The 142,958-nt window shown below is 32.7% G+C and overlaps 15 protein-coding genes and 1 non-coding gene across 25 annotated transcripts; 4 read left to right on the top strand and 12 right to left on the bottom strand.

Annotated features, from left to right (window-relative positions):
• Positions 1-12,245: 12,245 nt before the first annotated feature.
• LOC140817138 (serine carboxypeptidase-like 45) lies at positions 12,246-15,111 on the bottom strand. The gene is made up of 9 exons (XM_073176745.1): positions 14,546-15,111; positions 14,356-14,457; positions 14,169-14,264; positions 13,735-13,827; positions 13,561-13,640; positions 13,190-13,471; positions 12,974-13,098; positions 12,801-12,893; positions 12,246-12,651 (listed from the first exon to the last, which is right to left on the bottom strand). Exons 1-9 carry the CDS (start codon positions 14,823-14,825, stop codon positions 12,384-12,386), a joined length of 1,419 nt encoding a protein of 472 aa, XP_073032846.1. The 5' UTR covers positions 14,826-15,111; the 3' UTR covers positions 12,246-12,383.
• Positions 15,112-26,126: 11,015 nt separating this feature from the next.
• LOC140816517 (coiled-coil domain-containing protein SCD2) lies at positions 26,127-33,636 on the bottom strand. Of its 2 annotated transcripts, none has more exons than XM_073175847.1 (18): positions 33,465-33,636; positions 33,006-33,387; positions 32,240-32,409; positions 31,890-31,965; positions 31,724-31,765; positions 31,555-31,617; positions 31,058-31,107; positions 30,943-30,970; positions 30,744-30,818; positions 30,552-30,662; positions 30,408-30,468; positions 29,565-29,681; positions 29,324-29,442; positions 28,995-29,064; positions 28,683-28,727; positions 28,028-28,068; positions 27,239-27,365; positions 26,127-26,623 (listed from the first exon to the last, which is right to left on the bottom strand). In XM_073175847.1, exons 2-18 carry the CDS (start codon positions 33,366-33,368, stop codon positions 26,487-26,489), a joined length of 1,695 nt encoding a protein of 564 aa, XP_073031948.1. In that variant the 5' UTR covers positions 33,369-33,387; positions 33,465-33,636; the 3' UTR covers positions 26,127-26,486. The 2 variants fall into 2 exon arrangements, with proteins under 2 accessions (XP_073031948.1, XP_073031949.1); XM_073175848.1 differs by having other exon boundaries at positions 28,683-28,724.
• Positions 33,637-35,160: 1,524 nt separating this feature from the next.
• On the bottom strand, positions 35,161-36,381 carry LOC140817343 (uncharacterized). The gene is made up of 2 exons (XM_073176992.1): positions 36,242-36,381; positions 35,161-35,810 (listed from the first exon to the last, which is right to left on the bottom strand). Exons 1-2 carry the CDS (start codon positions 36,357-36,359, stop codon positions 35,161-35,163), a joined length of 768 nt encoding a protein of 255 aa, XP_073033093.1. The 5' UTR covers positions 36,360-36,381.
• A 12,450-nt stretch (positions 36,382-48,831) lies between these two features.
• On the bottom strand, positions 48,832-54,937 carry LOC140816536 (uncharacterized). The gene is made up of 4 exons (XM_073175866.1): positions 53,710-54,937; positions 53,515-53,565; positions 53,318-53,390; positions 48,832-49,317 (listed from the first exon to the last, which is right to left on the bottom strand). The coding sequence occupies exons 1-4, from the start codon at positions 54,501-54,503 to the stop codon at positions 49,150-49,152; spliced, it is 1,086 nt and encodes a 361-aa protein (XP_073031967.1). The 5' UTR covers positions 54,504-54,937; the 3' UTR covers positions 48,832-49,149.
• A 10,079-nt stretch (positions 54,938-65,016) lies between these two features.
• LOC140816648 (protein TIFY 9-like) lies at positions 65,017-68,237 on the bottom strand. Its single transcript, XM_073176039.1, has 6 exons — positions 67,996-68,237; positions 67,758-67,911; positions 67,565-67,658; positions 67,371-67,476; positions 67,242-67,299; positions 65,017-65,351 (listed from the first exon to the last, which is right to left on the bottom strand). Exons 1-6 carry the CDS (start codon positions 68,081-68,083, stop codon positions 65,261-65,263), a joined length of 591 nt encoding a protein of 196 aa, XP_073032140.1. The 5' UTR covers positions 68,084-68,237; the 3' UTR covers positions 65,017-65,260.
• A 1,340-nt stretch (positions 68,238-69,577) lies between these two features.
• Positions 69,578-72,031, bottom strand: LOC140816226 (protein TIFY 9-like). Of its 2 annotated transcripts, XM_073175335.1 has the most exons (7): positions 71,833-72,031; positions 71,568-71,736; positions 71,359-71,452; positions 71,175-71,280; positions 71,021-71,078; positions 70,786-70,827; positions 69,578-70,028 (listed from the first exon to the last, which is right to left on the bottom strand). In XM_073175335.1, the coding sequence occupies exons 1-6, from the start codon at positions 71,918-71,920 to the stop codon at positions 70,812-70,814; spliced, it is 531 nt and encodes a 176-aa protein (XP_073031436.1). In that variant the 5' UTR covers positions 71,921-72,031; the 3' UTR covers positions 69,578-70,028; positions 70,786-70,811. The 2 variants fall into 2 exon arrangements, with proteins under 2 accessions (XP_073031436.1, XP_073031435.1); XM_073175334.1 differs by lacking the exon at positions 70,786-70,827.
• Positions 72,032-75,113: 3,082 nt separating this feature from the next.
• Positions 75,114-76,513, bottom strand: LOC140816227 (uncharacterized). 2 transcript variants are annotated; one of them, XM_073175337.1, is made up of 3 exons: positions 76,344-76,501; positions 76,039-76,249; positions 75,114-75,288 (listed from the first exon to the last, which is right to left on the bottom strand). In XM_073175337.1, the coding sequence occupies exons 1-3, from the start codon at positions 76,384-76,386 to the stop codon at positions 75,234-75,236; spliced, it is 309 nt and encodes a 102-aa protein (XP_073031438.1). In that variant the 5' UTR covers positions 76,387-76,501; the 3' UTR covers positions 75,114-75,233. The 2 variants fall into 2 exon arrangements, with proteins under 2 accessions (XP_073031438.1, XP_073031439.1); XM_073175338.1 differs by having other exon boundaries at positions 75,196-75,681; positions 76,344-76,513.
• A 235-nt stretch (positions 76,514-76,748) lies between these two features.
• LOC140816225 (GEM-like protein 5) lies at positions 76,749-78,285 on the top strand. Its single transcript, XM_073175333.1, has 2 exons — positions 76,749-77,437; positions 77,570-78,285. Exons 1-2 carry the CDS (start codon positions 76,951-76,953, stop codon positions 78,067-78,069), a joined length of 987 nt encoding a protein of 328 aa, XP_073031434.1. The 5' UTR covers positions 76,749-76,950; the 3' UTR covers positions 78,070-78,285.
• A 6,714-nt stretch (positions 78,286-84,999) lies between these two features.
• Positions 85,000-86,316, bottom strand: LOC140816392 (protein CURLY FLAG LEAF 1-like). The gene is made up of 2 exons (XM_073175625.1): positions 85,919-86,316; positions 85,000-85,528 (listed from the first exon to the last, which is right to left on the bottom strand). Exons 1-2 carry the CDS (start codon positions 86,156-86,158, stop codon positions 85,145-85,147), a joined length of 624 nt encoding a protein of 207 aa, XP_073031726.1. The 5' UTR covers positions 86,159-86,316; the 3' UTR covers positions 85,000-85,144.
• Positions 86,317-90,210: 3,894 nt separating this feature from the next.
• Positions 90,211-92,075, top strand: LOC140817190 (GSH-induced LITAF domain protein). Its single transcript, XM_073176827.1, has 3 exons — positions 90,211-90,496; positions 91,228-91,354; positions 91,451-92,075. The coding sequence occupies exons 1-3, from the start codon at positions 90,258-90,260 to the stop codon at positions 91,532-91,534; spliced, it is 450 nt and encodes a 149-aa protein (XP_073032928.1). The 5' UTR covers positions 90,211-90,257; the 3' UTR covers positions 91,535-92,075.
• A 1,842-nt stretch (positions 92,076-93,917) lies between these two features.
• Positions 93,918-101,025, bottom strand: LOC140815907 (uncharacterized protein At2g33490-like). 3 transcript variants are annotated; one of them, XM_073174936.1, is made up of 11 exons: positions 100,710-101,024; positions 99,774-99,846; positions 98,965-99,030; positions 98,334-98,395; positions 98,182-98,250; positions 97,690-97,718; positions 97,391-97,598; positions 96,986-97,270; positions 96,158-96,211; positions 94,275-95,252; positions 93,918-94,125 (listed from the first exon to the last, which is right to left on the bottom strand). In XM_073174936.1, the coding sequence occupies exons 1-10, from the start codon at positions 100,818-100,820 to the stop codon at positions 94,302-94,304; spliced, it is 1,908 nt and encodes a 635-aa protein (XP_073031037.1). In that variant the 5' UTR covers positions 100,821-101,024; the 3' UTR covers positions 93,918-94,125; positions 94,275-94,301. The 3 variants fall into 3 exon arrangements, with proteins under 3 accessions (XP_073031037.1, XP_073031036.1, XP_073031038.1); XM_073174935.1 differs by having other exon boundaries at positions 98,965-99,039; positions 100,710-101,023; XM_073174937.1 differs by lacking the exon at positions 96,158-96,211 and having other exon boundaries at positions 98,965-99,039; positions 100,710-101,025.
• A 7,697-nt stretch (positions 101,026-108,722) lies between these two features.
• LOC140815951 (uncharacterized) lies at positions 108,723-114,669 on the top strand. 5 transcript variants are annotated; one of them, XR_012114483.1, is made up of 4 exons: positions 108,725-108,947; positions 110,393-110,506; positions 113,801-114,377; positions 114,410-114,669. XR_012114483.1 is itself a non-coding variant. In XM_073175001.1 (3 exons), the coding sequence occupies exons 1-2, from the start codon at positions 108,801-108,803 to the stop codon at positions 110,495-110,497; spliced, it is 252 nt and encodes an 83-aa protein (XP_073031102.1). In that variant the 5' UTR covers positions 108,723-108,800; the 3' UTR covers positions 110,498-110,506; positions 113,798-114,669. The 5 variants fall into 5 exon arrangements, 4 of the variants coding, with proteins under 4 accessions (XP_073031102.1, XP_073031101.1, XP_073031100.1 ...); XM_073175001.1 differs by having other exon boundaries at positions 108,723-108,947; positions 113,798-114,669; XM_073175000.1 differs by having other exon boundaries at positions 113,801-114,669.
• A 229-nt stretch (positions 114,670-114,898) lies between these two features.
• On the bottom strand, positions 114,899-116,348 carry LOC140815950 (NAC domain-containing protein 83). The gene is made up of 3 exons (XM_073174997.1): positions 115,925-116,348; positions 115,458-115,738; positions 114,899-115,367 (listed from the first exon to the last, which is right to left on the bottom strand). Exons 1-3 carry the CDS (start codon positions 116,106-116,108, stop codon positions 115,092-115,094), a joined length of 741 nt encoding a protein of 246 aa, XP_073031098.1. The 5' UTR covers positions 116,109-116,348; the 3' UTR covers positions 114,899-115,091.
• An 8,274-nt stretch (positions 116,349-124,622) lies between these two features.
• Positions 124,623-126,403, bottom strand: LOC140817204 (bidirectional sugar transporter SWEET15). Its single transcript, XM_073176844.1, has 6 exons — positions 126,265-126,403; positions 125,982-126,018; positions 125,667-125,877; positions 125,428-125,589; positions 125,215-125,334; positions 124,623-125,130 (listed from the first exon to the last, which is right to left on the bottom strand). Exons 1-6 carry the CDS (start codon positions 126,314-126,316, stop codon positions 124,822-124,824), a joined length of 891 nt encoding a protein of 296 aa, XP_073032945.1. The 5' UTR covers positions 126,317-126,403; the 3' UTR covers positions 124,623-124,821.
• A 6,899-nt stretch (positions 126,404-133,302) lies between these two features.
• On the top strand, positions 133,303-133,374 carry TRNAQ-UUG (transfer RNA glutamine (anticodon UUG)). The gene has a single exon. It is a non-coding gene; the product is annotated as a tRNA-Gln (tRNA).
• A 402-nt stretch (positions 133,375-133,776) lies between these two features.
• LOC140815911 (serine/threonine-protein kinase PBS1) lies at positions 133,777-137,770 on the bottom strand. The gene is made up of 5 exons (XM_073174943.1): positions 137,344-137,770; positions 136,594-136,796; positions 135,248-135,437; positions 134,521-134,912; positions 133,777-134,410 (listed from the first exon to the last, which is right to left on the bottom strand). Exons 1-5 carry the CDS (start codon positions 137,462-137,464, stop codon positions 133,931-133,933), a joined length of 1,386 nt encoding a protein of 461 aa, XP_073031044.1. The 5' UTR covers positions 137,465-137,770; the 3' UTR covers positions 133,777-133,930.
• Between the last annotated feature and the right edge of the window lie 5,188 nt (positions 137,771-142,958).

Below are 142,958 nucleotides of genomic sequence, written 5' to 3'. Positions count from 1 at the left end.
TTGTTATATAAATGAAATCCGTATTTGTTATCTTACGATGTGCATTAAGTAAATCTCGGGTCGCTATCTTACGATGTGCATTAAGTAAATCTCGGGATATCACAATAGTATGTAAAGACAAAATATAGTACAAGATTGTACGAAAAAATATTGATAAAAAAATAAAACATTTTACTATCAATCAAATGTTCACCTATTTCTTCTACTTGAACACCCTGTCCACCAAGATTCATTTAAGCATACTCTACGAATGGATCAGCTGCACCACCTAACTGACATCTCCTATCAAGATCCTACGCATGACATAATTTTCTTTCCTTTTTAAAAAGAAATAAATATAAGATTCATTTCTCTCGAGTATATATAATAATTTATCCATGTTATATCAAAGTAATATCCCCTCAGTTAACATTGATAAAATATACATATTTTCTTTATAAGAATGTGATTTATTTATTAGATATCACGAATTTAAAATACACATATATTATTAGACACATATGAAAAAAAAAATACGAATAGATCTCTTATGAGACGGTCTAATGAATCTTTATCTGTGAGACGGGTCAACTCTACCGATATTCACAATAAAAAATAATACTCTTAGCATGAAAAGTAATATTTTTCTATGAATGACTCAAATAAGAGATCTGTCTCATAAAATACGACCCGTAAGATCGTCTCACACAAGTTTTTGCAAAAAAATATAGTGCGATATGTTTCTTTCCACCTAAAAAAAGAAGAAAATTATTCGGAAAATTCAAATCACTTTGATTTTCCCAATTAGTCTATGTAAAAGTGTTCGATAGAAATAATGTCTACATGATATTAGTAAATAACTAAATAAAGCTAAGAAAAAATGTAATTGAACTTACCTAATAAAATAAGAACTCATTTATTCCCTGTAATATTTTAGCCAATTATTAAAATAAAATACAACAAGACTTCTAATATTTCTGAATAAAAATCATTATATGGAGAATCCGTATTTTCCAGTAAAATAAATTTTGAAATATATAATTTATTTTTATTTGAAGACAAAAACTTATGTGAGACGGTCTCACATGCCGCCTTTTGTGAGACAGATATCTTATTTAGGTCATCCATGAAAAAATATTATTTTTTATGCTAAGAGTATTATTTTTTATTGTAAATAATAGTAAGGTTGATCCGTCTCACAGATAAAGATTCATGAGATCGTTTCACAGAAAAAACCTACTCTTATTTTGATTGGAGATGCAGGAAATTCGTGAAGTATGTATATGTTTAGAAGATATTGGGTTAGAGTTTAATTTGAAGGCGGCGCTATAAATTTAATTGGATGGAGCACCCCATCTGCTCTTCTTCTCAGGATAAGATAATCGTTGTCCACCTCTTTCTTTTATTTTAATATTATTATCATTTAAGGTACGATTAAGTAATTCATTGATAATTGATTTATGGGTAATTTGTAGAAAAATACATCTATCCAAGATTAATTTAACATTCAGTACCCAACAGTTTTTTTTTTAAATTTAGTACCTGACAAAACACCAACTTAGCTTTTACTACATATTTCATTCATTTTTACATTTTTACCCTTTCAATTAATAAAAAAAATATATAAATACTTATTTTGGTTGCACATCTTCTCTTTCCACTCATCAATCCCGATTCATTTGGATGACTTGTATATTTAATTTAAATATTTTTTATTAAAAAAAAACAAATTCACAACTAATTGAATTTTTTGAAATACTTAGTTTTACTTATGAAATACTTAATTTCAATTTTAAAATACTTGATTTAGTAAATGAAATACTCAGAATGTTTATTAAAAACTGGATATTCGAATATGCATTTAAAAAAAAAAAACCGCAACTAATTGAATTTTTTGAAATACTTAGTTTTACTTGTCAAATACTTAATTTCAATTTTAAAATACTTGATTTAGTAAATGAAAACTCAGAATGTGTATTAAAAACCTGGATATTCGAGTATGCATTTTAAAAAAAAACTTTACGCAACTAATTGAATTTTTTGAAATACTTAGTTTTACTTATGAAATACTTAATTTAAATTTTAAAATACTTGATTTAGTAAATGAAATACTCAGAATGTGTATTAAAAACCTGGATATTTGAATATGCATTTAAAAAAAAAATCGTAACTAACTGAATTTTTTGAAATACTTAGTTTTACTTGTGAAATACTTACTTTTAATTTTAAAACTACTTGATTTAGAAAATGAAATACTCAGAATGTGTATTAAAAACTGGATATTCGAATATGCATTTAAAAAAAAAACAAATTCGCAACTAATTGAATTTTTGAAATACTTAGTTTTACTTATGAAATACTTAATTTTAATTTTAAAATACTTGATTTATTAAATGAAATACTCAGAATGTGTATTAAAAAGCTGGATATTCGAATATACATTTAAAAAACAAAAACAAATTCGCAACTAATTGAATTTTTTGAAATACTTAGTTTTATTTGTGAAATACTTAATTTAAATTTTAAAATACTTGATTTAGTAAATAAAATACTCAGAATGTGTATTAAAAAGCTGGATATTCGAATATGCATTTAAAAAAAAAAATCGTAACTAACTGAATTTTTTGAAATACTTAGTTTTACTTGTGAAATACTTACTTTTAATTTTAAAACTACTTGATTTAGAAAATGAAATACTCAGAATGTGTATTAAAAACTGGATATTCAAATACGCATTTAAAAAAAAACAAATTCGCAAATAATTGAATTTTTGAAATACTTAGTTTTACTTATGAAATACTTAATTTTAATTTTAAAATACTTGATTTATTAAATGAAATACTCAGAATGTGTATTAAAAAGCTGGATATTCGAATATGCATTTAAAAAACAAAAATAAATTCGTAACTAATTGAATTTTTTGAAATTCTTAGTTTTATTTGTGAAATACTTAATTGTAATTTTAAAATACTTGATTTAGTAAATGAAATACTCAGAATGTGTATTAAAAAACTGGATATTCGAATATACATTTAAAAAAAAATCGCAACTAATTGAATTTTTTAAAATACTTAGTTTTACTTGTGAAATACTTAATTTTAATTTTAAAATACTTGATTTAGTAAATGAAATACTCATAATGTGTATTAAAAAGCTGGATATTCGAATATGCATTTAAAAAAAAACAAATTCGCAACTAATTGAATTTTTTGAAATACTTAGTTTTACTTGTGAAATACTTAATTTTAATTTTAAAATACTTGATTTAGTAAATGAAATACTCAGAATGTGTATTAAAAAGCTAGATATTCGAATATGCATTTAAAAAAAAAAAAAACAAATTCGCAACTAATTGAATTTTTTGAAATACTTAGTTTTACTTGTGAAATAATTAATTTCAATTTTAAAATACTTGATTTTGTAAATGAAATACTCAGAATGTGTATTAAAAAACTGGATATTCGAATATACAACGCAAGTTCACCAAATGCTCGCATTTCCATCCAAGATCCATTTGGATGAAATGTTTATTTCATTTAATTATTTTTTTTTTGTTAAAAATCAAATTCGCAACTAAGCATTGAACTTTTTCAAGTACCTAGTTTTACTTGCGAAATACCTAATTTAAATTTTAAAATACTTGATTTGGTAAATGAGATACTCAGAATGAGTATTAAAATACTGGAAATTCGAATATGCAACGTAAGTTCACCAAATGCTCGCATTCTATCCAATATGCATTTGGATGACATGTTCATTTTATTTATATATTTTCTTTATTTTTTTAAAAAAAAATTCGCAACTAAGTATTGAACTTTTTCAAGTACTTAGTTTTATCTGCGAAATAATTAATTTCAGTTTTAAAATACTTGATTTGGTAGATGAGATACTCATAATGAGTATTAAAATACTGGATATTCGAATATGTAGCGTAAATTCACCAAGTGCTCACGTTTCCATCCAAGATGCATTTGGATGACATGTTCAAGGACTTTTCAGCAGCCACAAAGCTTTGAAAAAGAAAAAAGGCTTAGAGCGAAGATTTGAAGATTTCCGGACAATGTTCTTTAAGAGAATATCCCGTGATAGGAACAAGTAACTTAATCCGTGTATTTAAAATTTACAGATAAATATGAAGTCGGATATACGTCGATAGTCATAGTTCAGTAGGTCGAAAGCTAGTGGATTTAATAAAACGACATGCAATTCACCCTTGATAAATAATTAAAGAGATTTAATTATTTCACTGAGTTGAATTAGTTTGGCATAGCTTGAGAGGGCGTGTTCAATTGGATATGAAATCTCGTCGAAAGCATAGATCATTGTCGAACCAATTAAGTAGTTTAGCGAGGGGTAAATGAAATACTTAGAATGTTGTATTAAAATACTGGCCAATCATGACTGAATTTACGTTGCATATTCGAATATCCAGTATTCTATCACATATTATGAGTATTTCAATTACCAAATCAATTATTTTAAAATTAAAATTAGGTATTTCGCAAATAAAAGTAAGTACTTCAAAATAATCCATGTTTAGTGATCGAGCAAAACTTTCATTGTAAAATTCTTAGTGATCGAGCAAAACTTCAAAATGTTCAATGCTTAGTTGCGAATTTTTTTTTAAAAAAAAATAAAGAAAATATCTAAATAAAATGAACATGTCATCCAAATGCATCTTGGATAGAATGTGAGCATTTGATGAACTTACGTTGCATATTCGAATTTTCAGTATTTTAATACTCATTCTGAGTATCTCATTTACCAAATCAAGTATTTTAAAATTGAAATTAGGTATTTCGCAAGTAAAACTAAGTACTTGACAAAGTTCAATGCTTAGTTGCGAAATTATTTTTTTAACAATAAAAAAAATAATTAAATGAAATGAACATGTCATCCAAATAGATCTTGGATGGAAATGCGAGCATTTGGTGAACTTGCGTTGTATATTCGAATATCCGGTTTTTTATACACATTCTGAGTATTTCATTTACTAAATCAAGTATTTTAAAAATTAAAATTAAGTATTTCACAACTAAAAGTAATTATTTCAAAAAATTCAATTAGTTGCGACTTTTTTTTAAATGCATATTCGAATATCCAGTTTTTTAATATACATTCTGAGTATTTCATTTACAAAATCAAATATTTTAAAATTGCAATTAATTATTTCACAAGTAAAACTAAGTATTTCAAAAAATTCAATTATTTGCGAATTTGTTTCTTTTAAATGCATATTTGAATATCCAGTTTTTAATACACATTATGAGTATTTCATCTACTAAATCAAGTATTTTAAAATTAAAATTAAGTATTTCACAAGTAAAACTAAGTATTTAAAAAATTCAATTAGTTACGAATTTTTTTTTAATGCATATTCGAATATCCAATTTTTTAATACACATTCTGAGTATTTCATTTACTAAATCAAGTATTTTAAAATGAAATGAACATGTCATCCAAATGTATCTTGAAAGGAAATGCGAGCATTTGGTGAACTTACGTTACATATTCGAATATCCAGTATTTTAATACAACATTCTAAGTATTTCATTTACCCCTCGCTAAACTACTTAATTGGTTCGACAATGATCTATGCTTTCGACGAGATTTCATATCCAATTGAACACGCCCTCTCAAGCTATGCCAAACTAATTCAACTCAGTGAAGTAATTAAATCTCTTTAATTATTTATCAAGGGTGAATTGCATGTCGTTTTATTAAATCCACTAGCTTTCGACCTACTGAACTATGACTATCGACGTATATCCGACTTCATATTTATCTGTAAATTTTAAATACACGGATTAAGTTACTTGTTCCTATCACGGGATATTCTCTTAAAGAACATTGTCCGGAAATCTTTAAATCTTCGCTCTAAACCTTTTTTCTTTTTCAAAGCTTTGTGGCTGCTGAAAAGTCCTTGAACATGTCATCCAAATGCATCTTGGATGGAAACGTGAGCACTTGGTGAATTTACGCTACATATTCGAATATCCAGTATTTTAATACTCATTATGAGTATCTCATCTACCAAATCAAGTATTTTAAAACTGAAATTAATTATTTCGCAGATAAAACTAAGTACTTGAAAAAGTTCAATACTTAGTTGCGAATTTTTTTTTAAAAAAATAAAGAAAATATATAAATAAAATGAACATGTCATCCAAATGCATATTGGATAGAATGCGAGCATTTGGTGAACTTACGTTGCATATTCGAATTTCCAGTATTTTAATACTCATTCTGAGTATCTCATTTACCAAATCAAGTATTTTAAAATTGAAATTAGATATTTCGCAAGTAAAACTATGTACTTGAAAAAGTTCAATGCTTAGTTGCGAATTTGATTTTTAACAAAAAAAAAAAAAAAAATTAAATGAAATAAACATTTCATCCAAATGAATCTTGGATGGAAATGCGAGCATTTGGTGAACTTGCGTTGTATATTCGAATATCCAGTTTTTTAATACACATTCTGAGTATTTCATTTACAAAATCAAGTATTTTAAAATTGAAATTAATTATTTCACAAGTAAAACTAAGTATTTCAAAAAATTCAATTAGTTGCGAATTTGTTTTTGTTTTTTTTAAATGCATATTCGAATATCTAGTTTTTTAATACACATTCTGAGTATTTCATTTACTAAATCAAGTATTTTAAAATTAAAATTAAGTATTTCACAAGTAAAACTAAGTATTTCAAAAAATTCAATTAGTTGCGATTTTTTTTTTAAATATTTATTCGAATATCCAGTTTTTTAATACACATTCTGAGTATTTCATTTACTAAATCAAGTATTTTAAAATTACAATTAAGTATTTCACAAATAAAACTAAGTATTTCAAAAAATTCAATTAGTTACGAATTTATTTTTGTTTTTTAAATGCATATTCGAATATCCAGCTTTTTAATACACATTTTGAGTATTTCATTTAATAAATCAAATATTTTAAAATTAAAATTAAGTATTTCATAAGTAAAACTAAGTATTTCAAAAATTCAATTATTTGCGAATTTGTTTTTTTTTAAATGCATATTTGAATATCCAATTTTTAATACACATTCTGAGTATTTCATTTTCTAAATCAAGTAGTTTTAAAATTAAAAGTAAGTATTTCACAAGTAAAACTAAGTATTTCAAAAAATTCAGTTAGTTACGATTTTTTTTTAAAATGCATATTCGAATATCCAGCTTTTTAATACACATTCTGAGTATTTCATTTACTAAATCAAGTATTTTAAAATTTAAATTAAGTATTTCACAAATAAAACTAAGTATTTCAAAAAATTCAATTAGTTGCGAATTTGTTTTTGTTTTTTAAATGCATATTCGAATATCCAGCTTTTTAATACACATTCTGAGTATTTCATTTAATAAATCAAGTATTTTAAAATTAAAATTAAGTATTTCATAAGTAAAACTAAGTATTTCAAAAATTCAATTAGTTGCGAATTTGTTTTTTTTTTTTAAATGCATATTCGAATATCCAGTTTTTAATACACATTCTGAGTATTTCATTTTCTAAATCAAGTAGTTTTAAAATTAAAAGTAAGTATTTCCCAAGTAAAACTAAGTATTTCAAAAAATTCAGTTTGTTACGATTTTTTTTTAAATGCATATTCGAATATCCAGCTTTTTAATACACATTCTGAGTATTTCATTTATTAAATCAAGTATTTTAAAATTTAAATTAAGTATTTCATAAGTAAAACTAAGTATTTCAAAAAATTCAATTAGTTGTGTAAAGTTTTTTTTTTAAAATGCATACTCGAATATCCAGGTTTTTAATACACATTCTGAGTATTTCATTTACTAAATCAAGTATTTTAAAATTGAAATTAAGTATTTTACAAGTAAAACTAAGTATTTCAAAAAATTCAATTAGTTGCGATTTTTATCTAAATGCATATTCGAATATTCAGTTTTTAATAAACATTCTGAGTATTTCATTTACTAAATCAAGTATTTTAAAATTGAAATTAAGTATTTCATAAGTAAAACTAAGTATTTCAAAAAATTCAATTAGTTGTGAATTTGTTTTTTTTTTAATAAAAAATATTTAAATTAAATATACAAGTCATCCAAATGAATCGGGATTGATGAGTGGAAAGAGAAGATGTGCAACCAAAATAAGTATTTATATACTTTTTTTATTAATTGAAAGGGTAAAAATGTAAAAATGCATGAAATATGTAGTAAAAGCTAAGTTGGTGTTTTGTCAGGTACTAAATTTAAAAAAAAAACTGTTGGGTACTGAATCTTAAATTAATCTTGCACAGATGTATTTTTCTACAAATTACCCTTGATTTATTATATTTTAGATTTATTTTATTTTATTATTTATTTATCTATTAATTATTTATCTTACATAAATCAAATAATTGAATTTAAATTATAAAAATATCTTTAATAAGTAATATTTTATTAATTATAAAAAGAGCAAAATAATAATTTATCATATTATATTAAATTTAATTAATCAAATCAAACAAACTATTTTCCTGGCCCTCAGCTTCACCATATTCTAAGTCAAATTTAGTCTATGTTATCAAAAGATTAGGTTCATTATCACATTTTCATGAGGGGAATGCTAATGTAAGTGTCTTGAGCTACTCCGACTAATGATAGTACGTGGACGACTACATTTTTTGTAGATGATAACATAGATAAATATATTACAAATCTTTGTAAAATGAATATGGTTGTGGATTCAAATCTAGAGATTTAAAGAGCATGAATATCAATTGACTAGGACGGTCGATATTGGGTTTGAGATCGAATGATGTAGCTTTAGTATTTCTAATAAACGTTTCAAATTTCTTGAGAGGTTTGGCTTCTCATATATTTTGTTAATGAGCAGGTCTCTTGTGAGACGGACTCACGAATCTTTATCTGTCAGATGAGTCAACCATACCGATATTCACAATAAAAAAATAATACTCTTAACATAAATAACCTTATTTCTTTTCTTCCTTTAGAAACTCTTAAGAACTTATTAAAGATAAAAAAATCAATTTTATTTTAAAACAAGAGTACTTATATGTTAAAACAAATCTAGTGAACATACACATAACACATGCACAAAGAGATGTTAATAAATTAAAAATCGACTGGACATATACGTAACACATAACACATGAACTCTCGGCAAATAACTTCGAAATTGTTATAAATTAAAAAAAAAAAAAAACTAATGATAATCCGAGTGTAGGTAGCTCTTCCAACCATGAAGACAAGTAGTGCTATATATAATCTGAAATAAGTGCTGAATATTGCCTTCCTCGCAAATTCTCAACCTAGCCAGGGCCGTCTTCAGACATTTGGAGGCCCTAGGCTATTTTTTTAGGTGAATGTTTTATATATTTTTTTTAAAATTAAATATACAAATATCACATAAAAACTGATAATTAAAAGCCCAAAACTAAAGCCCTAATTATATTAGAGACCCTAACAAAAAGAGAGGCCCTAAGCGGCTGCCTAGGGCGCCTACCCTTAGAGCCGACCCCTGAACCTAGCTATATATGCAAAACATAATCAATGTCAAGTGTCCCATTGAAGTTCTCTAACGGTTGAATTTGGAGGATTGGGTGAGACACGTGAAACCTCTCATTTTCTGTCATATCCAACACAAAAATATATAAATGTTTTTTCTCCCCAAAATCACATGTCAAACCCATATCTTACAAACTTTTTGGCGACTCCAGTCTCCATGCATGCTCTAAATCTAGGAGATAAATTAAAAGGTTTTGTTGCCGGAACTGTAAGTGAAATTTACAAATAACAGAATGATTGAATCAAGCTTGTAAATATAAAATTGTATAAGAGTAAGTATTCCGTTTATAATATGAACATCGTGTAAAGAAAAACAAAACTAAACCGTGCTAAAGTCGGATGACTAAATATGTGGCTCGCCAATGCTTGGCGCATTGAGATTTGGACACCTACATATTATAAGTTAATTTTATTAAGAATTTATTTATCACTAATTTATAATAAAAATCAGCAGATAATAGGAATCAATAAAACAAATTATTGTACGTTACTTTTATGTACTACAAATTTTATAAGGTACTACTAAAATATTTATACAACACCTTTCAAAAAAAAATATTTGTACAACGTAGGGTCTGTTTTGAAAAATATTTTAAATATATTATTAGTTTTTTATAAATGAAAAAAACTTAAAATATGTGTTTAGATAAGTTGTTGTAAGATGTTTTCGAAAAATATTGTACAAATATAATTTTTTTAAAAAAACAACTGAGAGACGTTTTTTTAAAGTTTTAAAAAATAATGACTATAATATAAATAAAAAACATATTATTTTGTAATTATTAAAATATTTTATGTAATAATTACCCAAACACATTTGTTCTCAAAACAACTTTTAAATTTTTTATAAAAAAACTGTAAAAAAACTCTTTTTCTAAAAATATTTTATAATTACTTGATTGTATAGCAAATTATTGAATAATTTAAAACAAAATAAATTATTTAATGTGTTCTGTTAAATAGTAATATATAACTTCTATATTATAATCACTATTTTTTAAAAAATATATGAAAATGAATTAACGTGTGATGCATACAGTTTGACATAATTCTAGTTCTAGAAGAAATCTATACTTTATATAAATTGCGTCTAATAGAGACAAAAATTGGTGTCAATTTTTTTTCCCAATTTTATCCTTAAGTGATATCAACATTACACATTTGTTTTTTGTTTTTTAAAATTTCAACAAATAATTTTATTTTTTTGTTTTTTTATTTTATTTTCAAAATTTCAAATATCATTTTAATCTCTCGTTAATTATAAAAAAGGCTACTGCATGTGCACAGTAACTAGAAGTAGACTGGGAATGGCTTCGCATTTGGATCAACTTCGTTGTACTCATCTGCTGTATAAGAAAATGGGCTTTATATAGAAGAAACAATTGGGCCGATTGTTGGTTTGGGCTTTAATTAATTGAGCACACAGTTGGGCTCTCTACTGGAGTCTGGAAGCATAATAAATTGCACGAAATTGTCTTTAACTTGAAATTGAAGAGAAGTTCCAGTTAACATATCAGACCCACTCGAGTGAGATGTTACTGTGTAAATATTAAACTTGGTGTAAAGATTGTTCTGTCATATTAGTGTTGTTGAACTGCGAGGCCAAGCAGCGGCATTGAAACTTTAAGTTGTATTTGGATTGATAGATTTCAAATTCATAAATTTCAAATGTATTTTTGTTGATAAAGTTCAAATCCACGGTTTAAATGTCAATGTCATCTGAATTACGTTCTACTTTGTCTAAATACTGTGTAAATATGTAATGTGTGAATTTAAGATTTGATCCATTATTTCATTGTAAACAATAAAGTTATAATCGGATTTTAAATTCATATCCACAAACACAACATTATCTTATATCTTTTCCACTTTATATTTTTGTAATTTTTTTTCCTTATTTTTTTACTGATATTTTAGTTCAAATATATTTTTATTCTTCTGCTTAAATGGTGTCTCCTACGCTACCGTTTTCCGATCAAAGTCTATTGTCTACAAGGGCATCCGAACAATTATTATTATTAATAATTTATTTATTTATTTACTAAATCCTATTATGACTACTACTATTATTCTTTGTACCAAATATTAGGTAAATTATATTTTAAAGTGGTTTATTTAGCTTGATAACAAATTAAATACACTTTAAGATGCGAATAGAGATTAACTAATTTTTTTCATATATCCATATTATATATAAAGGTCGAAGCCTAAGTGGTCCTATTTTATTTTTATGATACCAATTTGTTTTTACAAAAATACCCATTTAATTTATATAAATAAAGTTTTTCATATAATTTACTCATAAATACAATATTTAATCCACTTTAAAAATTCAAAATATTATATATTATCTTCACAAATCACATATCTAATATAATTACATTATCATTGTCTAAATTATAATTAAAAACTACAACAAAATTTTATGAATCGACTCGATATATTAATGATCATAATTCATATACATACATGATATTCTTTATTTTACACATTCTTTATGAACGACGCAAATGCGATCGCTAATATACATAAAAAAAATCAAGTGGTAATATTGCTTATGTATATATTATTATCTACTAATATTACTTTACTCTTATAATAGTTTAAAACTTTAGATTGATTTTACAAAAAATTATTAAATAAAATTTACAACTGCATGGTGAGGGCATTTGTGAAGCAGCAAAGATTTATGAATTCTTACGAGCTAGGTAATATTAGTGATGATGTTGGTATTAATCTAAGCTGATGATGAAAACATAAGTCATTCAGCTCGAATCTCTTTCATATATCAGAACATTATAAATTTTGTACAAAAATTTGTTGTAATAGCACGTGCAAAATCTGTGATCAGAATTCTTCTGGTAGAGGCCTTCCTTCCAAAAATGCCTTGAATAAAACAAGCGACCTCTCAGGCTGAGAGAATGGAGCTTCATGTGATGCCCCTCTGATGGTGGCAAATGAAAGAATATCGCCGTAGACCTGCGTCCATCCACCGACCTGCATCCCGGCGAACCACACCCTATAAGGGGTGCTTGTTTTCAATCCCAATTTTCTTGCCAGTGCATGAACCAGTTTTCGACTTCCTGTTAAAGGTATCACCGAATCTTGATCTCCACTGTCGTGCAATAACGGGTAGGTGTGAGTGTTAATAATCAAAGTTCAGGGTGGTATGTAAAATCCACAATACACAATTGTTTATGTAACAATCAAAACTTGGGATCAGAGTGGGGTGGGTGGTCTGAGTCTTGAGTTCCATAACTCTACCTGTACACCAACACTGGGACTCCTGCTTTTATAATCTGACCAACAATGGTGATCGTAGGTATCTCTAGATCGAGCAGTTCATAATCCAATATGCTGAAACATGATCAACCAGAAACTTATTCAGAATAAAATGTATGCCAACTCGAAATTAACTCAAAAGGGGATTCATTTACTTGCTGCAGACAAGCCATCGACGAACCCCAACGAGACGAGCATGCAGAGCCTTCTGAACATCTCTTCTGTTTAAGTAATTTACAGTTTCATCTTCCACACACACATCTATTGTCTCGGGGACTTGCTGCAACTCACAATGAAACATTGAGACAAGGAGCAACATCTTAAATATATTTGACGGACAGAATGGTCGAAAGTGGTTTGGATAGTGATACCTGAGGACTAAGACGTTTGGATTGCGAGAGCACGGACGAGATACAAACATCAAGCGTAACATCATATTTGTCCACAAATTTACTGGTTTCTGTCGTAACAAGGCTCATCACTCTGGAACAGATTGGAGATACAGAGCCTCTGTAGTATTCACTTACATATCTTGAATAATTACAGGCAGAAGTGAACAATCTGTAAGTTGTATCTGATATCAATCCATGAGACCAAAAGAACTCAGCCCTTGAGTTGAAGTCTGTTGCATATTCTAGTACTGGATTTCCTAGCTGCATTGGTTACACAAATTTCATTTCACAAGAATCCAATTTGAGATTCATATAAATCAAACTCTTTTCATAAATGAAGATCAACTTACAGCAATTCCTTTCAGGTTAAATAAATTTTCTTTCCCATTGAATTGAAGCATTAGCTTTGCCAACTGCGGAATATAGTGTCCTGTGAATATAATGATATCAGCAATATGTCTGAACAGATTTATTTATCTCGTGATAAAGATTGAGTTCTAATTAAAAAGAGACACGAATCTTACCAGCATAGCTTTCTCCTGTGATATACAAGCTTCTGTCTTTATATTGCGGAAACTTGAAGAACCAGTTTCGCAGGAACATCAAGTTGTCCAAGGCTATATTACAGAGCAAAATTAAGATGTAGCAGCAAAAGTCCAAAAAGAAACCAAATACAGTAAAAAGACAGGAAAAATATCCAAAGTGAACGCGTATATTTTACAACCGGTCCACTAGTATCTTTTTTCACTTTTGAAAATGGCATCAAAAGGTATTATTATGAACGATTTACGAAGACTTTTGAAAAAGGCTCGCAATTCAATTAATTCTCTAATTCCGAAAAGGATTTCACCTATTCTACTATTTCATCCGATGAAAGAGAACCAGGAAAAGGAAGACAACGCAATTCCCTAAAGACAAGGAAATCGAACATTTTAGACAACGAGAATAGGAAACATGCCTGTGGTCTTGTCATTCACACCTTCATAGGACGAAGAATTTATCGCATAAGAAAACCCAACTCCAATCGGTGATTCCAAGTACAAAATATTCGCCTCTGACAAACAAATCACAGAAACACAAGATTGAGTTGTACAAAAAAACATAACATCTCTTTGCTCCGGAAACCCAAATCTTGTGTATAATACCTCTGTTCCAGCTATGTTCATTCCTAACCAGCGCATTCCCACTAGGTCTGAAAGGCCCATTTTCAGAGAATGCCCCAACCCCCAAAGATGAACAACCAGGCCCTGAACATTGCAACCAAGAAACCATCAAAACTTTTTCTCCACGAACCAAAAAAAAAGATGTTGTATAAGAATATAGTGAGAAATCGACCTCCATTCAACCAGAGAACAAGAGGCTTAGAAGCTGGATCAATTTCAGCTTCAACAAAATAGTAGAAGAGAGCTCTTTCTTTCTCCTGATCAACGGTCACGTAACCAGAGAAATGTTGGAACCCAACTTGGGGTTGCCCGGGTAACTTCCAAATCTTGTCAGCAGCCGAAAGAGTACTGAAAGACTCATCCCACCTCATCGAAAAGCATACTTGGGCCGTTAAAGCTAAATATACTACCTTTACCATAGTTTTCCATTGTAAAGAGGCCATATCTTTCATCTCAGTGTGGAAGTGATGAATCAGCTGTAACGTTGTCTTGCCAAGAAAAGGGGGCGAGTATTTATAGATAAAGGGGAAACCTTGTTGTTCTGTATTCCTGGTTGTTATTGTTTGCTGTTATTATAATATTTATATACTATTCAAATAGCCTGTGTGATTTTAGAGATTTGGTGTATGAAAGATCTGACGGGGAAGTGAAGCCAAGCCATGTGGTATGTGTGTGTGCCTGTGACTGTGTCCGAATCAGGAATTATGACAGAGATAACACATTTTAGTGCAAATGTGGTTTGCTCTATCGTAAACTGTTGTTTTGTGCCCGAAAAATCGTATTTTTAAAAATATTTTTTTAATCTTGAAAACCGAAAGAAGAAACCAAGAAATGGTGGAACGACAACTGAGGTAATAATTTCACCCAATAAAGTTTTTTATATATATGTAAATAAATAAAGGAATAAATGATGACTTCCAAGAAAGAAAGTCTTTACTTGTTGCTTTCATATGGAAACTTTTCTGACTTCCATTTGTTTGACGTGAGAAAGGGCATCGGTAACTTAAATCTACTTTCGGATTCTGGTAAGTAGAAATGGTTGAGAAAGTGCTATCCTTCCTCAGCTTAGAATGATGACAAAAATTTATGTGAGACGGTCTCATGAATCGTATTTTGTGAGTATCTCTTGTTTGGATCATCCATGAAAAAATATTACTTTTTATGCTAAGAATATTATTTTTTATTATGAATATCGGTAAGGTAGATCCGTCTCACAGATAAAAATTTATGAAACCGTCTAACAAGAGACATACTTTAAAATAATAGTATGTTTTAGATAGTTTATCCAACAGCCCCTCCTCGTCTATGCTTGTTTTATGTCTTTCTTTCCAAAATCACTATTGGGGATAACTAGAATTTAGTTATCTATGTTTGTGTCTTTGTATTTTTCGGTAGTCTATGTTGTCGTATCACAATTTTAGTCATGTATCTTTATTTTTGGCAATATATATTAGTGCTATATCGGTATCACATTATTGTCATGTTGAAAAAATGATTAAAATAAAAAAACAAATAAAACGAACAAAAACTGAAATTCGACAACACAAAATTCTCATATCATTTTTCTAATTCTAAAAGTCAAATTGAGATATATTATTTTTGTAGTATCCCGATGCCTAATTGGAGTTAATTATTGGATTAATTATATTTCAGTGAGATCGGAAGGACCGAACAGGGTTCGGATCGTCCGATCAGGGTTCGGATCGTCCGAGACAGGTGGCTGGACACGTGGAAGACATGCAGGATCCGGATCGTCCGATCAGGGTTCGGATCGTCCGAGAGAGGTGGCTGGACACGTGGAAGACATGCAGGATTCGGACCGTCCGATCAGGGTTCGGATCGTCCGAAATGTGCCGGATCGGATCTTCCGAAGTGGATCGGATCTACCGATCGTTGTCTATAAATAGAGGCGCGAGGCTTCACTTTTTACTCGTCAATTCCGAGTGTTCCAGAGCGTTTTAGTCGTTTCTGATGGGTTTCTAGTCTTTTCCCGAGGTTCAGGCACTAGCAGAGAGCTACTGGTTTTGTAGCGGAGCTGTGCTCTAGTTGGGAGCTAGCGGCATCAGTGGGCTGACTACGGACGCAGGCTTGATTCTAGGGCTGATTGCTAGGATCTACTGGTTTGAGGTACGAAAGTACTATCCGAGATAGCAGGATTGAGTATGCTTTACTATGTGTTGCATGTTTATATGTTGCATTATTATCTGTCATATGATGCATGGTTTATTATGCGGCATTTGCATAATCATGTTGAGCCTGATTATCTTTGAGATAGACTGTTGAGAGGGTGCTCAGCCCTCGTTTGTTGTGGATGGTTGGACCCCGTTGGCCGACGGTGGTCAGGTCACCGGTATATCCACAGGTTTATTTTGGTATGGGAGCCACCTCCTGGTGCGACGGCGCAGAGTGCTACATACCTTGACGTCATTTACCTGAGCAGTATTTCGTTATACCCAGATCCTGGTATCCAGTACATTTTGCATACATGCATGTCATAGTCTTGTATACTCATGCTTTCGGTGCTGAGCGTTTTATGCTCACGTCCTCGGTTTAACTCTGTTTTGGACACCCTATTCGATGGGGCAGGTCTCAGGTTGGACGGTCCAGGAGGGAGCGGACAGGGAGCTGACAGAGGTTGACCAATAGTTGTTGGTATTTGTTCTTGGAATTTAGTTCGATCTGGTTGTTTAAGTATTTTGTACTTACAGATTCGATTGGGTTGTATTACTGTTTTTCCGCTGTTTACCTGATTCAGTTTTAAATGTTAATTTTGCATGCTTAAGTTCTGATTAGTAGGTGATTTTGGAACGGGTCACTACATTTATGGTATCAGAGCATGCATTAAGATTTTGGGATTTGGAACTGTTCTTTTGGGTTTAATCTCTGGTAACTTTTGTAGCTAGAGATGTCTGGTTTTGACGACGATGCTAGTAGTCATGGCAGCATTGGACGCTAGGAAGACCGCGACGATCGGGAGCGTCGCCGAGAGCATCGAGAACGTCGTCAACACCGTCGTGATGAGCCTCGGAGTTTTAGTATGCATCGGTTCTTGCAGATGGGGCCGAAACCTCTTTCGGGCGGTGAGACTCCGGATGTTGCGGAGAACTGGCTTGAGAGGATGGAGAGCTGCTTCAAGACTTTTCAGTGCTCGGCGGAGCAACAGATTGATACCCTTGATTTCTTGCTGGAGGGTGGTGCGCGTAAGTGGTGGAGGTCTACCTCTGCACCGATAGTTCAGCGACAGGGTCGAGTTCTTTGGGCCGATTTCCGAGCCGCTTTCATGCTGCTTTACTTTCCGCCAGCTCTTCTGCAGACCAAGGCGATTGAGTTGATCAATCTGAAGCAGGGAAGTTTGTCTGTTGATGAGTATCAGCAGAAGTTCTTTGAGTTGTTTCCGTATGTTCCACATGTCAGTGACAATGCTAGGGCCAAGTATAACCATTTTCTTCAGGGCCTCAATCAGGAGATTTATGATCGGGTTGTTGTCTGTGATGATCCGACATCGTATGAGGGCCTTGTGAACCGTTGTCGCCAGGCTGAGGGCAGTTTGCTGAGAGGTCGAGCCATGCAGTCTGCTCGTCCTACTAGTTCTTTGGGTCCCCGCGCCCAAGCATTTAAGAAGGCTGGATCTACTTCTTCTTCCTCTGGATCTGGAGGAGTTCACCATTTTGGGAAGAAGAAGGGCCCGTGTCAGCATTGCGGGAAGGATCATCCGACGGAGCGTTGTCGCAAGGTTGCGGGTGCTTGTTACAAGTGCGGTGAGATGGGCCACATGAAGAGAGATTGTCCACAGATGGGCGGAGGATCAGGATCTGGTTCTCAGGCTTCAGTTCACCAGAGGTCACAGCAGGGACAGTCTACTCAGAGTTCTAACCTCCGACCGCGTACTCAAGGGCAGGTCTTTGCTCTTAACCAGGATCAGGCTGCTGAGGAGAACGAGAGAGTTATCGCAGGTGTTTTTTTATTATGTGGATTACCTGCTTACGTTCTCATTGATACTGGTGCATCACATTCATTCATATCTGCGAGATTTGCTAAGCGTCATGCGTTACCTTTCACTTCTTTGGACGTTGTGGTATCTGTTTCCACACCGATGGGTCATTCGGTGCTAGCTAAACGTCTAGTTTTAGGTTGTCCTCTAGAGTTTGAGGGTAATGTTTTAACTGCTAATTTGATGATTCTTGCGATGGAGGATTTTGATTGCATTCTGGGAATAGATGTGCTGACTGTGTTTAGAGCTACTGTGGACTGTTATCAGAAGTTTGTGCAGTTTCGTCCAGTTGAGGGCGACAGTTGGTTTTTCTATGGAGAGGGAGCGCGACCCCCGATGCCTGTGGTTTCTGCTCTGAAAGCCTGTCGTGCTTTAGAGTCGGGCGGGGAAGGCTACCTTATCTATGCTATTGATTCGTCCGCAGATAGTGTCGGTATCAGTGACATTCCAGTGGTTTGCGATTTTCCGGATGTTTTTCCCGAGGAGATTCCTGGTTTTCCTCCCGTTCGGGAAGTGGATTTCGGCATTGATTTAGTGCCAGACACGGCACCAATCTCTAGAGCTCCTTATCGTTTAGCTCCATCGGAGATGCAAGAATTGAAACAGCAGTTGCAGGATCTTCTTGACAAGGGGTATATTCGACCCAGTGTGTCCCTGTGGGGAGCACCAGTTCTTTTTGTCAAAAAGAAGGATGGTTCTATGCGGCTCTGCATAGATTATCGGCAGTTGAATCGTGCTACGATAAAGAATAAGTATCCGTTGCCACGGATTGATGATTTATTTGATCAACTGCAAGGTACCTCTGTGTATTCCAAAATTGATTTAAGGTCTGGTTATCATCAGCTTCGAGTTCATCAGGGAGATATATCGAAGACTGCATTCAGGACCCGGTATGGGCATTATGAGTTTCTGGTTATGTCTTTTGGGGTGACGAATGCACCAGCAGTTTTTATGGATCTGATGAATCGGGTATTTCGGGATTTCTTGGATAAGTTTGTTGTGGTGTTTATAGATGATATCTTAATCTATTCGCATGATCAGCAAGAACACGTACAACACTTAAGGATTATTTTACAGACACTTCGCGAGAATCAGCTTTATGCGAAGTTGAGTAAATGTGAGTTTTGGATTGACAGGGTTGTATTCCTTGGTCATGTCATTTCTAGCAAGGGAATTTCAGTTGACCCGAGCAAGGTGGAAGCGGTATTGAACTGGTCGCGTCCGACGACAGTAGCCGAGATCCGCAGTTTTCTGGGATTGGCTGGGTATTATCGCCGTTTCATTGTCAACTTCTCTCAGATTGCTAAGCCACTCACTCAGCTCACTCGGAAAGATGTTTCATTTGAGTGGACATCAGAGTGCGAAGAGAGTTTCTTGGAACTTCGCAGACGTTTGACATCTGCGCCTGTTTTGGCTTTACCGTCTGGATCTGGTGGTTTCAGTGTTTACACCGATGCCTCTTTACAGGGACTAGGTGTGTTCTGATGCAGAATGAGCATGTGATTGCTTACGCGTCGAGACAGTTGAAGCCTCATGAGGAAAACTATCCTGTTCATGATCTGGAATTAGCAGCGATCGTTTTTGCTTTGAAAATCTGGCGCCATTATCTGTATGGTGAGCGATTTGAGATTTTCACTGATCATAAGAGTTTGAAGTATCTGTTCACTCAGGCTGAGTTGAACATGCGTCAGCGTCGTTGGATGGATCTACTCAAGGATTATGATTGTGAGATCAAGTATCATCCAGGATCTGCGAATCTCACGGCCGATGCTCTTAGTCGCAAGGTGAGATTGTCAGCTCTTCAGACTTGTGCTGTATCTGGGATTATTCAGGATTTCTGTTCGATGGGATTCAATTGTAAGCATCGGAAGGGAACAGAGAGTATCCGTGTAGCTACTATTTTGTCTGAGCCGGTTTTGTATTCTCGGATTAGAGATGCTTAGATGTCTGATTCTAAGGTTCAGAAATTAGCTCGGTTGGCTGATGGAGATAACACTTCTGGATTCCACTATCAGTCCGAGGGTCTTTTGTGCTTATCTGGTCGTGTTGTTGTACCGGAAGATGACACTTTGAGGGAGGAGATTTTGTCCCAGGCTCATCGTAGCAAGTTGAGTGTTCATCCAGGGAGCAACAAGATGTATAAGGATTTGAGGACTCGATTTTGGTGGAAAGGTATGAAACGTAATGTTTATCAGTATGTCTCCAAGTGCCTAGTCTGTCAGCAGGTGAAGGCTGAGTATCGACGACCTGGAGGTTTGTTGCAGAATCTTCCTATTCCGGAGTGGAAGTGAGAGCATATCACGATGGACTTCGTGACTCACTTACCTATGTCTGTGGGGAATAGAGATGCTATCTGGGTGGTAGTGGATCGGCTTACTAAGTCTGCCCATTTTCTTCCGTATAACAGAGATTTCACTTTCGATCGGATGGCACGGTTGTACATTCGAGAGATTGTACGGTTTCATGGTGTGCCCGTGAGTATCGTTAGTGACAGAGATCCTCGATTTACATCTAGATTTTGGGGCAGCTTTCAGCAAGCTTTGGGCACTACCTTGAGTTTGAGTACTGCATATCACCCAGAGACTGACGGTCAGTCAGAGAGGACTATTCGTACTCTTGAGGATATGTTGAGATCTTGTGTGTTGGATTTCGGGCCAGCTTGGCAGGATCATCTGCCACTGATAGAGTTTGCATACAACAACAGTTTTCATAGGAGTATTGGTATGTCTCCATTTGAAGCATTGTATGGTAGACGTTGTCGTACTCCTCTGTTCTGGGAGGAAGTCGGAGAACGACAGGTCGAGGGTCCAGAATTGATTCAGCAGGCCATGCACAAAGTTCTTGTGATCAAACAACGGATTAAGACTGCTCAGGATCGACAAGCAAGTTATGCGAACACCAAGCGCAGACCTCTTCATTTTGATGCAGGCGAGAAAGTGTTTCTCAAGGTATCACCTTTTCGGAGGATTCTGAGATTTGGACTCAAGGGTAAGCTATCTCCGAGATTCATTGGTCTTTTTGAGATCTTAGAATGTGTGGGAGATTTGGCCTACAGATTAGCTTTGCCACCGTATCTGTCTAGTGTTCACAATGTGTTTCATGTGTCCTTGTTGAGACGGTACGTAGCGGATGAGTCTCATGTTTTGCATCCGACAGAAGTTCAGCTGAATCCGGATTTGTCTTTTGTGGAAAGACCGGTTTCGATCTTAGACCGGAAGGATAAGGTACTGCGGAATAAGACTATTCCTCTTGTCTTAGTGCAGTGGCAGCGCCGAGGTGCTGAAGAAGCTACTTGGGAACTAGAGAGTCGCATGCGGTCAGAGCATCCAGAGTTGTTCTAGTTGTAGTATTTTCAGTTATGATTGTAATTTCAGTTGTACTTTCAGTTGTAATTCATTCTTAAGTTGAATGTATTGTTGTTCAGAATTATCATTCTTCAGACACGATTTCGCGGACGAAATCCTTTTTAGAGGGGGAGAATGTAGTATCCCGATGCCTAATTGGAGTTAATTATTGGATTAATTATATTTCAGTGAGATCGGAAGGACCGAACAGGGTTCGGATCGTCCGATCAGGGTTCGGATCGTCCGAGACAGGTGGCTGGACACGTGGAAGACATGCAGGATTCGGATCGTCCGATCAGGGTTCGGATCGTCCGAGACAGGTGGCTGGACACGTGGAAGACATGCAGGATTCGGACCGTCCGATCAGGGTTCGGATCGTCCGAAGTGTGCCGGATCGGATCTTCCGAAGTGGATCGGATCTACCGATCGTTGTCTATAAATAGAGGCGCGAGGCTTCACTTTTTACTCGCCAATTCCGAGTGTTCCAGAGCGTTTTAGTCGTTTCTGATGGGTTTCTAGTCTTTTCCCGAGGTTCAGGCACTAGCAGAGAGCTACTGGTTTTGTAGCGGAGCTGTGCTCTAGTTGGGAGCTAGCGGCATCAGTGGGCTGACTACGGACGCAGGCTTGATTCTAGGGCTGATTGCTAGGATCTACTGGTTTGAGGTACGAAAGTACTATCCGAGATAGCAGGATTGAGTATGCTTTACTATGTGTTGTATGTTTATATGTTGCATTATTATCTGTCATATGATGCATGGTTTATTATGCGGCATTTGCATAATCATGTTGAGCCTGATTATCTTTGAGATAGCCTGTTGAGAGGGTGCTCAGCCCTCGTTTGTTGTGGATGGTTGGACCCCGTTGGCCGACGGTGGTCAGGTCACCGGTATATCCACAGGTTTATTTTGGTATGGGAGCCACCTCCTGGTGCGACGGCGCAGAGTGCTACATACCTTGACGTCATTTACCTGAGCAGTATTTCGTTATACCCAGATCCTGGTATCCAGTACATTTTGCATACATGCATGTCATAGTCTTGTATACTCATGCTTTCGGTGCTGAGCGTTTTATGCTCACGTCCTCGGTTTAACTCTGTTTTGGACACCCTATTCGATGGGGCAGGTCTCAGGTTGGACGGTCCAGGAGGGAGCGGACAGGGAGCTGACAGAGGTTGACCTGTAGTTGTTGGTATTTGTTCTTGGAATTTAGTTCGATCTGGTTGTTTAAGTATTTTGTACTTACAGATTCGATTGGGTTGTATTACTGTTTTTCCGCTGTTTACCTGATTCAGTTTTAAATGTTAATTTTGCATGCTTAAGTTCTGATTAGTAGGTGATTCTGGAACGGGTCACTACAATTTTTGCTCTGATTTATGATATTCAAATATCCGTGAGAAAAGTTGACTTGATTAATATCTGCATCGAAAATTAATATTTTCAATATAAAAATTATAATTTTTAATAAATAATTAAAAATTCTTCTAACAAAATTGACATGTAAGATTTTCTCATGAGAAGTTTATGAATAATGATAACTATGGAATGTCAATCAATAAATAAATATATATAATTTACATAAAAACTAGCATAAAATAGAATAGAATTATATTTTCACTTTTTACTAATTTATTTTGCATTATTTTTTACAAGGTCAAATCTTTGATCAAATCAAAATCAAAACCAAAACCGTATTTAAGCAGCCCGATTCCAGTTTTATCTTTCGTTGGTACTACAATTGTCAAAGCATGGAGTCCACACATAATCAAGTGATTCAATATATGTTCGAGTAAAATGCTATTGTAAAAGTGGAAGATAGTCTTTCTAAGAATCAAGGACCTGCAATATTGCTTTATGCATGCATTGTTTTTAGCTATCGATCAGTTATCATTGCTACTCACCACTCCAATTTTCCTTCCTCCTTTAGTTGACACAAAAATCAATGTTGGAATTTGGTTACCATCTTCAATTGTGCAAGTAACTCACAAATTACAGGCATTTTAGAATTTGGTTATTTTAAGAAAAAATTGAGTCACATACAAGAAATATTCAATGAAATAATAATTTAGACAAAAACTTTGGAAAAGGAAGATGGTTTTAATTTAATTTTGTTATAAAAAATAAAAATGGTAAAGGAGTGGAAGAGGGTTGGATAAGGATTAAGGAGCCTGCCTGCAAATAGACAAAAGGATCCATAATGGTGTCAAGATAGAAATGATGTGCACTTGAGGTTTTTGCTGAAAATACAATTGTATTTTACCGGCACGCCTGTGATTAACTATTGGCCAGCTTACCTGTCCATACCCACGTGGACCAACCATTTTTTTGGAATTCAATTTTTTTTAGAAAAAAAGAAAAAAAAAACCATTTTTGGGGACAGAATGGAAAATTTCAAAAAAGTAAGGAAAAAAGCTTCTGTTATTCTTCGTTTGATTGAGAAGTGACCGCTGTCATGTCTAATGGTTTAAACAATTTATTCATCAAATGGTTTTTTTTTTTTAATATATATTATATATATGTGTGTGTATATTATATGAATAAATACATAATATACATGAATCATTCCTTAAATAATTACACATAAATCATAATTACACACGGTAAGAAAAACGTGACACATATTAAAAGAAGTAGCGTGTACAAATTGAAATTGACGACGACTAAGAAAATTTAGATGCATACACGATTCTTTTTACTCTCTGCTCCCGACTTTTCTCGTTGATGGTATGAAAAACGCCTATAAATAGAAGCGATTGAGGTCCCTAAGAATACAATCTCATACAGAATAATACACTATCTATAGAGAGATTGGAGTGTTTACAAGGCTTCAATCGAAAGAAAATCAGAATACTTAAAGATGATTCAATGGCCGGAGGTAACGCTCGATTTAGCTTCCGTATTTTTGTTTATCATGTTTATATACGTGCAAAAACATAATTTTTTAAAAAAAATTCTAACATTTGATATCAGAGTCGTGATACCTCTGCCTTGAAAATATTTTGTTTTCTGAAGATCGGATATCTTGAACTTTAAGAAATTGAAGTTGGATATCATAATAATTACACGTAAATCATAATTACACAGACACACACACCCATATATATATATATATGTGTGTGTGTGTGTGTGTGTTATATGCATAAATAAACAAATCTTAATTGCAAATCATAATTACGTTCAATTTTAATGAATGATGTGTGTGTGTGTGTGTGTTATATGCATAAATAAACAAATCTTACTTTCAAATCATAAATAAACAAATATTACTTGCAAATCATAATTACGTTCAATTTTAATGAATGTGGTACTAGCTGCATATTGTTGTCTTGGTCCAAGTAAAAGAGACCAGCTAGAAGATAGATAGTAAATGTAATCGATTTGCAGTTCTAAAAAAGGCGCCAACATAATCATGAGATTTGCATATGTTTCACCATAGATAGATGTAGAACAAGAAAATTATGTAAGAGGAGCAAAAACGAAAAGAATCATTAAGTTAAGGCCATACTTGGATGTGAAAGAAAGTGGGTTTTTGGCTAATGTCAGTTGTGAGAAAATCAAGGAAAAGTAATGTGTATTTTATTCAAGGATGGCTCCGACTTGGAGTAATACATACGTATGATAATAAATAGTGTGCTCAAGTCCATATCAAACAACAGAAAGTGGTTAGCTGTTAACAAGGAGGTCGGGCCAACATTGCCTTCTAAATTATTCATTAAAGAAACCCCCCTTCGTTTTCTATTCTAACCTTTTTCATATAAAACTAATCCACTTTTCTCCTCCTTTTGCTGCGTGCCAACTATGGTAGTTATAATATATTATCACATGCTTCATTTGTCTCCATTTGTATTTTTTGGCAATTTCAATGAGCCCCCTTCCCATCCCCACCCATAGGCATGAATTATGTAATGGCTCACCCTAACTCCAAAACCAGCTGCAACGCACAGCTAGGATTTCTTTAAAATGATGTCTGCAGATACTTTATTCCAACGGCCACATTGAAACTTTCCAAATGGAAAATGACAAATTCCTCCTCTCTCTTATTTATTCATTTAAAGTGTATGGCCCTGTAGTCTGCGATTGTCTCTCAAGCGTATAGTTGGTTCCCATTAGGGAATTTAGATGGGGACGATACTCGAACAAACAGACTGGGTTTAATCGATCAACGTTTGATGTGTTATGTCTTTTGTCCAATCAGAACTTTATCTTCTACATCACTTCAAAAGGGAGGCACAAATCAATTGAATCTCACACGCGAATTTAGTGATATTTCACCTTTCCATAATAAGTTGAAAGAAACTTCACTACTGTACCTCACGGTTCATACTGCTTCCAGATTCATTCAGGGTTCAGCACAGAGTCAAACAATTCTTCAACGGAACAAGCAATTAAATTGTGGTCTTCTTGGTACATAAAAACTCAGGCTAAAAAAAGGGCATAAATTAATTTGTTCACACTTCACACATCTTGTTACAGAATATCAGCAAGTGATTCCAGAATCACAGCAACCATGCTCCTATAAAACCTTAGAAGTCGTCTCCCTTATATGATATCATTTACTTCAGTCAGTATTTCTCTCATTTGAATCAGTACAGTCTTAGGCTACGGATAACTACGAGATTTCTTTTCTTTTCATTTTTTATAATTATAAAAAGAATAAGTATCTACGTTTTATCTATCAATAGCTAAATCAAGATGCTTTAGTAAGTAGGCTACATATCTTATGGTTAATAATGAACGTGTAATCGAGTAAAAAGCAGATTGTCCTGAATCTTGGGAGAAGAATTATCGAGTAGAATTCTTAGACTGTGCAACAGAGCTGTGTCCACCAAGGGATGCTCCCTGGTCAGTTTCTTTTCGCGATGCCTCCCAGAGCCTTTGCTCGATTCCCAGTTTTCGAAGTTCTATCAAACCTTGCTCAACTGAAACAATAAATGACATTCTCATTTAATTTGAAGCACTAAGAAGTAGAATAAACGAGCATTGAATTGATATTAATTGTATCGGAATTCAATCAACCATCAGGAATTACAAGTTCATAAGAACTACGATTGGCCACTGTGCTTAAAAGGTATAAGCATCTACAAAATAATTCACGCTTCAGAGCAGAGATCATCAAGTTGCAGTCAATCAGATTCCAACCAAAAACCATTTATTAGAATGAACTCTTAACAAAATCTATTTACCTCGTAAGTGTGTCTAGCTAGCAAATATGGAGGCTTTTATTGATTCTAGAGTATTGCACGTCAAAACATCACATCCATATTGACTATAACTGAAGTTTTAAAAACTGCTGAAGTCAAAACAGACATCCTGCAAGGGTGTAAATCCTCGCACGACTTTCATTTGTCGGTCATTTGTCTGCAACTTAATCATGGTATCCTAATGATGAGAATGAAAATTCTGATTTAAAAGAATATATGAAGGCATATGTGCATTAATATTTTCATACGAATTAGTAGAAGCACTATGTTAGGCATATGTGCATTGATATTTCTTACGAAGTAATATTGAGATATTCCAAAACTAGTACTCACCATCAACTGCGTCATTAGACATAGGAGATTGTCCACTTCGGCTGATCCAAAATTTAAGTCTCGACTTGGCTATCTCTTCCTCTATACCATAAATTTTAGATCTTCTCCAGAAGTATGTAAGCCAAGCCTACATTGAGTAAAGATAATGCTGTGAACACCGTTGATTGGGATTATAAATCAGCACGAGGATACATGAAAAATAAACCTAAATTTGTTGGAGAACATGTTTTAAATTTCTGGAAAAATTACTACTGCTGTAGTCCCCCAAACTTTTCATTCTCTCCTTTACTCCCTCAACTAATAAATGAACCAGATTGGGCACAGTATTACATGATTGTTGCCTTTAATCCTTTTTCCAACATCTCTGTGTTTCCTTGCCAAAAAGAGAGAGACGTGCAATAAAAGCTAAGGTGCAATGCTGTCTTTTCAATAAAATCGATTCACCTTGATCAGTAATAAGTTTTAGTTGTGTCTCAAGTAACAATTAATTCACGTTGGTTCCAGAAACATAACCTTAAGAAAAAACAGATACAAATAGGCTGAAAGTGCCTTCTGTGAATTTTTCTTATAGATACTCAGAATTGAAAAATACAAAAATAAAGTAAAATGCAAAACAAAAACCTCAGGGAAGACGCTACCGGCAAACTTCCCAAAGGTAAGCATAAATGCATAATATACTGAATGAATGGAAGGTTTGATGTTGCTTATTGACATAGATATCAACGTACTGCAGAAAATACACCATCAGATCACACTAAAACTAGAAGAACTGAATGCAAAATAATGCACCTCTTTGAAGAGGACATCCTCAGATTCCTCTGGGCTGAGTTCTGCAAACAAACAAAAACATGAACAGAAGATTTTATAATATTTCTGTAATCAGTCTAATATGACAAAGGGCATTGGCAGTTTTTCGCACTGAGTAAGAAAAAAATATAAAAATAGATGCACATTGAAAAGCTGCTGACACAGCCCGGTGTATCACATACTCACAGTTTAATAAATTCGTTAAACATTTGATCTCAAAGATGTGAAAAATTACCTACCTAAATAATGCTAATTTTGACCACTGTACGATGGAGAGGAAAAATGATTTTCTGTTAGTTCGCTTCCGGGCATTACTATAAAACACTATCAAGAAATTAAATTATAGATGAAGGGATTTGGAGGAATAGATGGAGTCGGCTATCTTTAGAAAACAAAAAATCCAAGTATCAAATATCAGATACATCATCCAAAGTAGCAGAGTCAACTTTAATTAAATCAGTGTTAGCTGATATTGGAAAAATAAACAAATGAAAAATGATGAACAGAAAACATACTCTTTCATGCCATCATAAACACCGAATGCAATAAGATCATATTAGAAATCCCTTGACTAATAACATTACAAAAAATTTATCCAACTGAATAAGAGAATGCAGATTAAAACATTTACACTTACCAAATGCTTCCACGTACTTCGGATCACTTGGTGACTTGAAATCTGCTAGCATGTAAAAGTATTACAAAATGAAAACAAACTCGTAATACTTATGTTATTTCAAAACTACACAAAGCAACTTCTGAAAATAAGCAACCAAAGAATTGGTTCATCACTATTTGAAAATTGAACCACAATCAGTTTAGGTAATAATTAGTTCATTTTTTTTTTTGGCCAAAATCCTCCCTACCCAGATATACAGGCATTGACGGTCAAAATTCTTCAGAAAAGTTAACACATTGTCAATTATTACTGCAAAATGTTAAAATAAACCTGATATTGACGTTCTAGCAGAGTTTGGGCGGCGTTGTTGAACCAAAGCAAGGGCAATGGATTCTTCAACCTTAATAAAAATAGAAACAGAAAAATGGAATGTTTAAAAAGAAAAAGGGAAAAAAGACAAATGAAATAATTCCATAATTTCCCTAAATACAAAGTGAATCTATAAAACAAGAAGTTTAGTCCAGTCCTAGAGATAAATTGATATTAGATAACATTTAAACGGAAGGCAATTGCTTTAAAAATGAATTATGATACAACTCTCCATAAAATTAGAAGAAATCAACATCTCCAGAGAAATGTCAATAACTAGCAAAGAAAACCTTCAAGGAAGCAAGTTCTTTTAAGCCCATTTCAACTGTTAGCATGCTCTCGATGTTTCCTTCTCCAGTGAGATCATTTAAGTCCTCGTCAATTTTTCCCCTTTGTGGATTATTATCACCTGCAAAACACAGAGAATCGTCGCTAGATATCAAAAGCAGTGAGATAGAGCAAAGGAAGTGTTTTAGAGTCAAGTCTTTCAGGGTAAGAGATACAACCATGAACCATCAATGGAAAACTAACCTCTTTCTGAAAATTCTTCCTTAGCCTTCTGTCCAGCAGATAGAACAACTTCCAAAGGAAGAGGTGCTAAAGATGACCAATACTCATGCTTTGAAACAGCTACATCTGCGCAAATACCTAATAGGACAGTGAAATTATAATGCGAACAAATATCTGAAACACATAGTCAGATTATCGCTCAAATATAAAGAATTATAATATATACATATAAATATATACATATAAACATATAAATAAAAAATATATATTTATATGTGTGTGTGTCTATATATATATATATGAGCAAAAAATCATAAGATTTCAGTGCATGACGATTAAGAACACCAAAGACATTTCCTTATAATGTAATTTATGATTTAAGAGAACGAAATGGAGCCCTGAATTAATCAGGCATGTTGTAATTAAGTATGACTTAAACGACCTGGGGATAAATAAGACTTTAAATTCAAACAGACCTCAGCAAAAAAGAGAGATTTACTTTCACAGTATTAATTAATCCAAGGCTAAAATCTTGCACGATGGATTTTTATTTGTGATAATTGAAAGGCCACATCTTAAACATATCTTTTCGTTGTTACACTAAAGTAATAACACGACATTATGGAGTCCACAACTTCAAGTTCAGTATGCAGTTTGTTAGCCATTAGGGACAGGTTGGTACGAGCACTTCAAGCAATTGTACCCAAAAACAAATGTTAGTATAAGCATTGACCAAAAGGAGATAGACAAGGTAATTGACTCACTTTTATATGCTAATTATTTCAATCTGCCAACATGGCTGCCAAAAGTAAAGATTAACTATGGAATAGCAAAGGAATGAATTATAGTGAAGATATTGATTACCAAGGCTAGCAGCTAAGCCCCAGTATCTCGCAAGCCAACACCTTTTAAGAACAACTTCTTCCTGCAAAAGTAAAATTTCCAGAAAAGAAACTTCAGACGATTAGCTGCAAGCCTGAAAAGCAATATTCTACAACAGCTACCTACCATTTCGTGTTGAGTCAAAACCATTCTTTGAGTCATGGAGCGGAGAGCTTTAAGTTCAGACTCAATTCCATGCAATTGATCAATGGCAACGACAGCTTCATCTTTTGCAACCTTATTCAACCAAAACATACATCCTTGTAGAAAATATGTTGGTCAAGTCAACATAAACTCGTAAAATGTGATTCTACTCACCTTAACATCAGATCGCAGAGATGCCATTTCTATATCTATTCCATCCTTTGCCAGCTTCGCCTCTTTAAGTGCAGTCTGTAAATTTTTTACTATAATTAGAAAAACTTAGGACACAAAGTTAAGCAATCTAGAGGCCCGAACAATCCAGTGGCCCAGAAAATATATATTTTTTTTCAGGGGGTGGGGGTGTCAAAAGTACCTCTCTTTGGCGTAGTGCAGCTTCTTTCCTGCAATTATTGATATGTTATCTTAGCAAACAGCTGTCAAAATTTGAACTTAGGAGTCAGAGTGGAGGCCTTCGTAAATTTCTTTACCTGCTCAAAAGCTTAGCTTCTAAAGAAACCCCTTCTCCAAGAGCCGCTACCTGTAGGATTTTTAGAATGCCTTCAAGTTGAATTCAAATTGAAGCTGGTTACTGAAATTGGTAACTTTGATTCATTTGCTGTGTCATATGGTCCATGAAATTGAACAACAAGTTTAATCCACTCAGCTTCCCTCATAATTTGGAGTTCAAGTAATATCAAATTACCATCAGAAGGTAGAAAGTAAACAGTGTCAAAGCGGTCAGTCAACAAACCAGTTGTAAAGAAGTATCTTGAAAGGATAAGGAACCTCAATTTGGAGTCTCAACATACTATTAGTAATGTGGAACCAGATATCAGTAAAGCTGCATTGGACCAAGCAATGTATAGCATATGCATACGCCGGAGGCATACAGGCTTCAAAGTTGTTTAAATTGTGATATGATTTAGTAAGAAACTTATGGAACCTTCTACATGTACAACAGGAGAATAGAACGAGAGTTGTTGACCTGTTTCTCAAGCTCCCTAACTCTGACTTCAGCTTCTTTGCAACTCTCCTCTGCAAACCTGAGCTGCAACATCAATCATAAATACCAAGACTGAGCCTTAATACATAGATCACAGAGACAACATATCCGTAATGTGCAGAAGGATGTTTCAGATAAACTTTAAACAGACCTTTTCTAAAATATTCTCATTTTCTTCCTGTAGCATATCAAGCTGTTAAATAAGTAGATATTAGCTTCAAAGGGGCAAGATAAATGCCATCTATAGAGAATCAAAAGTTTTATTTGGACTGCAGAATTCTCAAATAGTTCAAACTTTGGGCAAACAAATAACATACTTCATCATGTAGGGCAGAAGAAGCATGCTTATCTCCTGCATCTTTTAAGTTTATCTGCCCAAACTCTTGTGAGAACCTGCATTTCACGTAGGTACCTTTAAATTCATGTGCAATAGAATGTAAAAATGCAATTATATAATAGAGTCATCCTCGTGTATCCAAGCTTTGGCAACATCTATCATTATGCAAGGAATCTCATGCACAAACAGAGAGAAAATGGACTTCTAGAACTAAGATGCATGTGCACACTATCACCATATTATAAAGCTGATGAACCCAAGAATTCAAACAAGAAAGCCTCTCACTGATATTATTCGATCTTAGAAAGATTGAAAAGCCAAAGCATAGACCTTTTTTCTCTTTGCCGGTGGGTAGGAGGATCAATTGGTGGAATAGGTTCGGGAATTTTCAGTGGTGGTCTACTAGGTGGAACAGAGTGTGTGTTGCCAATTGAAATCGATGGTCGTCCTGTAGATGTTGAGCGAGCCGGAGGGACTTCATCCAGTAAGTTGAGAGTAACCTAATAAAATTACACATATAAAAGGATTAAAAAAAGGAAAGGAAAACCAAAATTAGCCTTTAGGCTATGAAGCCACGCTTAAATATGCACACCTCATTGAACATTATGAAATAAATCATAAATCACAACAAAATCTAAATGTCCATGGTTTTAAATGAAAAATTCACGGTCATATCAGACACCTTATGCCTATAACCACAACAAGAAGTTCAAACCAGAAAACAGTCCGGTGATCCTTAATTCCTCTATTTGGATGAAGATTTAGCAAAAGAAAATATATAAAAAATCTACACGGAAATTCAAATTTTTTGATAAGTGAGTTTAATAGCGTGCTCCTTGAATTTGAAGGACTCTTCAAATGCAAGTGAATATTGCAACAGCAAGAGACGAAACATTACACGCTGAAATCCTGGTAGGTCAAACATGTAATTGAGCAGCCAATTCAAATTCAACATAAAAATACTAAGATTGACTTGAGTGAGAACTTGAAGCAAAATCACCTTCTACACCACAAACATCGAAATTGCTCTTTACATGAAAAATCAGCAAAATGAAACCGCATTAGCGCAAAACAAGCAAGAAGCATGTAAAATTACCGCATCAGAAGAAGATCTACTAATCTTAGGAGGCTGGACCACATGCTTAACGTTACTACTGACGTTATCAAGGCCATTAGCTTTGATAGGCGGCCTGGAGAGAGACAAGGGAAGAGGAGGATTGAATCGGAGTCCTAAACCTCCGTCATTGTCTTCCTCGCCGTCATCATCCTCATCGTCTTCATTGTCCACCGCGGATTGCGAAGCCATGACCTGAGCCAGCCTCTGAGCGGCGGCTTTGGCGGCATAGTTCTGAGTGCGCTTGATATTCGAAATGCCGCTTCCGGAAGATGACCGCGCGTGATTCCCGTGCACCGGCGACCCGACCGCCGAATCGCTGCTCCAGTGGCGGAATTTCTCCATTTCTCACTGGAAATTATGCCTGAAATCGCAAGGATTTAAACAGGAACGTGAGTTGAACAACGTGAGAAAATGGAGAGACTATCAGAGTACATTTACCTGGATCGCCGGATCTACAAGTTAAACAGTCCCAATGTTTTCAATCGCTGGAGATAACGATGATATACAAAACATTAAATGTGTCATTATTGTGGTAAGCAACATTTAGCCAGTGTTTTATCTCTTAATATTACTATTATTACTTTATAAAAGAGAGAAACATATGATAAAGCTAAAATTATGTATTAGTGATACTCTCATTTAACAAAATCCAACTTTGGATACTTTGCATTACCATTTTGAATTAAAATTACAATTTTAGTCCCGTGTTTTGAATTTTAATCACGTAACTAATTAAAATTTTGATTTTTATATAATAATTTTCAAGTCCTTACAAGTTACAACATTACCATTAATTGAATTATTGTATATCTATTCACAATTGAGTTATACAGTCAGCTCATATTCTTGCATTCTTAATTATGTTATCTCTTTATAGTATTAGACTAAAAAATAGAAAATAACTATAAGTAATCTTTTCTTAATGATAAATTATGATTAAAATTAAGATGAAATCATTATAATGTACTTGTCATCTAAGGTGATTCCTTTGCCAAATGTAATAATATAAGGATATATAATTTTTTATAAGAACCAAAACATAACATTGTGAAATAGAGCATGTTGAACATGATCGAGTCATTTCTCTCTATTGTACAGGATGTAAATGAAACGAAATAAGCCATTTAATATTCAAATTCGTCTCAAAATAAATATATTCTAGTATGATCTGTTATATATATATATATATATATATATATATATATATATATATATATATATATATATATATATATATATATATATATATATTTATATATATCATTTTTCGCGAACTATTGAATAATATGATTTGAACTCGAGTTTAACTCCATAAAAAAAAAATTCGAACATGATCGAGTTCGACTTAAATTCGAATACAAATCAAATTTTTCCTAGCTGACTCAAAAAGTTAGGAAACCAACTCGATTCATTTAAACCTCTCTAAACTGAAACGAAATCATCTGCCACACTTAATATTCCAAATTGTAATACAATTTGCTCATACAAGCTTCGTTTCCACAAATTATAAAAAAATTAAACGCAGTAAACGCCATGGATGCAAAAATACAATTAATTATTGATAAAACATTTTATTCATCTATTTTTTAATTAAAAATATCAATATATTGTTTTAGTCATTTATCGTGCTTGAGACATCGATTTTTTTTAAAAAAAATAAATGAATCGAATGTTTTATATTAGTTATATTTTGTTCATTTACGATTTAATACATTTAACTTTTAAATAATTTGTACAAGCAACACTTTTTTAAACAAAGTGTGGTACTATTTAGAACACGAGTAGGTCTCATGTGAGGTCGTCTCACGGATCTCAATTTGTGAGACGAGTCAATCCTGCCCATATTCACAATAAAAAGTAATACTCTTAGCATAAAGAGTAATACTTTTTCATGGATTATCCAAATCAATATCCGTCTCACAAAATACGACCCGTGAAACCGTCTCACACAAGTTTTTGCCTTAGAACACCGACGGTAGTTGTGGATTTTTCGTCCTCTAATACTCCAACAATATTTCAGAAAAATATTATTATTTCCAGTTTTAAAAAGAATTAAACTTTGCCGAGAAACTTTATTCTCCTTGAGAGAAAATCTACACCCATAACACGTTAAAAAATTAACAAAGAAAGAAATTCATGGCATGCAAAAAAATCCTCTCATCAGTCCCCTCTTCTGTTTGCGCTGATCACTTTTCAGAATCTCGATCTCATTCCTTAATTCAACTATCATTTCCCTCTTCTCATCATTTCTTCTTATCAACTCAGTCTGCTGGGACAAATTTTCCTCCAACAGTTGCGAAAACTTTGTCTCATCAACGTTGTTCCCAGCTTCTTTCTCCACACAACTGCTGCTGCTGATCACGATATCATTGTCGCTGCTGCTGCATATATCTCTATCTCCTATGTTTACGATCTTCTTGCCCGAATCGTGTCCAGAACCTGTTGCTAAATGCTGTTCCGATTCGGAACGAGAACTCGGCGCCTCCTCAGATGAAGTAGTGCAGTGGGGATTGGGTTTCCCGGAACATTCTTGAAGAGGATACACCTTTTTGAGGGAACTGATGGAGGAGTTGGAAGCCGATCCCGGGTTGGGTGCCTTGACGGAGGATTCGGATTTGAGGTGATGATCGTACTTGTCGGCCAAAGAGCGGTAAGATATGTAGAGTTCTTGCACCAGTTTGATGAGTTGGGGTCTCTTCTGGTAATACATGTCGGCCCTCTCGGCGAATGTGTCTCCATTGTCTTCGGTTAGCTCTAGTATCATTTTTATCTTCTTATCCAAGTCTACAACATTTAATTATAAAAAACAACTACCATTATCAGTAGGGATATATATATATTCTTCAATCATAAATTGGACATTCAGAAATGAGAAATCAATTCGAAATTACGATTCATGCATGTTTGAATACACGGATTCGAAATTAAACCTAAAAATCCAAACTGATCGAACTCACACCAAATTTTAATTAGTTACTACCTTATTTTTAAAACAAAAACGTCAATCAGTAAGGTCAATCGTTCGCTTAAAATTAAACAAAATATTCAAACAACGCAAAAAGAAAAGACTTCTGCATTGAAATCAAAATCGAACTGCGCGTCTCGGCTACGTTTCGTCTAATATATGTACTCCTATAATTTTATGAGAAAAAGAAATCAATAATATTGTGTGTGTGTGTGTGTGTATTGGGGCCGGCCGCGAAAAGAATGAAAACCTTGTAAAGCGGAGTGAAGCCTTTGAGATTGAGGTGGGCGATTATGGCTATCCCACCACCATGAATACGGAGACGACTCCTGTAGTTCATCGCTGCTACTTCTCTCCATTCCAATCATCTTTTCAAAATATTAACCCTATATATTCCCCTTGTTTTGTGCGACAAAATATAATTTTTCATTTGAAAAAATTAACCTTGCTAGCTAGTTTTTATTTATTTATTTATTTTTTATTATCAATGTATTTCAATATACTGTCAAATTTTTTTTTTAAAAGGTTGATCCTGTCTAAATAACAAAATATCCTGAATATATCGTAAGATTTTTGGATTGTTTGGGACTCTATTGATCCCTTAGCTAATAGCTAATTTCCTTGTGGGTAATACGTTGATTCTTCATATTATTCCCACGATTGAGGAAATTTGTTGGAAACCTTCTGATAAGGGAAATATCTTACTCTTAATTTTGGGGAATTAGGATTTATCTTATCTCCCAGAATTTTTCTCCATCTCCATGAAATTTTCTAGTGAGGATGAGAAAATCCCATACAGATCAATCTACACTGTACTTAAATTGATACGTACCGCAGTTTAATGACAAATATGATTGATAATGTATACTTCTACGCATAGTTTGGTACATATGATAGGATAAGAATGTGATATATAATATAAGGATAAGTTAAGGATAAATAAGATGTATGATATTATATTTAATGTTTGGTATGATTTTAATAAGAGTGATTAAATTTATATATTAGATTATAATGACAAAATTAATCTTATAATAATAAATTTTATAATTTCAAAAGTTGTTGCTTGAGTTCATATTTTTTATTTGTTCATACGCCGATAGTGCTTGCATGATTTATTTATTTTTACCTAATTTTATATATTATATAATATGATAATTGAGCCCTTGATTTTGTGAGTCAAGTCAAATATCAATTTTTAATGTTAATCGAGTGATACTAATAATTTTATTAAGATTTATAAAAATTATTTATATAATTATTTCGAATTCATTTATATAATTATCATATTATATAATATATAAAATTAAATAAAAATATTTATTTGATTTTAATTTCTACCTACTAGCATAGATTTAAAAAAATCATTTATAAATTGAGGGTAATTAAGTCATTTATAGTGTATTTTATTCTTAAATAAAAATTATCACACCTAATAGAAATGATATTTTATCCTTCAAAAAATTATTTATCAAGGGCTCATGATATTATCATGAGCCTTTTAAAAATGTACCAAACATGGGATAAAGAGGATTATTTATCAATTCTTTCCTTATCCCATGTACCAACTATGCCCTAATGTGAAAAAATGTATCATAAAACACCATGATTTTAAAAATGACAAAAATTGTCACACTTGAATGATTATTTTAGTAAATTATATAAAAAAAATCTTATTTAAATATTAATTTCGGTATAAATTCTTCTTCAGTACATTAAAAATAGTGTACGCAAACAACTATTTACTATGTGCACAATACCTGCACATGATGATTTTTTTAAGGGATACGTGAACAAGTCACAACTGCACATGATTATTATTTTGTCGAGTACTTATTTCATATTAATTTTCCATCTGTTAAAAATTTCATGACCTGCCATAATAAACCATTGCATAATTATTTTATTTCTTTATATATATATATATAAAGAAACATAATAATATTTCAGTTTTTGCACTTAAATTGCACACATGGTTTCTTCCAATTCTATAAAGAATCTTTAATTGATTGAATTATCTTAATGAATAGAACAAATTATCCAAATAATAATAATATAACAGGCGGCACATTTTTACAGTTTGGGTAAATCAAAAAAATCGTCGTCCAACAACTCCAGGGGAAAATATGCCAAGCTATCATCTTCAACAGCAGATGGCACAATTCCATCACTCGTCGAGGCAACAGATAGGGAATTGTTGTCCAGTAGAGTAGCACCTTCAAGATCACGGTGCTCGTCCCGTGCAGAATATTGCATGTCGAGCGCTTTCCTCGAACCAATGGCCTATGAATTTAAGTACAACCAAAGAAAACATAATTCGATCACTCTTTGTCATTACATTAATGTAACATGTATGTATAATTACATTCGTGATCGACGGCGCTTATATATGATATACATCAACACTCACAAATCTTCCGACTTGACGATCGATATAAAACATTAGAAAATCCCCGTTCTGCAAGCCATGCATCGCGAAGAATTCACCTAAATATTTTACATGCAAGCGCTTAAAGTTAATTACTGGTGAAATAAATCTCCATTTAAAGATTGGTTGATATGAATTAATTAGCTAAATCACAACATATGTAGATATAGGGACGATAAAAATGCAGATTCAATGACTCACATGCATGCTCAAGCACATGTACTCTTCCACTAGTGTTTGACCAAAACCTGCACGGGAAAGACACCATAATAGTATAAAAACTGTGTTTTTTTAAGATTTTCCTCCATTAAAAAATTATGGGAAAAATATTAATATTTATATATACAGAATAAAAGAGAATAATTTTGTATCTATAGTCAGTGGAAAAAAGATATTAGATATACCCGTATCTAAATGTCCATAATTTTGGCCTAGTGACATCATCCATGGATATATAGATTCCTTCTTTATTTCCAACTTCTGGGAAATGCTTAAGGGCAAATTCCTTGTCAAAAGTAGAAAGAAAACATGTCGTATATATCAATTAATAAATGGGATTATAATATAAGTAAAAAAACCATCAAATAAAAAAAATGAAAAAAAATTAATGGGAACAAAAAAACCTTAGGGATGACTACGCGCCCTCTATCTTTCACATCGCTGTGCCTTAATCTCTTCTCAAAGAGGAATTCCAAGGCGGACATATCAACTTCCTGCGGCATAAAACTGTGGTTTAATTAGTTATGAATATCGTTTTGTTGAGGCGAAAAAGGTAAAACTTGTCTATACATCGATATATTATACCGTGCACGGATAAATTATTTTGTTGATTTATAGGAACATTGATTTATAATGTTGGATTTACATTGGTAGATTAAGCCAAAGAGTCAAAGACGCCACTTGATTTTCAATAAGAAGAAACAGTACTCATTTTCTTTTATGAAAATTGGGAATAATAAATTGAATTGATATGATCATGTATGTATACCCTAGTTGGTGGCAGAGAAGAAGGCACGGGAGGACGAAGCCACTGTCGCTTCGGTGGAGCCGCGGGCTGCACCACCATCTCCCTCTCCCTCTCCCTCTCTTTTCTTTTCTGTCTAAGTGTTTCCAACCTCATTTTTGCATTTTCCCTCCTCGACAACCCACCATCTTCATCGCTATCATCTGCAACGAAAATTCTACTTTTCGACCTTGCAGTTCTCATTGTTTCTCTTGATTTTTCACCAAGTTTATTAGGTATGCGAAGTTGCACTAGATTGGAGTTCAAATTTATAGTGGTCAGTGGAGCAACATTAATTAACATAGGTTTGGAAATGTGTAGGCAATGTCATGCTTTACCCTAACGGGATTACTGAAATCAGTTGCAAAAGCAACTCCACGTTTACCAACTGTTTTGTAATATAGTGAAGAGGAGACTAACATCACGAACTCAGAGAACACAACAGGACAAGTGGGATTTACTGACAATATGTATGAAATGCATGTTCTAGAGAAATTGAAAACGAGGACTGGTGTTCGAATTTTATGCCTTATTTTCAAAATTTTTAAATTCCATTTTCTTATTTTATATTCTTCTATTCATCTCAAATACACAGATTTGTTTGCGGTTTGCCTTTTCAAATGGATTTAAAAATCATTAAAAAAGTAAAATTTACAAAATAAATTTCTATTTTATTTTTATTTAATTCATCCGAAAAATAGTTTCAAATTTTTTAAAACTTAGTTAATAGAGTTATATTACTAAATACTAATAAATATAGAAATTAGGCTATATATTTGAGACAACTGAGAAGGAAAAAAATAATTTTGTCATTTATATATATATGTTATATTTATATTTTTATTAATATTATATATTTTTTTAATCATTCATATTATAAAAAAAATAATTTTGATTCAATATTCATAATGTAATAATAATTATATAAACATATTTTTTATGGTTTGAATATTAAATTTTAGATAATTAAAATATATCAGATTTATATAGTTTAAGGATATGGTTGTCATTTAACTAAAAATTAAATTTGGAAGCAATTATTTTCCAAACCAATCAAACTGTAACTTATACTAGTTTTAGACTTCTATTTTCGATCGCTCCGACCTTTAGTTTTTTACCAAATTCAATATAATATCCAGAATAATCACTTTAAAATAAGCAAAATCTCTTTAAAACACTTCGTAAATGTTCTATGAATGTAAAATTTAAATTTGTCCTCCTTAATTTTTACGCATTACATTAACTAATCATCTTCAAGAATTTTGCGTTTTATAAACAACACAACCTTTAGAATTTATTAGGACTCAAGTGTTACGATCATGAACTTGGCGTAACTACACCATAAAAGTTAGTTCAAAGAGGAAGAATATCTTCTAAAAACTTAATCTAGTCAATGTGAAATATCTAATATACCCCTCACACTCAGGAATGAAAAAATATAACGTGAAGTTTACAAGATTAATGCAGGTGATTCATAAGGGCAGTCAACACATAAAGCTGAGTTTGAACTTTGATATCATGTTAAGATCATGAACTTAAGCTTAACTTCACCCTAAAATGTAGTTTAAGAGAGGAGGATTGTCTAAGGCTATATATACTTAACTTTCAAAATTTTAATTCAGCCGATTTGAGATATTTAACATCAAACAATGATTGTTTTTTTTATGCTTTACCTATATTTACGTGAGAAAATATTTCAAAATCCCTAAATCACATACTTAGATTGCATTGGAATTAATTTGATGGGATTCCGAAAGGATTAATTATAATATATTTATTGAAATGATGCCATATAAATAAAATATTTGGGACTTTATTTAACTCGAGATAATTAATGGGCTTTAATGCTAAATTCTTCTCTGTATAGACATCCACGTAATATCACGATTACATGACAATGAGGCATTGTTGTAGTTTTGAAAAAATAAAAAAAAATTCAATATAATCCATTAATTTGTCAAATTTTAGTCTTAGTGCACTAAATTTTAATTTTCAAATATTCTGAGCCAACTGCTGATGTGATGAAGGAAAAATAACAATTTCAGGTGCCATATCAACATTCCTTGGTGCCAAGTCAACATTTTCATCATAACATAAGTATTTTTAGATGAAACATTAAGACTGCGCTGAAATTAGACTAAAAGCTAACAAAATCAAAGATATTGTAAAAAACTAAAAAATGAACAATTAGTAAACCAAAACCTATAATGTGAATTAAGATAGTGGATTTTTTTTTCTTTTCACCGCTTGCATGATATTATTTTTCTCGTGTATAAAGTTGAAAGTATGTTTCTTATGAGAAAATCTCATAAATATATATAAGTGAAACAGGTCGGCTCATTCTATACCTACAATGAAAATAATATTGACATTAAAATCCGTGAGACATGTCGATTCGATCTATATCTGCAGTGAAAATAATTGTTTTAACCAAACAATATATACATATTATACACACACATCTATCACTTTCTCTTACTATATTAATTAATAAGAATGTGAATATTGAAATAACTACATTTGGTAGGTTGGTATGACCATATCCTTGTTACCAGAACAACTCCATTAATTTACAATTTATCTCCCATATATCTTAACCAATTATGAATACCACTTTTAAGTACAAATTAAAATAAATTATTGTTTCGTTCCTTTTTGTTCAATGTAAATTTGTTCCGACTTCTAAATCAACCAATCGTTTGAAGTTGAAGGGTTTCGAATACTTTCTAGATTTCTAATTCAACCCTTCATTATTTAAATTTATTTACATTAATCAAATACCAAAAATATATTTTAACGTTGTAATTTAAGGCTGAATATATGGAATTAAATAGATATTTCAATTCACTAATTTTGTTTATTCACTATACCATATATACATTGTACTATCTAATGTCATCTTTAACTTAAAAATCTATTGTAGTGCAAGTTTTGTATTAACCATCTCCGACCCACTTATGTCAAATCAAACAACAAAAAGAATATTTTCGAAATATTTTTTATTTTACATACATTATTTTTATCATGTATTTAATATATATTTATAAATTTAATGATTAATTAATATGATATAAAAATATTATTCAAATTATTAATTTACTTTTTTATATTAATTAAAATTACATAAAATACAGATTAATACACACACATTATTAAAATGGTAAATACTCGAATACATAAAATTAATTAAAATTACATAAAATACAGATTAATACACACACATTATTAAAATGGTAAATACTCGAATACATAAAATTAATTAAAATTACATAAAATACAGATTAATACACACACATTATTAAAATGGTAAATACTCGAATACGTAAAATTAATTAAATAACATGATGTATTTTATATTTGTACATTTTACTTTGTATTATTATCTAATAAATTAAAGTATTTATTAATTGTTTATAATCATAATCAAATAATTCTGCGCCAAATTTGGTGCAAGGGAGGGTGGGACGCCCCCATCGGAGCAATCAACGCTGCATGTAAATGACTTTTCAGTCCGTTGTAATGCAGTATTGGAGATACTCCAACTATATTATGTCACAATAAATGAGTGGTTTATATTAACTATCTTGATACTTTATTTTGACCACAAAAAACATACCATTTTAAATATTAAAATTAACATATACACCATAAAAATTCATAAATTTAAAAATAATAAAAATTATCATATTGAAAATATTATTTAAAAAATATTAAGTTTAATTTAAAGCTCCTAATGATATATGGATTATAGAGTATATGAATTTGGATTGGGAAAAGTGTAGAGAAGTGAGTCGGAATAGAAGATATTTTAATACTTTAGAAAATAATCATTGCTTACACCGGCTAATTGCAAATTTAGCCAATTGCAACTATCTTGAATTTGGTTTTTGATTAGGTATGGATTTAGGAGTAGGTCTCTTGTGAGACGGTCTCACGATTCTTTATCTGTGAGACGGGTCAACCCTACCAATATTCACAATAAAAAGTAATACTTTTAGCATAAAAAGTAATATTTTTTCGTGGATAACCCAAATAAGATATCTGTCTCACAAAATATGACCCGTGAAACCGCCTCACGTAAGTTTTTGCCTTGATTTAGTGAAGTAGGAAGTGTTAAAATAATTCGACTGAAATGGTCATTTGTTTATATATATCATGAGTTATCAAATCACGCCAATTGATTTGGTATTAAAAAAATGTACTCTTTACCAGGGTACTAAATAAGTAATTAATAATACAAGCTGATATTGGACTGGAGAAGATCCTATTTTCGGACTGAATTAGTTCCGAATTAAGTTTTATAAAAACTAGTCCAACTCAATAAGAATACGGACTTGATTCGACACTAAACCCCGTATACCGGTTTCGGTTTGAACCGGATTATATCTGATCGGCTCCATACCGGTTCGAGATCAATCCGATCGGTTAACCATGACTAAATATGTGCACAATATTTGCACAATATGTGCACAACGTTTTTGATTTAAAATTTTTGTTTTATATATTATTTTTGTACCTCTTAATAATTGCAACTCGTGGCAATTGATTATGTTATGCGTGTAGCATTAAATTTCAATATCAAAATGTAAGTTTAAGTACAAAAAATATGTTAGAATGAAATTTCCCCATAAAATTTTATGTTCAAGTTTTATTTGTTATAATTACAGTTTTATTTTCCATAAAAATAAGGGTATTTTTGAAAAAAAAAAAGGAGTATATGCAGTTTTTGCACTTTATTGGCACAATATGTTTGTCCTAACTCTATTTTTGTAACTTTCGTGCAATTACTGAATCTTTAGTGATTCAATTAGCTTGAAAAAGTGTTTGATACATTATCCAAATTAATAATTTACAGTTTTGGCAAATCAAAAAAATCATCCTCCAACAAATCCTTGAAAAAATATTCCAAGCTATCGTCTTCGTCGAAGACGGATGACACAGCTCCAGTAACACTTGTTGAAGCAACTGGAGCCATATTATTGTCCACCGTTGCACCTTCAAGCGCACGGTGATCATCCCTCACAGCATGGGTGTCGGCCTTTCTTGAACCAATGGCCTAAGAATTTAAGTGCAAAAAATGGAAAAATATATGTTAAATATTGTGAATATAAGTATAATTATATGATTGATAACATATGCATAAAATGAATTAATGCTTACAAATCTTCCCGCTTGAGGATCAACATAAAACATCAAGAAATCTCCGTTTTGCAGGCCGTGCATTGCGAAGAATTCACCTGAATAATTTCCGTTACAGGCGCTCTTTAAAATTTGTGGTAAAATAAATTTAATATTACCATCTAGCTCAGAGAGATAATATATATGAATTATTTAGCAAAATCTCAATGCATGTATATAATATTACACGGATGACTGTATAGAGATAGGGGAGATACGTAAAATTACATATAATGTCTTACATGCATGTTCAAGCACATGAATTCTCCCACTGTTGTTTGCCCAAAACCTGCACGGGAAAGATGTCATAAAAACATAAATAAATTACGGGAATATATTTAATATTCAACATATATTTTTAGAATAAAATAAAATTAAGTATCTATTTTTTCCACTAGGAAAATAGATATACCCGTATCTGAATGTCCATAACTTAGGCGTGGTCACATCATCCATGGACATATACATCCCTTCCTTGCTATCGAGTTGTGGGAAATGCTTCACTGCAAATTCCTACTCAAAGGGAAGAAAGAAAACAAATTAGTCGGATATATCAATTAATAAATGGGATTTTAACATAACCATCAAATATATACAATAAAGAAGTATGCAAAAATTACTGAAAAAATAAACCTTGGGGATGACTACTCGCCCTCGGTCTTTCACATCACTGTGCTTTAGTCTTTTCTCGAAGAGGAACTCCAAGGCAGACATATCAACTTCCTGAGGCATGAAACCACGGATTATTTATTACTTAACAATGTATCATTTTGTCGCAAGCGAAAAAGGTCAAACTTGTCGCAACGTCGATAAATAACATTTAAATTATTTTGTCGATTTATATGAATATGATCGATTCATGTGGAATTTGATATGGTATTTAAATCTTCGCCTTATTGTTCTTTAGATTTTAGGCAATTCGTTACTCTAATTTGTCGCGATTAGGTCTAAATTACCATTTCTATGGTGGGATCTAAAGCTTACAAACAGAAATAAAATGGATCAAACATTCACCTTGAAAAAAAAAGTTCTACTTTTTACAACTTTTTTTAAGCCAAAGTTGCAAATATAAAAAAGATTTCCCAGCTTAATTAAGTGGGCTAGTTAAGTCCGTCATCAAAATTGGGAGTTATAAGAGCTCCCACACATGGGAGAATTTATTTTAAAGTACATATATATGTATATATATATATATACACACACACCCGAGGCGGAGGTAGAGAAGAAGGCATGGGAGGACGAAGCCACTGCCGCTTAGGTGCAGCAGGCTGCACCACACCATCCCTCTCCATTTCTTTCCTCTTCTGTCTTAGAGTTCGCATCCTCATTTTGGCATTTTGCCTCCTCGACTGCCCACCATCTTCATCGCTATCATCTGCAATAAAAATCCCATTTTTCGACCTTGCAGTTCTCATTGTTTCTCTTGATTTTTTTACCAAGCTAGTGTATTAGGTGTGAGAAGTTGCACCAGGTTAGGGTTCAAACTTATAGAGGTTAGTGGAGCAACATTAATTGACAAACGTTTGGAACTGAGTTGGCAATGTCATGCTTTACACTAACCTAATTACTCAAATCAGTTGCAAAAGCAACCCTGCATTTACCAGCTGTTTTGTATTATAGTGAAGAGAGGGATAAAAACACGAACTCAGAGGAACAACATGACAAGTAAGATTTACAGTCAATATACGTTTCTAGAAGGGACTTTTTGCTTTCTGATTTTAAATAAGCGATGAAATTTATATATTATTAAGAAGTGGAGAAAAAAATCATAAGTTAGTAGTGTCGAAAATAAAAGTGAGAAAATGAAAATATCAGAATCGGATAGTGTTTGATAGTGATGTAAACGAAACAAACCGTTTGTGAGCTATTTGAAGCTTGATTCGTTTGAGCTCGTTTAATGAGGCTCGTTAAGATAAACAAACCAAACTCAAGCTTTACAGTATTAGGCTCGTTAACTCGTGAATATGTTCGTTGATAAATTCATGAGAGTAATCTTTTAGATGAAAAAAATTATAGTTTTGATATTTTATTTATTGATTTTGCATATTATTTATGAAATATATAGAAAAATCTATTAAATTTATTTGTCATAATAAATTTAAAAATTTTAATAAGAATAACATATTTTTCTTTAAATATATACTTTACTTTTTAATTAATTTAATGAAATTTAAATGTATAATTCATATTTATTAAGTTTGTTTAGGCTCGATAAAAGCTTGAATAAGCTCGTGAGCCATGCATATATTCGTTAAATAAAGCTCGAGCTCGGCTCGATTATAAACAAACCAAGCTCAAACATTCAAGAGTTCGACTCGACTCGACTCGATTACATCCCTAGTGTTTGATAAATAAGTTATTGTAACACTAATTTTCTGCCAAACACACATTTGTAAAAACTGATTAACATCTCACCAATTTTTAGATTTAAATCAAACGAAGCGGTAGCTTACTAGAGTCTGGGTTTAAAAAACACACAAAAATGAACTTTTTAATCCAATAATTATTTTATTTTAGTGATTGCAAACACTTCTTAAAATAAGAAGAATTCTTTTTAAAAAAACGAGAGAAGGAATGGTGTTATATATTATTTTTAAAATTTTAAATTCCATTTTCTTATTTTATATATTAAGTCATGTACCGGTACCAATCAACTCTTTATTGAAATTTTGGATTCGTCACCGTATTTGCAATTTTTTTTCTTAATAATTTCACATGCTTAGCTTGAATCAAAGCAACCAAAGGAAAAAAGTTTGCTGATACAGATAGATGCTCGTTCAATTTGAAAACCAGTTTTTAATGATATGGAACAAGGGAGCTTTATGTTGCGTTTGGATCGATAGATTTGAAGCTAGAATAATAAATTTATTGGTTTGTTTGAGTAAATCTACTTGACAATAAATTTCAAATCTCAAATAATTATTTTTAGAGTTATTACTGTGAATTTAAAATTAGTTCAACCTGAAATCATTTAAAATTTTCCCCTCAATTACTTTCCTCAAATCCAAAGTGTTCATTCCAAACGCAACCCTAGTAGCTGTTAATGTTCAATGAAATCGAGTTAAATTTAAATTAGTCATATTTAATACATATGATCAAACATTTTCGCTACGGAATCGAAATTTATAGCAGATAATAACCATACAACATCAACATTTTAAATATGACTTGAGCTAAACAACATAGTATCGAGCATTCAAAAATAACGTAGATCTAAAAATTCTTAATTGTTGAGAATCCAACTCTATAAACTTGTTTGAACATTATTTTTTCCCACAATGCAACATACAATAAATTTCATTTTAAATTAATTATATCAAATCAAGATCCTAGAATGTCTAGGATTTTGATTACCAAAACAAATCAAATAATGCTCCCCAATTTTCACTTTCTTTATTTATATTTCTAGTTAGTTTAAAATTTAATTGTAACTTTAACACTATATCGATCCCCAGAGTCGCATCTTTCTCGAATTGGAATATTTATAAATGCCCAGCAAGCAATATTCAATTATTGGGAAAATTTTTAAAAACAGCATAACGTGTGGCTAGCTCGAAAACTGAATCATCATACATTAAATAAATTTCAATGAAAAGTATCAAATGTATTTTTTGCTCTAAAATAATGTCATTGACTACCCGTCGATCTGGTTCAACTTTTTTCAGCTTTAGAAATATATAATTCTATACATTCATTCATTTGCAATTTTTGTGTTCTATATTGATGGGTTAGTTTTTTTTTTCCTTTTTACAATTTTAATCATTTTTCTTTATGAATGCTGATGTGACACTGCTTGTCTTGATCAATATCACATTGAAAAGTGAAATAATTTTTTTAAAAAAATCATAAAATAACGGATTAAAACTTAAATTTTATAAGATATAAAACTAAAATCGCAGAAATATAAACATGTGTGCTACGGTTTCTCCTGATTAAAATTAGTGAAACCGAATACATGATATGTATGTGAATAACTCAAAATACCATTTCTCAAAATTAAACATAAATTTACAGGGCTCCAACCCCTTCAACACTTTAGGATGGAGGATTTATCGCCCCTTTTGCAAAAGTCGAGCCAACACTAAGAATGCGAATGTGTTGTACATATAGATTAATAATTTGGTTCCACACATACCAACAGTGAAAGCACTTGCTTAGATTACATATAAGCATCACACTTCAAATAAATAAATATCAGGCAAATTTTACATAAGTTACTGCCCATTTTGCATGTATGGGAACGTTTCTCAAAGCTATTCTTCACGAATAGAGAAATTAATAAACAAAAATAAAATAAAAAATATATTCAAGAACACAATAACAACTAAGCCTCTCTACATTAAATTGCACTGAGGAAAATATTAGTGGAAAAGGAAACCTTAAACCATACTTTTAATTGGTGTCATGTGTATATGTTGACCGGGTTTTCGACATGCTCGATCGACCGGATATCTGTAACTATAGCGTGACACAGTACACGACAATCGTTATCAATATGACCGGATATATAACCCTAAATGTGGTATATAACTCGGGACGGGAAACACGGTCAGACGCCGCGTGCAGCCCTAGCATAGTGAAGAACCATAATGTGATCAGTGGTGGAGGAATTGGGAACCAAGGTGATCAAATCTCTTGGATTACTCCATATGTTATCTCTCACATGTTGCACTGTCAAGAAAGTTTGAAGCTGCTGCCCTTTACATGTCAACTCTATCTGTAATCAACCATATATTAAGATAAAACTAAAGATCATGGAGACATTTTAAGTACTAAAAGATACCAATCCTAATATATATATATATATATAATTGGAATAATTGTGCATGATTTCATTTTGTCTTGGGCTCATGCAAACAAATTAAGGAATTAATTAATAATCGATGCATCGCATACCAACTTTAATTAGGATTACATTCAAACACACGAGATATTGAAATGATTCATGTACATTTAATTATAATGATTAACTTTAATTATAATGATTAACTTTAAGAATAATTATGGTATTCTTAAATTAACTCGACTTAAAAGTAGGAGAAAATTTAAATAGATTCGTTAATCAAGGTTAATTTATTTAATTAACGTCTAAACACAATGAATCTTCTAATAATAAATTAAAAATATCCAAGTTTAACATTTAATCAATTAATCCAACCAAAGAAGCCGCCCATCACACGATTGAAAACTTCTCCTCTCTTTAATCATTTTAATTTAATTGCGGGCCCCATTCAGACTTTGCACATAAGCCTAAATCAGTATACTTCAGACTTCATTTTATTATTATCCTAATATATATTATATATACATAATTTATATATATATATATATATATATATATGTATGTATATGTAGACCTATACATACATATCTCTTAGTGATGAACGTAATCGACAAAAAAATTATTAACAACCAACAATTATTTAGTGCACATTGAATTAATATATATTATTCACTCAGAAACTCAAATTAATTTTTTTTATTAAAAAAATACCCCTCCAAGTTGACATTCTATTTCTTCAACGATTCTCGATTATAATTATCATAATAATTATAATTTTATATAACTGGCCAGGCATCAAGTAATTAACTTACATAGGAATTATTAATTATGAGGAATTGACATTCCATTCCACACACAATTTCACTAATATAATAATTATCTAATTAATTATTACTTTTGTACGTGTTTGCCTCTTGTTTATCTACACGAAATGATTCTGCAATGCATTATCTACCATGCAATGTTGCTTTCTAATCCTCCAACGTAAGACATTTTCGACCCTTTTTCTAGTAACGCGCGCTTTGGATTATGCCCGCGTGTTTACCCAATATCCTTCATATATAAACCCGCAAAAGAAGAAAAGAAAAATATACGCCGAATAAAAAAATGGAGAAAAAAAAAACAAGAAGAAGAAAAATTACTAGATCAAATACCGGAAAGCTAGAACGGATAAAAAAAGGAGATTATTCAAAAAACTAATAATACCGAAATTAGTAATTTCGATCTTTATTGGTTGCTTCTTTGTAATATTGATAATCTATGCGGTCTAATTTAATCTTATAGCAATGTATCTTTTATTTTTGATAATTTCATTCATTTTTTCCCACGAAACTACTGAAATGACATTACACACATCTTAGTAACACATGGACATCGTTTTTACGCTGAGTCAAGAAAATGACCACTTTTTTTAGCATGGAAGTGCACCATTTGATCTCTCTTTTATAGCACAAAAACGTAGAAAAAGACAATTAAGGGCCTACAATTTATTGAGTTGAAACCTTCGAAAGCATGACGATATCAAACCGTAACGCATGCAGATATATATTAATTAGCTGGAAAAAAGACAATCTAATTTACTTTTTTAATGGACATCAATTACATGATTAGTGTGAACTAGAGAATATACAATTATAGAAACCAAAAGAAGATTAATATCAGAATCCCAATTTAACATGCAAATTTTGAAAAGTGACATACTATAATCATATCTCTGCCCACTCATAATCTCAATCATTGGCCAGTTTTGTTTCATGCTACCTTTTTTTTTTTTTAAAAAATCATTATTATATATATATATATATATATATATATATATATATATATATATATATATATATATATATATATATATATATTAATTAATTAAAGAAATAATTGATCAAATGGTTGAATGGCATGGAACCATAAGGGTTCTAATTAAACTAGATTGAATATTTTTATGAACAAGCTAGCTAATTTTTTTCATGTATCTTTGGGAGGTTGACGTTCACGTAACCATGTAATGAACTATTAATTTATAAAATTGTGACGGCAGACAATTTTTATTGCATTATTATTATTATTATTATTATTATTATTATTATTATTATTATTATTATGTAATTATGTCTGACTCTTAATATTATATACATACATTAATTTATGTATTTTATGGTTGATAGGGAGAATGATCAAGCATATATCCCAATCATAAAAATAAATTTACTGAAAGAGTTGACCTTATAGTATTATGACGTAACAGAAATGAATTTTGTGGGTATAGTTTATAATTCATCTGATATCAAACTCTCAAAATTGAGTCGAGAGTTCGGATTCGATACCTAATTATAACAAATCACTCCACCTAACTAAAATAAATAGATTATTACGTCCATTCATTTGGAGCATTGGATTAAGAGGAAACAAATAGAATGTTGTAGTCGTTGACCATGCCACGATTCTTGGCAGGCGATTGGAGTTGATATACATGTTCTATTTATTTCAGATTATCTTTCCAATAATTATTTAATTATGGAACATATTGTATACGACATTGAAGGGAATGATTCGAAGACTTTAAGCATTTAATTTAATTCGACAACTATATATGGAGAAAATGAGAAATTCTAGGTAGGATAAATAACCTAATATATATTTATTTTAGCATATGAAGAGTTGGAATATTAAACTATTTTGGTTGACAAAATATTCTAATACATTATCATATTAAATTCCCACATTAACGATCTAGTACATGAAAGAATAAAGAAAATGACTGATAAATTAATTCTCCTTTAAAATTTCAAGAAAATTATATATAATCAGAATTACACTATCTATAAATATCTAAGTACAGATGTATATCAAGAAAATTCATTAGACTAACGTAAGCCAGCAATAATCCATTTAATATATACATTGGACCTTTTTCTTTATTACATTTTCTTCAAAACAGACAAATCAAAACATGTTTTCCTTAATGTATTCTTTGCTCTCTGACATTTTCAAACTTCTCAATCCAAATGTACCATGCACAAATAATTAATACTTTAATTCCAAGTATATAAAGCTTGGAAGAGATTTATTTTTTAATCAGCATCTAACGTTTTAAGCGGTCATTAATATATATTATTTGTAAATAATTAGTTGTCTTAATTGCAGGACAAGTTAAACAAACCAGTAAGATTATAAAAATACTGCAAAGAATATTAGTACAATGTGATTGATGTTTTAATTTTTTGTTGGGGTATTCTTAGGTGGAAGAATTTTCGAATAGTTCATCGAATGTTTTTTTATTGGTACGTACAAGTCACAATTAAGGGAATTGAGAATGTAACATGGATTGCTTAATTTTCTCTAAAAAATTCTTATAATATAGTATCTCCTTAATTCTATATAGTTTTGATTGTAACATTCATTAAATCCCACATTTTGTAGGTTGATATTAAATATTAAGGTAGCACGTCTCGTTGCATTAACCCTAAACCTTAATCCCTTTTCTTCTACCAATAACTAACTATAAACAACATCTATAAAACGCATAATAACCAAATCATTTCCTGAATAAGACCAAAACCATGTTTTATCCATAATTAAGTACGATGGCTTAAGCTAATAAGACAAAAAGATATCCTACTTAAGATGGCTACCTAGAAATATACATCGTACCTACTTGTGTTGTTATCTCAAGTTTTCTTAAGTTATATATATTGCTCAAGGAAGTTTTTATAGTTCTGCTGTTACCATCATGTTTCTTTTACCAACCATTTCTTCAATAATGGGATTAATCAGTTGATTGTCTTCTTCCGTTTCTTTCGCGTTTCCGCTAGGTCTACTAGAGAATAATTGAGTATCACCAGCCCGAGAAATTATCGATAGTGTGTTTATAATTTGGAAGGAAAAAAAAAGAGGAAGATTAATTGTATTACAGATAACAGATGAATTTACATACCTCGGTTTCGCTTTCGAGTCTTAGCTTGATAATCAGATATTTAATAACCAGTCGAATTGTCATTCTGCCATCCCTAAATGAGACCAAACAATAATCAAACAAATGAAAAGTGCTTATCTAGACCAAGGACTGAGTATGGTGTTCAATGAAATAGGTTAAGAAAAGAAATTACGAACTAGAAGTATGCAGTCAATTACCTGATTCTCAAGTAGCTCTTGGATAGCTGCGGTAAAAATGGTTCTCTTTCTCTGCAACCCAAAAATAAAATCCGAGGCGACATTAAAAAGTTCACGGTCCGAATAAAATTAGTAAGATCAAGAAAACTAAAATGTAGAATCCTTATGTGTTTTCTATAAACTGTATTACACTTTAGGGTGTATTTGATCACTTACTGGTTTTGAGACGCTTGTAGCATGAGCCATAAACCAGAAGATGGTCTCCTGGGAGGTTGAATAACTCTGAAATCTATAACTGGCCTCCGAGTTATATCTACTCCGCCGGGTGCTCCGGTATATTGTTGAAATGGCCGGGAAACGTAGGACCCCAACGGCATTAAAGGAGGCTGTGGTAAACTAGGAGACGAAGACAAAATAGAAATTGAAGCTGCTGCTGTATTGATGGGGAAATTCCTATTTGTCCATGTGTTTGTTTCTTGGTATTGTTGAGGCAAATTTGAACTGCTAGAGTTCCCTGTGTTTTGCAAGAGATTAAACCCTGCGCCACTTCCGAAATTCATCAATGTCCTTGGGGTTCTAAATTCAGGCAGTCTGATATTTTGTGATTGTGGTGGAATACTAGTAATTGGAATATTACTATAACTGGTACTACTGTTGCTAGGCATAAGCTCGAGCTCGATCGGGCCTGGCTCTCTCCTTTGTGGCCGAGTTTGATCTTCATCTTGCTTGGTTTCATGACCATGGCTACCGATACCGAGCCGCAGCCACCCCCTGTGGTCTCTTTCTTCTTTGGCAGTATCCTTCGAGCTTGACCCTACAGTACCTTCGTCGTCAATTCTTGATTCTTCCTCCGCCATCACAGATGGATCAGATCCTACGCAAGCTTCAATATTATTGCAATGATTATGATCATAAGCCTGTAGCTGGTTCATAGCACTGAAACCGTCAGCGTAGCCGTCACCGCCATAACAGTAAGAAAACCCCCGTTTTTCAGCCGAAAACATGGTCATCTCGACAACCCCAGAAACCACCAAATCCCAAACGGAAGAGATTCAAGGTTCTTGATTTCAGAACAAGCCATTAAATGGGAGGGATCTGCTTCTCAACGTCTTCCTCGTGATTTGGAAATAGAGATCTGTTATTTCCATGAACGATTGGTGCATAGTGCTGGGGAATCAAATCGGTTGAATATACCCATTGACCAAATAGTTATTTATCAATGTCTATATATACATATTATATGAATTATTTTTGCAGTTGTGTATGGTGGGAAAAAGAATCAGTGGACTATAGATACAAGAAAGGAACAAAACTTGCCAAAACCATCTCTTTGTTTTGATGGATTACGAAGTAGTCGGAGAGGTAGATATATGGTGGTCAGTCGTTTAAATTATATTTTATATTGCTGTAATATCATAAGAATATATATATAATACACACATACACACATAGCTAGGTGAGTTTATATATATATATATATATATATATATATATATATATATATATATTTGGTTTTTTAAACCTGTTGTCTTGATTGATAAGGTAGAATACACGTACCCACTTTTCAACGAAGGTGGAGGGGAGGGCTCAAACTTTTAGGGCCATTTCCAAGAACAAAAATTTACAATTCAAGCTACTTTCTTTTTGGATATCACAAAAGGTCCTTTTTAGGGTCTTTTGGCTCATCGGATACTTGGAATTAACTACACATTATTCTTTTAGAATTTGTATACATCCCAAATTCCCCATAAATGTATGTCGCCTTAAATCAAGTTACATCGTCAGGAAAATGACAGAAGTAGAGATGCTAATTACTAAATTAAATGTGGAGTGATTTTCATTAGTCTTAAATACATTTCTAGCTGGGAACAAATCAATTTATAAGTTTTGGGAATTAGAGGAGGCCATGTATCAAATTAAAATATATTTATTTGTTTCCGTCTGTGAAGATATATAGTTTTCTTGATATTAATGTTAGGTCTATTTTGTGTTCTTTCTTTTTACAAAAAAAGTGACTAATTTTCTCAAACTTTAACGGTTTGCATATATGAAAATTGGAGCTCAAAAGATTAGAAAGTAACGTTTATCATAATGCAGAGGACACCAATTAGGAAATCTATGTTCCATTACTCTAACATTTGATCCAATGGCTGGCTACAAGGGAAACCACGTACGTCGATTTTTTCATGTGATGAAATGTATTGGACAATTGAAGAAACACGTATGACCATTTTACAATCATCGGATTAAATAAAGGGCAGTAAATACAGAAATATTTATACAAATATATTATAGATACGAAGCCTCATCAAAATTAGTACAAATATCTCATGGTGAAGGAAATCATATATATGGGACCCTAGCTAGTCAGATTTGATTATAAGGTATCACGTCTTAAAAATGGCTATTTAATTTCTATTCATGAATACCAAAATATGCTGTCTATTCAATTTTATCAAGTTCTGATGCTTTGACGAAATGCATGAAAGTCTTGATATGCCAGCTTTCGACCAATCTCACGTATCATGATGTCATGTCCTAAAATAAGTTTGACCAATGTTAAAGAATAATTAGCTCAAACTTAGGTTTGTGTTTACCCCGCCTATCCAACTAGCAAATTTTTTTTTCCCGAAAAAAAACTTTTTTGGTGTACTGGTTCTCCTTTTTCCGGTTTTGATCTATTAAGTTTTCAAATTTTGATTCGTTCTAATAATTTTAATTTTTTTTTTTCAAATCTATTTCGTGGGAATGCTGATGTGACATCGGAAGTCGATGTATTGTTTATTGTCACATCAGCGATTGAATCAATATAGTCGAAAATTAAAAGTTACTATACGAAAACAAAACATTGAAAACTTAATATATAGATCATATCCCAGTAAAATTCTGGATTCTGGGAATAATTAGTTTGCTTTCAATTCATAATATAATTAAATTCTCTATATATGAAAAGAATCATAGCTCACGATGTATGTCGTAGATGAAGCTCCTGGTATGCTTTTCGATATCCTCATGCCAATTAATATTGCGATATATAAAACGATAAATTAAATCATGTTAATCAAGAGCTAGCGTCAATGAAATTAAGGCTGGCTAGAAAACATTAATTAATCAACATATAATTAATGTCAAATACATATAATTGAGTAGATTATAATGAATAATTATAAAGAAATAAATGGAGGGTTTGGCATGCATGATTATGTTTCCCATAAACAAAATAATATTATATATCTAGCGACGTGGCCATGTATTGTATATATGGCATTCGATCTAATTTTATAGTTTAGTAATTACATGTGCTACCCACCCCCGGGTACTCCCACATTCTACACTTGATTTAACTGTCGATTGTCCCTCAGCAATAACCAAATATATAAATTATAATATTCAGATACCACAATTATATTTGTAATTATTAACGTATGTAACATATATAAATAATCACGTTTATAAATTATAACTTATCTGATACGAAGATCTCAAATTTGAGAGGATGTTTCGTGAAGATGCTTACATAAATATCGTGGAATCATTTAATGTTACATATTTCACAAAACCAAAAAGTGTGTGTCAAAAGACCGCCAATATGGCATTCGACAAGATTTTCTTATGAACATCTTGCGACGCCTAACAAGCATGTGTGTGTCAGTATGTGTGCATGGAGAATATGAATGGTAATTTGGAGGGGAGGGGGCAGCAGAGCGTGAGCTATCTACCTGAAAAGCCTATTGAACTGATTCCACCCCAATAGAAATTGTTCTGTATAATATGTATGTATTATTTTTTTATTGGTACAGACAGGTAGCCCTTAACATATGGGTGCCAATTGACTGACGGATACTTTATTGGAGGTTTCTATAATGTAACCAAGTGTTTCAGAAAAGGTTTAGTCCATTTTTTTTTAGAACTGCAAGTACTTAATATTTGCGGTACATTGATCCTACCGCATGTTGAGTAGATAATTGTTGTAATGTTATATATTCGACGACTATTTTCGTCGTATCAAGATGAGTATTTTCTAGTGTATTTATATCCTCACTTATTAAGAAACTTCTCGGGGGTCATCTATCTCAGAATTGTTTCGAGTCGAGCACGCTTAACTTTGAAATTCTTATATGATGAGTTCTCGAATAGAATATGCATATTCTTGATATGAATAGTACATATCATCTTTTATGTTTTTTTCAACTATATATTTGCATATCTGCACAGTCTTGGAATCTCGTTCATTCTTGGACGTGGTATAACAATCACCTCTCCTTTATAACGCGACATCCTCGTCGCGGCTATCTCATCAATTTACCAGTACCGAGAATCTAGATGTGGCTCACGCAGATTCAAAAAGTGACTCTAGTTCAAGTAGCACTTTGCTATAAGTTTAAGAGGTGGCTCTCACGTCACGTAGCACTGGCCCTTCATAGAACTTATTTCCCGGTATTTCTACCGACAGCCATCTCTGATGACACTCTGTAAAGACCCAGATTCAATGATTCTCTCTGTTGTACCAACACAAGTCTTTACAGCAAGTTTATGTTCACACTTACATGCACCCTGAGAAGCTTCTCAAAGAGTCATACATCCCAAAATTAACTCAAGTCAAGCACGCTGGACTTTGAAATTCTTATGTGATGATCTCTCGAAAAGGAAATGCACTTTCTTGATAAAGTAGGTTTCTTGTGAGACGCTCTCACGAATCTTTATCTGTGAGACGTGTCAATCCTACCGATATTCACAAAGTAATATTTTTTCATGAATGACACAAATAAGAGATTCGTCTCACAAAATACGACTCGTGAGACCGTCTCACACAAGTTTTTGCCTTCTTGATATTAGTAGTACGTACCTATTAAAATCTTTTAAGAATTTTTCAACTGTATAGCCTCATATATATTGGAACCCCGTTCACTCTTGGACGGGGTATCACAATTCACAAATATGTTTCATGTTGTACGTAATTTGGGATCCATCCACTTAAATACAATTTGACCGTAAATATTGGAAAAATCCTTGTAGCACGATGTCGAAGTATTGTTGATATGTTTAGAGCATCGTATCACCACTCCGCCCAACCAAGGATGAAAAGTAAACAAAAGATCAAGCATGTTCCACAAGAACAAACAAACAAATTTTTAGATATTTCAAATGGACCAGATTAAATCCTTCAGAGTTGTATATTTAGACATGGACAATTATCTCGTTTGAGCTAACTTTTAGAGTTGAGTTAGATATAAGTCTGAAAATAACATGGTATATCAGACCTCAAGTTCACCCTTTAATGTTGGATTGCACTATGTGACACTCGATAATATCTTAAAAACTCTACGCTCCATTTATTCAATTTTGTACCTAAAATAATGTATAAAATGTCTCACATCGACTAAATTAAATATTAGAAGTTATATAGATGGACTTAAACAATTTTCTCTCATAAAATAATTTTTTGAATTGAGTTACAATCAAATCATCACAATTTTTTTTTTTCAAATCTTCGGGCAAATAAGATTCCTCCGTCGTGTATACGTGGCACAGAGCACAAACATATGGCACGAATAATGATGAGAGGAGCGTAGATGCATGCATGGGATGCTTTATTATATATATAGAGTCACTTTTTCATCATCATCTGTTTGTGTTTGAATTAATGAGGGATGCATTGATTCGATCTGCAATCTACTCTCTAATATACTTTTAAAAGGAAATTCATTATCCTTTCTTTCGCAAAACGATCCTTTTCCGCCAAAACGAGATATTTATTGCATTAAATGGGCAATTTGCATGTTCGGGCGCATCGGAGAAAAAGTGGTTCTCACTTTTCAACAGTTGAAAGCAATAGGAATAAGGGAAAGGGATGGCCCCTAATTTAATCTATCGTCATGATGATATCATGAGTGCCATCATCATAGCTCCTCCATATTTATTTTTAGTGCGATCCCAGCAAATTCTTTCCTCTTGCTATTCATAAACTTTATACACAACAATAATACATAATCATCATCTTCGTGACTTTATTTTACGTATCGTTTTCATTGTGTGGGTGACGGAGGTCTCAAGTATTCATTGGATTCACTTGTGAAAAATAAAAATTTGTAATGAGAACAAATATATATACTTGTTGATTATCATTACTGAATAATTGATGGTTGCGTAAAGCAGTGCTTGGGATGTATAGATGAGTAATTATGGGCTTAATTGGGACATTATATTATCTTGGCCAGTGTTTAGTTCTTAAAATAGGAAAGATAGAAAAAGAATAAAGAATATTGCATGTGGTATGTGGTGTGCCGGCATGCAACTATCAATGTGTAATGCACAAAGTTCACACGGATCATGCATATATTTGTAAATTATAATTTTTGTCTTATATGTTTTTTATGTGCAATTTTGATTTTTGATATTAAAGAAATCGGATTTCAGTGTTGTGATTTTCATTTTTTTTATAATTTGAGTCATTTTCTGTTTGGATGTTTATGTGACATTACACACGTAAATGTCATGTCGGTGTCATGTTAGCGTCTCATCAGAGAAAAGATCGAAATGACAAAAAATGCAAATATAGCGGATTAAAACTGAAATTTAACAATCAGATGATGAAAACCTCTAAGAGACAAATATATAGGAGAATAAACATTTTTTGTTCTATAACTTGTACAATTTTCATCGGTCAATGTACATTTTTAGTCAATTAGTTTGTATTTTTTTCGATTTTAGTATTTCAACAAGAGTGTTTTAAGGAAATTAGACAAGTTAACAATGTTCAAAGTCATGTCAGCAATTTCCGGTTACACATATCATCATTTTTGGTGTCACGTCAGCATTTCGATTTAAAAATATAAGACAAAAAAATAAAAATTAATGGATTAAGACTGTAAATTGACGAAAAACACGACCAAAAAAAAACATACAAGTTATAACATCAAAAAATTCATTTTTGGTAAATATAATGTGTGGGACCAAAATTTGTTACCAATTACAATCATGGATATAATTAAACTACTGCATTCTTGATTATTCGTCTTTTTTTTTTTTACAGGAAAAGAGGGTAAATATCTTATGATACCGACTAGTCTTAAAGAGAAAGCGAGGGATATGTTTTCTATTGGTGCCATATCAGTATATTGTCGAAATATATACACAAAGGGATCGGAGAAGCCTTTGATGGCAATTCACATTTCTTATTTCGGATTAGTTTATATATATATGTATATATATATATATATATATTTTTTTTCTAATATCTGGATCTGAACAAAAAAATTAAAATATTTTCATCAACCAAACCCACTCATAGTAATATAGAATAACTTTTGTACGTTTCTTAAGTTTGTAGATCATAGTGGGAATTAAAATGATTTCAAAGCAAACACAAAGAGAGCCAACTTTCTATAAGTCTCCCCTTCTTTTCAGGGCTGCACTTTTGCATTGCATGTTTCATTCTCAACAAGAACGTTGCCCTCACGTCCACGCACAACTTATTTTTGTTCTTTCTCTATGATTTATGCCGGTGGGGTACCTATAATATCCATCAATGACATATATTTCTTTTTTAAAAAAAGTTTCTAATTTTCTTTTATATAAATTTAGCTTAATCCTCCTGTAATAGTTAAGATATCCATTTCCTGGAAATTTGGACAATGCAATTAATAAACTCATAAAACGTCCTACATTGCTCGGACCGTAATCTTTGAGTTGTTCATAGGCACTGATAAAAATCAGGTATCTTTAATGAGCTCGTGAATGCTTTTAACACGTGTGGGAGTGACAATCGAACTTCTGATTATTGGTCAAATATTCCCGTACGCTACTAACTCAGAATTGTGGTATATAGATTCTCAAATATGTGAACATTCTCCTTCAACTAGCTAGTATTCTCAATTTACTCTTGTGAAAACTAGTAGAACTAGAATGACAGGATATTAATGGTGTCCATAGAAAAACATGCATGGCAGAACTTTGTCATGAAAAAGTTATGGTCTTTTCTATTAATCCGTTTAAAAAAAACATTACACGTACCTCAAGGATAAAATAATATTTATAAATCCCCTTGATATGCGTACGTGCCAATATATAATTAGGGAGGGAACAATGGAACAAGCAGTAACGCATTATGCTGAAAGCCAGTGCCTTTTATTTGCATGTCACCAACCCCTAAATATTCCTTTCTTTTCTGTTCCCATCATTATTTTCTCAGCTATTCCATCCCTATGTCTATGTATATGTTTTCTTCTTCTTTTATATGTACTTGTAGACAGTAGCGTAGCCACATGTAAGTATACTCGAGCTTTAGTTCGGGTGGTCAAAAAAATTATATGTAAATTTTATATAATTTTGATATAATATGATATTAGTACGGATAAATCAATTTAAAATATTAAAAGATTCTAGAGTTTAAAATTTTAGTCCGAGCAGAGCCATATTTCTGACTCTGCAACTACTTTTTGATAAAAAAAAAAGGTATTATCTACACTTCTCCTTCATAATCAAGAATAACTATACCTCAACTCATTAACGAATAATGCTTAGAGCGTCTACTGATCGGAAACTGTTCGTTCTGGATCGAATGGACATGATTTCCCGATGGCGATGGTCGATCCACTTCTGGATTCAGGGTTAAGAGGATTCGGTCAATTTACTAAGGATGTATAAATGTTTAAAAACATTTCCAGTGTTACTCGAATTTAAAACATTAATGTATTTATATATTATTATACATAAATAAAATATGTAGTTGGAGATGTTTGTTACCGGGAATTTTAAAAATTATTTCTCGGAAAAAGTTGATGAAAGAGTCATGCGGGAGAATAAAAATAGCGGCGTACGGCACAACCCTATAAATTCCCGACAGTGCAGGAGAGGGGAGGGGCCATGAACTTCCACGCCTGCATGGATATGCGTGGTCTGGGCTTATTTGTGGGCCCCCATTTTCTGAACACGCGTGCCAGCCCGCTTTTCATGGGGGGCTCTCCTCTGTGGGCCCTGCTCCTAATGTCTTAATTATTCATTGTTTTCAGCACTTTAACTGTTGATTTAATTATATTATATTACATAAGATGAGAATTTTGGCAGGTTTTGGACTTAAATTACTATGCCTTTCTTTTTTCTTTTCTTTTTTTTTTCCTACGCTAATTGAAAATTAAAAATCGGAATCTTATTCATTTATTTATTTAAAATGAGAAATCGGAATGTTATTCTTCTATTTATTTAAATTTCTCATTTTTTTCGCGATGAAATCGAATTATTCAAAAAAAAAAAAAAATTGACCCTTTTAAGAAGGTGGTGATAGGTGATAGAAAGCATAAGTAAAATGGAAACGATCGGTATATTTACAAAATCATTTTCTCTAATGGAAAAAAGGGTCGGATTCAAAATTTTCAAAAAAACAATGAGAAATCTTGTATTAGTGTGCATATTATCATTATTTTTTTATGTTATGATTGAAATGTTTTCAAAAGCAATTTATTATTATTATTATTATTATTATTATTATTATTATTATTATTATTATTATTATTATTATTATTATTATTATTATTATTATTATTATTATTATTATTATTATTATTATTTAATCACATGCATGGTGGTACAATATTTTCAAGTACTCATGCTCCATATTGTGTTCGCCAAAAAATATGGCACCTCCGAATCATTTAATCGCCATTATACAGCTCATGGAAAGCAATCCAAAGTACAAGCTCATATAATCGAACTTTGAATTTAGATATTTGATTTTCACACAAGACATTGTTTGAGAGGTGTCAACACTGACATTGTCGAACAACCATACAATTTGGAAACAATAAGTTTTGTTTACAGTATAAACCAAACCAGTTCATTTCATAAATAACTTATCTTAACAACGAAATTTCCCAAAAACGAAATAAAAATGTAGGAGTACTGTTTTACAACTTGATGGAAAGCAAGAGGTGTGTGTTTGATAAAACATTCAACAATCAGGAACGATCAATGTACAATATATATTGTTACATAATTTTCGTATATCAAGAATTTCAAGACAAGACTTATCATAACAAATCACAAATAAATAACACTAATATTTCATCTTATTTTTTCATTTTTTATTTGTCAGCATCTAATTCTTAATCTTTTAAAAGGCGAGGCAACAATTTATATTCACGTATAGGCTAGGTGTCATAAAATTTCCAAGAATTCTTTTACATATCAAACTTGAATCGTAACAGTGTTCGAAATTCTTGCTTACACATAACATAGAACAAAAGAAGTATGCACGATCGGATCTTTCAAAACATATACGTAGATTTCTGTTTTTAAAAACAAACATAAGCCCAATTACATATTATTCCTAAAAAAGTGAAGAGAAAAAATGGAGATTCTCGAAATTTGTTTCTCTTAAACCTCAAAATCTTGTGCTACTTTGAGATAAATTTTGTAGGGTTTTCCCACTGCTCCTCTACCTTCTTTTTCTTAAAAAAAAAATATCAGTGAAATAAGCTGTGTAACTTTTTCGAATGGCAAGAGGTTCTATTTAGAGTCGTAAAGATTGAGGAGATTGACATGTCATTTTCATCTTTGAATTTCGAAAATCTGGATAGATTGAAATCTGGAGATTAAATTTTTTTATTTTTTTTATTTTTTTTTTTTTGCTATCATTCGCGTGTTTAAAATAAGGACTTTTAAAATTTGTGGGCTTTACAAAAATAATTGAATATTAAATCAAACCATTCGACCGGATTTCTTCGTGTCGCAGATGGTTGAATCGGTAAATTGTTTTTTGAGTAAATGCGAGATAAAAATGTAGGAATATTTGTTTTTTGCTTTGGATTGATTAAAGAGTAGGTCTCTTGTGAGATGGTATCATTAATTTGTATCATTGAGACGGGTCAACCCTATCGATATTCATAATAAAAGGTAATATTCTTAGCATAAAATGTATTAATTTTTCATGGATGACCCAAATACGAAATATGTCTTACAAAATACGACCCATAAAAACGTCTTACACAAGTTTTTGCCTTGATTGAAAGTGTTTTTAACATTTGATGATCAAATCATTTCACTCTATAATCAGTTTGTGACTTTTCTTTTACCATGCTTAAAATTTTACCACGGGTCTAAATGTGAGAGCCTTTGTTTCACAATTGGGCCGTTGGTATTGATTTACATGTTTATTTAATTGGACTTTGGAAATCTCTGTGGCCTGCAATCGATCTTTTGTATTGATCTTTTTTAAAATATTTAAACAATTAGTGAAAAAATTTTAAAAAAATATTGATCGGAATTATGATCTTTAATTTTTCTAAAAAAACTTTATTTTCTTTAGCGTATCTTATTCCATAATAATTAAACGTAACTTCATTTTTTAAAATTATTTGCAATTTTTATTTATTCTTATTTATATTTATATTTTTTAATCAAATAAAAAATTAATATTATAAAATAAAAAAAATGAACATTATCTCTACAATATCATCTCAAATTTGTATAGCCATGTACCATATATCAAATATCACGTCAGCAATTGAAACAAATAATAAAAAAAATTAAAAGTTACTGTAGGAAAATACAAACTTTGAAAAGTGTAAAAATCCAAAATTTGACAAATTGATGAACCGAAGAAATTATTTTCCCCTTTGTATACACAACTAATCCATGAAAAGGCGGATCATTCCTTGACGCAAACAAAAACCTAAGAGGAAACTGCGACGGAAGTAGAAAAGTCGCACACAAAGTAAAGCATAAAAACGTGCTTCTAAGAAATAATGGACCATTAGCAACTACTAAGCAGTTACCGCCTTTCCTGGAAATTCTCAGGCTCGCTGCTTTTGCGGGGGTTTGTACCATTCGTAGGCCACAAATATGGGGATTCCATTATCAGTCTACAAATAATTCCACAAATTAATTGATGTCAATCTTATCTATATTAACAAAAGAATAATAATTTTTCATGGATAACTCAAATAAGAGATCTGTTTCACAAATTACGAACCGTGAGATCATATAAACATGATGAGCAGGCCTTTTGATTATTTATTATTTTTATTATTTGCTTGGATCAACTTTAGTTGGAAATTTATCTATTTAAATCAAAATTAGTACTATAATCATCTATATATCGTTACTTTTAGTTCTCTATCCATTGCTAATATCAAAATTAGTTTTTTTCATCTATTTAATCAATTTTTTTATACATGGAAGCAACAACTTTTTTTTTATTACAATAGGAGAGGGGTAGGTGCAACTAGGCCAAATCACTGGTGGCATGGATACAACTTAAATGCGAGGTGCATAAGAAAACAGTAATTCTGGATTATGTTATGTTATCTTTGAAGTATTTTTCCTCCTATAATTGTTAAGTTTTAGATCTTCGAAATATATATCATCTTTCATAAAAATGTAAAAGTCTAAATTCTTCAATAAATTATTTACCATATCACGTGAAAATCATAATGAAATGTCATTTAAAATTAGCAACCAACTTCAACTGCTACTCAATCAGGCCACCAAAACAAAAGATAAAACGACATGAATTTGGATAAAAGGGGTTTAAAAAATAAGAAGCTATTTTCTTCGTTTGGATAATTTAAATGTTATAGCCAGAAAAAATAAAAAAACAAAACATTGGGAAAGAAAAAGATTTAATTTACACTTAAAGTTCCGAAGGATTAATTTTGATATTCATTCAAACGGATGTAGGGTCGTGTTAGTATTCATTCAAAGCACGAAATCAGAGGTCAAATGACGAAGTCGCACACAAGGAATTTCTATATAATTTTTTCGTCAAAAAAAAAAGGTTGATCAAAGTAAAGGCACGTGTTTTTTCATTCACATATATATAAATCCTAAAAACGTGGGTTGCTGGAAGACTACAAATATCAACTAGAAAAAAAGAATTATTTAAGTAATTATTGCAAATATTTTAAAAAAAAATTTAAAGTAACGAAACTTTGTAAAAAAAAAAATCTATGATCACTTTTTTTTAAAGCAAAAACAATACATTAATGATTGATTGTCTTCTGGCAAAGGTTTCTGAACTATTTCAGATAAAAAATAATAAGAAAGCCCGAATACATTTATCAGGAGAATAGGTTTCTTTTGATATTGTCTCACGAATTTTTATTTGCGAGACGAATCGACTCAAAAATCTTTATTTGTGAGACGAGAACCCTACCGATATTCACGATAAAAAGTAAAATTTCTAACCTAAAAAGTAATATTTTTTCATGAATGACCTAAATAAGAGAGCTGTCTCACAAAATATGACATGTGAGATCGTCTCACATAGGTTTTAAACTTGCCTTGAGTTATTTTGGTTATAAGTATTTTGTTTCAAAAGTGTTTTCTTAAGTTAAACTTTTAAAAGTATTTCTTTTTTTAGTAAAGTTGTGATATATTTGTATTTAGATGCATAGATAAAAAGAAATTTTTTTTGAAAATTATAAAATGAAGTAAGTGTTTTTTAAACATTTGTTTAGAACAGTATTATAAGTGTTAGATGGATCAAGTGTTTTTTAAGGTACTAAAAATCTCATCCAAATGAATATAAAATTATTTTTTTAAAAAAAACACTTTGCTTAGAAAGAGAACATAAGCTTCGTCTTAAAATTAAACATAGTATTTTTTGCCAGGTAGATTAAGAATGCCACTGAAAAAATGACAAATTTCTCGTTTAAAGTGACAAGTGATTATTTTAATGATAAAAAGTTAATATATTTAATAATAAAAAGATATATTTAATAAAAAAAATACTACGTGTACCAATGCAGTACCTTTCTTTCCGCTTTTCCAGAAAGCTATGGAGTGATTTCCTCCTTGCGATCGGCAAATCTAAATCAAGACGAACCAGAGTGAAAAATGGAATTAATATCCAATAATAATAATTATCCAAACAAACAAACCTCCGTTGAGAGCATGTAGGAGATATTGTGCAGTCTGTTTAGATTCGGAGCATTCAGCAGATTTTGGGAGCCCACCTTCCTCGGCAAGTTTCAGGATATCTTGTGCCTGCACACACGCTTCACTGATCAACAAGTTCAAACACACAAAAGATCTGGGACAAGAATATTGGGAGAAAGAAGAAGAAATTAAAAACCTTATGGGAAGAAACATCGAAAACGGCAACCGTTCCGTTGTAGAAAATCGTCATCGGAGCAGTTTCATCATTTTCTCCACGCCAATTACTCAGCCTATACACAACCAAAAAGCAACAAAATTGTTTCGAATATATGTCGATGCTTGAATCGAAGGAAATTAAACCCACGTTTTTATTTTGTAGTGCTGAATACCTTAGAGTAGGATCACAAACTGGAACCGAGGGAACGTTTTGTTGCGTCTCCGGAGGAATACAAAGCGATGATTTCTTCGAATCCGGCACACATCCATTGGCAATCACACTCTTCAGTACCTCTGGATTTATCTTCGATATCAGACCTTGTATATCTGAAATCCGTATTGTTTATAAACATAAGAGGTAATTAAATTATAGTACATGCAGAAGTATATGAAACTTCGAATAGATCTTACCACGAAAGCTTCTTTTTCGATCGAAAGTGGGAGAGTGGGAGGATTTGTCCATGTTCAAGAGATCTAGTTCGAGGCCTGATTTTGCCATATAGCTTATTGCTTGCTTATTAGCTTGGATTGATGAGAAGTCCCAGTGCCAGCAGTGGTGATTTTTTTAGAGACGAAACGCAGTGGTTATATGGATGGTGGTGGGTGGGGTTCTATTCTTGTGGGTTGTGTGTTGTACAGCGAGACGTGATTTACGAAACAGAGAATGAGACTCCGAACCCCATAAAAAAATTTATTTTTAGTAATAAAAATACATAGACGAAAAATTAGAAATGAGGCAACTTTATCTTGATATAGTCTCTTATATCTAAATTATAAAACAAAATTTTTTTCGTAAAAAAACGAAAGAAATTTGAAAGCCGGAAATTAAATTGAAAAATATGAACAAATATACAGAAATATGAAAGCTAAAATGCTTGCAAGTGTTCGTCCTATATGAGTTGAGCTGTCATCATCTAGTTCTTCCGCCTTGATTCTGTCCCATCCTCCCAGCAGCTGATGCTGGTTTTTGCACGATCTTGTCCGTGGCGTCATGGCTCATACACAAGCCCGTGACTTGGTCAATTCTCCCATGTTTTAAAGCTTCAGCATCCGATTACTAGTTGTCCTAAAGCACCGAAGATATTTTTCATTCACCTTTTTTTGAGTCAACAATTACAAAATAATATTAATTTTTATTTTTATTTTAAAATAAGATATTACATTTAATTTATAAAACTCAAAATTAATCGGGATAATTTAGTTCGTGGCAGATTTATTGTTTCTACTTTCTAATATTATTTGTTATTTATCAATCAATCAATAAAATCCTCCCATGCTGTCATTTTATTTTTATTATTTAACTGGAAATTTATTATTTATTTTCAAAAAATCGTGATTAAAAAAATAAATAAACCACACAGTATATTGTGAAGCGGTCATTTTATTTTGTCAAAAACCGCACCATGCTGGCCCGGCCCGTAACCGCGTGCTTTAATATTTAAAAGATATGTAAACAACACATTCATTATCTTACTTTAATTTGAAATTATGGTTTTCGATAGGTTATTTTTATTAAATTAATTTCTTATAAACATTATTGTTTTAATTTGCTTATGTTGGTATTTTTTTATTATTTTTGTGTAGCTAAATAGTAATTGAAATAATATATGTTGTAACATTTTGCATTCTAGTAATTTATTATTCACCAAGAAACCGCAAACTGATCTACACCATTTTTAAAAAATAATAATAATAGCCTACTGCATAGGAAAAATCGGTTTGATTTTTTTTTATTATTATTAAAAAAACCTCGCAAGAAATTTTGAACTCGATACATATTTTTGTTCCATAGTTTAATTAAAAATTATTTTTTGCTATTTTTGTCCAGATATTCCAATTCTCAGGAACATGCTTCCATTCAGTGTGTGTGCTGCCAGCATTAATAATTTCACATTTTTGTGGATGACTTGAGAAACAATCAGATGTTATCTTTCGATGCACAATCGTCGACTAACACAATAACATGTAAATAACACTAATCAAGTAAACTATATTGGAGAAACCATGAATAACATGCTTGTCCAAGAAAATGTTATACGAGGAATCGAATTTCTTACTGTTGATTAAATATTCACATATTCTACTAACGCAAACCGTCTATTCGAGAGAATAATTTCCAAAAAATATAACAAGCACAGATAAAATCGCACTATCAAGTCTCCAATATTACCTGTTACACATAACTAATCCATGCAAAAGAGCAGACCATAACTTGACGCAAACAAAAACATAAGAGGAAATTGCGACGAAAGTAAAGTCGTACCCAAAGTAAAGCATAAAAACGTGCTTCGTCTTAAGTCGTGACACGCTTCTATGAACCATGGATCATTACTAAATACTATTATATAACCGTCCCACCTAAAAGTACAATTTCTCGGCGCAATATTTATTCTGCTAACCTCCTTCTGCCAGACACGCACCAATACGGGGATTCTTTTACCAGCCTACAAATTATTCGACAAGAAAAAAAAAAGATATAAAATTACCATATTATGTAACAAATAATTTCACTTCAAATCAATTTTATCCACTAGCATTCATCAACTTTAAATGCCAAATAACTTGTATAAGACATAAAATCCAACATCATCTTGTACGTTTCATGCTCTATTTGATGAAATTCACCCGAGGTTAATTTCGAATTGAACTCGACAAAATATCTGGGCCACACACCCAATGTATGGTTAAATAAAGAATGATTCAAATTTCTGATATATCTCGTCTCCGTTTTTGTAAAAAAAAATGATTAAATCTCGCGTACGTGTTTCGATCGTAAACGATCTTTTAGTCGAAAAATAGGTGATAATTAAGGTTTTCACTCACAAAAATATAGGAGGAGCAAGAGCCAATTCAAGGGTTCATTTCACCCTACCTTGTGAGGCACTGTCCCCATGAGGTGATCAAAGGCCCAGATTTATACACACATACACCCCATGAAGTGATCAAAAGCCTAAATTTAATCACAATGTAAAATCAATGGCTGAGATCCTGTGAGGGCACTGCCCTCACAGGTAGCATATCGACATTACCCAATTCAAGATGTCTAGCTAGAACCCGGTTTTGTTGGTAGAATACAGATATCAATTACAAAAATAAGTATATTTAGTCATTTACTAGAGAAACAATCGTGACAAATAAGTAGATAGAGAGACAGAGAGCTATTGTATAAACCAAATCTTCCATGAAAAAAAAAAGACTTACTGCCATGGTGGTACAATGGTGCATGCCTAGTCCAAATTAAAGCTGGAATTAATTAATTAATAATAATCAGATTAAATAAAATTGTTTCTTTTCCCCATCACACTACAAGTTTTACACATAATGTTCCAATTTATTCTGCCAAAATATTTCAGGATTCGTACGTTTAGATTTTTTAAAAAAAAATCAAACTTGCTTGAATCTATATATATATACACACACACGTGTGTGTAGTTACCTCTCTTTGCGTTTCTCCAGAAAGCTCTGCAGTGATTTTCTCCTTGGAATGGGCAAATCTATGTAAACAAGCACCATTATGAAAATGCCTTTTAATATTCAAAGTTTTTAATAAAGATAAAAAAAAAGTCTGAATTATTATTACTGAAACATACCACCGTTGAGAGAGTTTAGGAGATATTGTGCAGTCGGTGTAGATTCGGAGGATTCAGCAGATTTATGGAGCCCATCTTCCGCAGCAAGTTTCATAATATCTTGTGCCTGAACGCACAGTTCATTCATTTACAAGATATTCTAAAGATTTTGGAAGGAACAAGAAGAAGAAGAAGAAGAACAAACCTTATGTGGAGACACCTCAAAAACAGCAACCTTTCCGTCGTAGAAAATCGTCATCGGGGCAGTTTCAGTTTTTTCTCCAAACCAAGTACTCAGCCTATACACACCCAAAAGCAACAGAAAAGAGGGAAACAAGGGTTTCATGTTTCGTAAACAGTATATTTTTCATTTAGGAGGTTTGTATATATTGATGCTCGAATTGTTTTGTATACCTTAGAGTAGGATCGCAAACTGGCGACGAAGGGCTGTTACGTTTTGCCTCCGACATCGGAGTAGTAGTCGGAGGAATACAAAGCGTTGATTTCTTGGCATCCAGACGTCCATTAGCAATCACACTCTTCAGTACCTCTGGATTTATCTTTGATATCAGACCTTGTATTTCTGGAAAACACATACCATATATATATCAAGACACGAACTGAACTAAATATAGAATATTTTCACACATGAAACTACGAATAGAGATCATATTCGAACCACGAAAGCTGGTTTTCCTTTCGAAAGTGCGAGTATCGGAGCGTTTGCCCGTGTTTAAGAAATCGAGTTCGAGGCCCGATTTTGCCATGTATAGCTAGCTAACTATGTTTGATTCTTTGGTTTGGTTGATCAGAAGTGAAGTCCCAGCGTGTATTTATGGCTATGAATGATACTGGTGGTGGGGTCTGTTCCAGACCTGTCGAGTGCAGTAGTATATAGAAGCACGTAATTCATGAGGGCGAGGAACCGAGTTTACACAACATTTTGCGTAATAGCAGTTGTGGGGCAATCCTAACCTACTACTTCACATAATTTGACTCTTCATTTTGGGATTATCCACTCGATTTTAAGTCCTGTTTTTTCTTTAAAAAAATAGATTTTATCCTTTGCAAAAAAAAAATATATATATATATATATATATATAAGAAGAGAGCTTTTACTGTAATGAGTTCGGTCCTACTCGATATAGTATCCGAACCGACTGTTTAATTGATTTTATTGTGAATATTAGAGATTAGAGTAAGTTTCTTATAAGACGGTCTTACGAATCTTTATTTGTGAGACGGGTCAACCCAACCGATATTCACAATAAAAAGCAGTACTGTTAACATAAAAAATAATATTTTTTCATAGAGGACCCAAATAAGATATATATCTCACAAAATACGACATGTGAGACCGTCTCACACAAGTTTTTGACTAGAGATTATATTAAGATTAGTAACTTTGTAAATATTATTTATACTAATTGATTGTAACAATTTTTAAAACATGATGCTTTTTATATTTAAAGTTATGATTTGTTGGCAACTTGGCGAAGACCAAAGAATATCAAAGTCTCTTTATTTGGTATAAAGATTTAGGTTTAAACTTTTGGCAGTTTCGTTAAATTTCAATTCAACAGAATTCTAAAGAAATTTTTTCTTTTAAGAAAATATAAATGAACATAAATACTTTTCTCGTGTCAAATATATATAAATAAAATTGTTTTTTTTTTACTCATGTTAAGTAAAAAGTATTATTTTTTTATGTTGAAATAGTATGAAACAAATCGACATAACGCACATATATTATCCATCAGATCCTTTCGAAAGAAACATACTCAAATATAAAATATGATCTAGTAAGTGTCGATGTGATTAGCCAAGTGTTTATAATGTACGAGACCTCGTTTTTTGCATGGGATGTTGCCTGAAGATTGGGCACATCGCACAACCTTTCGATTGTCGGCCACGCTACGCTTAAATAAATGAAAAACTAAAATTTCACGTGATTATTATTACTCCCGTTTCGGTGCTTTGACTGTACCCACCACCCTCTACTTTATTACACCAGAAAAAGACCTACTGCTCCGAATTCCTCCTAATGAATTTATTTATCTTGAATTTATATTATAATATTTTTTTATGTTTAAGTGATTTTTGTGTGAAAAAGATCAGAAATTATAGATGAAATAGAAATGTTAGAGAGGGGACGGATAATTATTTAAGTATAATCCTTTCTTGTTATTTTCGAAAATTGATTTTGATTCATAATATTTTTTACCACCTGTTATCTTAGCATTTCTTGACCAAGTATTATATAGCAATGATATGACAGATGCACCTAATTAATTATTTTTGGTTCTTTACAAATGTTTATAATTTGTCTGAATATTGTCAACGTGTGGATATTAACGTACTAGGCCCGTGGCTGACGCCTTCCATGGCTTCGTAATTGGGAAAATAATACATTTACTCGTTTAAATTGTTTTTATGGCAAAAATTTGTGTGATACAGTCTCACATTTCAGATTTTGTGAGACAAATTTTTTATTTAGATCATCCATAACAATGTATTATTTTTTATGCTCAAAGTATTAATTTTTAGTGTGAATATCAGTATGGTTGACTTATCTAACAGATAAAGATTCGTGAGACCTTCTCACAAGAGACCTACTCTTGTTTTATTCTGTTTTCATCATCATTAATCTTAATCATGTAAATTTTCTTTTTTTGATTTATGATATATTTCATCAGAGTACTTGTATTATATTGAACACATCAATATTTTCACTATTATATCAATATTTTATGAGAAGTATTATAAAAAATAGAACTAAAATAAATAAAAAAAAACAAAAACAAAATTGAAAGACTAAACCTTAACTCTTAACAAGTCAGAAAAAAAAAATAGAAAACAGGACAACTTACTGAAAAAATTTGTTAATTTTTTTTTTTCTATTCTTCATGTCTGACGGTATAAATGGGTAGGCTTTTGCAAGAAAAATAGTTAGAACATGCATTGTTATTAACACAACTTTTTAATGTTTGAGAAATGTAATTTGTTTTTGTTATTGCGTAAAAGAAAGGGGAAATATTATTTATATCATATATGTAGTTGCTATTTTGTGATTTTAGTTCTCTAAATTGTCAAGTTTTATTTTTAATTATATGTTTTTTCAAATTTTGACGATTTTAATCATTTTTATTAGAAGTGATAATATGACTTTGCGTAATTGATAAATAATAAATTAAACTAATTCAACAAAACATAGTCGTAGAAATTACACGAGTAAATTAAATTTCGAAAGTAACATTTTATTATCTTTACTTAATTCCTAGCCACTCTTAGATAATAATTCAAACAGCCACCATTCTACGTACGAGATATAATCCGAAAAATAATCCCCCGATGATTAACTCCACTGCTTCGCAAATCGGGAAACCGAAATCGGGAAACCGACCGATCCAAATAATATGTTTGTAAGACATTTCTTTTCGACGAAGCATTTTTTAACCTAGCTAAAAGAACAGAACAAGGATACGGGACGCAGTAGTATAGGCGACAAAGCAGATTTGAACCCACAATATCAAGATATGGTATGCAAGTATACGCGACCATTTTTGTGGATTTTGCCTATGCTTGGCTTTGTCACGAGTGTAGCGCCTGGCGTAAGACGAAGACTTGCGTCCTTATTGTCAATCGTCGAACGTTGGCCACATCTTGTTATGCTTATGAATTATGCTCGTTGCTAAACGTGATATTCATGCCTGTGGGATTATGATAGGACTGCAAGTCCATCAATAAACCCCAAAGTCAACACCAAATTGTTTTGTTTTTGTTTTTGTGTGTGAGAGAGAGAGAGAGAGAGAGAGAGAGAGAGAGAGAGAGAGCATAAATATCAGGCCTGTTCCGTTTTAACCCGAGTAAACTTTCAGCATATTTTAGTTTCTATATATCTAGCATTTGATAGTCGGACTTTGGAGATAATAACAAACAAGAAGGTATAATTCCCGCTGATTGAGCATAACAATAGATTATTTAATCAGTAAAAAGAAGTGTTTCCACAACAGACAACTCATTGATGAATCGAATCTTCAGCTTCATTTGATTTCTTATTTTATATACGAAGCCATTAGCTCAAAAGCAGTGGCAGCATTGTTCGAATAAACAACAGCAACAAAGAACGCCCAAACTGCAACACAAATTTCAAACAAGATCCTCCCATCACATCATAAACAATAAAACAAGCATAAATATATACGACAGATATAGTGACAGAAGAAGAAAGTTTTCAAAGAACCGAATGGTTCATTTCACCCTACCTTGTGAGGCACTGCCCCATAGATGATCGAAGGCCCAGATTTACACACACATACACCCCATGAAGTGATCAAATGCCTAAATTTAATCACCATGTAAAATCAATGGCTGAGATCCTGTGATGGCACTACCTGTGGTAGCATCGACATTACCGAGCCCCCACAGGTAGCATCGACGTTACCGAACCGGAGACGGTATCCATTTTGTTTAGATTGATTTGGTATCTCAAAAAAGGATCAGAGAAGGGATAACTGCAGACTTGTTCCTATTTTTTTTGGACATCAAGCTAAAAAGACAATAACAAGCACATGAATGATGATGATAGGACAGGAAATAGAATTGAAGCAACCACTGATTTGGGGCAATTTTCTCATCGATTTTACTCACCATTTACAGCTAAACACAAACAGAAGGGCAACGCTAACTCAAAAATACAAGAAGCAAATTTTCAAACACATCCTTCTCCCAATACTCAGCGTCGACCAAAAGGAAGGGAAACAACGAAAATTGAAGGAGATTTAGTGATCTAGCAAAATTTTAAGGTTGGGTATATAAACGGTGATCAAGATTTAAATTCGTAGTGCCCGTCAGATTAAAATTCCATAAACGACGGCATACATACCAGCCTTTGAGAAATGAAGAGCAGCCAGAGTCCTCATGGTGATGATGATGATGATTGTGCCGAGGTGGCAGCGGAGGAGGATAGTCATTGTTGAAGTAGCCCTGATAACCAGGAGGAGGGGGTGGCGGAGGTGGGTACCCCTCCCTGAAATACCCTGGCGGTGGTGGCTCCGCCGAGGGGTGTCCCCACGGCGGCGGCGGATGTGGCAACCCTGAATTCAATCCGTATTCCACAAAAAATTAACCGACCTTTATCCTAAATGTCACGGCTATAATTAATTAGCAAAGCCACAGATGAAAACTTGCCTGGTGGAGAATAGGGACCATGATGGACGTGCTGGTAACTCATAATTCACAGATTGTGGAGCTGTGTGAATTCACAAGAGAACGGCCCAAACTTTGACCCAATATTTGTTAAAATATATAAACACGACGAAATGAAATGACACCTAATTTTCTTCTTGGAAATTGGAAGGGGGATAAGCTTCCAGTCTATTCGAGGCAGATACGAGGCGGAGCCCAGTTAAGATATTTTTATACACGTAGCCCACTGGGTTGGCATCCAGAACCCAGCGGCACGTATGGGCATCGCGTTGTATTTAAATACGTGTCACATTTTCAGCTATATGGTTCCGTGACGAGTACGTTTCTCTAGCAGTATATAGAATTCATCATATCCGCAATTGGAGCAGGTGTACATGTTGAAGTGTCGGTCCATATATCGTTAATTATTATTTAATTGTTTGAAAAGTTAACACGGCTAAGTATCAACTTCTTCCTGCTTAAGCAAGAAACATATATAAACATAGAACTTCTTTGTCTCGATGATTATTCGTATTGTTGTATAATCACCATAGATCCTCAGAAAACCAATATTCATTGAACTCGATTCCGTCCCTGTGAGTTTAAGACCATGGCTAGCTCAAATGAAGATCACATAGCTAAAGAATCACAGCCTCGTGAAGTCACCGCCTCATCTGCCACTGAAACTACGCTGCCTGCGGGGGGAGAAGTCAGGAAGGGGGGAGATCAAAAAGCTACTGAATTCGAACATCGTGAAACCTCCGGCTCATCCACGCCACAGCCACACCATGGTCAACAGCCACAGCCACAGCCACAGTCACAGTCACAGCCACCACCACCACCGGAGGAAGATGTGAAGAAGTGGGGTACTCACGAGATGGGCGCTCCAGCGGCCCCAACTGTTCACCCGGACAATCAGCAGGCGGCTCATTGGCAGGCACAAGGCTCCGTCCAACAGTATCACGATAACCAACAGCCTTACGTAGTGCATTCCCCTGTTAATAAACCCGCCGACAGCCCTTATGAATATGTTGTTAATATGTTCAATTCTTGGAGTCACGGGGCAGAAGGCCTAGGAGGCAATATCTGGAAACATTGTGAGTTCATTTCTTTAATTCAAATTTTCCCATCAATCTTAATTGATTGAATTAATTTCTTCCGTTGTCCTTTGGCCTAGTGAACTTATTCGATATTCTGATTGATGTCATGTTAATTATGCTTGTTTGCAGTAAAAACTGGGCCATCTTTATCAGAAACTGCGTGGGGGAAGGTTAATTTGACGGCAAAGGCCATAACAGGAGGAGGATTTGAGCCACTTTTCAGGCAGATTTTTTCTGCTGATCCCAATGAGAAGCTGAAGAAGACATTCGCTTGTTACCTCTCCACAACAACAGGACCTGTCGCGGGAACCCTCTATCTCTCCACAGCTCGTGTCGCCTTCTGCAGTGATCGTCCCTTAACTTTCAGAGCTCCATCGGGGCAGGATTCCTGGACTTACTATAAGATATCAGTACCCATTGGAAACATAGAAGGTGTGAATCCTGTGGTCACGAAACAGAATCCGCCTGAGAAGTATATTCAGATTATAACTATTGACCGCCACGAGTTTTGGTTCATGGGATTTGTGAGCTTTGAGAAAGCGATCAATCACCTGTTGGACGCTGTTTCGGATTCTAGAGCGAGCACGGGAAATGTAGCGCATTCGGCCGGTCACGAGCCAAGAAGCTAAATCACTCTCCATATATCGCACATCATTTGCACCTCACGGTTTCGGTTATATGCATTCTGATACAATCCTGAGTTATTTTCTTATTTGTGTTTTGTGCTGTAATTTTGGAATAGGGAGGGACGAAGTATACGTTTGTGTGTAAATAAATTGCCTATACTGCGGCTGATATTATGTTTATTATCATTGTTTATATATTATATTTTAAGATTTGGTTTATGGAGTATTGATTTGTAAGTATTTGGCTCATTTTCTTTGTTCTGTTCAACATTTATGTCGTTATAATTTTTAGACTTTTGCATGTTATGACCTTTATAGGTCTTAAATCAATTATCGTGGATGCAAAAATCTTTGGTAAATATGATATATCTTGGATGCATTTGATGTTATTCCAATGTAAGTAACTGTTGCTTATACATTCCAGTGGAACATATATGTATAATATGTAATTGAAGATAGTTTTTTGGGGACTTACACTAATCAAGTTGTTAGTGATTTGTTCGGAGCTCGACTTGATAAAACTTGTTCGAGATTGTTCGTCAAGTTTATCGAGCCGATCTCGACAATTTTATCGAGTTGATCACGAGCTCGTTTATATAACCCAACCTTGATTAGTTTTTTGGGTTTTATAGAATAGTACAAAGGAGTGAGAATGAGGAGTTGGGGCTCATTTGTGTCTGAGATAAGGGCACCAAATCAGAAGACAAGAATCTGGTTAGGTTCTTATTCTACACCAGAGGCAGCCGCTAGAGCTTATGATGCTGCACTTTTATGCCTCAAGGGCTCCTCAGCCAATCTGAATTTCCCACTTTCAAAAGCTTACCAACAAAATATTGACCCTGAAAACGTAATCATGTCGCCCAAATCCATCCAACGATTCGCAGCAGCAGCCTTAGCAACTGATATTGTTTATTAGTTGTCACGTGTTGTGTTTTTAGTGAAAGAGATCACATTTATACATTACAAAATGATAAACTCATACTTCCAATTTTACATATTAGTTCGTATTTTGATTAAGAATGTTCAACGAGCTCGAAAATTAATCTTCTAAACGAGGTGATGTCAAGTTTTACTCGGTAAATATAATAAACGAGCTATTAACGAATCGAGTTCGAGCTTGAGTTATTTGCGAGCTTTCTAATTTTCAAATGAGTCGAATTCGAGTTTATTAAATTGAGCTCGAGTTTGAGCTTATATATATATAAAATCAAACCAAACTCAATAGCTAGAGAGTGTTGGACCTGCTCTTGTTTACATCCCTGATTTTTTTTAAATCAAATGGTAATTATGAAGAAATTAATTATTTGTGTCGTGCGTAAATAGTAAATTAAAAATCTTCGCCCTCTCTACGGAGTGGATCACCTTTTATATGGACCAATTTTCTATGAGCCAAGTATCTAAACTGGGCTGAAACAAACAAGTTATGGGCTCGAACTATGTGGATAGATGGACATGTTTTGGCTTCGGGGGGTTACGGATCTCATTCAGCCCAAATTACAGTTTCAGTTAAATTAACCCAATTCTCCTACAAATAACAAAATCAGTCCCCCACCTACCCTACGTCTGCACTCACCCACTGTAAAAGGTTATTTTTATCTAAAATTGTACATGCAACATCACTATCCTACGATTAATTGTTCGATTTAATAAATCTTTGAAAATGTAATTTTAAACTTAAATTGTCAAATATTAAATTCTAAGTGATACGTAACTATATAACAACAAAAAAATTACTCGGCATGAAAATTAATCTTGTGACAGTGCCTCTTTGGCTAGTAGCATAATCTTCAGCTCACTGTGAGCGGAATTAGAAGCAGGTTAAAAAACCCGAGACATCCAAAAAAAATTCGGATACCAGGAGTTTGATTATTCTTTCAACTAACATTTTTTTGGACGAGTCTGACGACAAGTGCGGTTTATCTAACTAATATGGTTAGTAGACTATTGCGTTAGTTCAAGATTTTATTCGGTAAACACCAACCTACAGTGAAATCAGATTCCATGGTAAAAAAATAAAGAAAAAAATATCTCAAGTTCCTTGTTTTGCCTGTGTACAGTCTCTTCCCCAGTATTATCTGTTGTCCTTGGATATTGAACAATATTTTCAGACCTTTCTGGCCAAGATTCCTTTGTCTGTTTTTGAAGCAAAAGGATGCTTTGTTCTCTTTTCTTCTTGAGGCTGGTGGTGGACCATTAATATTCTCCATTACCTGTCTGCCATTGCTGAAATGTCAATTCCTTTTGGAAGATCGGGCTTTTTGTCACTGTTTCGATTCCAATATCTAGATAATTTAATACATTTCGTTTCACATGATCATGAATTTTATAAAATGTTGAGCATTTTTCGTTGCATCGGTTGTGACATATATTTGTTTTACCAAGATTTTGACATATAACCCTCTCTAATATTGAACATCGTAATATATACTCAGGGGCGATGTATTTCGTATATCTAAGTCAATCAGCTTGGTTGGCCTGTCTGATGTCACGTCAACGTCGTTACTCTATAAAAATAGGAACATAAACCAAAACACAACCTAATTTAACATGAGAAAAAAATCAAAATTGAATACTTATATGACCACTTAGAGGACAATTTTAACTATTATCCGTGAAACTTCTGCATCGGTTAAAAATTATATTTTGTAAATCCAATTGGGTAATTTCTGAAAGTGCCTTTTGTTCTTTCTCTTGATTTTATTGCAGCAGAAGATAAGAACTTGATCATAAAATTATTTTTAGTGAAACCAATTATGTAATTTCTAAAGCACCTTTTGTTCTTTATACAGCTTTTATTACGACAGAAGGAAACAACTTGATCGAATTAATAACTAATTCTCCTTTATTTTCTCCGGCATAATCTTCTTTGATTTCAGCTGTAATCGTCCAAATTCCATATTTTATATCTCAAATATTTTATGTGTGCTCAAGTTAATTTGTTTCGACAAATTTGACCCATGTTATATCCCTGATAACAAAGAACAAATCAACGTGAAAGAAATTTAAAAATTTAAACTCAATTATGTTTTTTTTTAATAACAAATAATTAGTTTTTCGTTACGGCTTTTTTAGTAGGCAAAAACTTGTGTGAGACAGTCTCATGGGTCGTATTTTGTGAGACGGATCTCTTATTTGGGTCATCCATAAAAAAATATTACTTTTTATTCTAAGAGTATTACTTTTTATGGTAAATATCAATAGGGTTGACCTATCTCACAGATAAAGATTTGTGAGAGTGTCTCACAAGATACCTACTCTTTTACAGTATGTTTGGACAACCAGGATTTGAGAGGATTTCATGGGATTTGGATTTCAAAATCCTATTTTTACTTTTTGGCAAGATGTTAAAAAAAAAAAAAATTCGAATTTGCTTAAGATTTCATAGGATTTCCACAAGTCTATCCAAATCCCATCAAATTTGATAAGATTTGGTGGGATTTGGATTTTAAAAACATAAAATTATTTTTTTATCCAACACATCATTCTCCACCAAAAGTTTCTAAATGATTAGACTTTTTTTCCTTTTTAACTTTTTTTAGAAGTTGAAAGATTTCGTTTAAATTTTATAAGTTTCTTGTGTTATTTACTGATTAATATAATAAAAATTATACTAATTATCAAAGCTTCTTTTTACGTTTAATAATTAATTTCATGTTAAAGTTTGAAGTTGTTTGATGATTTTTTAATTATTATTTTATGTGCACTATGATTAATAAATAATACTTAATTTTTGAATTTACAAATACAAATAATAGAGAAAAAATATTAATTTCTAAACTTTTTTTAGTTACTTATGTTTATATGATTTCTAAGGGTAGTTTAGTAAAATTTTAAAATTCCAAATTCGAATCTTTTTTTCTCCAAACAAGAAATGGATTTGTAAATACCATTTTTAAATTTTAAACCAAACACCAAATGGAATTTCAAATACTTGAATTTCCAAATCCAATTTCAAATCCCACGAAATTCTCTCAAATCCTGATTGCCAAACACACTGTTAGTCTTTTTAGTATTTGAAATTGTATCGAAATATCTTCTTTTATTTTCACATACGTTAAGTTGCTCGCATAAGGAAATACTTGAACTCAACGGTATTTGAATCACATCATATAAAATAAAATTAGCTTAGCTTCCTCGGCTCCAACCTTTCACCCACTGTCAGCTTTCCAATGTTTACTTGGGATAGGGCTGAATTTTCGGCTTTGGTTGATTTGAAGGCAAAAACTTATGTGAGACGGTTTTACGGGTTTTATTTGTGAGACGGATATCTTATTCGAGTCATCCACGAAAAAGTATTACTTTTTATGCTAAGATTGTTATTTTTTATTGTGAATATGGGTAGGGTTGACCCGTCTCACGGATACAGATTAAGATCCGTGAGACGGTGTCACATGAGACCTACTCTGATTTGAGAGTTATGAAAAACTTTAATCGTGTTTTTTCTCTCTTTAAATTGGTTCATATATTAATTTTGAAACTTTACAATAACTAAATATTATTTTATAATGAGAGGAAAAATTGTAATTTTTTACATGTTTTCAATGCTAGAATTGAAATTAAAATAAATGTATTTTTTTTATTCCAAGTTTTGAGAAGAAACTTTTGAGCTAAAGTAGTTAGAGATAAAATTATTAGTTGGAGTTGAGATATGGGAAAAGAGGTTGGAAATTTTTGACAGACATTCGCGTGAAATTAATATGTTATGTTGATCGTTTTATGGTAAGTCAAATCCTAACAATTCTGTGGAAAATCACCTCAAATCGTGATCAAATTTGATCTGGGATCTTATCCAAGACAACTTTTGTAAATTGTCGAAGTAGGAGTAAGCGTTCAATCGGTTAAAAATGTTCACACCGATATTTTTTTTATTAACCGAGCCTAAATTTTTACAAGAGCATATCAAATTCGAAATAAAATCATTTAATTTGGTCTGCAACTTTACTTTCGAAAACAATTTAGAAAGAAAAACTGATACAAAAATATTAAAATCCATATAAAAATGGATATTATTTTAAAAATCGATTCAAAAAAGTCAAAAAGTAAGAAACCATGTCCATGCATCACTTTTTGAAGTTTTCTCATCTCACCAGGCTGGGGCTTTCCTAGTTCAATTTTGGGCCTTCAGTGGGCTGAACTTGATTCCTCTATTTCCGGGCTTCTTCATTATAAGCCAGATTGTTCCCGAGTCCAATGTTCTGGTGAGGTCAGCAATGACTTAGCTAGCATTGTGTATCTATCTGTAGATGATACCAAAGTTAACTTTGGTAATTTCACAATCTCTTATCTTCAATTTGAATTGACAAATCTTGCATTTGTTTTATAAAAACTAAAATTTTAGTCTTAAAAAACAATGTACAATGCAGACTGAATTTTTATGATTTATTCAATACTAGTTATGCTGTCATCAAGTGAGACTAATATAACCTAATAACAATCTTGCTAAACACCAATATTTTCTTTCTCAAATACTATTTTCCATAGCACCTCTATTCTATGACTATAGTGAAATATAAACTGAAAAACAAATTTTAATGATAAGATATTAATCCGTCGTAACTGGAGATATTGTCACGCTTCGAATCTAGAGATGTCAATGGGACGGGTATGAGGCGGGTTTGGCTAAACCCAAAACCCTCCCATGAAAAAAAAAACTTTGACCCATTATCCGCCCCACCCCGGTTAAATATATTTCGGACCCACCCCACCTCGAATACGAAACGGGGCCGGGTAGACCCATGAGACCCGAATTTTTTTAGAATAAAAAAATAATATTTCTTCTCACATGACTGAATTATGAAACAGATAAGCCTCTAAATACAACATTGTGTAATTTATGTCTTCGACCACATTTAATAATAACAAACAAAGTATTTTCACGACATAAAGAATTAAATAAAAAATGTTACTAGCTCTCCAAAAAACTTAAAATCCCCAAAAATAAGTCATAACATAATTTAAATAGATCAATACAAAATCAGCGAATATGCAATATTTAAGTCTACTAAGATGAGGATTAACTATTCTTCTACTATTGCTAAAAGCAGATTCAAATGTAACACTTGACATAGGAATAGTCAAGATCGTTATGGTTGAGGTGAGCTACTAAAAAAATGAAAATTAATAAAACTAAAACTCTAAAATATTTATATCCATATATATGGAGCGGGTATTATAGTACCCTATGATCCGCCCCATATCCATACGGGTCTGAAAAATTGGACCCGAGACCCATCCCATAACCCATTGAGTAGATCTCATGTGAGACCGTCTCACGGATCTTAATCTGTGAGACGGGTCAACCCTACTCATATTCACAATAAAAAGTAATACTCTTAGCATAAAAAATAATACTTTTTCATGGATAATCCAAATAAGAGATCCGTCTCACAAATACGACCCGTGAGACCGTCTCACACAAGTTTTTGCCTAACCCATTTAGTATGCCCAAACCTACCCCATACACGCGGGTCCTTTGCGGATCTGGGTAAAACATAGACCCATTGACATCCCTATTCGAATCAGGCTCGCGCAAACACGATTTCGTGCCTAATCGATTTTAATCTAGAAATGGAAAATGTTGTAGGAGTCAATTGTATCTTGCAACAACCTCGTTTAAACATCCAGTATACATCCCATTTTTCCTGAAAATCTAGGGTGTGAGTGAAAAATACCACCTTTTATAAAAAAAATAAAATGTAAAAAAACAACACATGTTTTCAGATTCATGGATGATATGAATTTTGTCAATCATGGAAACAAAACAAAACAAAACAAACCATTATTTCTCTCTTGTGATTCCGCCTGTCTAGCAGTTGACTATAGCTGGGATGTTTTAAGCTAATCTTCCCTTTTTTTATATATAAAAAAGGAGGTAATTATTAATCCATAAATGCACAAAAATATATCATAAAGAACAACAACATGACGGGAAAATAGTGATAGAAAAGTTGAAAGAAATGGTAAATTTTCATAGCTCGACAACGTCATCCAATATGCTTAATTAGCACTCCACCAAAGTTTCTTTCGAAGAAAAAGAAAAAAAAATTGTTTTGAGAAAAGAACAAATAACATAAACGATTCACGGGGAGCCATTTTCGGATCGATCAAAGTGCAGGAGTTGACCACAGCACTTTGGGCAGATTTCGAGTTGTTTGGGCACCATGTAGTACATTAAACAGCTCTTGCATCCGGCCACCACAAGCACATTATTCGAGTTGATATTACTACTACTATTATTTTTCTTCTCTTTTTCGAGGTTTTCTTGACAGTAGAAATCTTGTTTATCATTGTTTTTACCACTCCATTTCCCTCTCGAAGGAGATGATTCTGAGGAAGACCCGTCACTGTCATACGAGCTGCAGTCGTCTTCCGAGTAGTAACCGTCGCCGTACTCCGCCGTTGACCGGGGATCTTCCGTTGATTTCATGCCTGTCCTCCAATTTATGAAGTATATTTCGCCTGTCTGTATTGCAGAACCAAGAAGACTTGCACCATCAATCTTTTCAAGAAAATGCATGTAAAATGACCTCTGAGCAAGAAAAAACTTGTCTCCTCTCCAGGCTTTTTTTTTTTTGGGGAAAAATGTGAGCTTTTTACGAAAGAAAAAGGGTTGGTGCCGCAAAATATATGTTATATTGGGAAAAAAAAAAGTGCAGTGAATGAGGAATAAATGAACAAAGAGCATCATAAATAACTACCATTAAAGAATCGAAGCTTTTCGGCACAAGAAACAGATAACAGAGGTGAAATAAATTAAGATCTGTTAAGGTTTGTGGCATTAAATGTCGTACAAAAGCCAATAAAAGACAAAATAACATCACAATAATGGTAGGGATCTTAAATATTTTCTCACCTTTAAGTCGAGACATTGTTCCCAATGGGTAGGCAGCGAGGTTTCTGAATTGAGTTCTAACGCGGCGGTGGCCAAAGCCGAGACGGCGACCGAAGAGGGATCTCCCAGAGAATCTGAGCCGTGCGGCGGACCACCGCCGCCGCTGCCGCCGATGCTGCTGCTCTGTTGGTGATTCAAGGAACAATTTTGAAGGGATCTCTCCAAAGATGCTGTGATTGTATCCATGTTTGGTGTTGCCATTTCAATCAAGTCCCACAAAAGAAATTGATCGCAAATATTCACATCAAGAAACAAATGAAAGAGAGTAAGAAAAATGGAGAGAGAGGGGGAAAAAGGAGATTTGTGTTGCAAAATGGGGAAAGTGGATGAGGGTAAAAACACAAGGTGGGGGAAGGGAATAATATTGGGGTTTGAACACCAAATATTTTTTCCCAATGTTCTTTATTTTTTTTAAACTTATAAATCATTTCATTATATACTAATATTCAATGTTATGTTTTTTATTATAAAAATTTAGAGTAGATTAATATTTAATAGGAACGAAAACCATGTCGGTCCTTGGAAGCCGAGGACTTGTAAGGGTCATTGAAGCACACGCTCCATCCTCCACCTCGTTGTTTCGATCCTATATGTGAGTTCACTGTCTTACAAAATTTAGATGGACAAGATTCATACACATATATGATTTTAAAAAAATTAGTGGACCTCATTTATATGTGGTTAAATTTAAGCTCTTAATTCTATCATGAGATAGTACTATTACATGTAGGATGGAAGCAACCCACCTTGTTGATCGACCCTTGTACGGACTCTTTAGACTTGGTTACCTAGATTTGTATAATGAGGCCCGTGGCTTATTAATTATCTTATAATCATTGTTATTCTACAAAACTATGTATATATAGTTGCATTAAAATTGTCCAAATAATTTGGTACATAGATCTAGTATATGGTGAGTCTTGTATTTATTTCAATTTATATTTGATAAATGAATAAATTTTAGTACCAATTATATATTTGATCAGTTAGCGTTAGCTATATCTATACTTACTATTTACTATATTAACTTGAGTGCATTATGCTAACTAATTGCATGTGTTAATGTGCAATAAAAGTTTCTTTACAGTTGTATCTTTCTTGATATTTATTGAGTTGATATCTTGTTAGACATTTTCAAATATTTATATACGTGATATGCGTCAACTCGATTCACATCTATCAGGAAAATAATAATTTTGACATACAAAGTAATATTTTTTTCGTGAGTTAGGTCGAATGAGAGATTTGTATCATAAAATTGATAGAGTTGGTCTCATGTGAGCCCGTCTCACGAATCTTAATACGTGAGACGAGTCAACCCTACTCATATTCACAATAAAAAGTAATACTCTTAGCATAAAAAATAATACTTTTTCATTGATGAACCAAATAAGAGATCCGTCTCACAAATATGACCCGTGAGACCGTCTCACACAAGTTTTTGCCAAATTGATATGTGACACAGTTTCAAAAGAATTTTTGTGATATTTGTTATTATGTAACTTTGATAGTGTTGATTTATTAGTAATTTTCATATCAAACTTCTAATTATCTTATTAAATTTGTATTTAAATTATAACCACCATATCCTAACAAAATATATATTTATCTTTAATTATACTTTTGAAATTTCAAATGATCATATAATTCTTAACATATAAATTATTATATTTTTTGAAATTTTAAGATGATCACTATACTTTTTATACAAAAATATTCATGTAACGCTCCGATTCAACGGTTGTCCCCGGCCACAAACCAACACGTTCACTCGATCGATTATGTGTTTATATTTCATGTGTTGCTGTTGAACAACCCTTGATCTTGCTCCATTTAAAGCTCTACTAGAATTATCATTATCTTCGTTCTTCAAAGAAGTGACGCCCAATATTAGAAAACTTTGGTAAAATTTGTTTTATGATTATTATATAATGGTTGATTTGGCTTTCATCTAACTTCCGGGGTCTTGCATGATTTAACAATTTTGCTGTTAGTATCGAATCGAAAGATATTAAATTAAAATAACAACAATTGGAGTATTAATTTAAGAGCCTTGATTAAATAATAATTAGTCACATTGAATAGTGTAGCTGTACGTGAGATTAATCTAAAAGAAATATCATTAAAAATTAATCCTAACATTATAGACATGACTGGTGTCGGGTTTCATCATTCCTCACAAGCGAAAGGACCGTACTGCTTTTTAATTTTTACTTTTTAAAACGTTTGTGCGCTTAAACAATAAACTTGCTGGAATCTATATTCTGAACTATTGGACTGAAAATGTCTGCCACCAAATACCCATCTTTATATATATATATATATATTTATAATATTGATATGTGGTAACATTTCGGATATATCGATAAAATGACATTCATATGTTAAATTTGTTGAAATATATCTAAATTATATATTTAATTAATTATGAGTATCGCTTCATTGGTATAAAAAAAGTGGGTACAATGAACATGTATAAATGACAACTCACCGTGTCCATCTCCGTACCCGATTTACAATATTTCTCACATATACACACAATACTGTATTTTATTAAACAGTGTCGCTTCATTTGTATGAAAGAAAGTGGATACAATGAGTGGGTATTAATACCGAGAACTCACCGTGTCCATCTCCGTGTCCGATTAACAATATTTCTCACATACACACACTACTGTATTTTATTCCTTCGCTCTTTGATTTGTTGTCCTTTTTATTTTACTCCCTCTACATTTGCTTTTTCATTTCAGCAGACAATGAATAAAATACTCGCAACGAGCATGTTCAGATATAATTAATATTTGCCTTCCCCATTCATTCCTTTATCGCACATAGCACGATAACCTGCAATACCATATATATACACACACACACATACGTATATGTGTACAGAAAGAAAGTGGGCTACCAGTCGCTGCTGCTTCCCATTCTTCTGTTCCTTGCCTTAATGTTTTTTAATTTGTAGTGTCTTATTCGTTTTTGTCATAATTAAGGCTACCATTTTCCTCCGCATAACTCCAATTTACAAAAGTTTGGTGAGATAGTTTCAAGTAGGATGAATATCTTATTTAGATTATTAATACAAAAATATTACTTACCTATGTCTAACAAGAGACCTACTAACTCTGATTTTAATATTATTTATAACATATATGTCATATGTGCTATTCTATTTTGTTATTTTAAAATTGAGAAATCTTTACCATTCATTTTTTAAAAAAATCTCCAATGATACATTAAATTTTATTTCTAGAAATATCTTTCTATACTTTTAAAAGAAAATAAAAGAAAACCCGAGAAAATAAAATTCCAAACATTATTTTTGAAAAAAATATATCACGTTACATATTTTAAACAAAATTGATTATATTTAACCAGCACAAAAACTTGTATGTGACGGTTTCACGGGTCATATTTTGTGAGATAAATCTCTTATTTGGGTCATCCAATGTTAAGAGTATTACTTTTTTATTGTCAATATCAGTTGGGTTAACATGTATCACAGATAAAGATTCGTGAAACTGTCTCATAAGAGACATACTCTTTAACGAGAGAGGCTGCGACTTACCACTTATATGGCATCTTATTTTTTGTTTTAGGACAGAGTCTCGAGAATTAGATTCAGTAAACAATGATACAATAATTAATACGGAATTATTTTCAATTTAGAAGAGTCGTTCAATTTGAAAATGAAGTTTTGTTAATAATTTTTTTATATGTAAAATATGGAGTGATATCATAAAGATTTTTAGTATGGTAAGAAGAATAATTATGAAATTAAATATTTTTGTATTCTCTAATAATAGTCTCACACTTAATAATATAGTATAAATGAACTATTGAAATTTTTTATAACTAATTTTCTTTATATCAAACGAGGGTCATATTATAATTGTATAAATTAGTGATAAACTAAACTGAAATTTTGAATGAAGATCATACTATAATTATGAAAAATAGTAAGAAATTAAACTGTAATTTTAAAATAATAAATAAAAAAATAAGAAACAAAACTAGACCACACCAAATTCCTGTCACTGTTACGAGGAAAAGTAATAATCGAACTCGTTCCAATAATTCGGGCCTCTGAACAATCTCAACCGTGATAAATATAATTGGGCCGGCCCAAAAATGTGGTCAACCCCGGGCTTCTAAGGCCTAGAAACCACTTGATATTCAAACGTCAACGAGACACTAAACGCGTATTGAATAGTAACACGACTTAGCATATAAAGATGTAAACTCGCATTCCTTGGTATATGTTCCCGTACCAGAAAATCGAATCACCGGAGAGATTATCATGGATAAGCCTTCAAAGAACGATGAGCCGGCGGTCGGGATTCCCTACAACGCGGCGTACCAGGCGCCGATGCCCCAGCAGTACTACATCGGAGAAAATCCTCATCAGGCTGGTGCGATCCCTCCTAACGCCTTCGTCGGAGACCCCAAGGGCATTCCTATTCAACAGACTATTTACCGAGATACCCCTGCTCCATTTCAGTGCGTTTATTGCGGTGGCTCTGGGATCACCACTGTCAAGTAAGATTCTCGAATTTCTTCTGACAGCCACGATCTTAAGTTTTTTTTTTTTTGAGGAATTTGATCCGATTACTTGAAATTTGAACGAGAGTCAAAGTTGGGAACTTTTGTTCTCCGTAGCTCCAGTTGTGTAATTTGCTGTAATTGGATCTATATTGATTGTTGCTGATGTTGAAACTTTTCTATTTGATTTTCCCTTGAAATTGTTAAGGATTATGCGTTAAGTTGATTTACACATTACAATCACGTCGGTGGAACTTAACATACTAGAAAATTCTTATCTAAGTTGCAACAACAAGAACAGGGACCATACGAAAATTAACATGGGATTGGTGACATAAAAAGACAGTTGCCCAAGCATTGACTATACAGGGGTTGCCTAATTTTAAGTGGTGAAACTATAAAACATCATCTACCGATTTAATTTCACTCCAGCTATTGTCTTAGCGAGGACAGAAGTTATTTGCATTATCTTACAGCCTAAAACCGTACCCATGCTTCGCAATGAACTGTGTCTCATAGAACACTCGGGTTTAAGAATTTCGGCTTCAAGGGATTCATATTTTGTATGACTGATAGTTTAATGATATTTGATTCCGGATAAGACTTGACTATAGTTCAATATGATAAAAGATGATGGATTTCTTGTACTGCCTGAACTTCATTTGTTCTGATTGCGTTTTACCATCACGGTTCCTATTCCTCATCTTACCTTTTCTCTCATGCTCTAGGTCAAAACCAAGTCTAGCGGCTTTTGTTGGTTGTATGATGCCAATGATGCTTGGGGTATGTTTTCTGTGCCCTTCTATGGATTGTCTATGGCACAAATACCATTACTGTCCAAGCTGCAATGAGAAGGTAAAAATCTTATTTTTCTCTAAACATGGTTATCCTATAATCAAAAAAGAAAAAGGAAACGGAAAATGAACATGTCTTGTTTCTTTGATTTGCCAGGTTGCTGAATTTGAGAAATCAGATCCATGTCTCGTGATGGATCCACCACAATGGGCACAACAGAGCTTTGCTTTGCCTGCGTGACTCGACGTGTCCATTATTTGCCTTGTAATTCTTCTCCTTGTATGTATGATATTACTCGTGTGGTGATCTCATGTAGATTAAATCCTAATGTGTGTTCATGCATCCAAATGTGAACATATGTAATTGACTGAAGCCTTTTGAAACTATCTTACGAGCTTGTAATACTTATGGATACTGGGTACGTATTACCTTTTCCATTGAGCGGTCGATTATTTTTGTACAAGTCTACTTGTACTTTTTGCGATAAATATAGGATGCATTATTTTAACTATATGTTTGATGTACATGATGATAATCCAAACCGAGTATGAAACTTGTAGCAAAGATTTCGCAGATGGTTGGAAGATTTGAAATTATATTTTTTGTTGCTGATTCCCTTTTAAGACATAAATGGGAGCTATACTTACATTTTTTAAAATTGAAGGCCACGACATCTTCGAAGTTATCAGAGTTAATTTGTCTAGAATACTATAAATTTCTCAAACTTTTGGATTCAAAGTTGCTGATCGCCACTTTCACCCTTGCTTTCCTTCAATGTAAATTTTTTTAAAAAAATTGAGCAAATAAATGTAAAAACGAGAAGTTTCTTTTTACTACAAATTGAATTTGTCACAGGTAGATGATATGCTATATTAGTGGGAGATCTATGCTGATCAAACAAAGCCCGCATATTGGGTTAGAGCAAGATTTCGGTTAAACCGAATTAATCAACCGAATCGAGCTAATTCGGAAATCCGGTTCGGTTATTTCGGAAATTCGGTTTTCCAATTAAAAAAAGTCAGTTATATAGGTTAATTCGGTTCGGTTACGGTTTTCAAAATTTTGAAATCGGTTAACCGAATTAACCGATATAATAAATATTTTATTTAATAAAAAAATTTATTTATCAATTTTTATAAATATTTTAATTTTTAATTTTAAAATCGATATAATATGTATTAATTGTGTTCAAATAAAACTTATATATTTGTGATGTGTGTAAATTTATATTTTTATGCATTTGTGTAAACTATAATGTTAAAAAAAAATTACATACATAATTAACCAATTTTAATTCGGTTCGGTTTTCATCAGTTATGAAAATTAATTCGGTCGGTTCGGTTATGGCTAAATATTTCGGGTCGGTTCGATTATGGCTAATTCGGTTCGATCGGTAACTGAATTGACCGAATGCTCACCCCTAGCCGCATCCATATAAACGCAATCTCAAATTATCAAATCTCGTTACTTATAGCATTACAAGTAGAAGTGTAAACGAATCGAATCGGTACTTGAACTTTTCAAGATGTCTCGAAAAATATTTGATTTGTAATCGAGCTTATCGAAATAGAACATGTTAGAACTTTTTTCGAGCCGAACTCAAGCTCAAATTATTTTATTTGATAGTTGACGAGTCGTTCACGAGACTTAATATTTTGTTAATATAATATAATTATGTATTAAATAAATTATTTTCGAGCTTTTCGAGTATTTATTTTCGAGCAATAATTCGAATATTATATGAACATGTTCGAATATTTCGAGTCAACTCGAGCTTTAATTCAAATCGAATTCGAGAAAAAAAATTAGAATTTTCGAATTTCGAATCGAGCTCAAAATCGAATATAACTAATTCTAGCTTTCAAAATTTCATCATATTCGACTCGATTCGTTTCGATTACATCCATAACTACGAATCCACGTTCTTAAGTTGGCTCGTGGAATTTTTACTCTAGTTAAAGAATTCATGGAAACATGTCGATAAGGCAATAGTAAAGAGTTGCAATTATGTTTATGTTGATAAATTCAGAGAGTGAAATTACCTTGGTTAGAAAACGGGCCTCGTGTTGGGCACTGTACCATATAAATAATTGTTTGACACGTAGCTAATTGAGATCTGTTTTTTTTAACAGATACATTTTTGGCTATTCAATTTATGCAACGACTATTCTATACTAATAATTAATTCAAAATTTGTGCTATTTTTCAAATATTTCATTTTTTTATATTTATTTTTTCAATTATAAAATTATGTTAAATATTCTAACATAATATATAAAAATTACAAATTAAATTTAATATCGATCACTTAAAAATATAATGATTTATTTTTTCACATTTATAAATCAAACATGTATATATTTTTAAATTGTTTTTCCAAATTTAGGCTACTTTTATCACATTATCGATCTGGAACAATTATCACATTGTCGATCTCTTGAAAAGGAGACATCCGCGACGTTTTACTTTAAACCATCTCTTCCGATATTTCAACTCTCAACGAGAACATCAATATTAAATTATAAATCTAAAATAAAATACTATCCCAAAAAATTTTCTTGTTAAGTGGAGTGACCTCCTTAAATTTATAAATGATTTTTTTATTAATTTAATTATCGATATGAGATAATTATAACATCACGAGACCTGAACAATTTAGGCTACTGTTAAAATTGCTCCTAGAAACAAAAAGATAAATACCTCGTAACTCACAAAATTTAAAGACGCAATTTACAGTTTTGTCAGCTGGTTACAAGTATGAATCTATATTAATCTATCCAATTGAAACTTTCCTAGGAAATCTAGTCTCAAATCAGCATCAAATCGCACAGCTGCACGACAAATGAATTAGAGTACATCAACAACACATCCAAATTAGCCTAAAAAAAATCCTCAAGTTTCATAAAATAAATAAATAAAAGCCTTAAGAAAGCTTTTTTCATTTTTAACTTGCTCTATCTCAATAATTTGATTGCATTACCTTCAACTATTAGCGCTGGCTAATAATCTACATTCTCGGAGAGTCGACCGGTGTCAAAGGAGGTGAAGAAACATCTGTTATCTTGGAGTTTTGAGAACCTTCTAAAGGAACACGCAATGCCATTTCCATTGAACCTCCAGCAGGAATAGAGTAGCTGCGAGGTAGTGTTAGCGGTGGCATTGGATGCGCTGATGCTGCTGAAGTAGTCACTAATCGTGCATTGGACAGTTCATACCTTTTGGACATTATGGGACCCGAATGAGTAATACGGTCTGCAGTTCTTTTAGGAGCTAAATGAGAAGGGGGGCGAGGAAGCTCATGCAGCTCACTAATTTTAGGGGATGATACAAAAGTAGGTGTAGCTCGTGAAGAAAATTTAGGGGTCGATGCTGGGAGTGGGAATGGGGTACGCAGTAAAGAACCTGAAAAAGGCGGGGGATATCTTGATGAGGCAATTGGACCACTGGCAGAGAGATTTGGGCCGCTGGCAGTCCAAGGCTTGTCTGTTAATGGACCAGAGAAAGCTTGTCTTTTGACTTTCTTAGCATAGGATGCAATACTAGGATCATCCTGTTTAAACAAGAGACCTTCTGATAATGGAGGGGGTAACGGGCTTGGCTTTCTGTTGTTACTCTCTTTGAGTACTGAATGTGTGTCTAAAATGATTGGCCCAGATAATTTCTCATTTGCACCAAATTTTTCGTACTTGTTTTTCTCTAAAGGAGACGAATGCCACAGGTTCATGGTTGGTTCTCTGGTCTGGGAAGCTTCATTATCAAATTTCCTAGAAGCTACACTCTTTGCTTCGTCAGGAGTGGGAAGCACATAAGAAATGAACTTACGGGATGCTGAAGGTCGCAATTGTGTCCGCTCGACCTGGTCAAATTTCTTAGCAGGAAAGAGAGGGGCAGATTTACTGATTCCCCTTGCTTCCCCTTGGAAGGAAAAAGAATTTTGACTTGGATTTTGTAAAATTACCTGCAAACACGTATGGAAAAATGTATTATTCAAGAAGTAGAATTATTAAGCAACTGGTGTTAGAGAATTATAAAAACAGAAGGGACCTGATTCATAGTGCAAAAGGTATATTGAAATATGACGCTAGACCAAATCAGTTCTTTCCTAGGTAACATATATTTATTCAACCTACTAAACCTCTTTCATTGTGGGCTCATACCAGATAAACAGATATTAAAATGCATTATACTCATATTTGTCTCTCTAGCTAGTTGAAGGGGGCAATGTGATTTTTAAACCTGGTAAACAAATTTTCCTACTTTCATAAAAATTGTTGACCTGGCTTATAAATCAAAATCATCCCTATATAGCAACCATATGACACTTTATTCTAGTTCGACCACTGTGGTGTCATACCTTCTAGATGGAACTCACTTAATCCAACAAATCAGAACATGACTATCGTACAGTTCATGTATTAAATAAATACCACAATTACGTCTATGCGTTTCCCCCCTACTTTTACCAATGTACACAGACAGCGCAACTTGAACCTTAGACTTTGAGTCCTATGACACCAGCTGCCATAAGATTTCAATGTTAGCATCCCATATATATTTCCTTTAAAACAGCCCAGTGTTGCAGTCCACCTCAACAGACCAGTTTTCTTCCTTGTTATCTGCTTATCCTTTCAACTTCTTTCCAAAGGATTGTGTAACTAATTACAAATTCAGAGGGATACAACTAGGGGGAGAAAGGTGAATAGCAAAACACAGAAATTAAATGGAAACCTAACTTGAAAACAGAACATAAAATAGTTATGTTCACAAAAAATGACCATCCTTCCAGCACACTGAAGTTGGAGGAGCAAGCAATTAAGGAAAAAAAAGTAAAAAAAACATAGGACTTATATATAATATATCTACCCTTGCAGCAAGCATTTTAGTGTCTGGAGAACTTGTAGGATCTTTGTTATCCAACTGCAAATAAAGATATAAATATCAAGTAACAACGAAAGAAAGTCTTAGCCGAAACTATCAACATCCCAACAAAATATTAATAGAATTTGTTCAGAAATTTAAAGTGAACAGGTTCATCATTTTCCTAGTACACTGATACTCATCCAGGTAAGTTGGATAATCTGTTGCAAATACTTTGTTAATGGATTGGTCAACTGATAACATTTCTCGAATCTGTGATGTAAGTTTGCTCCTCGAACCTCCTACGTGGTTATGGGAGTTTGGTGCATTCATTGAGTAGGAATCAATATGTTAACCAAAAAAAAATCCAATTATCAGTCAGCATGGTATCTCAAAGTAGGCCAGTAAGTTTAAGGACTTGATTATACCACATATTAACAAATAGGTTTCATACAGAATAAAATTTATGGTTTGGTTTGCTTTGAATGGGTCTCGGAAGTAGGCTTTCTCATCATTGTAGTAGTTTGTTATGAAAAAAAAGCACATTCAGCGTTATCTGTTTTTTCTTAAAATTGTTAAAAAAATCCCTGTGCGCTCAATTACTGGCTACCTCTCTTTTCTCCCAAACAAAATGCAATCAACACAACCAAATGACACGAATTTCCGCAATGTTAAACACAAATTTCTCAATCTCAGATGAATCAAAAAAACTGTGAATTGGACCAGTTGGGTAACACGTAAGGCATGCGCAGTAGTATATCACCAGATTCTTTTTTCCATGAACAAAATAGGTAGGAAGGCTGTTTCATAATCAAGATACGTAAAAAAATGTACCTCCATTGAGTTTTTTGAAGCAGAGACTTCTTGCAGTGGGCCACTTCTGACAAATCCAAAACTCAATTCTCCATTGTCACGTCCTTTGGAACCATTTTCCATGTCACTGTCCCCATTACTATCACTTTCATCATCGTCGTCATCGTCAACATCAACATCATTAACTACCTTACTATCATCTTTAAGTGCACTAAACTGATAATCAATATGTTGCTGTTCAGCGACCAATCTAACATGTGGCTCAATGGCTTCCAGAGATCTGACTGCCTTCTTGAAGAAACATAACTGTTGCAAAAAAGAAGCTCCACACTTCAAAAATGACATAAAAAGGGAACATGTATCATGCATAATAATATTAGTAACAAAATAGGGAGGACAGTAGCCTTCTTAGAGCAGGGAAAAAACCTGGGCAGCATGATGCCGTGATGCCTGTGTTAGAAGACTACGAGATTGCCCTTGTTTTAGAGATTTCATGCGGAATACAAATATATTTGCTTCCTCATCGTATTCATCACTGGCTTCCTGCAGCTGGTGCGAATTATAAAATTCTCCCTTATTATTTCTTAACTTCCCTTTTTCTTTTTGTTTCTTCATCAGTTCTTCATATATTTCTCTGGAAGTTAATTATATATGAGAAAGAGGCTTAGTCGAGAGGACAGATGCTACAGAAAAGACAAAAAAGAAAAAAGAAGTAAATCTTACACCTCTTTTCATCACATTGCCTCTTCATCTCCTGCACGAAGGAGAAAAGCGAAGTAGAAAGTCTTAACTGGGGCATAAATAAGAAATAGAAGCAACATGTATAACACGACTCCTCTGGAATTTTTATTTTTGAAAGTGGATCCAGGAACTGCAAGCCACGTGACAAACAAACCACAACAAAAAAGCAAATGACATTTTTTTAGCACCGAGTCCTCACAACATGCACAACCAATTGCAGTCATGCATTTGGTGGATGTGGGGGAGCACCAAATTAGAGATTCCAGTGCTTAAATAAAATACAAAAATATTAAATCTGGAAAATAGAAAAGCATAGGTGCAGAAAGGAAATATTCATCTCTCCCTGACTAACACCGCCCCTTGTCTTCCTCACAAAACAAGCATCTCTTCTGTTAAAATGCAATGACTTGTGAAGTTGATCATGACATGTGACAACAAAAGGAAAACACCATGATTCATGATCAATGTAAGCTCACCTCTACTATATGAAGTTCATTCAGAAGAGATTCTGAAGGAACAGTTATTGTCTGGACTATGTGTGAGCGCTGGAATACAAATCCAACAATCAAAATAAAAACTAATAATTCAGGATACAAAAACTAATCATATGCAACACTAATTAACTTACATAACTATCGACAAGTTTCTGGAGTTCAAACTGTCCTTTACCCAGCATTAACAAAACTTTTCCTGCACAACAAAGAACAATTAGTCCTGAAAATGAAATAAAACATCAACATTTTATGCACACAAAAAAGAGAAGTATGGTAGAGATTTGAATGTCTTCAATTCAATTATGCTTTTCATCAAATCAATTTAATATCCCGAGCTTGCATGTTGACCTACTCACAAAGTAAAAAGTTGAATAGGTCATGAAAGAAAGATGAACACTTTATTCATACTTTATGTGGCACAAAATCCTATATTTATCTCCATTCCCACAACAAATTCCTTAAGTTAATGAAAACAGAACGCAAAAGGCAAAGGATATGATTGATATCCCAGAAAGGCACCCTTGTTGAGTCGGTAGGTAGCAAGAAGCAACAAGTAGGGCCCCTAAATTTCAAAAGTTTTGTTCAAATAACCAATCATTGAGCTTGAGTTAAGAATTTTCTTTTTCAAATACCTTCAATGTAACAATCACTGAACAGATTAACACCTGTGTTATTTCTACATAAATTCTAACTTTTGACTGGGTATAACTGTCCATTATAAGAATAATTTTAAACAATCATATACATAACTATATTTCATCTTACCGCTTTCTTCGTCATCACTTAACGCTGTTTTCTCCAAAAGACAATCACCCATTTCCCTTAGTGATTCTGAAAATTCTAAAAATGAAAGGATTTATGAGGGCATGCCATTGTATTCCATGAAATAAGATAATATAACTTTCATTCCAAAAAATGTGAGGAGAAGCAAAATATTCAAATTAGGAAAATAAAATACAAGGAAGAAATGTAAGATATTGATATGTTCAGCTCTTAAAGCAAGCTTACACTTGCATACTGAGACCAAGGCTAGTGTGCAGAGAGAATTAACAGGTTTTACGGGACATGTTCCAATAAACTAATAGTCATGTTAGGATAACTATCTGTAGATGATGCACCTTCTTGCTCGCTGTAGGTGAGACAACATCAAGCAGTCAAGAACAAGGTAATAGTAAATTAAATTAAAAAGGATTAGTAGAAAATATATGGCTCCTTTTAATATGACGAAGATAATGTCTTGCCAAAGCATCAGTGTTCTTCAGTTGATTCGTCCAAAACAGTGAGGTGAGAACAATTACAAACAAAGACTTCGCTATGGTTATGTTTCAAAATGATAAAAATAAAAATAAAACTTCCTAACACTTATTTTCATGAAGAAAAAACTCCACCAACAAAATCTTAATCAGAACAAGCACAGTAGACACCAATCAAAGAAAACATGCTTTTATAATTAAAGATTATATTTTGATTAGCCAAAGCTATTCAGCTGTCCAAAAAATTGCATACATCATTCATAGTGAAGTTTCAAAAAGGAAGGTGAAGAATACAAAAACTTCTTTTTATATATGGTATACCATATACACTGTTTGCGGTTGCTGCCGCTGCAGAAAGTAACCTATCATAGCACTCTCTCATGTCAATCATGTCCTGAAAATGGGAAAAATTGGCTTAACAATATGTTAGCATCTCAGAAAGTAAAAGGCAAAAGAGCAGTATTATGACACAAACAAAATTGTAAACGAGAAATTAAAACTGGCTATAAAAAAAAGTATCTATTGATCTGAGACCACAATATTCATTAAGATGCATCTTCCACCATCCCTCCCAGCTGGTCCCTTATATGTATGCAATAAAATTTATCATCGCCTGTTCCCACTGAAAACACGACCTCTTACACCAGAAATAAACTTTCCGACAACACTTTTTGCATGTACTGTGATGCAACTAACAGGGATCATATGTAGTCTTTAGGATGTTATAATGGCGTTTCCATGCATATTTTCATGATGTTTTATGAACTTATCCTCTAAAAATCACAACCATTGCAAACTAACATTTACCATTTAAAGAGCTACTCGTTTGTGTATGCGTGGGTCTTGAACCAAAAGAACAATTTTATTAACAAACTACTGTCGTTCTATCGCGAGTTTAACTGCTTCTCTTAGGTGGTTCGATCATCAAATGAACGAGCGTGCTGCCCATACTAATATAATTACAATCACGTCGCAAATTAGATCACCCATCACCAATTAAACTTGAAACCCAAATCTGTATAGATTGAAGCATAAATTGTAAAAAAAAACATGATACACGATCATTTTCTTCATCGCATACAGTTTGTCCCATATTGTAATATACAACGATCGAACCCACACCCAGCACGAAAAATGTAAAATATAAATCTTCGGGTTCCGTAAACTTGTCAAACTCCAAGCAATATCACAAATCAAGCAAGAAGATTTGAAACGAAACCACCCAATTGCTTCCAAAAAATCTCAAAAAAAATATACCTGGGTAGCTCGAGCGAGCTCGTCGTCTGCTAGAGATTGATGTTTCTTTTGCGCTCTTTTTTCATGCCTCAGGGCCGCAAATTTCTGCAATTTCTTCAGCGATGTCTTCATCTCTTTCAATTAAAAATTATGATTGTAAAAGTAACAAGTCTGATCACGCCAGAAAGCTTATCTAAGGGACAAAGAGGAATTTGTTAGTGGATTCAATGGGTAATTATGAAGCCCTAGATCAATTAATTGAAGAGAGAGGGGGTAACCTGAGATGATAAAAAATGGACCTGAATTGGTTCAAACGAAGGTGGCCGTAGTGGTCGCGTCAAAGCTTCGCATGTAAATCGACGCGACACAAAATTGATTTGTGAGATTATTTTATAAAAAATTTGTGAATAATAATATTATAGTTTAATAGATAAAATTGTGATAATGAGTTTAAGATAATTTTTATTTTTGTCGATAAACACTTTATTAACTTAGATTATAGTCCAATCCCGTTAGAGTATTTGTATTTATTTTGTTTAACCTGCAAAATTAATGGATAGAAACTGACGGCAGAATTATAAATACACAGTCGACAATTGATATTACACGAAAGAGCACGTGGATATGTAGCATACATATACATATTCAAACATGTTTGGAAATTATGTTGTATACGCATAAAGTAATGTATATTTTCTCTTCCATTCACTTACATTTATCTTTCTCGTGATGTAGGGAAATGAATGTGTGTAACTCTATACATCTTTATCTGATCAAGGATTCATGATATTATATATCTCATTTCTCGATCTAGTATCTGTCTTGATTCCTCAAAAAGAGTTCGAGTGATCCTTGAATTTGTGCAGAGTAAAAAAGACCAGGAATGCCAAAATAATGGATAAGAGATATTGTCCACGGATAGTCCAGGGACCGGAATCCCTTGTGTACTCGCATCATGACCACTGTGTGAACATCTCAAGACATTTACCGATTTTATGTCCACGGGTCGTCATGGTTCAAAATCATTAGTATATCAATCAAACATATGTAGGAATGATGTGACAAGAATAGAAGCGGTATGAGTTGTCAGTCACAATAGTGTAAGGAAGCAAAACATTGGCAGTTTTGTCTGATCATTAAGAAGTGACCAAACACTGAAAACAATGCCATCATTACATTTTTCTCTATATACTCAATTTCACCTGACGTTTTCATATATACTCACTATATATAACATTATCTTTTATTGCGAGTAAATATTCAACTAACTTGAGGGTCGAAATTCCTACGTCAGAAACCCTTCTGACTTCACGCTAACGTTATTTTTTTTCTTAAATGTGCATATCATCCAGTACAGACTCCCTCTATCAGATCACTAGTATTCACAAGGAAGGAACACGACTCATCTCGGTAAATTGTCCACTTAACTCTCCCAATTTACGTGGAGATCATCATGTCTTTACAAAGGTTTAGGCTTCATTTATTTCAATTTAAAAAATTAAATTGAGGTGTAATAAATCGAATCTAAAGCTGCCATCAAGAATAATCAACGGGTCTTCAATTTTACAAATTTAAATGTCATCTATGACGATAACAATAACAATGACAATAATAGTTTCTTTTTTTTTTAAAAAAAAAGTAATGATGATAATAATAGGGGAAGTTGGTGAAAAATCCCTAATTAAAATATTTCTTTGGGTTCACTCCCTACTCACAAAATTGTGGTACTATATCATACAAAATGTGGTACACTTCATGTAGAAATGTGGTACTAAAAAAGTACTCAGGGACTGAACATAAAAAAAAATGATAGCTGGGAACTGAAATCAAATTTTCCGATAATAATATATAGGTCATAGGGAATAGGGACGTTATTAATTAGTTATGCATTCTGAAATAAACACGTAGTTGACCGTGCGAAAGATTATCACATTTGATGTTTGACCACCATGGGAAACTATTACACGCATTATCAAAATTTTTAAACAAATGAATAATAGATAATTTTTTTATTTCGAATATATAAACATATATCTTATTTAGCACTAAGGTAAAAATTTGTGTGAGACGGTCTCACATGTCGTATTTTATGAAACATATATTTTATTTGGGTCATCCATGAAAAATTATAACTTTTTATGCTAAGAATATTACTTTTTATTGTGATATCGGTAGGGTTGACCCGTCTCATAGATAAAGATTCGTGAGATCGTCTCACAAGAGACCTACCCTCGCACTAATATATCTCTATTTAATTTGGAGTCTTATATTAAACTAACTATTGGAAAAATAACAAAATATTAATAAAACCACTCATTAAATGAAAGTATGACTGATTTTTATTTTTTTTTTGTAAATTGATATTTACAATGAATTTATCTTCAGTTTGTGAAATAAAAACATACCTCTATAATTAGGACAGAAATATATATTAGATAACAAGACAAAATAATATTACTGTTTAACTTTGTAGAAGCCCCAAAATACCTTTTTCAAAGTTCCCTTATTTTTCGATTTTAATTTCAAATTTTTTTAACAAAAAATGTTTATAAAAAAATCGACCGGACATATACGATGAGATGACATAGACGTGTTTCGTGGAGAGTAAGTGTCCACCGGTTGTAAGGAAACATACCGTATATGGAGTTGACGGCTTCTGGGTTGGTCCGGTGAAAATTCATAGTCGGCTCTTCGTATTTGACCGGAAAATTTTTAGAAAATCGTCAATTTAATGACTATTAAGAACTCCAAATTTCAACGTAAAACTATGGATATAATTCGTAGATGGATTTGATAAGCTGTCAAATAAACAAAATTTGATTCCTCAGTCACTAAATACGAATCAATGACGTATAAATTTAAATGATAATACCCAATTCTAATTTAAAAAGTTAATATGAAGCAACATAATTTTTACAGATAACTAAATTATATTACTTTAAATGACAGGAGTAATTAAATTTCAAAAAATATTAGAAAAACAATCTATGAATTTATTTAATTAATTATAATATTTAAGTTTTTTTATAAAAAATATTAAACACAAAAATTAATTTATGCGTATATGATATGTGCATACATGCGTGGAACGTACTTCAGCTACTACATGTGTGTATAGGCATCAAAAGAAAGAGGTATTTAGAATTAATGTTATTCGTTAAGTGGTGAAGAATAAAGTTGTTAATTTTGGTTGTTTGATTTGATGCCTAATATGTGGCATGGAAAACTATGATATATTAACTTCGACACATTGCAAAGACTTAAAACAAGTGTGAAATTTTATTTGAATCAAAGATGATCAAAACATATTTCTATTTTGTAACAATAAATAAGTACTTCACCACTTGAATTAATTAATACATATATATTTTATTTAAACTTGTGGAAACTCAAGGTGAGAAAAAATATTTCATTACATTTATCGATGACTGCATAAGGTTCAATTATGTCTATTTATTGAAAAACAAGTATGAAGTTTTAGAAGATTTCAAAACTTATAAGTACGAGATCGAAAATCAACTCAAACCAAATGTCAAATTGATCCCAATTGATCAAGATGGAGAATATGTTACTTCATTTGAAGAAAGACAAAAACTTGTGTGAGACGGTCTCACGGGTCGTATTTTGTGAGACGGATCTTTATTTGGATAATTCATTAAAAAGTATTACTTTTTATGCTAAGAGTATTACTTTTTATTGTGAATATGGGCAGGGTTGACCCGTCTCACAGATTGTGATCCGTGAGACGGTCTCACATGAGACTACTCTTGAAGAATTATGCTTGAATTCTGGCATAATCATCAAACTACGTTTACCCCAAAACATGTGGGGGAAACAATTCTTTATGTGAATTACAATCTTAATAAAATATCACAATATGGGTGTCAAAATCGGACCCAACTTCGTTCGACCCAAAGAACAAGCTTGAAGTTTTTTGGTTCGGGTCAAAAATATGTGGGGTCAAATAGTGTTGGACCATATAGTTGACCCGAAAAAATAAATGGGTTTGGGTCAATTGAGTTGACCCGAAAATTATATTTTTAATATATTTGAAAAACATTATTATATATTTATATAACAAATTTTCATCTTTTAATATTTATTTTGTATATTTTTTAAATATTTATTTATTTGATTTAGTAAATATACTTTAATTTTCTATAATTAGATTTTCAAATTTAAATAATATATAAGATATGTTTTGTTATTATGTGTTTAAATTAAAATATTTTTTAAAATTTTAATGTAATTATTTTTAAAAAATTAAAAAAATAAAAATCGGGTTAAGTCAAGTTGATCGGAGTTAGTCGGGTTCGAGTTCAGGTTGGTTCAGGTTTAAATCGGGTTCGGGTTGATCAATTTTTTAATACTATCATGGGTCAAGCCGACCCAACCCACCCGAATGGACACCACTGTACCACACAAAGAAAATGATGAAACTCCATGTAGATTATAAAAAATATCGTAAAACATCTTACTAATATTCGAAGTGTGGGAGTGTTTGATTAAAATATAAATACTAAGCCAAAACAAATCAAAATTGGATATAAAATAATCGATTGCATTTTAATGGATATGCATATCACTTCTTCTTAGTGCACAAGGTAGCTATTTCTGATATAAATGAAGGAATTATCATGGAATCAATGAATGCTTATTTGAAAATATATTTATTTGTAAAGAAATGAAAGAAGCAATTTCAACTAGAAGAACCTATGGGACTACAATTGGTTCTTCTCAAAGAAATGAAGAACAAAGACAGAGTAAAACAGAGAGTAAAAAAATATTTCGATCATGATTTTCTAACAAATATATTAGACAATGAACCAAAAGTTATTCGAGAAGCTTAGTCTAATCTATAAGCACGTCTCTAGAAAGAATCTATCAACAATGAAATAGAATACATCATGTATAATAATTGAAAGTTGATTGATTTTCCTCCGATGTGTAAATCTTTAGGAAGCAAGTGGATTTTTAAAAGAAATTATAAAGGAGATTGATATATAGATACATACAAAAAGAATTGGGAGCTAAAGGATTCGAACAAAAGAAAAGAAATGATTTATTTGATAGATATTATCCAATTACTAAGATTACATTCATTAATGTTCTCATAGCTATTGTTACATCATATAACCTTTAGATTCATTAAATGAACGGGAAAAAAACTTCTTGAATGGAAAGTTATAAAAAGAAATATACATGAAACAATCCGATGGATTTGTTGTACCAGAACAAGATAAAATAATGTGTCAAAACTCAAACAAATACCTAAAAAATGACATTAAAATCTGGCACTACAATGTTGTCAAATGATTTCAAAATCGACAAATGTGAAAAATTTTCTACATCAAAGGTACAATTAGGGCTTATGTAATTGTTTTGTCATTATGTACATGAAATGTTAATTAGAAGAAGTAATCATGAATACTTAAAAAAATGTTGAAAAAAGATTTTGAAAAGAAAGATATAAGGTTATGTGATGTCACACTAAGGATTAAACCCTCTAAGATATTAGATGAAATTGTCTTATCACAAACTCGGTATATCTAAAAGGTTATTAAAAGATTTAATGTCTTGAATAGTTTGTCGACTAGAACATCTATAGAATTTTAGGTATACATTTAGCAAAACTCGAGGAGAACTTGTTTCTCCATTGGAATATGCAAAAATAATCAGTAGTATAATGTATTAGAGGATTTGAATATCAAATATAAGAAAAATTATTACCTTTAAATCATTAAAAAGGCATTCGAAAGTAGACTCATTGCTTCCATATTATAGTAGATGGTAACAATGAACTAACCGTAGTTTTAATGCTCACTTCTACGTTAAATGTTCAATTTCATGGACACAACTGAATAAAACTGTCATAGTATGGAATACTAATTTGCTAGTTGTGAATTTGAACACAGTTGTGTATTTTGACAGAGTATTTGGAATCTAGAGAAATATCTCATGGTAATATATATTGTGATAATATATTATGCAAATTCATATATGTATATATAGATACAAAAACATTAAGTTTAATTTAATAAAGTGATTTAAACTAAGAAATTGTTTTGAATAATGTTGGTAATTTCAAGAATTCATATTTAAATTTTGAATAGCAATTTAAATTTTGTTTATAACTCCCATAGGTAGGGACGGATCCAGGAATAAGAGTTGGGGTGGGCTTGAACTCAATATGATAAGTTATATATTATTAAAAAAAAGTACATTATATCGTTCAACGAAGTTGTGCCTTACGAGATTTTAAAACATAAAATTCATCAATAATAGAATTTACATCAATATGTTTAGCTAAATCTCGTTCAATATAGAGTGTCAAACAATCGGCAAGAAAGTCATCCTCCATTTTATTGCGAAGTGCCGTCTTCACATGCTTCATTGCTGAAAAACCCCGTTCAATAGTGGCAGTAGACACAGATAATGTCAAAACAAGATGAATCAATCTAGTCAATATAACATAAACACTTGACCGTCCACTCTCGGTCAATTGCTGACACAACTCAACAAGTGTAGAAACCTTTAAATTCTGCATCACATCGAGTTTATAAATGTATCAATTCATACTTCAAAACAACAATTTCTTGATCTGTGAAATCTCCAGGATAAAACTTCTACGCAAGCTTGCAAATATCATCACTGTTAAATGAGTCAAATGAATTTTTAGGATCTAAAGCTATACTAAGAGAAAGAAGTTTCACCGATGACTCATTGAACCCAGTATTTAACTCCATCAAAATGAAATCTATTGCTGCATTATAAACATCAAAGTGGTGATGATGTTCTATTGAATAAACCGTCGCTAATTAAAACCGTCGATTCACCTTTTTTTTATTTTTTAATAATGTAGCGACGGTTTTAGCAATAACCGTCGCTAATAATTGCGCCGGTTTTTGATAAAACTGTCGCCGATCCACATCGGCGACAGGTTTACTAAAACCGTCGCAAAAGTAGCGACGGTTATCAAAAACCGTCGCTAAAACCGTCGCTAAATAAAAAAAAATGGGCGTATAGCCCTAGCGTAGATCCGTCTCTGCCCATAGGGGATTTTAATTTTCGAATTTGAAATTTGAAATGTAATTTAATTATGGTTTATAATTCCTATAAGAGATTCAATATTCAAACATTATACACATGCAAACATTAATATACATTTTAAATAATGAATTAAATATCTTTAGACATTTATTATAATATATCTAAGCACATTTTTCGTTTATTTCTTTTTTTAGAATGTATATTTATGTGGAAAATTACTTAAAATAACATATATTTCTATTTTATATGTATATATAGGTTAATAAAATAAAAAAATTTCTTCTAAAATGATTTAGAAGTTTGAAATATTGAAGGACAAATGGAGGTCTCATACATATGTATAGAAAAAAACTTTAAATGTCGCCATTAACATTGATGTCATGTTATATTATCGATTGCATAATATAATTAATTTATCAGATTTCATTTTATATTTTTTTATTTAAAAAAAGTAAAAAAAAAGAAAAAACTGAAGTTAAAGACAATCTACGCGTACATACATACATACTAGTGCACTGATGCACACATAATGTGCTTGTATAATATATTTTATAATTCATTTGATTTATATTTAAATAAGGATCAAAATATAATTATAAGAAACAGTGACGGACTACACTATAATTTTGATATATAAATTAAAAATAAAAAGTAAAAAAATGACTTTAGTGAGAATTGAATCTATAATATAAATCATAAGAAACAATAACTCTATCAGTTGAGCAACATATAACTTGTATTAAAATTGACAATGACTTTAAAATAATTATTCTAAATGTCTCAAACTTAATAAAATAGTATATATATATATATACACCGGGAAAAACGAACATGATTCAGGGTAAATTTTTTTTTTTCCTTTTTCTTTTTAATACTGATTTCCAAATTGCAATATCCGGAAGTGAAAATACTCAGGATTTTGGGTTATACACGATTTTGGGCTATACTTACGAGAATTGAAGCCCATGTTTTTTGTAATCTGTATATAGTTCAGTTAAGAGCCCAAATTTATAAAATTCAGTCAGTGTGGGGAGAAAAGGAGAACGGGAGGGGGAGGAAATCATGTCGACGGCATGGGGTGCATTCTGGGGAACAAGAGTTTTGGAGATTGTGAAGAAACATGACTCGGGAGGCCTTGTTTGGAAGAGAATTAAGCTCACTTCCACACGCAAAGCCAACGCCAAGAAACGCCTCCGCCGTGTTTGGCAGGTACTACAATAGTCATGTTTTCGGTGTGTCATTTCCCTTTACATTTAAGGGTTGTCATTGTATTGGTCCTCCCGGGATGAAAGTGGATTTTTTTTTTGATTGGGTGTGATTTTAAGCGTCGAGTCTGACTGCATGCCAGCTGCTTGTTGAAAGTCTTCAACTTAGACTCTGCACTTCCCTTTTGTTTTTTTTTCTTTTTTTAGCTTTTCCTGGTTTAAAAATGAATTTTTCCATCTGCACCATAAAAAGAGTTACTTTCTTGGGCTACGATTGATTTGGTTGCTACCTGACTAGAAAGAATGATTGCGTGTGTGTTAGTAAGCCATTTATATAGAGCGCACCACCGTTCGTTTGATTCGGGTCCTTCACTAGGAGTCCTTGAGGATGAAAGACTTCCTGGTTCAACTCTGGGAATTCGATTCTGAATTAGGATTATAAATTTCCCTTTTGTGCGTTTCCTTTATGTTCTTATATTTTCTTCTGGTTTCTTGATTATTCCTTTTGCTGCCGGTCCCTGCAGTGGAAAACTGAATGGTAAATCTGGGCGCCGGAAGCATTTTTTCTCTTGCATTGGCTTTATAAGCAACGTTAGAGTACTGCGTGGTGAAAAGGTGTCCGTGTTTTTTCTCTTCATCGCCATGTGGGAAATTTCTGTCTTCCTTTCTTGCTAGCCTGTCTCAAAAGAAACCCATGGAGGAAAATCTCAAGATTTTTTTGGTTTAATCCGTCATCATGATGTATTTATATACGAATGATGAGAGTTGTAAAGAAAGATAGCAATGATGATTTCTCCTTAATTACTAATCATTGATTTCATTTGTCGTTCTATGTTTTACTGCCCATCATTTATTGCATACAACAGTTAATAAATTAAGGTAAATAAACCAAATCCTTGATTCCAGATGGTATCTGAGTGACACAAGAATTGAGTCTTCGTATGACTTTTTAGCCCTGTTGTTGCTGATGGCGAGACAACAGAGATGTATCTATTGAGTCCAACAAAAGTCTGTTGTATGGTAGTGTTCGACGGCAAGAAGTTTTGCATTTTCACTCCGGTTGTATGTGTGTTCATTAGTGTTTTGTATGATTCTGCTTGTTGGCCTAACTTATTATTCATCATGAATGTGGTCTCATGATGAAGAGTTCAAACTTATTTAAATTTGGGGTGTACGTATCGAACGGGAGTGCGGAACTGTTGAAAACTTGAGCCCATGGTTTCAGCTTGAATGTATCAAACATTTGATTCATTTCAGCTCTATTAAATTTGTCCTGACAAGTTTTATTTTCACAAAGCATTATCTAATCATTTATATATCAATTGCTATGTAGGTACTAACATAATCTCTGGTGTGTTTGCCATGAAATTTAATTTTTCTATATTTATGTGTGTTGTGGTGTTATGTCTTGTGATGCTAAATATGTTGAACGATATGTTTTCCTCTCAGAATGAGGCTGTTTTAAGGGCATGTTCTGATCCACCTCCATCGGAAACGTCTCCGGCTGCCGGTGGAAAAAATGCTAGCATGTATGACCAAAAAATCACAAATTAGCTGAAATGAGTAAGAATTCTGAACAAGCACAAATCCTCTGTCAGACACTTGGGCATGGACGAGATATATTGCAATTTTTTTTTCTTATGCTTCCTTCTTTACTCCTCAATTGCGTAATTCGATCTTTGCATGGATATATTATTTTCTATCTATCTTCTTAATCTTCCTTTGTAGCATTAGTTGAATCCATCATTGTGCGTCACGCAGTAGCATTTTTGTGTCTGGATTACATCTAACATGGGAACCATAAATCATCCCACGTATTCTATCATATTAGTTATGGTACTCTGAATAGTTTCCATGGCCACCCTTTGTGTGCCTGCTGTATTACAAATATCCATGGGCAATGTAGCTAAATTTCATAGGAAGGATGTAGCTCAATCTTCTGAAATAACCACGCTGTGTGCTATTACAAATTTATTTCTAATTCACGTGGAAACCACGGGAGGCTGAAATTTCATGCAACCGTCTCTTCTGTGTCCTTGAGAACTTGTGTTCATTCTAAAGCTTTATACATTTTAAGGCACTTGGAAATTCTTAGATACAAGATTAGGACATGAACACTTGTAGCGTCCTTACCCGAGCCACTGTTAAACAGACTAATAAGCATGCAAAATTTAAACTTGATAACAATAATGAAACAACGGGAACAAAATATCTTAACCATCTTACAACCCAAACGAAAGCAGAACAATAACTTCAGTTTTAAGCGTTAATACAAATATATCGAAAGCATAATCTTGCACGAGAATACGTTAAATCAAATAAAACTTCAACTGAATCACCACCGAAAACTCAACTGCTTTAGCCACTGCCTTGGTCGTCTGAACCGTCCAACCTAAGACCTACCACGTAAAATGGGGTGCCCAAGATGAAAACAAGGACGTGAGCAACAATCTGCCAATACGAGAATGTACGATTATACAAAATGATATGATGCATGTCAAATGCAATATGCTCGGATATCAAAGATCAAGTCAAGAATCTTATGTTCAGTGTAGATATGCCTAAGTGTGTAGTATCTGATATGTTCTAGGCATGTTTTGGCTCCCACACTCATAATCAAAACGTGGACCTACAATGTCCAGGATTATCAGAGCCCACGGGTCCCATCAGACATGGTAGCTTCGATGTCCAACCGTCCACAATACAGAACATGGCTGAGCGGCCAAAACAAACGAGGTATATCTCAAAAGATACAAGGTCCAACATGATATGTTATACATAATATGCCAAAGCATTAAAACATATATCATGCAATATATAAATATGCAGCATATAAGTGTGTATGTTACGCTTGGATATCTCAGTCAGTGCATCACGTAACTCATTAAAACGATCTGACAGAAAATTTACTCGTCTGAACCTAGACAATACCAACATAATGAAATCACTATCAAGTCAGATTCTGAATTACCAAATATGTTTCAAAGTTCTTCCTAATGATCCTTAAATCACTCTTTAAGGCTTTAGGATTACACATGCGTCCGTCATCAACCCACTGATGATGTCTCGATCTGCGTCCAGTTCACCTACCCCTCATCGACACTAGTTCAGAAACTTCCCGACACCAAACTTTCTTAGAAACTAGCTAGGAAACATAAGGTATATAACTAGAACTCAAGAGAGAGTAGCTGAAGGAAGCGGTGAAGGAAACGAATGAAATCAGCGTCCATTTATAAGCTGCATCCGGACTAGTTCAGAAGATTCGAAATCAATCTTATTTGCCACGTGTTAGGATCTCATTCGTCTGGTTGAATTTCTCGAGATAAATGTAATATGTAGATTGAATTGTTCATTTTAAAATCGGTAGATCCCAACAGGTTGATTCTGAATTATCATTTTATTAATAATGCTTGATCAACAACTTTTTAATAATCTCTTGATGAGTATTCATTCAATAAAGATTCAGGTAATTATGATTTAAAGGGAAATTTGATTTAAAGGGAAATATTCTTAAATGACCCCCCGGTCCATTTTATTTTTTCCCTGTAAGATAACCGTCTCAATTGTATTGTAAGATATCAAGCTAAATCCGGGTTGTAACTATAATTTATAAAATTATATATAAATGTGTTGTAGGGTCAACCTAATTTCATGGTTGGTACAAGAAGATGGCTGCGTAAGAAATCTTCCAGTTCACAACAGAGGGGACCCTCCACCTTTAATATTGTTTTCTTCGGGTAGATTTGTATTTGATGAGACCATTTTATTTGAATTTGAATGTGGCTAATGAATTGAGATTGTCATTGTTGCACAGATTCTAAGCAACCTCTCTGGAGTTAATTTTGTACAAATAAAACACACTACAAGTGGGTTGGTCTTTGAATTTGTCAACTCGCATAATTAGTAAATTATGTACTCTCAATTTCGTTAATTTCTATAATTCCCAAATTGCCCAACTCTAACTATTGCCTTGTGTTTCTTGCATTAGCGATTGACTTGGTCAAATAATGCTTTCGAAAGTTATGTCGTGTGTGTGGTCTACCACTAGGGACCTCATAAGCAAGAGTCCAATTCCGATTTTTCTACCAGAAATCTACAAAAAAGATACATGTCACACTAAAATATAAAGAGTTTTTGAATTGCAATCCATCCCATCTTATCGTCTCTCACCTATCACATTTAATTTTGTCATGGCAACAAAATCATACATTATTATTATATATGTGCATACATGAAAGTGATATACTTGTTTATATAACGGGTGACGTGAAGAACTCCAACAGCTCTAACATGATTCTAAGCCACTGTCACAAGGAAGTTCGGTCGGCAATTTTTATTATTGTTTTGTCTCAACAAATGTGTTTCTAAACGTAATCTCCCCCCCATCGTGATGGCATGTCAAATTTTATGAACCATAATACTACACGAGCAAGAAGGTGAATCACTATATTTTCGATGGAAAAAATTTGAGATTTAGATATCAAAACGCAAATAGTCTACAATTTTATATTATTTCTTGATTGATAGAAGATTAAGAACTATGATTTCTTCTCATGAATCGACCCGTGATATGATAAATCTCTAAACTAGACAGTATGCCGTGCATGAGTTGCCAATCACCCACTTGTCAATTTAAGTCTGCTAGTATTTGTAAACCTTGTCTCTAATTTTTCTTTGATATGATATCATCAATCATGTTAGCTCTAAACATCGTGAAATCAGCAACAACCTGCTGGATAGGTACATACTATGTACCTGAGAAATATTAGATGTTTTATCGATGACTTTTTTTTTTTTCTTTTTATTGTTTAATATTTTTACATTTTTGGATTTAAATTATTTGTGTATCACAAGTAGGAGGCGTGCTAGATGGGAGTCAACTACTGTTGGGATGAGACAACCCGTTGCATGTAGGACGCGTGTATTTCACATCGGAGAAGACCTTTCAAAATTGTTTTTGAGAGATTTACAAGTTGCTAAGTGTGAGATTAGATGTAATTATGATTAGGTCTAATTCTGTATTAAGAATAGTTTAAGTCAGAGTTATAAATATATATAGTAGTTGGGAGATTGTGGGAGTATCATTCTGCTTAATATATGTCATTTCATTATAAATATGAATATATTTTTGTGTGGAGGTCTACCTTTCTTTTATTTGTCAAATGAAAGGAATCTTGCATGGATTTCTTCAATACTAGGCCCTAGGGATTGAAATTCTTGGTCGCCTTGCCCAATCATATCATCAAGTTGTATGAATAGCATATAACTTGCCGGGAAAAAAATTTAGCTTGCAAGATTAAGAAATCGATAAAATTACTTGGCCATTAAGAATTAGATTTGCCGATGATCATTCATTGGCTTGTGTGATTTGTTAAAAGTATTTTGTTTTATACTAGAAACAAAGAAAACTTCTCAAACTTCATGTAATTTGGATGTAATGTGTCCTTGGCTTTTCAAAAATTTAAGGTGTACTCTTTGTTAATTGTAGCAACAATGTTACGAGTTGTAATAAATATGTGCCAAATATTTCATTTCAAACTTCTTTTCAAATATGTAACATCAATGAAATTTATGGTATATTTTGGATGTTGTAAGATTCAATAAAAACATGGGTGACTCATGGGGAACTTGATACCTAAAAATTAACTCTTTTTAGGTTGCAATAAGGCTAAGGAACCCCATGCGATATGATTTTGCAAAGATTATGTTCTTATTCTTGTGTTTTGGGAAAAGGGATTCTCTTTTAACTAAAGATTAGTCTATGTTTGCACATGCTACCTCTTTTTCTTTCTTCTTTTACTGAACTTTCTTGGAACTGGTTGTGCTGTTAAAGAACGTAGCACGAGCTAATTAATTTGCCAGGAAAAAAAATGCTTTTGCATGGTGAAAAGACACTGGACTCGAGTACAAGAAATTAATTACCCCAATCAGAAGATCAACTCCGAAATTTAGCGATTGAGTGTATAATGATCTTCTGTTGCTCCTTGATTAAGATTACTTGAAAACATGGAAACATTGGATTCAACATGTTTGTTTTCTGCATTGCCCATTACCCAGATCTACATACATATTTAAACAGGTTGTTGATTAAAAGGATTCCCTGAAAGCTAATTAGAAAGATCTCTGGTAGCTAGTTATATGTTTATTTTTAAAGGCATGGCTTCCTTCGTGAAGTGTTGGCCAGAGTATTGCAGCTACTGCTTTCTTCATGATCATCCTTCTCATGGTTTTTCGAGATCTCCGTGATCCCACTTGAACCGGAGGACGATGAAGCCGGGAATAGGTTCAAATCAGCCCTCTCCCTAGCCATAAAATCAAAGAAAACAGGCCCCGAAGGGGCGGTCACATTTTGCTGCGGCGTAACATCACCCTCGTTCTTGTTGTTCCTCCTCTTCAAAAATATTCTGCAGAGAACCCAATTTTCCTGCAGGAAGTATTGACAAAACACCAATGAAATTTGATTCATTTACAGCAGTTGGTTGATATGAACTGAAGGGTTTGGTTCAGTTTTCACCTGTGCTGAAAGTTTGGTTTGTGGGTCGGAGCTATGTGCGTTGATAAGGCGATATTCATGCATGATCCAATCAGTTCTGCTTCCCTTCGGAGGCTTCCCTCTGTAGAAAACCAGAGTTTTTTTCATTCCAACAGGCTGATGACCGCTTCTGGAACTCACGATTTGCTTGTCTAAACCTGTTGCCTTCCAGTACCCTGAACTCGTGGCCCTGTTCGACCGATTCCCATTTGGATACTTGACCTCTATGGTGCTGAAAAAGTACCTCTCTTGCTCAGAGCCACCTATACATACATAAACTCAATGCCATTAGCATGAACTTTGTTATTTGCTTCACATTTGCTATCACCCAATCCAAAAAAATTCAAATCATTCCATCCACAAACATGGAAGTGTACTGTATTAAGCTGATTTTGAGACTGGGCATGTTTTGAATAAAAGAAGCATCTAAAAGCACTCAAGGAACCAACCTGGCAAATCCCAAGGATCAGACTTGCAGACATCAACTTCAGGGATAATTGAAGCAGGTAAAGGATAGGACAGCACCTTGCGCTTCAGGTATTGTACCACAAGCTCTTCGTCAGTGGGGTGGAATCTAAAACCAGGTGGCAATCTCAGCACACCATTTTTCACAAAGTTGAGCTTATGATCCATATGTTTATGCAATCAAATAGCAGATAATTTTCCAATCCCAGAGCAGAAAAATACGACCAAGAACTTGATATCAGGAACTTTCCTCACACACAACCCATCGAAGAGGAGAATATAACATAGAACAAGAAAGGAGCACAAGAACAAGAAGGGAGAAAGGGGGAAAGATGTATTGTAGGGTGTGGGTAATATGAGAGGGAAAGTGAGGCTTCTTTATAGTAACGGGGATGTTGAGGGAGAAGGGGGCTTTTTAACAGAGATGAAAGGAATAAAAAATTTGAAGAACCTATGTGGCGTGAGCTATACACAATCTCCCTACCATTTGAATTATTATATATATTTATTATTTATAATTACTTTTTGCTAATATTGAAAATAGTGTTTTAGCTTGAATTTGGCAACTCAAAATCTCCTTTGCTTTGACGCATTTCTTCACAAAAGTTAAAGAACATAGTAACATGGCTTGTTTTCTCTACGAAAACGTCAAATTCTTGGCACAATTATCCAACCATGTTTTATGGGAATAAACGTAGCTGTTAAAAAACCAATCCTCAACGTTTTCTTCTCTTAGGTTATTGCAACTATGTGATCTCTGTCTGTTTCCCTACTCTGTTCACTTCTCCTTTTTTCTATATGCTAAATACTTTTTTCATTGTCGCTCACTCAATTAGCGAACCATAATATCTTTCTTGTGTTCTTTGCATTACATGATTTCTTGAAAAAAAAAACATATATAAATTTCTCTAATCTTGAGTATTATATCAGTTACGCACCCATTTGGACCAAAACTTAGTGTGATTAGAAAATGAATTTGCAATGAAAGTATAGGCAAGAAAACTAGGACCCCCAAAGAAGGGGGTGAGTTGCGGGTTCGTGAGGGTGAAGTCATCGAATGTCATTGTTATTTTAGCTGGATCTGACGAGGACCTTTAATGGGGTTCCCCGTGAAAGTACAAAAATGGCCCTTTGAGTCATGGTGGGATGCTCGTGAGATTGGGACATGGTTGGTTGATCTTGGTACTCGTTACGTGTTGCAACTAATACAGCACCACACGAAATGTGACAACATTATATGATATATATATATATATCCATCCATCCACGGCAAACTCCGTTGGATCAATTTGGGGAACACACAATTCAAATTACGTAATGTATTTGTACCACTAATTTAGTATAATCATTTTTTTAGTATGACTCTTTTGCTTTTAACTCAATCTCTCTATAATATCGTGAAATTCTAAATCTACAATATAGACCGAACATTTCTTGCTCAATATTGCGTTAGTTCGATGATTTACTGACGCGAGTTTCACTGTCATAAAAAAAAAAATTATATGTATTCAACACCACGGCTACTTGCGGATTTGGTTCTTATAATCGTGGACTGTTCAAATCGGAATATTTATTCTGCTGTCCTTTTGTGTCTCGGAGGGATTAGATACTAAGAATTAAATATATGTTTTTATAAGGTCGGCTCTCTTTATTTTACCACATATATTTTATTTTTTAGATTAAGATTCATTCTCTTCCAAAAAAAAAAAAGTTTGATTATTATTCAAAGCAGAAAATAATTAAAAAAAATTAGATATTTGGTTGATATGGATGTGTTGCATGTAGTGTGCACGGCATCTATAACCAACGTACAAACTTTTCCTCTTCCATAAAACTAATGGCAACTAACATGTTATATTTAGAAACAAGATAAAAGTGTAAATTGCATTGGGAATCTATGTTATTCGAAGATAGATAGGATTTTATTAAAATACTAAATATAAACTTATATGATTTTAAAAAGTGTGACACATTATTTTTTTAGTATCCCTAATAAATAAAAATTTATAAAATATTGAAAGAACATAATAAAACCTTTTTTTTCTAGTCTTGAAATAAGCAGATATTTTTTTTAAAGTAAAAATAAAAACTTTGTAATATCACAAATGATGACTCTAAAATAATAACAAGAGATTATTTTAGATGCTTTTGTAGAAGGGTGGGGCTTGAGGTTGACAATGCGCTGGAGATTCGCCACAAGAAAAGGCCATTGCTAAACTCCTTCGGCTAATTATTTATTATATTATCTATAAAAATGAGAATTAAAATAAAGAAAATGTATGAAATTATAATGCATTATTATGGGGGGCGAAATAGTCATTAAACATGGCGGGGGTGGGTGGGGAGAATAAAGTTTTGGGTCCCCATTGCCTCCAAAACGACGGGCACCCACGTCGGATTCGAGAGAGTGACAAATGAGGGTGATTGCCCCATTTCAAGATTTCCTCATATCTCTTCGATTATATTCGAATTTTACCAATTTAAATTCCTCTACAATTATAATATATTATAATACCATATGAATAATACAATAGCCTGCAAATTTAATTTGTGTATACGCATAAGAATGCCCTTGTGTATAGATTTGGGTATATGTCTCACAAAATACGACACGTAAGACTGTGTCACACAAATTTTTGTTTTTTTATAAAAAAAAACCCCAAAAAATTAGAACTAGCATATACTTGAACCGGGGTAGTAGTTGAAAACTACTCGACAAACGAAAATAATAAATATTTGGAGGGTCGAGTTATTGGATCCCATGTCATATATATAGTAAAATAAATAATAAATAAAGTTAAAAAAAAAAGGGGGTACGGTGGAATAAAAAAAATTGTTGGGGACAGTTTTGGGATGACAAAAATAAAGATGGGGGCAACGTGGGACGGTTGAGATATGGTTGAATCGGAGCCTCAAAGATTGACAATTAGATGACTGGTTCCGTAGAGAGAAGGGAAACACCCTTATTTTGACAAATTTCTTGGAAAACAATTTTATTAATAAATCAAAATTAATTAATTAATTATTATTATTATAAATAAATAAAAAGAAACATACTAGTGTGTTGGGTGATGCATATTGCGGCTGTGAGTGGGTTCCTCTTTTCCCTCACTTTCTCACTAATTTTTTTTTGTAGAAATAATTTTATATAAATAAATATAAGTTGTTGAAAATTGGAGTCAAAGGCGTTTGCGTGTGGATGTTGGAAGAGGATTTCGAGGATAAAGAAAAGAGAGAAACGTCAACCACTACAATTATTGCCCTTTTTTTTTTTCTTTCTATGCTATATATCAAAACATTCGTCGCACTTACTACTTATGAGACAGTCTGACACAAATTTTTACTAAATAACTATATGATATACATGATCGTCATTTTTAATGTATTACCATAATGTTACATCTACGTATACAAAAGAAAATCATAAACTCAACCGATGGAAAAATACGTGGTTTTTTTCAAGATTATTATTGTATATTTTTGGGGATGCTATTTATTTTTGCGTATTAAAATTGGCGATGCTAATTATTTTAAGTAAGAAGAAAACACGTAGAGACGTGTGGTTTTAAGTATTATTTGTTTGTGAAATTCAAATGAGGGAGCTTTGATTTGTATGAGTGGAAGCCTGAGTGAAACTATAACGGGGCAGACATCCTCACTCCAATTCCGACAAGTAATTGCATAATTAGTCATATCATTAAAGCAACCCACGAGCTTACTTTAATTTTTGGGCTTTTATTAAAATAAAATAATACAATAATTACACAATTAGAAGAAAAAAATTATTTTATTATATTGTCAAATCATTTATTTAGACGCAATCAGTTTTTTATTTTTTTCTTTGGTGAATCTGGATTAATGTAAAGAGATTGAATTTTATAATACAAGCTTTCCTGGTGTTATACGAAAGTGAGCTATCAAATTATGAAATGCAAGCAAAAGTTTCGATCATAGTTTTTAATAAACTATTAAACCAATAATTTATTATGACTTTCAATCTGATTATTTTAATGAATAAATTTACGTTTTATATGTGATTTTTTAATATAAAAAATGTAACTATATCTATTCCCAAAAATAAAATATCATCAATGACTGTAGTCTGTAAATCTCCTTTCTAAGTTTTATATTTCAATTAAAATTTTTAATATGTGTATGTTTTTATTAGAGAAAATATTAATTCATGTGTAGCATTGAGTTTTATTTAAAAAGAAAAAATGGAAATCTAAAGTTAAAAACCATACGAAACTAAATGACCAAGAATCGCAAGTAACCATAAAAATTCGGAAGTCATAATCATAACTGCGGTTGACCATACTTTTGATTTGTGGAATATATATACATTTTATATGTAAGCCACAAATAAGTAATTTTCTCAATATATATATATATATATATATATATATATATATATATATATATATATATATATATATTATATGTATATAGAGTGAAATGTATGGAATATTAGAAGTTCAAGAATTTGAGAATGATAGGGATATGTTCCTTTCTTCATGCACTGGCAACCCAATTATGTATTAAGTATGATTTAAGTGAAACGGTCAATTTAGATGTTTCATTGGAATAAATTAAGACGATAAAATTCAAACTTGCAGCAAAGATTATTTTGCGCAATTATATATGTATCAGTATAGTATCAGTATCACAAGATCCATAAAAATAAAATAAAAATAGAATTTTGTATTGCTTGAAAGTACAAGATCAACTTTTTTTTACACAAAACACTATGCATTTTGTAAGAAGATCTCACATTGATCTGACATGATTCATGTCTGCAGTGAAAACTATTACTTTAACATAAAAAGTAATATTTTTTAATGAATTGGGTCAGATGCTCAAGCCCAACATGGTCTAAATGGCCCAACATCAAGGAGTCAGAAATCGGAGATCGGCTAAGCTAAGTGAGGAACCGAGCTCTGTAGGAAGAGGTCGTATGTTCCATGTGGCTCAACGTTTTGAGGAAGGGAACGACGTTCAGTGGTTGAACATCGACTTTTTGTCAAGTTTTGATATATGTCTCAAATCAACGAAAGATCTTACCGAAAGTAGAGTGTGCTAATTTGAGGACGTGAGTCAATACACCCTTTGACTCTCTTACGGAAACTCGGATATCTCAGAATCAGGGATAATTCATATTGGTTGGGCTGGAGTATTCTTTAGGACAATGAAGTCACTCCAATTTAGGGAAACCAATCCTGCTTGGGTGTTAGACTCCAGGGTTTCATCAAGAATGTATTTCGCATAATACCATGTTTGTTTTATACTTCACTTTTCAAGATGTATTTTCTAATATTTGTCAAGAACATCGGAGAAGATACGTCAGAACATACATTCAGCCTCTTTTTAACATTCATCCGAATCTTCAAGTTTGGGTATTTTGTCCTTCAAACCAACACCCACTTCATTCGATGGTTATCCGAAATAGACTCATATTTTCGTTGGATCGGAGCATCCTTTAATAACACTTATTTTTAAGTAATAGCACACACACATATTTATCAATAAATCAATATTTGTTAATCAAATAGCTAATAGTATATACATTATTTTGTTACAATGACGACGAAATTATGCAACAAGACACACACACACTCAAAAACTATATATAAAAAATTGTATACAAAATGAGAGAGGTGGTTTATATTACATCCATCCATTTTTTAGAATGAGGAATTCGTTCATATCACCAACATACTTTAACACGTATTTAGTCAAACCTTACATATACATCTGTTTCGCCCCCCTAAAACCAACATTACGTCAAGATCAAACAAACTTTATATTTATATCCTAACAAATAATTCTAAGTACTCGTACAGTTTGTACATCATATACGGTACCCAAACGCATGCTTCGTGTGAAGCAAAACATTTCTTTCTGATGTCAGAAAGTCATGGAACCAAAACTTGTAGAGTTGTTCTTTGCTCAGCTATCAGCTCTGTGTGTGTGTGTGTGTGTGTGTATATATTTATATACTATTAAAGTTTTATGACGTAAAAGTATCTTTTTGAATTTGTAATTTCCACAAAGAAATTAAATTCGTAGAGTATGTATCATGCCAAATTATATATGCTTGCACGCATGTACAATTCAGACATACTACTCCTAGTTTGAACGACTTGTACGTAAAACGTACCAAGTTGATTTCTGCACGTACAAAAAAGATGTTGCAACTTGCAACTTTGCTTGTGTGTATTATTGATTGGGAAAAAGAAGAAAAACAAAAAAGGCAAAGGGAAATTAAAGGAAAAGTTAGTTTGGTTTCTCGTGCTTTTGGAAATGTGATTTCCCAGTAGTATTCTGCAGAAACTTCCTCGAAAAGGGATTTCATATGAAAACTAATTAGCAAAGAAAAGAGAAGTGTATTGCGTGGCACGTGAATTTGTGGAATCAAATTAACGAAAAATTGCACTAGAAAGAGTTGTACAAGTTGAAGAAAGTTGGTGGAATCAAAACCCTGTTTAAAGAGTGTCTTAGTTAAACTTTGAGTGCTTAGAATATTATGGCATAAAGTTGAACCAGATAGAAAGCAATTTATATGGGATTGTATTATGTTATATAGCAGTAAATATCGACATTTTGTAGGTCAATCTTGACAAGCTAATATTTGGCGGCGCAAAAAATAATTTTTTTTTGCGAGTGCAAAACATTATTAATTATTGTTAGATCATTTATTTTTTATGATTAAAAAAAATAATTTATTGTATAAGATCAAGTTACCAGTTTGCTCTGTGTTACAAGCACTCAACCATTTCAGTAGAATCTTTTCAAATGATCTCGCAATATTAAGCTAGTCAACCGCCTTCTGTGTATTAGTTGTGGCAAACTAATTAGCCCTTCACCATATCCGAGAATATATATAATTAAAATCAACACATCTTACAAGATCTTACTTACTTTTTTAGAAACATTGATAGACTGACCATATCCAACAAAAAAATGTCAAAAGATCAGAATTATTTCCACAAAATTGTACATGCATACCATAGTTACTTTATGCTGTCAGTTACCGTTTTCTATCACATTTGATATATGTCTATCTGCTCATTAAATAAAAAAGAACAATAAAACAAGAAAGGACGATAACATCAATGCTTTGCATTAATGCTCATTTAATGAGCTGCAGTCGAACATTGAATGAAAAAATGCATAAGGTAATATATATAGAGAATGGCAAGAAGAGCAAATGAGACAGACAATTCAAGCTTGCATTCTTAAAAAGACTTTTGAGCACTTATCATTTTGATATTTAACCAATGTTGATCAGTCCCCTCTCAAATAATACTTATTCAAATTATCAAGGATCTTCAAGGGTTTTTATCAAACTACTCAACCGTTTCTCACTAAGATCGTTTGAGAAGTAACAATTGAGTAGTTTCTTGACAGTTTGAATCGAAGGATTCAATGTTTTATTTCTATATTTGTTGTTAGACGCATTAGACTATGCGTCTCAACCGTTGTAAGAAGTTACTAGGAGTTTGAGTTTTCGAACATCCATAAACATCATTTGTCTTATTTCCTAATTGTATTTATTTATTTTATATTTAAATTGTCTAGTTTGAGTATAAATTACTCATAAGATTAATCGGATCGCTTTCACACAATTGTGGTTGAGAAAATCCGGTCTTGCTATTTAACACCATAAGACCGATCACACTATTTGACTAGGTTTAAAATAAAAATTTTAAAATAGTTTATTTACTCCCCTGAACTCTAACACTATCCTAAAAAATTATGAACCTAATTGCTCGAAAGTTAGTTAAAAGTCGACACATGCACCTTATGCTACGATTTATTTTCAGATAAAAAAGCACATTGGATAGCAATTTATCATTCCTTCCTTTGCCTTTTATCATCATTTGATGCAAAAACAAATCTTATTCTCGGGCTGCTGCAAGCCTTGGGCCTATATGGAGAAAATCGACGCTATACAAATGTTAAGAGCCCAATTAAAAGCTAAGACAATTAGAGGTCATATCTCGTTGACGACCCATTTGTTCATGGAAGCCCGATGGGTGTAATAATAACAAAATATGACCTACCTACCTATCCAAATAATAATAATAATAATGATGATGATGATGTGAGACGATATCACAAATCTTTAGTTGTGAGACGGGTCAATCCTACCTATATTAACAATAAAAAATAATATTTTTAGAATAAAAAATAATATTTTTTCATAGATGACCCAAATAAGATATCCGTCTCACAAATACGACCCGTGAGACCGTCTCACACAAGTTTTTGCCTAATAATGTATCAAAAATAATACATGAATCTCATTTTGATTTATTTTATTTAATTTAAGTAAATATTTGTAAGAAAAATTATTGCATTTTTATGATTTATACTTCAATACCGTTTTTTGCTTTATTGTTATAAAAGCATTGTTCTTAAAAAATCTTCCAATATTATATTTCAATATCATTTTATATAGTGTATGTGCAAATTCCAGTAAATTGCCAAAATTTAACATATTTCGTCGTTTAATGTAGTTTATAATTAGATTATCATGGTGATCTACCTAATCACCAATTTACCATATCCCCCCATTTTTCTGCTCTTATTAAACTGCTGATAACGACCAGGAAGTAAATAAGAGGGCCTGGAATTTATTTAGCAAAAGAAAAGAAAACGAGCAAAATATTAATATATATTTTCTCTTATTTATACGACACAGAAATTACATTATTTTATTCTCACATTATATAATACTAGAAATCACGGGTACAACGGGGAAGGAATTCAAAAAAAAACAAGAAGAAGAAGAACGACAGGACGGTACAAACAAACATACATACATACATACATATGTAGTGATATTTAAATTAAATTATATATGCGGAAGAACAGCTGATCAATCCTTCTCCAGATTCACTGGGCTCGGCTCAACATTTATTGAACATGGCACAAAATCATCTCGCGGATCAGCAGTCTCATCGTCCTTGGTGTTCTTCAATTGAATCATTTCATTTCCACGATTTTTGGAATCTATCGGATGCACTTCTGGTGTTCCTAAAACCATTATAGTCAATACGTGCTCCGGAAACTTGTCACGGTCGTCGACGACGTTGTTGTTGATAGTAATTTGCGGCGTCTGTTTTCGGAAGATTACATATACCACCATTTGTAGCAGCCCCAAGAAGAATCCAATCACGTTTGGAAGCTACAAGATCAAATTTGTTGGTTATAAATCAAGAATAGTGGACGCAATTAATTACTTGAGAAGAATATTGGGTTGATTACTTACGGCAATACATAAATCTCTCTTGAGTAGGCCGTAAGCGAACCACATGATTGCACTGAGTGTCAAGAAAAATGACAGAGGGAACGGCATGTACTCCACGCTGCGCGTTTTGACAACTTGGAGCTGCGGGAATTCAGACATAAAGGTGGAAAACATTAATGGGTGTATAATTCAATATAAATTTATGATGAATGTTGTTGATTAACTGATAATTACCACAATGCTTAAAGGGGATGCAAAAACACTGACAGAAACAGCAACACAGGTCCATCCCACCACCTGAGTTCGCTCTGATTCTTTGAATATGAAGAATGTGAGCGCAAACATTATGGGAAATGTCACCACATTCATAAGGCAGAAGAGCCTGGCAGTTTCAATCTGCAAATAAATGAATAATTAGTCGAATATTTTTTGAAGTCAAATTGTATAATATATTTGCGTGATTAATCATATACCTTTGCCTTTTTGGTCGCATAATAAAGGTAGGTGACGATGTAAAATGTCTCAATAAATAATCCGAAAGAGTTGATTGAGACCAGAAGAATCGCATTTTTCTTGAGGAAAGCATAGTACATCCACAGCACGGCGGAGAAGAAAGCCACATTATAAGGCACTGATTGGAACCCCAAGGTCGATTTTTCTTTGTATATCCTCACGAACGTGGGCCTGTCGCAGTATAAAAAGATAAAAAAGATCAACAATTTATTCGATCTTGTACATATTAAGTTTAACGAACTGGAGAAAAATTAAATGCTGGATGAGATACTTACAATGGAGCAAAGTACACGAGGACTGACACAATGTTGCCTGCAGCGAAACAAAATTCTTCATTAGTTGAATCTATAAGATATTTGATTCAACAAGATCAAGAGAACTACATATTTGTTTTAAAACATATTATGAGTTTCTTCTTCAACATGCATGGTGTACACACCATGCTTGCAGCGTGGCTTATGGGGAAGGTTGATCATGCAAATCAAATGAATGTATGTACCAGCTAGGTGATACAAGAGGAGAGAAGGAGAAGAAATTTCCCGAACAGCGTGATTTTACCTAAGATGCCAAATGCGACCGCCGAGGAGTGGTGATCGCCGAGGATAGCCATGTCTCAGAAGTTAGAGGGAAGTTTTTATGAAGGAAACAAGGATCTCTATTACCGAAACCCTAGTCCTTATCACTTCTCCTCACAAACTTTGGTGCGGAAATGGGAAAAGGAGAGGCCAATTTATAGAACAAGCGAAGGGGGGAGTGTGGCATTGAACTCATATTGGTTGCATGACATGTGTTATCATTAGTAGGTAGCGTACGATAATTAAATCATTCACCAAAGAAATAAATACCCCCTACCCTCACGTGCCCTTTGCATTCACCTGCATGAATTTAGCAATGTAACACTTCGTTCCCACGTAGGATTGAGTCGGGTATAAAACAATCGACTCATGTAAAAAATAAATAAATTTAAATTCTGAATATAATTGACTAATAAAAACCACCATTATATATATATATATAACTGATGTTAAATCATAAAAATAATTAGATAAATATGTGGAAGTATGCATGGATCCATGTATATAATTTATTAAAGTTCAAACTTATACGTATTTTTATTTGGGTTTAACCTTATTTGACAGTCTGTAGTAGATTATAAACAAAATATAAAAAATATCACGTGTCTTTTGACTCGGTGCAACTTTTTAAATTACTAAACTGGAGCATAATGATCATGTTTAATCTGTTTCTAAGACGAACCCCTCTTTTCACGTTTTATATCCATGATTTATAGCTCTGTTTAGCTAAAAAGACCACCCCAATTATACCCTTAAAAACCCTTTTTCATCAGGATAAAAATTCAACGGTGCCAATGAGATGTTTTTAATTAGATTTACCACTATGGTGCATTAATTATCGTTCATAATTTGCATGCATAGGCAATAAAAAAATAGTGATTTTAAATTTGAAAATTAATCTGTACGATAGAGAGTTATTGAAGGGTTAGATGACGAGAAAGTGCATATGATTGTGAACCAGAAACGCCTTTTCGGGTGGAGAAAGCCTCCATATTTCACGAGAAATCCCAACGTAGAATTGAGCTTTTGTGCTTTTTCTCCCAACTTATGCAAAAATTTGAGCACAAAACACGCATTCTTATAATTTGACTTATATCTCACCGCTTCGCCTAATTTTCTCCCTTTGTCAGTTAGTAGGCTTTGTTTTCTAGTCTTCCATTGTCCCATGCATCATTTTAGTAAATAATCATAATATAGTGTTATAATAAATAATATAGCGTCCTTACCCGAGCAGCCTACAATTATACTGATTCGCATGCTCTAATAAAGGTTAATACAACATTACAATTCCATCCAATTTAAAAAGGTCTTATTCGACTATATCGAATAATTCATAACCAATTACTACTGAAATAAACCTCCTCTGGGTACAACTGCGTCTCGTAGCCACTGCCATGTCCATTTGGCCTGTCTAATCTGAGACATGTCTCTTGGAATAGGGTTTTCAAGATGAAAACAAGAACGCGTACGTCAAATCATTCAGAACGTAAGTCACGAGTATACAAACTTACATGAAATATGCATGAAACATGTATTGGTATCTAGGATCAAATCTGGAACATCATCATGCTCAGTCTGGTCTAAGCATGTTTCGCTGGAACGGCCGTTTCGGAACGGGAACGGCATTCACCGAGTCAAAGTTCCGGGCAAAAACGTTGGATGCTTCGTAACGCCGTTTTTCGCAATATATCTGTGATATATCGACAATATGTCGGTGGAACAGAACGGTTTTATCCGATTTTTTTATATTTTACTTGGCTTGTTTTAAGTATTTACATTTTTATATTTTCGTGTCATTTTTAACTTTCCTAATTTATTCATTATTTCTTCATCTAAGTTCAAAACATAAAATTAAAATTATGACAACATCTACTTAAAAATAATAAACTATTTAATTAATTTATTCATATGTATTTATGATAGAATATTATTAATGCTAGTAATATTTGTGATGTTTTTACTAATTTCTGAAATTTTTAATTTTTTTTATAAATTCGTGACCGTTACACAACTGTTCCGCAGCATAACATTGGAACTGGAACAGTGATTGCCGTTCCAAGCACGGTAACCGTTCCGGCGAACCATGGGTCTAAGTGCCATCATGTGTAGAAGAGTTCGGATGGTCCGAATTGCTGCTGTTGCAATGTGTCATACTCGTTTGGACACTAATTAACTGGACGTGTGTGTTCAGAAGTTCCGAACTAACTACATAAGGTTCAAACTCTTCGAAAGCTCCGATCTTAGTTTGGTGATTCCAAGCTAACAGATGCTTTGATCATTTACTTTCATCTTAATAATACTTAAGCAATATTTTATTCAGAACAGAACTTGATCTATCACAAATTATCATTGAAAAGTTATATTTTTAGTCATGTATGTTCATCTATTTGCAATTTTGGTAATATGTTATCAAATTATATTCTTAGTCTGCGCATTATCTTCGTTTTTTATTATTGTAATTTTAATCGCTTTTCCAACGCGTCGTTGATATGACATTAATGTGATGTTGACGTATATAATGTCATATAAACATTCCTGAAAAAAAATGACTAAAATTGTCGAAAATCAGAAGATACAAGCCTAAAACTGAGATTTGATGATATTGATGATCAAAATCACATATAAACAAACCTACATGACCAAACATGAAATTTCTCATAATTATTTTATTATTATTATATTATTATTATTATTTTTGTAATAATCATAAAATAAATAAGTAATATATACGGTTTTGATATGATGTACACCATTGTGTGCACCTATGTGAGCAATGCTGAGGTAAAGATGTGATGAAACATATCAATATTGTATATTTTATAGGTAGATGTTACCTAGTAGTACTCACATAAGTATCCACAATGAGTGTGTACGTATCTGTGTGTGTATTGATTGTACTTTAAACGTTGAGTTATTTAATAAAATATTATATACTAATTTAGAATAATTTTATTTAAAGGAAGTAAAAAGACGATTCTTGTATTTATATATCCTTCGGTCCCCGTCACATCGACAAAATTAAAGTTTAATTAATTAACGACCAATTATTGATGAGTTCGGGTCGCCGTCACATCGACAAAATTAAAAATTAATTAATAACGACCAATTATTGATGAGTTCGAGTCTTAACATTACATCAGAGTCGAGACAGAACAAATTTAAGATCATGAAAGCTCAAAATCCCTTTTAGATTTGATATTGTCAATACTAGGTAGGTATAAATTCTAGATTTTTATCGTCTGATATTCGACCAGTGATCACGTGTGAATCCAATATGCACTAAATTGATGATAATCTTCAAGTTTTTATCGCCTGACGTCTGAAAAATGTCCATGTGCACAGGGACGGAGCCAGGATTCAAAATTATATGGTGCTGACACCGTCTCATGCTATATTTAATAAAATAAATAATTAACTAAAAATTCAAAATAAAAATATGTAAACATTGAATTAATGAAATATAGAACAAGAGTATTTAATATTTAATACCTTCAAAAATATGGAGCTAAAACACTACTGAAGTTGTGCTCTTCGATTCGTCTTAGAATAAAACTCATTAATTATTAAATCGTTATCAATTTTTTCAACCAAATCTCGTTCGATGTAGATTAACATAGAATCTCTAAAAAACTCTGCTTTCATCTTGTTACGAAGAGCTATTTTAACAAGTTTCATTGCTGAAAATGCTCGTTCCATTGTTGATGTAGAAATCAGTTAAATAAATATATTAGATTCGATAAATAAGTAAACGACGTAGATAAAAATATATAAAATCACCTCTCAATCAAATCGTAGGTTCCTGACTTATTTGTCTCAACTAATCTTCGACATAATTCAGAAATAGTTGATAAATTCTGAAATCTTTTATGGCCAGCAACATCAAGTTTATAGTGATTCAATTGCATTATCAAGTGATGCAAATCTTGTGAATCAAAATCAAGATAATAGAATTTCTCAGCAAGTCGATAGATATGATCAAAATTAAAAATCTTAAAGTTTTCTTTAGGTTCCAAAGCACAACTAAGTTTAAGAAGTTCAACTGCCTCATCCTTGAATCTATTATTAAGCTCTTCAACTTAAAAATCTATTGCAGCTGTAAATACATCAAATCGATAGTGGTGCTCAACTGTGATTGAATCAATATGTTGACAAGAACGGCCTGTACCAGATTTATAACGAGCTTCCAGGTGAGGTATCTCAATGTCATACTTGACACAAACTTCCTTTCACATGACTAAGTAGGAGATCAAATCCTTCTTCTCTCAAAGTACGAGGCAAAGTTTTAGTCGTTGAAACATAATCCATTGCACTTAAAATATCTAGAGATTTCTCTTGCAATGCTCGACAAAGCAGATTTTTTATTCCCATTATCTTATGCATCAAGTGTAATATGAATATGAAATCAAAAGACTTCATCGCAATCAATGCACCACTAGCTTCACCACGAATGGAATTAGAAGCTCCATCATTCACCATATTTTCTAACATGGTAGTCACAGAGCTATACATATCAATCATGCTACAAAGTGAGTCGAAATTAGAACTCCAACGAGTCTTTCCAGGGCGTAATAAATTTCCAATTTGATTACATCATCTACCTGTATCACGTTCACCAGTAGGAATAAATTTCCAATTTGATTACATCCTCTACCTGTATCACGTTCCAATTTTTTTAAAATAAAACATATTTAACATGAATCCAATATTCGATGCTCCAAATTATACGTCCACGTGTTTTAATTGCCTAGCATACGACCAATGCCCTCGCGTAATTAGCATTCCGACGTGCTACAAATTATGGGTTCGCATTGCTTTGTACACAATATAATGTGTTCTAAATTCGAAAATCTAAGATTATATTTGTTTTAACAAAAATTCTCATATGTAGAGAAATTAAAATATCAACCTATTATGAAGAAAATAAGTTCACATAAATTAGATCGGCTTAACAAACTTAGTTGCAAGTCACAACTATATATTAATAATTAAGACAGTAAAATAGTTAATGAAATTACTTATATTAATTATTTTATTATTTATTAAATTACTTATATTAATTATTTTATTATTTATTATATTTTAAATGGTCGGTTCGGTTTTTTCGGTTTTAAAATTTCAAAAACCGATAGCCGAACCGAAAATACAAAAAATAAAATCATAACCGACCGGGAAACCGTTTAAACCGAACCAAAAAAACCGAAATTTATGGTCCGGTCGGTTTTTCCAGTGTAAACCATTTAATGAACACCCCTAATAATGTGTTCAAAATTCGAAATTAATCTAAGATTATATTTGTTTTAAGAAATTATTTGAAATATATAAATTGGTCATATATATTATCAAACTTCAGTTTTAGTCTATTATCATTATTTTTTATAGTTGCAATTTTAGTCTTTTTTTTGCACAAGACACATATGCAATGTCATGTTAACAATAATGCGGGAAAAAAAACTAAAATTTTAAAAATCCGAAGAAATAAGGTTAAAACATAAATTTTTCAATATAGAGAACCAAAATCAAAAATAAATTTCTACTTGATCTCATTGTCAATATCCGACTATTAAAATATTATATTCAACAACTTTTAATGTACATACAACTTAACAAACCGGATCGTCAACCGAAAATTTAATACATTGTTGATTTTGAGCTTTTACCTTAGGCGATGTTATAATATGACAAAATTGGCATGAACTAGCTAGGCTATCGTCATTTGTTGTACTTTTACTAAATTTGGGGTCCGGGATACGTAGGCAATGCCAGGCGGAATCTACAATGCTTCCACAAATTTTCACATTCACGTAAGCCATTTAACATACAACTTGCATGCAAATCGACACATAACATAATATTATGTCTTATAAAGCATTTAAAAAATATGCGCTGACGTTTGAGAACCGACGATAATAAATGAAACTAATATTTTAGTTATATAATGACGTCCAAATAAAAAATTGTTCTTTTGTAATTAGATGAGGCAAAAAAAATAGTTGGAGACAATTTTTGGAGTATATATGGCAAAAAGTTGTATGAGATGGTATCACAGATCGTATTTTGTGAGACATATCTCTTATGTAGGTCATCCATAAAAAATAATTACTTTTTTATAATGCTAAGATTATTACTTTTTATTGTGAATATCGGTAAGATTGACCCGTCTCACAGATAAAGATTTTGTGAGACCGTCTCACAAGATACCTACTCTGTATATACAATCAAATATTGTTGAATATCAAACTCAAATACGAGAATAAAATTTGAGCAGGAAGTAGTCCTAAGTTATCGTTGCATATTATCAGTGATAGTGTTAGAGTTGGTGGTTCATCTTCTCGTGACCTTCTTTTATACTACCATATATAAAAATTAATGACCTGGAATTTTAAAGAGCCAATAATTGTGATTATTCACCAGAATATATGGTCTGCACTCGCATGTTTTGGCTTATTTCTAATCAAAGGAATAAATATTGATTTCTTGTATTCTATTTTTTTTAACACCCCCCCCCCCCCCTCCCCCCCCCCCAAGATATCGCAAAACTTAGCTAGATATTAATGTAATAACTGCAATTATGCTAATGTTAGTCCTAAATTAGTTGGATTTGTATTATGTTATAAATTTTTGCCTATTGGTATATATGGATTCGTTGAGTCAAGGATAAAGAGGCAATAAAGGCAATTAAGCGAAATTTGAGGACAGCGAATTTTAATTTTAAATAATTAACTTCATGTTTAATTTTAATTTTAAATAATATATATAACTTGTTGAACTAATGATATAGATTCGTGAGACTATATATTTTTGTAAAACTAAGAATATTTAAGAGAAATACAAACAAAGCTTAGCGTAGAAATTGGTGATGACCAAGTTTGTTTATTAGCATTATTAAAGTCAATCGGTGCAATCAGTTAAATCATTAAAGAGGCGCATTAAGTGCTTTGTGGGGTGTTTATTTCTGTGGCCAAGCAAAGTTTTTTAAAGTAATTGTACAAATATAAAAATATTTGCTGAGATGGTCAAGCAAGGTTCTATGGTGTAGTGGTTAGCACTCTGGACTTTGAATCCAGCGACCTGGGTTCGACTCCCGGTAGGACCTGTTTTGTCTTTTTTATGTTGATTTATTTATTTTTCCTTATGGTTAATTAAACACTCCCAAATGGTTGATAAAATGGAAATCAAAATCTTCATTTCTTCCTAATATTTATGTGAGAGTTATATATATTTTTTTTCAAAATCAACGTTTGAGTTTTTATTTTATATATTATAATTTCTTTTAAACAAACAATAGCAATATCGGAATAAGATAATTTGGATAAAAAGTTGCTGGTCTATAAAGACCAAGTATATATATGAATTTTGAGTTACGACATCGGTCTCATCGCGGATGGTTAACAAAATTTACTTCAAATCTATAATATATTTATGTATACCATACTTTGTTAAAACAGTAAAAATCTATAACAGTGAATGTTTTATCAAGAACACTCAACAACAAACATATCTTGGACTGTGATCACAATTGAAACTTCTCAGACGATCTTGTAGTTGTGAATGTATCTTCAAGTTCTTCTTCATTGTTTAAAAGGTAAAAAGTACACACACAAAAAGAGGGATCCTATTTCTCTGTATGAAATACAATTTTCGATGCATAGCTACTGCCCGTTATTGCCATCAAAAGTTCTTTGAGCATTATTCTTCCTCAAATTTTCACCCCACATTTTAGCCTCGGCAACGGCGCGTTCCCTGTCTAAATCCCGGTTCAGAATTTTCGCATTCTCTCTTGGAGAATCGTCCCTCTCGAATCCATCCAAGTTCCATTTTCGTCCTGATCCTCCCCCCTCTCCGGTACTTGATATTCTCCCACCTCTCTCATCTTTGCTTCTGCTGTCATCCTTCTCCAGAGCAATTCTGTTGACACTGCCAACAGCTATACTGGGATCGTACGTCTGATTAGCCAGGTAAGAAAGTGCAGTAACTACGTCTCCTATCAAGGGACGACCTGCAGCCTGTTCTTGGATACACATGGATGCTACTGCTAGAGCTTGGTAAAGCCCACGAATGGGAAATTTACCTTGCAGTCTTGGATCCGCCAGTTTCGAGAATTTTCTACGGTCATTGAACAACGGACGTGCCTGCATAACTCAAACATTGCCAATGGCAAGTCACAACACAAATTCTCCAATGACAAATCTTAGCTTAATGTAGCCCGAAAAATTTAAAGAAAAACACCCTGCAGTTTTACCCATGCAACAAGGTTTTGTTCTCCCTGTGGAAGGGTGCTGTCAATGGCTTTGCGTCCAGTGATGAGCTCCAAGAAGACGACTCCAAAACTATAGACATCTGATTTCACGGTCAATTGTCCAGTCATAGCATATTCTGGCGCACAATAGCCGTAGGTTCCCATGACTCTGGTGGATACATGTGATTTGTCTCCTGTAGGACCTAACTTAGCGAGTCCAAAGTCGGAAAGCTTCGGAAAATAGCCTTCACCTAGTAATATGTTGGACGACTTGAAATCACGATATATGACAGGAGGATTTGCCTTGTCATGGAGATGCTCCAATCCTTTAGCAGCACCGGCTGCTATTTTCATTCTGGTGTTCCAATTTAGTGGCTCTTTGTCTGGTGGAAGATCTGTGCAACAATTATTCACATCTCAATTTGAATATACATGGTCAAACTCAGAACAATGACAAAATGGATTTTTACTCTCATCTACAATGCATTATATAAATCTGCCTAAACATTCTTTAAATAACCTTTTTTTAGCCAAAAACACGATGCATGCCATGATTTGAGATCAAGAAACAAGAAATGCGTGGCATGTCTAGACTTAAAAGAGTTTAAAGTTTGTACTAAAAAAAATTCCTACTCAAAAACTGAGAGTTGTAATAAACCACTCGCAAAGTTCGTGTGCATGTTAAAAAGAAATCTGAACCAAAATAATAGAGCAGTGAGCCAAAAGTTACCATGTAGGTGATCTTCTAACGATCCCAATGGCATAAATTCATAAACGAGAAGCCTCTGTTCTCCCTCAGCACAATAACCGATTAAACTCACTAAGTTAGAATGATGCAGAAGGCTAAGCATGAGAACCTCAACAAGAAATTCTCTATTACCCTGAAGCCCGTTTCTATCCAACTGCTTAACGGCAACCACCTGCCAGCATAACTAAAAATTAAAAAGATGGACGCAAAAATATAAAAGGTCAACTTCCATAATCAGACAATGAAAAAATCATATTGGAATTTTTGGAGAAAATTGCGATAATTACAGTAATGATTGAAACAAAGTACTTAAAATAAAACTGCAATAAAGCACACGTGTCTAAAGAAACAATAGACTGGCTATATAAGCAACACCCTGCTGGAAAACCACGCCAATTTGAATGATCAACTCCAAACACATGGCAGTAAAGTGTGAATTCTAGTGGTGGAACCAACACTTCAGCAGTGCATCAACATAGACAGAATACAGCCAGTGCCAATCAATTCTAGGGGTAGATATTTCCACTGCCAATCAGCGAAGACAAATACTCGAACCGGAACCCGGTTAAGTAGAGACAAACCCGACTCAGCAAAGATTAAATAAATAATTTATTTTTGTAAAACAACTTACACCATCCTGGCCAGCGGAACTCCCAATTCTTTAAAACGGATTCACCCTCTAGATACATTCGAGTTGCAGCTCGATTTGAAACTCAAAAAATTTAAATTTTTTGCTCGAAATTGAGTTCATTCGAGTTATTGCTCAAAAATAATAAATACTCGAAATTTTCGAAATATTATATATTAATAAAATATTAAAGTTTGTGAGTCGTCAAACAAAATAATTTGAGCTCGAGTTCAACTAAAAAAAGTTCAAAATGTTCAAGTTCAGCTCTAATTTTACAACTTCGGATACACATCAAATGTTTTTTGAGCCGACTCAATTCATTCGCACTCCTAGTTAAAACTCCGTAGTGACTAAGCACAAATTATTGCTTCAGAAGAGTAAAACACACAAATGGATATTATCACGGTTGAATGTACAAAGCCTAAAAGATAAGGCAAGAGTAAAACTTCAAGGCGAATTCTCAACTACCTTCAATTTGAGGACACAAATAAGAAATCCCATAAATTTCTAATGAAATTCATCCTTGAAATTTAATGGTTGAAATAGGGCCCTTAATTCGTTTATCAATTCAATTTCAACCACTTCCAATTCGTATGAAATTCGTGCCACAATTTTCATCACACAAATCCAAATATCCAACCTATTCTTCAGGCACAAAATAGCAAAAATAAATTGCAAAATTGATGAACATTCATTCTACCTGACCATTTGGAAGCCTCCCTTTGTACACACGACCAAACCCTCCTTCCCCCAAGAAACTCTCAGGCCTAAAGTTACAAGTAGCGGCAGCTAGCTCACGAAAAGTAAATATTTGCGCAGCAATCTGCGGATTCAGCAAGTCCTTAAGCACCGATGGTTCCTTTCTTATCCCAACATTACTTCTTGTTTTTAGTCTGTCTGCCCCTGCAAGTTGCGATCAAAAGCACATATTTTGACGACTGATTCTAATGATTTTAGAATTAGTTCATTGTTCGGTACTTCAGTAAAATTCACTATGAAACAAGAACTATGGGAAAATAAGAACCACTACACTGACATAAATGGTGAATACACAAATTAACAGATGGCTTTTAATTTGAAGTAGCCATCGATTGCCTACACTTAATTACCAGTAAAGTCACCCCAATTTAAAAGATCTAATTAATCATCAACTTGGATTGAACTAAGCCAATTTGGTCTACAATAAGCCAATAAAGGAGCTTTCCACGACTGCCACCGGATCAAAAATAGAAACCAAATCCCCATTCAGATCTCATTTCATGATATAAAAATAAAAACAGAGAAGAAGATCCTTCATCAACCCGTATCTAAAATTCTCGGACCTCAATCAAACTCAACAAACCTATGCCCAACAAATTAATGAACTTTTTTTCTTACAACAGGCCAAACCAAAAAAACCAAAACTGAAAAGAAAAAAATACATGAATTCAAGAGTAGGACATTAACTAACCGGAAGATAATTTCGATATATTGGAAGGGATGTTGGGATAAACTTCCTTGTGGTCATCTCTGTGTTCATGGGGATTAAGCGTCTCCTCTTCCTTCGAATCGAAACAAGGAAAACAACCCATTTACCTCACCTAAAGATCAAATCTTTATCAAAATCTAGAAACAATCCGATTGCACATAGAAAATAATATCAGACTGCCCAATTCCCTCACTGTGTTTACATAAAATTCAGTAGTAATCCAATCTTTACAGTGTTGTCACCCAACCCGATCAGCTCAGGCAAGAACAATAATTGTAAGAATACTGACAAGAATCAAAATTTGGGGGAAGTCCCAAAAATTAGCTCTAGATAAAATCAGTAGTATCCGAACACAGCGGCTTTATCTTCTTCCGATTTTAATCTCTCACACGGATCTGTAGTCAAATCCCCCGTCTATCTCTCGTACCCACCACCACACACGTATAATAGTATATTAATTGAAAAGAAAAAAGCAAACCAAAATAAAATGTATATTCTGTCTACGTAGTATGTTTACATCCACACTTTTCCTCACCACCTTTGACCCAACGTTTATTTAATAAACACAGCTTGGTTTTTGTTAAATGGAAAAAAGTAAGGATTTTGATATTTATTCTGATGTAAAAATAAAATCTTGAAGCATAATATTACATAATGAGATGTACAAAAATCAAGATATGGTAAAGGAAAGTATTCTATGAATTCTTTGACAATTTTAATTGAGCGAATCATTAATGAAATATTACCACAAAATCAACTAGGAAAATGCTAATAAATCGAACAAAACACATAATATCCTAATTAGAATTTTCAGTACATAGTAGTATTACATCTCAGAGTTGATCAAACTGTGAATTACACTCAGAGAACTCGTCGTTTCAAATTGAAGTCAAAATATTTCTGTTTCATTTGAGTTTGAATCGGTTGATTTTTGTAGTAAAAAAAAAACTTTGTTCATACATAAATGACTGATTCTTGTACATAAACACTGAAATTCTTGTTAAAATTTCGCACACTCCGTCGTATTTATTGGGTATTAATAAAGTGTTCAATATGTATATATGCTATAATGGAACATGTGGAGACCATAAATTGAACGCGCAAAGCAATATAGGATATAGATATTCAGTTGGAGACTCTATGTAATAACTTCTCGAAAACAAACACATCTCTTGTTTAATATATAGATATCACCTATCACGCACATGGTTAGTTGTTTTTTTTTTTCAGTCTAATTAATAATTTTTATAATTATTAATCATGATGAATAATTTATTAAATAAATGAGGATTTTTATTGAATAAAAAATATAGTGCATACTATCAAAACCAACGTATGATCAACGTATGATCGAACACTCAAAGTAGTATGCAAACAACGTCAGTCGGATAAGAGATATTAGGCAAACATAATGCGACGTACTTGAACGAAAATATTCTGGTCAGAAGAATCATACTCGTGATCATTTGACCATGCGTTGACGGCTCACATACTCTACCAACTCATACATCCGTGAGACAACAAAACATTTTTTTATGGTACTCTCTATGCATTATGAAATAAAGTACTCTCTTCATCCCACTCATTTATATACGTGTGTGCTTTCACAAAGATTAAGTGTTTGGAAATGTAATTTTTTATAAAATAATGTTCGGTTTACTCTTGTTTGATGAAAGTTTTAATAGGATAAAAAAATTACTCAAGTAGTTAATGATATTAATTTAGAGTGGATATCTAGTGAGACGGTTTCACGAATCTTTATCTGTGAGATATGTCAATCCTACCGATATTCACAATAAAAAGTAATATTCTTAGCATAAAAGTAATATTTTTTCATGGATGAACCAAATAAGATATATGTATCATAAAATACGATCCGTGAGATTGTCTCACACAAGTTTTTGCCATTAATTTAATATGTATAAATTGGTATAAGGGTAGGAAAAATAACATTAAATATGAAAAATGGACTATACAATTGAGACGAACGAAAAAAATATTGAGTAAAAGATAGATATACTTATGGCTGATATAAAATTGAAGTCAATTTAATAAACTTTAAAGTTTAAAATATCGAACGATGTTGGTTGTAGTTATGGATTGAGGTTGATACATTGTCGGTAACAATTTGGTAAGTGGGAATTGATTGTTAAACAACTTGGAAAGGCTTAACCATATATTAGAGAATATGCCATTCGTGGCCCCAATCATTTTTTATTTTGTTTTTTTTTTAAGAAGATAATATTGTTTTTCAAAACCATGTTAGCTTTACATTTTATTTAATTTCCTTAATCCACGCAACGTGCTTACAGTGGACTTGGATCCATGATCACTTGCTAATTATCCTCCAAATCATGGATTGATCTAACATAGAATAACCAATCTTTTCGCAAAAATTAATGTGATACGGTCTCACAGATCAATTTCATGAGTCGAATCTCTTATTCGGGTCATCCATGAAAAATTATTACTTTTTATTGTGAATATCGATTAATTTGACTCATCTCGCAAATAAAAATTCGTGAGACGTCTCACAAAATACCTATATTCGAAGGCTTGGGCCTGGTTAGGAGTTATCAGAACATGGGCCATTTCACAGTTAATGAGTACAATAAGCAGTTAGTTGTATATTGGGCCATATCTTGTATTTTATCACCTGGCCCATTGTTTTACGCTTTTGTACTTGTTGGTCATTACAATGCTTGTTTCTAAGGTTTTTGTCCTTATTTATCAGGTTCACCAGTTCATTCCTATTTATTGACGTTGGATTTAAAAGACATGATTATATCAAAACAATTTTACGTGAAGGGATCTTTTAAATATATCATTTCTTGCTATGGATCCCGTAAATGTTTGTCCAATGTCGACATGGGGCGAAAGACATGTAGGATCGAATCAAACTTTCTAAACAAGTTCAAAAACACATTGCTCAAGCTAAAGAAGCTAGCTCACCTGAAAAAAGAAAATTGGAAGACCAAGGATGCCCCGCCATATCTATAGAAGGAGGAAACCGAGTTTTGAATGAACTGGCGTATTACCAAACATGGTCTTTGATGTAGATATAGGAATAGAATGCAAATACACCTTAATAACCAATAATTCAAAATATTTCTTTACCTTAAAAAGCAAGCCGACGAGCAACGGCACGAAATGCACGAAGTGTGGTATGAATTAATTAGACATAAAATTAATTTATTGATATTTTAATTAAAGTGTTAATTTTTTTAGGAATAAATTATTTGTTGTAAATAAAATCATAAGAAGTGTTAATCTTCAGAGTTTCACTCATGTAACTAATATATACATATAACATTTGTATGTCGAAATATTTATTATTACAAATGAGCTGGCAACGTTATTAATAACTTGCAAACAATGAAGGAAGTAATGAGAGACAAGGCTAGCTTTTGTTGGCTGTTTTACAAAATCTCGGAACTGTACAAAAACTGGTGCTTCATTCATTGCGTAGTAAATCAAGGGTCAAGATTCAATCATGGGGGGTGGAATTTTTTTAAAAAAAATAAAATAAAATGGGCCAGAAAATTTCTGGCCCTTGGATCTGCCCGTGCAGGCAGTGCCTGCACGGGCAGCATCGAATTTTCCAGCTAGGTGGATGTTGCAGCTCAAAATATATAAATTGGCAGTTTCCCATTGAATTAAAGAGGCTAGTTCAATAATTTGGACGTCTAGCTAGGCACACAAATTATTGCCGCACTTGGTCCATAAATAATAATAAAAAAAAAACACTCATTAAAGAATGTTTTAGTGTTGAAGATTCAACATTCTTTTGTTATCAAGTGACGAAAATAATAGGTCGGGGTAGGTAATATAAATTTATCACATCACCCAGTTGTGAGCAGCGAGAACATTCGGGTTTTTATTCTAGGAGTTTTCGACATTATTTTAAGAAAATATTATTTTATAAAAAGTGAGAAAATTTGTTCCAGATGTCATTATATGTAGAGTGATTGGCTATGATTATCTAAAATAATATTTGTATGATAATTTATTTTTTTTAAAAAAATGATCCAATTAGTAACTACTGATATTGACGAGGCATACTAAGATAAGGAAAGGTTGTTTTCTTTTTTTTTACGTACCCAAAATTAATAATAATTAAGAATGAATGATAAATATTTAAAATAAAAATTCACAATAAAATTTATATGAAAAAATTGTTCTTGTGATCTTATATATTTGAATATTTGTGATTTTGATATCATATATTATCATATTTTAGTCTTTTTGAAAATTTTAATTTTTTTCGTTGGGATTGTTGTTATGTCATTACGTACATCGGTTGGGTTATCGTTTTTCTCGTGTCCAAAACACAGTGGAAGTTTTAAATTTTATTTTAGCTTTCAAAATTTTTTTTGAACACTCGTATAATTTAAATTAAATAAATACACATAGAATGTTTAGTAATATGCCTTTAGTGAATTTTTCACTTGACACCAACAACTACGGTATTAGCGGACGTAATTCTTGTTGTAAATCTCTACGAACTTTCTTCAAGAACTTCTTTCTTTAATCTTCGAATCAGGTCTACGACCGGATTATTTGTTCATCTTCTAACACACCCGATGTATTTTTATCTTAGCAATGGGAATCGTTTCTGAACCGAAAAATAACGTTGATAGTTGATTCACCAAACTTTTTCTTAAATTAATACGGTTTGACTAGTCAATCTACAAACGACGTCACATTTTGTAATACGGATTCAATTATTATTTTATTTACGGATTATTTCGAATAACTTGAACTAAACCCCGGAGGGATGGGCGCGAGCTTAGTTTTGTCAGATTTGATAGTTATAATTGAGTATCCGACATATTCACAGGAAAAAAATTACTCGACCACGACTCGAATAACATCGGCTATTTCCATTTTTCCAAAATTACTTTATTTTCTACACACGACCAACTAGTATATTGAGTTTCCAAATTTTCCCACATGTTTTGTCTAAGAATAATTAAGATTAAGATCAGTTTTGTGATTTTTCGAATTACATAAAATTTATATGTATATTAAAACTAATTTTGAAAGCATTCCGATGAGTAAAAATAGCAGAAATGTGGGCATTGATCTGGGAAGGTACGGTTTCAGATTCTTGTCGGAAAGTACCATTTTCGCCGGGTTCTCCCCCATCTTTTAATCTTTCCGCCGCCGTTGTTAATTGCTCGCGATGCCGCTTTTTTTGCCTTAGGAAACGCCACTGTCGCCACTTTAGGTAGACAAGAATTCTCTTACCAAATCTAATTCAACCAGAAAAAAGTGAAAACTCAGAATCACCATTTTTCTCACTTTAACATCACATTATTTTACGTCACTTTAGGTGCTGGATTTACAGTTTATGGCTTGTAATTTTTTTGTCCACCCGAGTCGCTGCAGCCTTTTGTTGTTTTTCTTTTAATGAAATGTAATTCCATTAATCAAGATAAAAAGAGTATTCATACAACTACACTGGACATCTCCAAAGAAAAGGATCATATCACAAAAATCAATACATATATCTAAATAACTATATCAAGAACATCCACTCGATTAGGCATCCTCCGCAAGACCACAATCTTGATTTTGTTAATTATCCTTTCCGC

The sequence above is a fragment of the Primulina eburnea genome, chromosome 16 (genome assembly GCF_022965805.1).
Source record: "Primulina eburnea isolate SZY01 chromosome 16, ASM2296580v1, whole genome shotgun sequence".
Lineage (NCBI taxonomy): Eukaryota > Viridiplantae > Streptophyta > Magnoliopsida > Lamiales > Gesneriaceae > Primulina > Primulina eburnea.
This window is presented reverse-complemented; position numbering and strand designations above follow the sequence as displayed.

Excerpts from the sequence above, each read along its gene's own strand:
- LOC140816392 (XM_073175625.1), bottom strand. The coding sequence starts at position 86,158 with ATGGCAACACCAAACATGGATACAATCACAGCATCTTTGGAGAGATCC. Across the intron at positions 85,529-85,918 it reads AACAATGTCTCGACTTAAAG|ACAGGCGAAATATACTTCAT; the intron begins GTGAGAAAATAT and ends TCTGCAATACAG.
- LOC140817138 (XM_073176745.1), bottom strand. The coding sequence starts at position 14,825 with ATGAAAGATATGGCCTCTTTACAATGGAAAACTATGGTAAAGGTAGTA. Across the intron at positions 14,265-14,355 it reads TGAACATAGCTGGAACAGAG|AGGCGAATATTTTGTACTTG; the intron begins GTATTATACACA and ends TTTGTTTGTCAG. Across the intron at positions 13,472-13,560 it reads TTAACCTGAAAGGAATTGCT|CTAGGAAATCCAGTACTAGA; the intron begins GTAAGTTGATCT and ends TAACCAATGCAG.
- LOC140816225 (XM_073175333.1), top strand. The coding sequence starts at position 76,951 with ATGGCTAGCTCAAATGAAGATCACATAGCTAAAGAATCACAGCCTCGT. Across the intron at positions 77,438-77,569 it reads AGGCAATATCTGGAAACATT|TAAAAACTGGGCCATCTTTA; the intron begins GTGAGTTCATTT and ends GCTTGTTTGCAG.
- LOC140816227 (XM_073175337.1), bottom strand. The coding sequence starts at position 76,386 with ATGAGTTACCAGCACGTCCATCATGGTCCCTATTCTCCACCAG. Across the intron at positions 76,250-76,343 it reads TGGTCCCTATTCTCCACCAG|GGTTGCCACATCCGCCGCCG; the intron begins GCAAGTTTTCAT and ends GATTGAATTCAG. Across the intron at positions 75,289-76,038 it reads TCTTCATTTCTCAAAGGCTG|TTTGGGCGTTCTTTGTTGCT; the intron begins GTATGTATGCCG and ends TTTGTGTTGCAG.
- LOC140815907 (XM_073174935.1), bottom strand. The coding sequence starts at position 100,820 with ATGAAGACATCGCTGAAGAAATTGCAGAAATTTGCGGCCCTGAGGCAT. Across the intron at positions 99,040-99,773 it reads AACCGCAAACAGTGTATATG|AATTTTCAGAATCACTAAGG; the intron begins GTATACCATATA and ends TTTCATTTTTAG. Across the intron at positions 97,599-97,689 it reads AGGCAATGTGATGAAAAGAG|AGAAATATATGAAGAACTGA; the intron begins GTGTAAGATTTA and ends ATTAACTTCCAG.
- LOC140815911 (XM_073174943.1), bottom strand. The coding sequence starts at position 137,464 with ATGGGTTGTTTTCCTTGTTTCGATTCGAAGGAAGAGGAGACGCTTAAT. Across the intron at positions 136,797-137,343 it reads TATATCGAAATTATCTTCCG|GGGCAGACAGACTAAAAACA; the intron begins GTTAGTTAATGT and ends CGCAACTTGCAG. Across the intron at positions 134,411-134,520 it reads AACAAAACCTTGTTGCATGG|GCACGTCCGTTGTTCAATGA; the intron begins GTAAAACTGCAG and ends TGAGTTATGCAG.
- LOC140817190 (XM_073176827.1), top strand. The coding sequence starts at position 90,258 with ATGGATAAGCCTTCAAAGAACGATGAGCCGGCGGTCGGGATTCCCTAC. Across the intron at positions 90,497-91,227 it reads TCTGGGATCACCACTGTCAA|GTCAAAACCAAGTCTAGCGG; the intron begins GTAAGATTCTCG and ends CTCATGCTCTAG. Across the intron at positions 91,355-91,450 it reads GTCCAAGCTGCAATGAGAAG|GTTGCTGAATTTGAGAAATC; the intron begins GTAAAAATCTTA and ends TTGATTTGCCAG.
- LOC140817204 (XM_073176844.1), bottom strand. The coding sequence starts at position 126,316 with ATGGCTATCCTCGGCGATCACCACTCCTCGGCGGTCGCATTTGGCATC. Across the intron at positions 126,019-126,264 it reads GGTCGCATTTGGCATCTTAG|GCAACATTGTGTCAGTCCTC; the intron begins GTAAAATCACGC and ends GTTTCGCTGCAG. Across the intron at positions 125,590-125,666 it reads ATGCGACCAAAAAGGCAAAG|ATTGAAACTGCCAGGCTCTT; the intron begins GTATATGATTAA and ends ATTTATTTGCAG.
- LOC140815951 (XM_073175001.1), top strand. The coding sequence starts at position 108,801 with ATGTCGACGGCATGGGGTGCATTCTGGGGAACAAGAGTTTTGGAGATT. Across the intron at positions 108,948-110,392 it reads GCCTCCGCCGTGTTTGGCAG|AATGAGGCTGTTTTAAGGGC; the intron begins GTACTACAATAG and ends TTTTCCTCTCAG.
- LOC140815950 (XM_073174997.1), bottom strand. The coding sequence starts at position 116,108 with ATGGATCATAAGCTCAACTTTGTGAAAAATGGTGTGCTGAGATTGCCA. Across the intron at positions 115,739-115,924 it reads TGATCCTTGGGATTTGCCAG|GTGGCTCTGAGCAAGAGAGG; the intron begins GTTGGTTCCTTG and ends ATGTATGTATAG. Across the intron at positions 115,368-115,457 it reads AAACCAAACTTTCAGCACAG|GAAAATTGGGTTCTCTGCAG; the intron begins GTGAAAACTGAA and ends TACTTCCTGCAG.
- LOC140817343 (XM_073176992.1), bottom strand. The coding sequence starts at position 36,359 with ATGATTGGAATGGAGAGAAGTAGCAGCGATGAACTACAGGAGTCGTCT. Across the intron at positions 35,811-36,241 it reads GCTTCACTCCGCTTTACAAG|ACTTGGATAAGAAGATAAAA; the intron begins GTTTTCATTCTT and ends TAAATGTTGTAG.
- LOC140816226 (XM_073175334.1), bottom strand. The coding sequence starts at position 71,920 with ATGGCAAAATCGGGCCTCGAACTCGATTTCTTAAACACGGGCAAACGC. Across the intron at positions 71,737-71,832 it reads AAGGAAAACCAGCTTTCGTG|AAATACAAGGTCTGATATCA; the intron begins GTTCGAATATGA and ends TGTGTTTTCCAG. Across the intron at positions 70,029-71,020 it reads CTGGAGAAACGCAAAGAGAG|GCTGGTAAAAGAATCCCCGT; the intron begins GTAACTACACAC and ends AATAATTTGTAG.
- LOC140816648 (XM_073176039.1), bottom strand. The coding sequence starts at position 68,083 with ATGGCAAAATCAGGCCTCGAACTAGATCTCTTGAACATGGACAAATCC. Across the intron at positions 67,912-67,995 it reads TCGAAAAAGAAGCTTTCGTG|ATATACAAGGTCTGATATCG; the intron begins GTAAGATCTATT and ends TACGGATTTCAG. Across the intron at positions 65,352-67,241 it reads CTGGAAAAGCGGAAAGAAAG|ACTGATAATGGAATCCCCAT; the intron begins GTACTGCATTGG and ends AATTATTTGTAG.
- LOC140816536 (XM_073175866.1), bottom strand. The coding sequence starts at position 54,503 with ATGACCATGTTTTCGGCTGAAAAACGGGGGTTTTCTTACTGTTATGGC. Across the intron at positions 53,391-53,514 it reads AAGAGCTACTTGAGAATCAG|GGATGGCAGAATGACAATTC; the intron begins GTAATTGACTGC and ends GGTCTCATTTAG. Across the intron at positions 49,318-53,317 it reads GACTCGAAAGCGAAACCGAG|ATAGAGTTGACATGTAAAGG; the intron begins GTATGTAAATTC and ends GGTTGATTACAG.
- LOC140816517 (XM_073175847.1), bottom strand. The coding sequence starts at position 33,368 with ATGGAGAAATTCCGCCACTGGAGCAGCGATTCGGCGGTCGGGTCGCCG. Across the intron at positions 31,966-32,239 it reads CACCGGCAAAGAGAAAAAAG|GTTCTCACAAGAGTTTGGGC; the intron begins GTCTATGCTTTG and ends CGTGAAATGCAG. Across the intron at positions 28,069-28,682 it reads GAAGTACGTGGAAGCATTTG|AACTCAGCCCAGAGGAATCT; the intron begins GTAAGTGTAAAT and ends GTTTGTTTGCAG.